General features: G+C 47.1%; 4 protein-coding genes and 1 long non-coding RNA gene across 6 annotated transcripts; 2 read left to right on the plus strand and 3 right to left on the minus strand.

Moving 5' to 3' along the window:
* Positions 1 to 8,790: 8,790 nt before the first annotated feature.
* ERAL1 (Era like 12S mitochondrial rRNA chaperone 1) lies at positions 8,791 to 15,435 on the minus strand. Of its 2 annotated transcripts, XM_027861510.1 has the most exons (12): positions 15,357 to 15,435; positions 14,919 to 15,056; positions 13,432 to 13,559; positions 13,273 to 13,350; positions 12,574 to 12,620; positions 12,157 to 12,218; positions 11,819 to 11,931; positions 11,494 to 11,733; positions 11,155 to 11,304; positions 10,999 to 11,079; positions 10,715 to 10,833; positions 8,791 to 8,874 (listed from the first exon to the last, which is right to left on the minus strand). In XM_027861510.1, exons 1-12 carry the CDS (start codon positions 15,433 to 15,435, stop codon positions 8,793 to 8,795), a joined length of 1,317 nt encoding a protein of 438 aa, XP_027717311.1. In that variant the 3' UTR covers positions 8,791 to 8,792. The 2 variants fall into 2 exon arrangements, with proteins under 2 accessions (XP_027717311.1, XP_027717312.1); XM_027861511.1 differs by lacking the exon at positions 8,791 to 8,874 and having other exon boundaries at positions 10,282 to 10,833.
* LOC114042794 lies at positions 9,322 to 10,280 on the plus strand. Its single transcript, XR_003569027.1, has 2 exons — positions 9,322 to 9,366; positions 9,901 to 10,280. It is a non-coding gene; the product is annotated as an uncharacterized LOC114042794 (long non-coding RNA).
* Positions 15,436 to 27,640: 12,205 nt separating the features above from the next.
* FAM222B (family with sequence similarity 222 member B) lies at positions 27,641 to 96,163 on the plus strand. Its single transcript, XM_027862312.1, has 3 exons — positions 27,641 to 27,711; positions 83,562 to 83,683; positions 93,485 to 96,163. The coding sequence occupies exons 2-3, from the start codon at positions 83,602 to 83,604 to the stop codon at positions 95,059 to 95,061; spliced, it is 1,659 nt and encodes a 552-aa protein (XP_027718113.1). The 5' UTR covers positions 27,641 to 27,711; positions 83,562 to 83,601; the 3' UTR covers positions 95,062 to 96,163.
* Positions 96,164 to 101,594: 5,431 nt separating this feature from the next.
* TRAF4 (TNF receptor associated factor 4) lies at positions 101,595 to 110,772 on the minus strand. The gene is made up of 7 exons (XM_027862493.1): positions 110,630 to 110,772; positions 105,114 to 105,165; positions 104,242 to 104,346; positions 103,995 to 104,156; positions 103,595 to 103,756; positions 103,062 to 103,217; positions 101,595 to 102,744 (listed from the first exon to the last, which is right to left on the minus strand). The coding sequence occupies exons 1-7, from the start codon at positions 110,770 to 110,772 to the stop codon at positions 102,112 to 102,114; spliced, it is 1,413 nt and encodes a 470-aa protein (XP_027718294.1). The 3' UTR covers positions 101,595 to 102,111.
* Positions 110,773 to 112,282: 1,510 nt separating this feature from the next.
* On the minus strand, positions 112,283 to 121,686 carry NEK8 (NIMA related kinase 8). The gene is made up of 15 exons (XM_027862304.1): positions 121,600 to 121,686; positions 120,386 to 120,591; positions 119,738 to 119,970; positions 119,183 to 119,314; positions 118,549 to 118,757; positions 117,982 to 118,061; positions 116,848 to 117,029; positions 116,595 to 116,745; positions 116,296 to 116,372; positions 115,841 to 115,958; positions 115,265 to 115,415; positions 114,729 to 114,892; positions 114,466 to 114,624; positions 113,817 to 113,975; positions 112,283 to 113,243 (listed from the first exon to the last, which is right to left on the minus strand). The coding sequence occupies exons 1-15, from the start codon at positions 121,644 to 121,646 to the stop codon at positions 113,215 to 113,217; spliced, it is 2,097 nt and encodes a 698-aa protein (XP_027718105.1). The 5' UTR covers positions 121,647 to 121,686; the 3' UTR covers positions 112,283 to 113,214.
* Positions 121,687 to 130,821: the final 9,135 nt, after the last annotated feature.

Raw genomic sequence — 130,821 nt, forward strand, 5'->3', positions numbered from 1 at the left:
TCCCTCCTCAGTCAACTCCGGTACCTCCCTATAGCTCCCGGGATAAAATACAACCTCCTCTGTTTAGCTTTTAAAGCCCTATATTGGGGCAGCTAGGTGGCGCAGTAGATAGAGTACTGGCCAGAGTCAAGAGGACCTGAGTTCAAATTCAGTCTCAGACATTTGAGACTTACTAGCCGTGTGACCCTGGGCAAGTCGCTTAACCCCATTGCCTAGCAAAAAATAAAAAAGCAAGCCCTATATACCACCTGGTCCCAACCTACTTTTCCAGCCTTACACTGCCCCTCATACACTGCCCACCCACAGCCAAACTGACCTCTCTCTATTCCTCTTATACAACATTCCAACACCTATATTCCTGCCTTTGCACTGGTCATACCTCCTGCCTGAAGTGCACTCCCTCCTCTTCTCTGTCTGAGAGAACCATCTCTTCCCTTTCAGATGCAGCTCTGACATCATCTTCTGCATGAAACCTTTCCTAACCGCCCCCCCACCCCGCAGTGGCTAGTGACCTCTTTCCCAGACTACTTGTATTTCCCTACTTCGTTTATATTTGTGTTTATTCACTTTATTTTTATGCTGGATGCATTTATGTATGCGCTTGTCTCCACCATTAGATTGTAAGCGCCTGGCTTCTGCCTTCTCTGGCTTGTTTCAAGACAACTCAAGTCGTGTCTTCTCCCAGAAGATTTTCCCTGTGCTCTCCTCCCTCACCCCCACAGAGGAAGCCTCACCTCCCAGATTACTTTCTATTTACACTCATCTAGACAGTTCTTTTCTCTTTGTCTTGCCTATTAGAATGTGAGCTCTCTAAGGGCTTGGACCGTGTCTTGCTACATTCTTGCCCGTCTTTGTATCCACTGAATAAATACTTACTGATTGATTTGTGAGTGGGGATAGTTTATTCTTTGTACCCATATTCCCATACCCTAGCACCTTGCCTGGCACATAGTAGGAACTTAATAAATGTTTGTTGATTGAAGGATTGATTAATATAAAAGAGAGAGAGAATGTAGGGGAGAGAGAGAAGGAGGGAGGGGAGAGAGAAAGAAAAAGGGAGAGAGAAAGGGAGAGGGAGAAAGAAAAAGAGAGGAGGGGAGAGAGGAGAGAAAAAAACAGGGAGAGAGACAGAAAGAGGGAGAGAGAAGGACAGACAGAGGAAAAAGAGGAAAGAAAGAAAAAGAGAGAAGAAGAAGAGAAAGAATGAGAGGAGAGACAGAGGAGAGAAAGGGGAAGAAAGAGCAAAGAGAAATAATTTGAGAAAAAAAGAGAAAGGAAAAGAGAGGGAGAGGAAGAAAAGGAGACTTAGGAGAGAAAAGGGGGAGAAAGAGGAGAGAGAGAAAGAAAGGGGAGGGGAGAGAGAGGAGAGAGAGAGCATGCATTAATAAAACACTTTTTAAAAATTCCCTATACCTCCATTTACCACGTGATGATCCCTGTGAGTATATGGTGTGCTATAGAAAATCATCTGTAAAAACCTTCTTGCTCATTTTCCATAATCATAGATCATTGGTGATAATAGTTAGCATTATTGAAACCTTTTAAAGTTTGCAAGACACTTTACAAACTCATTTCATCTGATCCTCACGACTGCCCGGGGAGGCCGGCGTTATCATTACCCTCATCTCACCGATGAGGAAGCAAAGTGTCTGATCCCAACCACAAAGATTCCATTAGGTTCCCCACTTACTAGAGGGCCACAAGCAAAGACTGGATGACCACTTGTAAAAGCTATTAGAGGGGATTCTTGTTAGGCACATGTTGAACTAGATTCTGAGTTTTTAACCTGTTTTGTGTCATGGATCCTTTTAGCCATCTGGTGAAACCTATGGGCCCCTTCTCAGATTAATGATTGCAAATGTATAAAATAAAACACAAATGATTACATGGGAAAAAAACAAAGACTCCATTAGACTTGACTGGGACTGTGTTTGCTTTTCTTTGTAGCCCAGGGCTTAGCAGAGTGCCTGGCACATTGTAGGTGCTTAATAAATGTTTAATATCTGGCTCCCACCCATTCCATCCATTGACTGAGAAGCATGAAGTCATATGTTTTCAGGGGGGGTCAAGTGTGAGCGCATCCTTCTTTTCTCTACCTACTCGTCCTCAGCTTGGACAGACTTCAGGAGATGGCAGAGGATAGAGGGGCCTGGACTGCTACGGTCCACAGGGTCATGGAGAGTCTGACACAACTAAATGACTGAGCAACAATCCATCTGTCACAAGGGAGGTTCTATTAAGGGTTTGGGGAAAGGTAAAAAAGAGTCATTGGGAAGGAACAGATATAAAAAACAGTATCAAAAAGAGACAAAAACTTAAAAGACTTAAAAAAAAGAGTTTGAAGCATAATGAGATGATTATTCATAAGGTATTTGGAGAGAAGGGAAGGGGGTTAGGGCCTGGACTAGGGGAGGCATTGGACAGTAAGATGTGCTCTTACGGGGCACACAGTGTCTGCTTTTGCGCTTTTGTCCCCAGCTGGTGTCTGGAACATAGTAAGCTTGTTGATTAATGGATTGAGAAAGAATGAAAAGAAAGAAGAGACGGTCACTGATACGTGTTCTGAAGTGCCCAGGAGAGGCCAAAGAAAGGCCAAAAGGAACCACAGATGAGCAGGTTAATGATAGAGATTCACAATGTCACCTGCAGCGTCAATGCTACCCTGTGTATGGAAGTGCCCATTTCAGGCGGTGCTGGCTAAGTTCAAAAATTTTTAAATGGGAGAAAAGATGAGGAATGTTGAGGCCCGAGGCCAGGCAGAGGGACAAGCAGAGTTTGGAAGGGACCCTCCAGGAAGAAATGGAATTGAGGAAAGACTAGCACTACCAGACCATTTGGTCTTTATTCTAGTTTAATTTTGGAATCAGGAGACAGCCTTGAAGGGTTCCTGTCCTGAGATCAAAATCCCCTGGACAGGGGCAGCAGTGGATAGAATACCCGCCCTGGAGTCAGGAGGACCTGAGTTCAAATCCGGCCTCAGATACTTGACACTTACTAGCTGTGTGACTCTGGGCGAGTCACTTAACCCCATTGTCTAGACAAAAAAAAAATGAAATCTCCTGGACAAGGAGAGGGAACTAAAAAGCAGCTGCCTTGGAGAAGAGAGAGGTGGCTTCTGCTGTGGCTTGACTCATTGGGACGTCGGTGGGGAGGCATCAGAAGAGCCCAGGGCCCAGGAGTTTTTGTGCTTCTTTCCCCTCTGTAGGTGCTTTCGAGTGGTTTATTAGCAGTATGTGTCTTCGGAGTAAGGGAACAAAGAAACAGTCTAGGTTCAGTCCTCACCACCCTGAGGAACGCCTAAGTAGAGTTGGTGAGGGCCCCTCAGGCCGATGGCTCGGGCCTGGGCCGCCATGGGAGGAATGGGGCTTGGGAACTGAAATCCTGCCCTATTTAGGATTGGACAGCCAGGGCAGAGCAGGGGTTAACTCTCCCGGGTACCTTCTTCTTTGGGCTGGGCTGGCAGGGGTGGGAGGGAACCCTGTTTAGCCAGATAACCGCAGTCCCCTATCTCCCACAAACAGCTGGAGGAGCGCTGGCCCACCCTGAAGGCACGTGAGGTTGGGGGAAGGGGCTTGTAGGTTCCTGGGCTTCTCCCCATGTTTTGTGATCAGGAGGCCTAGGAGTTTTCCAGGAGTTGGACACCAGGCTGTCTTTGGGCCAAGTGAGTCTGGTACTGACTGTGAACACAGGAGGCCCCAACCCCGTTTCCAAATAGCTTCAGGGCCTGGGACTGGGAAGCTGTTTGTCCCAGGAGAATGGGTCTTTGTAAGTCCTGAGGTCGGGGAGCTGCCCATCCATGGCAATGTCTAAATTCATTTTAACAGTATTTATCCCTACTTCCACACGTCTGTACCGCTGTATCTCTACATGTGCAAGAATTTGTGTGTGTGTATGTGTCTTTGTGTCTTTGTGTCTGACTATGCTCTGAACTAACCCTAAAAAAAAAAACCAAAAACCTTTCCTTTTACCCTTCTACTCCACTTAGCTATTAATAATAATAGCTAACGTTTATTATATAGAGCTTGCTACGCGCTGGACACTTTAAAGTATTTCATTGGTTCCTCACAACAATCCTGGGAGGAAGGTGTTGTTCTTATCCCCATTTTACAGTCAAGGACACTGAGGCAAACAGAGGTTAAATGAATTGCCCAAAGTCACACAGCTAGGAAGTATCTGAGGCCAGATTTGAACTTAAGTCTTCCAGAATCCAGGTCCTGGGAAGGATGTCAGAAGTGGGAATGTTCGGAAAGCATTGTTGTACTAGACACTCAGAATACAAAGAAAAACAAAGCAGTCCTTGCTGCCTGAAGGAACTTACATTTTGAAGGGGAATGGGGGGAGGGGAGTGCCCCAATCTCCCACACTTCGCTCTTGCTCAAGCTGTACCCTCCCCCTGGAATGCCTTCCTTTCTTCGTTCCATGCCCACCCATCCTTTAAAACCCAGCTCAAATGCCCCCTCCTCCAGGAAGCCTTCCTTGATAATGACCTTCCCCTTCCAATCTCACATAACCCTTTGCTTTGTGACTTTTATCGTATGTTATAGCTCTTTGTTACACATATCATGTGTGATATGGCCCATGATAGCCGTGGTATTGCTGGTGTCATCCCCTGTTAGTAAGCTCTTGGTCTCTCATCTAAACTCTGGGATCTCCTCCCTTGCCTAGCACAAGACTCTGCATACAGTAGTTGCTCAATAAATGCTAGTTGATGTCTGTGAGTATATGTGTGTATTGGAGCAGGATGGTAGCTGGACTTAGAAGTTGTTTTTGTTTTCCTGACCCCATTTGGGGTTTTCTTGGCAGAGATACTGGAGTGGTTTGCCATTTCCTTCTCCAGCTCAATTTTACAGATGAGGAAACTGAGGCAAACAGGGTTAAGTGACTTGCTCAGGGTCACACAGCCAGTAAACGTCTGAGGCCAGATTTGAACTCAGATCTTCCTGACTCCAAGACTGGCGCTCTACCTGCTGCACCACCCAGCTGCCCTTTGGAAATGGAAGACCTAAATTCAAGTGCTGGCTGGTTCTGTCACTTACTGGTGGCATGAATTGAGGCAAATCACCTCCCCTTCTGGACCTCAGTGCCCTCATCTATTAGTCAGTCAACCAGCCTTTGTTAAGCACTCACTATTACATGAATGGGTTGAATCAGAGAAGCTGAGCACTTCTTCACCTTCTTTTGTGTCCTGGACCCGTTTGGCAGCAGTCTGGGGAAACCTGTGGTCCCCACCTCAGGGTCATATTTGTAAGTAATTGGAGCAAATGCTCCGTTTCTGTTAGAGGTTAGTGAAAATTAAAAATGTAGTTTTTTTCCCATTCAAGTTCATGGACCCCAGGTTAAGAACCCCTGGACCAGATGATTTCCAAGGTCCTTTTTGTCTCTAACATTCTGTGGTTGGGGGAGGGGGGCATTTTCTGGAGTTGAGTGCTCTTGCACCTACACAATCTGACTTTACTCGCTTCCATTTACACAATACTTTACAGTTTTGTAAGCTTTTTCATGGACATCTTAATTTACCTTGATTTCTGAATGTATCCTTCCCTACCCCACACCCAGCAACCCACTCTTTGTAACAAAGATTTTTATTTATTTATTTTTTTGGCAACAAAGATTTTTTTTAAGAGAAAGAAAAAAAGTAGATTAACAAAACGAGTCAACACGTAAGTCACGTCTGAAAGTGTACGCAATATTCCACATCCACAATTCCCTACCTCCGCCATTGGGACGGAGTTGATATAATGTATAGAGTGAGTGGTATTTGTAGCAGCTCTTTTTAGAGGAGCCACAAACTGGAGAGTAATGGGGTGCTCACCTTTTGGGGCATGGCTAACCAGACTGTGGTGTGTGAATGTAATGGAATACGAGTGCTCCACAAGGAATGATGAACTAGACGGTCTCAGAGGAATGAAGGGAACATCGTATACTTGGAAAGACTTGAGCACTCTGATCAACCAAGGTTTCAGAGGATCAAATAGGAATCCTGCTATTTACAAAGCCACGAACCTGTTCCTTTGAGGAAAAGGTAGAATGAACCTTTGCTTCTTCAGTGAATGTCACAGTCCCAGGTGCCCCCAAGAAAAGTAGGATTCTGACCCTTAGGCTTTTTTTTTCAGAATATAAGACTCACCCACCTCTTCCCCCACTCCCCTTCCATTTCTGTTCAAGTGGGATGGAGAAGCACCTTTCTGCCTGGGGGAGGCAGGGGAGGTGTAGTGGATGACCTCTGCAGGAATCAGCCCTGGGTGGGGGACGCTGACCAGCCCAGGCCTGGATCTTGCAGGCTTCTGATAAGCAGAGGGTCCGTGACACCCTCCCTGATAGCAGACTGGTTGTTTATCAGGGTCCTGGCCTGGCCAGTCAGCCCCACCCCCAGGCTAGCCTCCAGCCTCCTGGACCTAGCAAGTCTCTCTGAGCTCTCTTGGGACTTGGGTGTGGGCGTCCACAGTCTCACCCTTCCCCAGACTCTTGTCCTGTCCAGTTACCAATATGGCTCTAGATTTTAGTTGGGTTCTAGGCTTGAGAAGACCCCAGGGAGCAGACAACGGCCTAGGCAGACAGGGGGTTGAGGTTTTGGTTTGGATGTCAACGAGAAGCTAGGGGCACCTGCACCCAGGCAGGGGGTTGAGGTAGGCAGCACTAAGAAAGAGAACCAAGCATGGAAGGAATGAATCGATCAATCAATAAACACCTACTAAGCTCCTACTATGTGCCAGGCACTGTGCTAATCACTTGTGAATGAGATGGAAGTTTGCCTGAGGGACTTGATGCCTAAACGTGCCCCTACACAGGTCAGGATAGCAGTGAGGAGAAGGGCATTTGACCAATCCTCCATGGGCAGAGGAAGTTACCTGGGCCCTGGAGATCTCAAAACCTCTGGGCCTCAGTTTCTCTAGAATGGAGGAGGGGTTGGCCTAGAGAACCTCGCAGGTGTCAGCCTTTCAGCTCTGAGTCTAAGATCCTGTGCTTTCTCTACCGCAAGGCAGGGTTCTAGAGAACCCTGGCCAATCCAGAGGATAATGTCCCCCAGCACCCACTATAGGAAGACAGGCCTTTCCAGCTCACAGAGATGTGATGCCCTCTGTCACATTACCTCCAGAGGTGCCTTCCACCAGGCAGCCGAGGGCATCGCTGCCTTTGGAAACTCTCAGGCACAACCCACAATAGACCAGCGGGATGGGGAGAAGGGGTGTGCTGCTCCGTGGTGCCCAGCATCACTCCAGGCTGGCTGCTGGGGGAGACAGGACAGTGATCAGGAGATTCCCAAGTGCTAAAGAACATGTAAGGGTCTAAGGGCCAGAGGGTTAATGCACTTACCACTGACACAGATATAGTACTTTAAAGTTTGCAAACCTCTTTACTTACATAGATCATCTCCCCTGAGCCTCAGAGCTGGCCAAGGTAGGTAGGTAGGGTCTGCAGGCATCATCCCTCCCCAGCTCCCCTATTTCTTCAAGGCCAGCAGCATCCTTCCCCACTGCCAGGCCAGCCCCCACATCCAAACGGCCGGCAGGTCTCATGGACTCTTCCTCTACTCTCTCACACCTCTCTTGATCACTAGCAGCCCAGTACAGACTTCACCTGAGCCCTAACCTATAACAATAGCCCCTAATTGATTTCTCTGACTACAGGATCTCCCCTCTCCAATACATGCTCAGCTCAGACACAAAATTGAAAGTCACACAGGTCTCACCATGTCACTCTGATCAAGAAGCTTCTACTTTTTTTGGGGGGGGGGAAGGCAATTGGGGTTAAGTGACTTGCCCCAAGTCACACAGCTAGTAGTCATCTGAGGTCCAGATTTGATTTTTTTTTTTAACTTTTAGGCAATTGGAGTTAAGTGACTTGCCCAGGGTGACACAGCTAGTAAGTGTCAGAAGTGTTTGGTCTGAGGCCGGATTTGAACTCAGGCCCTCCTGACTCCAGGGCTGGTGCTCTATCCACTGTGTCACCTAGCTGCCCCCAGCTTCCAGAGTTTTCCTTTACCTCTGGGATAAAACACAAATTCCTCAGCAATTTCCAAAGGCCTTCACCATTTGCCTATCTTTCTAGATTCACTTTACATTATTGCACTCTTGATCCAGCCAAACTGGATTATTTGCTGTTCTCTTTATAAGATATTTCTAGGTAGTACAGTGGATAGAGTAGTAGATCTGGAGTCAGGGAGATCTGAGTTCAAATCCAGCCTCAAGACTAGATATGTGACCCTGAGCAAGTCACTGCTTGCCTCACTTTCCTCTTGTATAAAATGGGGATAATTTTAGCACCTACCTCTTAGGGGTGTTGTGAGGATCAAATGAAATAACACTGGTAGTGTTTTGTAAACCTTAAAGCACTGTGCTAGTGCTTGCTATTATCATTTCACCTCTACACCTTTACTCAAGCTGTGCCCCATGCCTGGGATGCCCTCCCTGTTGGAAACCTTAACTCCCTTCAAGGCTCAGCACAAATGTCATCTCCACAAGACCCTCCCTTATCCTCCCAGGTTAGTCCCCATCCCCCACCAAAAATGCTTTGTACATACTTTTTATTTACTTCTTTGTGTACATGTTGTGCCCCTCTCACACACGCTGGCATGGAAGCTCCTGGACAACAGGGAATATCTGTTTTTGTCATTGTATCCCCAGGGCCTAGCACATGGGGTTGTTGTTCAGTCGGGTTCAACTCTTTGTGAGTCCATTTGGGGTTTTCTTGGTAGAGATACTGGAGTGGCTTGCCATTGCCTTCCCCAACTCATTTGACAAATGAGGAAACTGAGGCCAACAGGGTGAAGTGACTTGCTCGGGTTCACACAGCTAAGTGTCTGAGGCAGGATTTGAACTCAGGTCCTCCTGACTCCAGGCCCAGCATTCTATCCACAAAGTCATCCAGCAGCCCCTACAATGTTACATACGTGCAATATGTTAAGTTGGTTGAATTGAACCAAATCCCCTCTTTAAAGAGGAGAGAACTGAGGTTGCGGTGGCCACCTGTGGTCGGGCTAATGAATGTCAGTGGAAGGAGGGGAAGGCAAGTTCTCCTGGCTCCACATTGAGCCCTCTGCCATGCAGAGGAGAGGGCCTGGGACATGAACAGAGGCTGCAGACTCACACTCCACGGCTGTGCCAGGGACCCTCCCTGAGGGGTGACAATGGCAGGTGGAGGCCAGGGGGCAGCCTCCAGGCCAGACTGGGCATCTGCTCAACAAAGAATCCCTCCAGAAAGGGTTAAGGGGTGGAGCTCGACCAAGCCAGCCCTCCCCACCCTCCTCAGGCAGAGGACCCCACCCAAGAGGAGGAGCCAGTGGGGTTATAATGAGGTCGGCCCAGTGGCCAGGTGGAGACAGGGGGCACCGGCTCCCAGAAGGCCGCCCACAGCTCTTGATGCCAGGTAAGTGCCCAAGAGGCCCAGCCGTCTTCTCTCCTTTATCCTGCTCCGACCCTCTCTCTCTTTCCAAGTTTCCTAACCTCCTCGGTCTGTCCTGGCTTGCTTGGCAAGCTATCCGTCCTCCCCTCCTGTCCTAGTCACAGGGGCTGAGAACCTGCGGCCTCGAGGCTACATGTGGCCCTCTTGGTCCTCAAGTGTGGCCTTTTGAGGGGATCCAAACTTCACAGAATATTTGTTAAAATTCAGTCAAAAGATCGAACTTGAGGACCTAGAGGGCATGTGGCCTCGAGGCTCAGGTCCCCCACCCCTGTAGGACCTAGGACCCTAAGCCTGAGCTTTTCACCAAGGCTTCCTCTCCTCCACCGTGAATTATATCCTACTTCCCAATGGACTGGAGCTTGCTTAGAAACTGCTGCCTCTCTGGGGCGGAACCGAGGGTGGGGAGATAAGGGAGGTTTGTAGTAGGAAAGGGCCCCTTGCCTCTGTTCCTGCCCCGTGCTGCTCCTTACGAAGTTCCTTTCTGTCTCGCTTCTCTAGATGCTCCCTCAGGTGGAGGACGTTGCTGTGCCCATATGGGGCCCTGGCCAGGATATCATCGTATACTGTAAGTTTGCAATGAGACACTACAGTATAGATGATGTACTGGTATGGGCCGCCCTTCAGCTCTGGAACCCAGGAGTGCAGCAGGAGAGCCAGAGAGCTCTGAGAAGAATTGGGCCAGGCCCCAAGATGGCACACCAGGAGCGTGGGGAGGAAACCGTTACCATTACTGTGCTTAGTAATGGTAACGGTTCTCTTGCTGCACTCGGTGACCGTGCCCACAAGCAGAGAGGTGGAGGAGCCTGGCACTGGACAAGGCGGGGGGAGAGAATCTCATCTCTACTGACATTTTGTAGAAATAAAAGTGGGAACCAAAACTCTTTCTTCTGTCATTTTATTATCACCAATGAACCAGAGAAGGGGTTACAGAGGGAGGATGATATGTGGATGAGAAGCGGGTGGACATAACTCATCTCCAGGGCATCCAGGGCCTGGCTGGGGCTGTACACAGGGCACCTGCTTGGCGCTGGCTGTGGAGGGCTGGTTAACCAAGGTGCAGAGGCTTGGGACAAAGGAAGAACTGAACCCCTGGCTCTGGGAAAGGAACAGGAGCTGCCTGGAGCCCTCGGCGCCAGCAAGAGGACTCCCGAGAGGGTAGGTCTCGGAGCAGCTCCAGGCAGAGGCAGCTCTTGCTTCACTTGCCTGGCCGTCCAGTCCTCTCAGGGCTGGGCCTGGGGATCATTACACCCAATGATAAACCAGGTCCATGTGCCTGGCCAGCCTAGGGGTCTTGGGGTGGGGGCACGGTCACCTTCGGAGCTTGACCGAGAGGCGGAGCTGCACATCACAGAGGAATACGTTTCTGAGGTCCTGAGTGACTTCGTGTGCCAACTGGCTGATCAGCTGCCCGCTCTGTCCAATCAATATCCTCTGGGCAGGACAGAAAACAAGGGCTTGTTAGGGGTGGGAGGGACAAGGAGGGGAAAGGTAAATGGGAGAGGGGCTCGAGCTTTTAGGGTTACTACAAGGAAGAGGGGGAAATGCCATCCAGCCCTTGCCCAACTCCCCATCCCATTCCTCCCCGCCCCAACGTACCAAGTGGGACTCCTTAGACACGAGCAAGTCCTGCAGGATCACAAGCTCCCCACCGGGACCCTCTTCCCACAGCTTGGTCACCTGCCAAGAAAAGCCACTTCAAACCCCAAGCCCACAGGGCCTCCCCCTCCTCCTCCCCGCAGCCAAGCCCTGTACCTGCTGCACAGTGTAAGGCACCTCCTGAGGCAGGTGCTCCAACAGCTTCTCCCGAATTATGTTGGCACAAATCTCCTGAGGTGTCTGGCTGGTGAGCACTTCACTGTGGAACTCCCAGGGCCCGGGTCGGGCCTGTGCCAGAAGATATTGCTGTGGGTGCCACAAAACACATGGTTGGCCTCAGGGCCTCCCCTTCCATGTGCCCCTTGTTCCCAAGACAGCCCGAAACTTCCATTTCCTACTCAAAGGCCATGCCCAAGGCAGAAGACTTCAGGGGGCTGCATCTAGGTCTCTGAAAAGACAGCCCTACCTGGGGGTGGGGAGCAGGGACAGACTGACCTTCAGGGTCTCCACATCTTCCTGACTTAGGGCGGACAGCATGAAGATCTCCTGGAAGTGGGGCCAGCCTACCCTCTCCTTGAGGCCTTTTGAGGCCTCTGAGTCTGACTCTGCTGGGGCTTTCTGGGTCTTAGAAACTGGAAATGTCTGCTTCACTCGCAACTCTTTGCCACCAACTACACCTTCTGTGAGGGCTGCTGTCAAGTCCAAAAGGACAAACTTCTGTTTCAAGCAATCCACCTGGGGGGAAGGCAAGGAGTCAGTACACCCTCACGCCCCAAAGGAAGCAGCAGGGCTGGTGGTTCTTCCTTGGCATTCGGCTCACCTTATTCATCACCAGGATGCTGGGCACTTGGGGGAACTGAGACAAGCACTTGAGAACCTGCTGGTTAAGCTGGCCTCGGGTCCACTTGTCTGAGACGTCCACTAGAACCACAACTGAAAGGAAAACCAGCAAGTCTTACAGCCTCGATTCTGTAAACCTCTCCCATCCCTCCCCACCAAAGCGGACAGATCACTGAATAGGGACGGCCCCTGTCCCAATTCTCCCTGTGCTCAGCAGGTTATGATCCCTTGGGAATTTAGCAAATACAGAATTCCTCATGCCCTCCTGCTAACCCCCTCCCTCCCTCCCAGCCTTGCTCAGGATAGGAGGGGCCCTACCCAAGTCTGCGTCCTCCATGCTTCTCCAGGGATCCTTCAGCAGGGACTGCTCTAGATTATGCCTAGAGAACAGAAGCAAGACATTGAAAGAATTCAGCCCAGTATCCCAGGTGCTCCTGGGACAAAGTGGAGGGAAGCAGGAAGCTTCTGGTTTCCTCAGGCAGCAAAGCGGCACTGAGGATATAGTGACTGACTTGGAGTCAGGAAGACTGAGTCTCAGGCACTTACTAGCTATGTGACCTGTGGGAAGTTTCCCTATCTGTAAAACAGGTCACAGCACTTACCTCATAGGGTTGTTGGGACGCTCAAATGAGCTAACACATGTAAAGAGATCGGCAAACCTTAAAGTGCTCTAGACATGCTGCTACTTTATTATCATTCCCCATCAAAGCAGGCCGGTCTCTTCAGTATTATTACCTCTTTCGCTTCGCAGAGCTGATAAGGCCAGGCGTGTCCAGAAGAACCTGGAGGTGAGGAAGACAGAGTCTGAGAAGAAAGCAAGGACGGGTGAGTGTGGGGTGGGCCCTGGGGGAGGCCGAGGCAGCCTGGCTCTCGCAGCCTGGCTCTCGCAGCCTGGCTCTCACAGCCACTGAAGGGCCTGCATCACTGGTCTGGACACATGCTCTATCTTCCCAGATAAAGCTCCCTGAGGGCCGGGGCTGCTTTTCATGCTTATCTTTGCACCCTCATTGCCTAGCATGCTGCCTGGCATGTCGTACATATTTCCTACACCGTTGGGATGAACTGAGTTCTGAAGGATGCCCTCTTTATCCAGACAGCCCTCTCCCCACCCTCTTCCTCAGGGACTGAAGGAGAGGTCTCAAGCTGAGACCTCAGAGCTCGTGACTCCTATAAGGAGGGAGTGAGACAAAGAATTTCTCCCAGGTTGAAAGGAAGCTATTCGGCAGGTGCAGAGAGAGGCACAGACAGGGAGCCCTTGTAGAAGGGTGGCCTGATGATGGCTGGATTAAAGCTCTGGATTTGCTCAGGAAAGGATCAGATCACAGGGGGGCTAGTGGTCTTAGCTTCACCACTCCACAATAGGCATCACCAAGTTAAAGCTCCCAGCATTTTGCCTCGCCTCACCTCACCTCACCACACCTTACAGACACTTACCACCTGTGTCTCCTCCTCTGTGATGACCCCCAGGGCCTTGCATCGCGTGGTATGTACCTTCTTGGAGACAGGGAAAACCTGGCAGGATCAAAGTCAAGAGTAAGGGCTCAGAGCGATGAGACAGGGGTAACACAGCAGGGAACTGCCGGTGTATCATACTTTGCGGCCTAGCAGCTGGTTGGAGAGCGTTGACTTCCCGGCATTTGGGGCTCCCAGGATGACGACCCGCAGGATCCGGGAGTTCTCTGGCATGTCGGGGGGATGGGCCACAAGAAGAGCCTGTTTGTCTGGGAGGAGGCACAAAAGACAGTACGGTCACGTGACACAGTGACCCAGTCCCTTCTGCACTAACTCCCAGAATAAAGCTTCTCCAAAAAGAACACCCCCGCAGGCAGGAAACGAAACCAGAAAGCAGGTCTGGCAAAGAGAAGCCTGGGACCCTAGTGCAGCTCAGCCCACGACTCACCCAGCTTTGAGTGGGAATGAGGGGGCCACTCACCTCCCCTTCTCTGGGACTATTTCCCCACCTGTACAATGGGAATGGGGATTGTAAACTGTGCCCAGGTGCTCTATGAATGCAAGGGATTCTTACCATAACCACAACCTCAATAAACACCAAGAATCATTAGGAGACCTGGGTTCACATCCTAACTCTGAAGGTCAGTCTCCATACAACGCGTGGCAAGTCACTTTACCAAACCAAAGGACACCAAGCCCCCTCCAGCTGTTTTTCACAGCCCACCTTCCAGGTTTCTCTCTGCAGGCCGTCTCTCACTATCTTTCATACCTGGAATGTATTTGGGCCTCAACTCTGCCTTTCAAAATCCTTTTCGACCTTCAAAGCCGCTCAGGGGCCCACCATTCTGAGGAGCTTTCCCCTAATTCCTCCAGCTACACTGATGATCACTCCTTCCTCAAATCTTCTAGAGCGTTCTGGATTCTGCTTTGCCCCATCATTCTCTACCTTGCACAGCTCCTAGGCCCCATGCCAGAGATTCCTTACCTTTCTTATTTCAGGAAGAAATATTATATTCCCCAATGGCGGTCTGGGGAGGCTTATGGCCCCTTCTCAGAATAACGTTTTTAGAGACATATAATAAACAGAATTACAAAGGAAACCGATAACATAGGCAGCTGGTTGGTGCAGGGGATAGAATGCAGGACCTGCAATCAGGAAGACCTGAATTCAAATCCAGCCTCAGTCCCTCACTTACTAACTGGGTGAGTTACTGAAACTCTGTTTCAGTTTCTACCTCTCTAAAATGAAGATAATAATAGCACCTAACTGCAGGGGTTGTTGTGAAGATCAAATGAGGTATCTGTAAAGTGCTTTTTTTATATAGATGCTGGCTGTTCATAATAACAATAATTATTATTATGATTGAAATAAAGCTGAATTTTTTTCTCATCCAAGGTAACAGACCCCTTGGAATCTTAATTCCGGGACAAAATCCTTTATCCTCAGTGGTCTTTACACTCCCAAAGACAAGGGCTGTCTTTTAAATAAAATTTCTGCGACTCTGTCTAGGGACTTAGCAAATGTTTGCCTCAGTTTCCCTCCTGGGTAAAACGGGGATAAGCCCTCACCCTCCCCACCCGGCAAACTTAAGCCCCAGGGCGCTTGACCCTGTCCCAGGATCACTTACCCCGGTGCCGGGCCACAGCTGGGGCCCGATGGGCAGGGTCGTAGCCTGGCTGGGCGACCCCCAGGAAGTGGTCCAAGGCTGAGCCCCGTCCATGGCAGCAGCGAGCGGGAGTGGCCGCGCAGGAACCTCTAACCACAGCTGCCACACAGGCGAGAAGAAGCCTCAGCCCACGGGTGGGCAGGGGGCTTCAGGGGGAGGAGAAGGCACGGAGGGGGCGGGGCCAGACTGAAGGCGGGGCTTGGGCACCATGACTCAGCGGGCGGGGGCAGGGCCAGGGCCAAACACGGGGGCGGGGCCTGAGCGGCACGGAAGTACGGGGGCGGGGCACGGGAAAGCACGGGAGCTGAGATTCTGCCCCCGCGGCTGCCAGAAGCCCCGCGCTTTTCTCTACTCGTGACCTACTCAGAAGCCTCACCCTCACCCCCTACGGCTCCTCACCGGCGCTTCCTCGGCTCGCCCGCCAGATGCCAAGTGCCGCCCGCACCCACCTAGCGGCGGTCCGGCTGGGGGCCGCCATCTTTGCTCGCAGGGTGCGCCGGAAGTGGCCGAAAGCAGCCGGAGTGAGAGAGCGGCCCCCATAGGCCGGGCCGCAGAGGAGTCTGGGATACTGGAGGACTCCTAGCTTGGCCCTAGACGAAAACCACCCTCTGGGTCGAGTGAAGAGAGCCAGCCCCTCCCCCCGCCTCTCGATCTCCGCCGTCCCCACCCCAAAGACTTATTTTGGGCCTTTTTCCTAAAGGCTACAGCTGCCGCGAGGCGTGGCTGCGGACTCTCTCTATGAAGGACCGAGAGGAAGGACGGGCAGAGGCCCTTCCCCCATCATTATGAGGTCACTCTAGGTCCACCTGGGGGTCAAGTCCCAAGCTCTCTCTGCCGGTGGCCAGCTCTACCTAGACCACGTGGACCAAACCAATTGCTTCTCCCTCCATTGACTTGTACCCAAACACTCCGCGTCACGTGTTTCCCTTCTGGTTCAAGGACAGCCTCAAGTGACTATGCCTCCCTCCCTCCCCGCCCATCCTGTTTCTTTAGAGTATGGCACGTCCATCCAATGGGTCTTAGTGCACCGAGTCTCAGTGATACCTCCGAGGTCAAATTTGTCTCTCTTCATTAGGCCCTTTTCTTTTTCTTGTTGGCTAAAATTTGGTCGTTTGTGTATATGCATTTAAGAGTCTATGTATATAATGCATTAAATGCATGCATTTAAGGTGGGTGACCCTGGGTAAGTCACTTAACCTGGTTTGCCTCAGTTTCCTCATCTGTAAAAGGAGCTGGAGAAGGATATGGCAAACAGCTCCACTACCTCTGCCAAGAAAACCCCAAATGGGGTCACAAAGAGTTAGATAAAATTGAAACAACATGCATTAGTGTATATGCACAGGTTTTATCACTATTGGCTCCTTTCTTGGATTTTGTCTTTTTCCAAGTATCTCATCCATTTTTCCTTTATTTGTTTAGGCAATTGGGGTTAAGTGACTTGCCCAGGGTCACACAGCTAGTAAGTATCAAGTGTTTGGTCTGAAGTTGGATTTGAACCCAGGTCCTCCCGACTTCAGGGCCGGTGCTCTATCCACTGTGCCACCTAGCTGCCCCACCATTTTTCCTTTAGTACAGTGATTCTCAATGGTATCCAGCTTGGCCTATAGACAAGGCCAATTTTTTCCTTCTTTGTTCTTTTTAGTATAAAGCCCTTCTGATTAGACTTGCAAGAAACGAGGCAAATACTTTCTTACCAACCTTTGTTAGATGTATTCCCTTTATGTCATCACTGTAAATTAAGCTGTGGTCCAGAAGTCATTCTCACACACAAACTTCTTAACCAGCTGTTCATTTCCCAAACTGATTTTTCTCTTCTTCCTTTGTGAGGGAAACATCATCTGTGCCCCTATGATCTTCAGTTTCTTTTTCAGGATTTTATAATCATTTGCAAAACAATCAAAGTACATTCTGGCACTATCATTCACGCTCATTTGAATCACCAGAAGCAGAGAATTGTGATCTGTTTTGATGAATCATAGATTTGAAGCTTGAAGGGGGCATAGCTGCAGCCACGGGTCACAAAGCTAGTAAATACAGGAGGAAGAATATAAACCCATATCCTCCTGATTCTGGACCAATACTCCTGTTGCTACACTATACTGCTTCTTAAGAATTAGAGAGTTGTCTCAAGCACAAAGAACTTAAACTACTTGCGTAGGGTACCAGTCAGTATATGGGGGTTGGGGGTGAGGGATGACACTTGAATCCAGGTTTTCCTGGTTCCTAGAGAGGCTCTCTTTCCACTCTGCCACATAGCTTCTCATTAAGTCTTGGGAGGTTTTCTGTGATGTCCTGGAAACATACCCTGTGCAGACAACAGAGTTCCCTGTTGTGACCAGGTGGACGAGTATTTGTCACAGCTCCCCTAAGCATGGAATTACCAAATACTGCTACTTATCTACCTCCCATCTTTAGTTTCTGGGTTCCTATTATGGCAAGTCATGGCATCATCTTCCTGATGTCATGGTCCTCTTCTAGAATGAAGGATAGACAATAATCCTATCAGGCGCTAGGTGGTGCAGTGCCTAGAGTGCTGGGCCTGGAGCCTGGAAGACCTGAGTTCAAATGTGACCTCAGACACTTAGTAGCTGTGGGACCCTGGGCAAGTCACTTACCCTCTGCCTCAGTTTCCTCATCTGTAAACTGGGGATAATAAATAGCACCTACCTCCCAGGGTTGTTGTAAAGACCAGATGAGATAATATCTGGAAATGCTACCAATTATTATTACCAGGTCATCATTTGTCGGACAAGCAGCTTCTTTCACCTCAGAGAAGGTAGCTCTCTCCTTCTATAGGAAGAGGCTCAAATCTGTTTTTAAGCTCTAATTGTACAGCTGTCCTTTTCCTTCCCCTTCTCCTCTATGTAGCACTCCTCTAATCTTCAGCATAATGACAGGGTTCAGGTTTCTCCACCTCAGATACCTGTTTGATTCCAATGAAGCCTTGCATCTGTTTCCTAACAATCTGGAGTGTGGAGTCTCTTCATTTTCTCCTCTAGGTTGGAAGAGATCATCCTACGCTTCAGTTATGATAGTATTTACTAGGCTGGGTCAGAAATACAAGTCATTGCCCAATTTTCCTTCGTTATGGATCTCTCTCCCAGAGTTAGGCCGCAACCTTGTCCTTTTTTGTTCCAAAGGGAAACATTGCTTGTTTTTTTCCTCTACCACCATCAGCTTGAGGCCCCACTGTTCTCTTCACTTGCCATTAGGGAGCCAGGTACTAGACCCCCAGTTTCATTTAACATTGATTGACTTCTACAAAGAGATGTTTACTTCTAAGATATAGTAAGAACAGTTCCCCATACTTGGAGGACGTACTCTCTTCCACACCACCACCACTACAGTCTCTGGGATAGTAGGCTCAAACTTAGCATTGGTCTCACCAAGTTCATGTCCATAGGTGGCATGAGTGCCAGGTAAGTCCATCTATCTATTGGCTAGTATCCTCAAACTCACTCCTTGCTCTTTGATGCTACACTGGCTACCAAATAGCCTGCATTCAGATCTCCAGAATCCTGTGGCTTGTACTGTCAAGCAAGGTTCACCTAGAATGGAAAAAGAAGGAAAAAAAGCACATATTAGCTACCTGCTATGTGCCAGGTACTGTGCTAAGCACTTTACAGATATTAAGAATAAAAAGGCCAAGGATCAAGGCCTGTTTCTTAGGAGCCATATGACCTTGGCGGGGGGATGTCCTCCATAGGGAGGGGTTCTATCAGAGAGTTAGAACAATAAGGCATTTCTTAAGTACTAACTATTGCCAGGTAAAAAAGGAAATGGCAAACCAGTGTCTTTGCCAAGAAAACCCCACCAATGGCATTGGTGTGCTATGGCTCACTGGGTCATGAAGAGTAGAACTGGGTTGAACAAGATGTCCTGCATTTAAGCCATGAGGATGCAAGTGTAAAGGAAACTAAATAATAAAGTCCTTATCCTCAAGGAGCTTACATTCTAATAGACTGTGAGTTCTTTGGGAGCAGAGCCTCTGTCTTTTGCCTTTCTTTGTACGTCCAGAGATTAGCACATAGATGGCCCTTGTAAAATGTTTATTGTCTGAATGACTGACTCTTTCTACCTCATATTATCTCATTTGGCAATCTCCTCTGCTACCCTAGCTTCAATTATCGTCTTTATAAAGATGATTCCCAGATCTAGATATCTAACACAGAGTCTCTTTCCTGAGCTACAATCATATGTCACCAACTGCCTTTTGGACGTCTTGAACTCTATGTCCCACCGACATCTCAAAGTCTGCATGTCTATAACCAAAATTCATTGATTTGCTCTTCAAACCCCTGCCTCTTCTCAACTTACATATTACTGTTTAGGGCCTCATCATTTCCCCAGTAACCCAGGCTTGAAACTTTGGCATCAGCCTTTACCTCACCGAACATATCTCTAAGAGTAGGGCTGAGCCTAGATAATTACCCCACCCCAACTTACAGTAGGTACTAAGATAGTCAACCCTAATACCTAAACCAGATGAGAACCTATTTTGATGATTTACTGGGCATAAACTAGACCTGGAAACCCTAGTTCAATCAGTCACAGGCTTTAGCTTAAGTAATAAAAGTCCTTAATTAATTTAGAACATTTGAAAGCCACAGGGATGACATTCACAATAAGTCTCTATAGATTTATCTAGGATTTGGTCATATGTTGTGGGGCTTTCATAAAACCAAGGAGTTTGTTGGAATTAGCTAGATGGTGCAATGGATAAAACCATGGACTTGGAGTCAGGAAGACCCCAATTCAAATTTGACTTCAAACACGAGCCATATGACCTTGGGTAAGTCACTTAAACTGTTTGCCTTAGTTTCCTCAACTGTAAAATGGGGATAATAATAGTAATTACCTTGAAGAGTTGTTATGAGGATCAAGTGAGATACTATTTATAAAGCACTCAGCACAGCACTTAGCACAGAGTAGGCCCTATATAAATGTTAGCAATTATTATTGTTATCAGTCAGTAAGTTTCTAGAAACTTAATGGTAAAAGCTTAATGGTAAAAGCCACTAGCTCAACCCATAAGAAAGAGCCCTTTGGAAGTGGGGAGGAGAACCCTGGACTCAGTCTCTTCTCCCTCCACACCACCTTGGCCAGAGGAGGACTTCATGAGTTTCTGTAAAGGATGGGGACTATTGTCATCCTAGCACTATCCCTGGAATAGCTAACAGCCGTGTCCAAATCAGGAACTGAGGTTAGACTAGATGTGATGAGTAAAGAAAGATTCAGGGCTCTATAGGGATAGGGTTGTCACCATCTAATTATTGTGTAAGATAGCAAACAAATGTTTATCAAAACAAAGAAAAAAAGAAAACTGTAACATTGGATCATGTAACATAGAACTAAGTGGTCCTCACTTAACAGGACTTTATAGATAGAATTAGAGTTCCCCTTTTGTGGGGAGTAGGATGACTGGTTGAGAGATTGCTCCCTGGCTCTCCTATTTTCTTTTTTTTTTTTAAATTAATTTATTTTGATTTATCAACAATCACTTCCATAAGCTTTTGAGTTTTAAATTTCTTCCTACCTTCTTCCCCAAGATGGTGTGCAATCTGATATAGGCTCTACATATACATTCCTATTAAACATATTTTCACATTAGTGATGTTGTAAGGAAGAATTAGAACCAATAGGAGGAACCATAAGAAAGAGGAAACAAAACACAACAGAAGAAAAAAAAAGAGCAAATAGTATACTTAGATCTGCATTCAAAATCTATAGTTCTTTCTTCGGATGTGGATAGCCTTTTCCATCATGAGATGGCTCTCCTATTTTCAAGAGGGATATCAGACTTGGAATTAAGGCTAGTCATTCCACATCTACATATTTAAAGACTAGAATAACATTATTTTTAGGGATGCAAAATAGAAGGTACTTTACCTGGTGTTCTGGGGTAAGATTGTTCTATTCTATGCGTGGAGGGTGACAGTGAACTTAGTCTCAGCTGATTTGACTTCTTCTCCCACTATATACTTACTGTGTAAAATACAGTCACAGATAGCAAGCAAATATTTATCAAAACAAGCAGCAAAATAGTAATCAGGAAAGCTACACAGATTAGTTTATGTGATAGAATATATAAGAGTTAGAGGCCTCTTCTGCCTGGGAACAAGATGAAATCTCAGTTTATCCAGGGAGAGGACCATCTCACCCAATGAATCCACTCTTAGCAGTCTCTGGAGGCAGCTGCTGATGGCTTTTCCTCACATGTTTGAGGCTCCAGGAATCTCTTGTTCCCCATTTAAAGCCCTCTCTCCTTGACCCACTCCCCTCTCTTTGCTTCTTTTTCAGAAAACTCTTCATCCTGGAAGATGACTTCAGTGCTGCATCCACACCCGTGCCATATCCTCAGCCCCTTTGGCCCCTCTTTCTGACTGGATGGCTCTTCCCAGAACCTCCATTTCAGGGTGCCCAGGCCATCTTTTCTGTTCTCACAGAGCTGCAATCAAAATTCGTTTTATATGTTGTCTTCCACCATTAGAATATAAACTCCTTGAGGGCACAGACTGTCTTCTTGCTTGTTTTTGTATTCCCAATGCTTGATACATAGTAAATGCTTAATAAATGCTTGTTGGCTGATTGACTCATCTTCCAGAAGTCTCTCTGCCAATCAGGAGTCACATCTTCCTGCCAGACATAGTCAGAAGGGCTGTCCTTCAGAGGACCACCAAACCTTCCTGGGGAAGTTATTGAAGCATTTTTTTTTTAAATGCGCAAAAGGCTGCAGAAGAAATGACCAAAGGAAACAGACAAACAGGGCAGCTTGGAAAGTTTTGTGTTGAAGGTATTTGTTGTGTACTTAAAAAAATGAGGAGGGAAGAACATTTGGGTTTTGGGAAATAATCTGGGCAAACACATTCACTGAGCGGGGATTCCATGTTTGGGAGAGGAGCAGAAGTTGTCCGGTTTGGCTGGAGAGGACCGATACAAAGCTTGAAAGGTAAGATTGTGTGGGCTTTGGATATCCACCAGAGGAATTTCTCCTTTGGTCTCTAGACAACAGGGCCCCCTAAAAACAGGGCTGGAGATACCTATGTCTATAATTAAGAAACATGATTCTTGGGCAGTGGGATGAAAGGTGGGTAGTTTCAGCAGTTCTTTAAAGGTAATTCTTAGGATAAAAGCATACATTGAGGAACTGGTCTTTGACTTCAGGGTTTGGGAAAGAGTTGTTTCTTAGGGAATGAAGTTGGTGGGAGTGAGAGACTATTTTAGGACTTGGAATTCCCTTTGAAATGGACCTGTGAGAAGAAGGGAGTCAGGGTAGCTGAAATACTCTTACTGCCCTCATAGGGAAATAAGAGACTGTTATTGCTTCAGGAAATCCAAGAAGTATGGTACAGGCTGTAAGGCCAGATGGGCCCCAGGGTATAAGCTCTAACTTTCTAGACCAAGAAATTATGGGTTTAGTGGAGTCAGGAAGTCCCATTTCCCATGGGCTATGGGGTCAGCACTAGCTTGTTGTGTACCCATGAATGAGTGCGTGAATAAATGAATGAAAAAGCATTTATTAAGCACTTGCTATACACTAAACATTAGGGATAAAAATACAAAAGCAAAGGCAATTTCTGTCTTCAAAGATCTTAAATTCTTTTTCTTGTGAGTTGTTTTTATTACCTTAATAACTTTTTATTGATATTGTGTTTTTACACTGCCTAAATTTCCCTGATCGCTCCCCCTCTTCCTCTCCCTCCCAGAGAAACTTCTCTTATATTAAAAAAATTTTAAGAAGAAAAACCAATAGCTTTTTATTGACATATTTTATTTTTACATTGCCTAAATTTCCTCCTATATCTCTTTCTTTCCTCCTACCCCTCCCAAAGAAGTATGGACCTTATGTCAAAGAATTGTTTTCAAAGAAAAATTGAAAAAAAAGTAAAACCTATCAATATATTGAATAAATCTGACAATCTATACAATGTACCATACCATGGGTCCTCTCCATCAGCCTAGGAGTCAGGAGATGTGTCTTCTCATATCTCTTCTTTGGGGCCAAGCTTATTCTTTGTAATTTTGCAACATTTATCTTATACTGTTTTGTAGTGGTTCTTTCCATTTACATTATTTTCGTCATTTTGTATATTTTTCTCCAGCCTCTGTTCATATCCCTTGCATCATTTTGAGTAAGTCTTTCCATGATTCTCTGTGTTCATTGTATTCATTATTTTTAACTGATTTATTTTGATTTATCAACAATCACTTCCATATGCTTTTGAGTTTAAAATTTTTCTCCCCCTTCCTCCCCACCAACTTCCCCAAGACAGCGCACAATCTGATATCGGCTATACATGTACATTCCTATTAAACATATTTTCACATTAGTGATGTTGTAAGTAGAAATTACATCTTTTTTTTTTTTTACAACACAATAATGTCCCATTACATTCACGTACCACAGTTTATTTAGCGATTTCTCAATAGATGGGCATCAACTCTCCATCTTCCTCAATTCTCTGCTACTACCCAGTGCTGGTATAAATATTTGGGTGTATACAGATCCTTTCTTTTTATCAATTACTTCCTTGAGAGCAATATACCTGGTGTGATTCCAAATTATTTTCTAGTATGGTTAAATGACTTCCTAGCTCCCCTAACAATGTATTAGTTAGTGTGTCTGGATTTCTACAATTTCTATATTGAATATTCCCATCTTTTGCCATATTTGACAATTTGCAGGGCTTGAAGTAAAACCTCAAGGTTGGTTTAATTTTCTTCTTTATTTGTTAATAATTTGGAACATTCTATCGCATGGATTGGGGGCAGCTAGGTGGCACAGTGGAGAAAGCATCAGCTCTGGAGTCAGGAGGACCTGCATTCAAATCCATCCTCTGACACTTAGCTGCTGTGTGACCCTGGGCAAGTCACTGAACCCTGTTTGCCTCAGTTCCTCATCTATAAAATGAGCTAGAGAAGGAAATGGCTAAACCAGTCCAGGATCTTTGCCAAGAAAACCCCAAATGAGGTCACAGAGACTTGGACAGGACTGAAAGACTCAACAACATTGAATAGATGTTGATGATTTGCAGTTCTTTTGAGAACTGTCTGTTCATATATTCTGACCGTGCATTTATTGGGGAATAGCTTTGAATCTTATATATTTCTGTTAGTTGCATATATATCTTGGATATCAAACTCTTATCTGAGAAATTTGATACAAGATTTTTTTCCCAGTTGACTGCTTTCCTTCTTATCTTAGACACATTAATTTTGTTTGTGCAAAAGCTTTTCCATTTCAATCAAAATGATCTATTTTATCTTTTGTCTTTCTCTCTATTTCTATTTTTTCATGAACTTATCTCCTACCCATAGCTATGAAAGCCATGTATGTGATTTGTTTCTCTTGTGTCTTTTATGGTATAATTTTGAATATTCAGGTCACATATCCATTTTGAATTTTTTATGGAATATGGTATAAGATGCTGTTGGTCCAAGCCCATATTGAAGGAGCTGGGGCAGCGAGGTGGTGCAATGGATACAGCATCGGTTCTGGAGTCAGGAAGACCTGAGTTCAAATCTGACCTCAGACACTTGATATTTACTAGCTGTGTGACCCTGGGTAAGTCACTTAACCCCATTGCCTAACAAAAAACAAAACAAACAAACAAAAAAACCCAAACCATATTGGAGGAGCTAATGCAGAAAGGAAATGAACAGGGCAATGCACCTTGCTCTGGAAAGCTACAGGGGATGGTGAGTCACAGAGGAATAGATTGACACATCCATTTGATCAAAATTAATGGCTTCACAGCTGGAGGGGAGAGAGAAGGAAAAGGTATACCCAGAAGCAAGGGCTAGCTAGATTGTAGAGGAGATGATGGCCTGAGAGGAGGGAATGCTGGGAAGAATGGTGGCTGGGGCTTTCCTAAAGAAGTGGTCTGGTAGAGGTGGCCATTAATCAGGACAGGAGGGCGCCAGGGCAGAAGTTTGGGGGTGGGGAGGAGATGGCCAGAGAGTAGGCCGTTATATTAAATGGGAAGAAGTGCTAATGCTGCCCTTCCCCCTTTCTGGCTTCACAACCAGGAGTCATTGTGTGGAGTCTCAGGCATAAAGGATGTACCCATGCCAAAAGATCATTGCACTAGCAATGCCAACTCATCTATAGCCAGGTGGGTGCCAGAGGCTGGCTCTGCTCTAGGGTAGATAATGGGTTTTAACAACAGGGATGCCAGCTCAGGGCCTCTGCTTCCTGGCATCCTCTTCCCCTGCCCTGCCAGATACTGTCCAATCCTTCCCTTCATGTCTGACACCTGTCACACAGTGCTTCCCAGGGTGGGTGGATGGCAGTCATGAGCACTGAGCCTGCACCTCTGCACAGATATAATTTCCTTTTCAGGGGAGACAGGTTGATGCTGGGCCAGTGCCAATCTCTACCCAGAGTAGCAAATGAAGATGAAGAAGAAGATGGGCTGACCACATAGCTCCATTATGATTCTCTCCACATCAAGAGAAAATGAGGAAAGCCTCCAGCACATTGGGTGGATGTCCTTGTGGCAAATTTATGGGAGGCTATGGACAAGCATGGTATGGAATGGGTAGGTATAAATGGAATTGGTCTCATTGGCATACCCACATCTGAGAGTTCACAGGTCTGTCTAAGTATTTGGAAATGTGTTATTATGGCTTGTAGGAGTCATAAGAATGAAGGGGGAGGAGCCTACCTCTGTCTCCTGGCTGCTATCTAGGAAAGGGGAAGAAAGAAATAGGCCTTACTTGGCATCTGTGTGAGAATCTCCACCCCTAAACTTTTTATTATAACAACAACTCTGCGATTCTCCTCTCTCCATGTGCTGAGACAAGTGCAAAATATATCTGTAACAGATCCAGCTCCTGAATCCCTAACTTTTCATCCTTCCATTCAAACAGAGAAGTATTTTTAAAGATATTGAATAGTCTTAAATTTTGGGATGCAGGTATCCTAGATCCCAAGTATGGTCCCCAGCTTTATGTACATATGCTATTTATATTTTTATAACCATTTTCCCATTTTCCCCCACAAGACTGTGAGTTCCTTGTCAGCCCAACACTTAGCACCATGCCCTGCACATAGCAGATTTCTCAGTAAATGAAGAGGTCTTTCACCTCCATTAGAAGAGGGGTAAAATGCAAGCATAGTCACAGTCCTTTGTGGAAACTCTTCTTCTCATATTAATGATTTATCATCAAATACATTTCCCGGATTAACTTGAATTCTGACCAAATTTGGCTTTGGAAGATAGGGACAAGGGGGCATAGGGTGGTCACTGATTTCAGTGGCAGACGCTGGATGGGACTTTCTACGGTGCCTTCTTGGATGGGAAAGAAACATGTTTCTTGTTTGGTATATGTTTCTCTGTCAGGGGTTTTGAGCTCACTATCTTTCATGCTAGTGTGCATTCTTTCCCGTTGTCCTGAGTATACCCTGGAGGAGGTGGAGGCTTGGGTGTAGTTAAGTGAGTAGCTTTCTTCCTGAACATCAAGATGCTGGGGAAGTTCTTTATGCTTTGTCCCAATTATCTATTTATCTACCCTGCTTTACTTCCATCATGTGGGTGTGGGGATGGGGAAAGAGAGGGTAGTAATGTATCTAATAGTTAGCTGGGCTGAATTAAATAACTTAATAGTTTTCCTATTAGAGAGTAAGTTGGCAAGGGAGGAAGGGGAAGGGGCCCTTTTCCTCCCATAAGAATGCCAACAAGAGTAAAGCAAAAGACATTCTAGAATGTTTTCCTCCTGGTTCAGTTGTAGCAGAATTCACTTGAAGCCTTCCAAGGAAATACTCTTTCTACCTTATTTCAAGCCTTGGTCCCCACTTTTCTATCCTTGGAGCAGATTAGCTAGGAGAGGACTGCTTGGAAATTACCAAAGAGAAGGAAAACAAAAATTAAAAATAGGTAAGTTTTTCTTTCTAATTGGTTGCCCTTAGCCCACTGACTGCTCCCAAAATCTAAGCAGCTGAGACCCCCAGCACTGGACAGAATAAAGCCCCTGGTTATGCTTCATCAAGAACAGATCCTGAGCTAAGTAGCAGATCTAAGAGTGGCCAACCCTCTATAACAGGGCGTTCTGCTAGTAGCCCTGTGAAGGGCCAGGTGGGCCATGCAGCATCATCTTAGGGGGCAGCCTGGCACATTCTTGGGCTCCCACAGTGCTTTCTGGGGGATGGCTTTGAGCCCCCCCTCACTGTGGGGGGTACATCATCACCCCTTGACAAAGATTCAGTGTATTCTAGGGGTAGACTCCTTGAGAGGAGCCCCAAAGCTTCTGGGGGTAGTCATCCCCTTGACAAGGGCCCCAGGGCATCCTGGGAGTGGTCACCCCATTGACAGGGGCCCCAGGGCATTCTGGGAGTGGTCACTTCCTTGGCAGCAGCTCTGCTGAAGTGGGGGAAAGGTGGCATTGTGGGCACTAGAAAGCAACATGGTGCCTGACAGCGTGGATGAGCTCGTCTCCCTCGCGGGAAAGTCATAGCCCAGGCAGGCAGCTCGCGGACTCTGAGCCTTGCCCTGCCCCACCCGCACCTGGAAGAGGCGGGAGGAGGGATTGGGGCATCAGGCACTGAGGAAGGCGCTCGCCAGCCCCGACCGCGCAGGCGCGACCAGTAGCCGAGGCCCCCAGCTCTCGGGGCTGCGCAGGCGCACGAGCGGCGCCCGGCGAGTCCCGACGGCGGCGGCGGCGGCGGCGGCTGTGGAGGTGACGGCGGGGCCGGGGCGGGGAGCATTGGCGGCGGGGACAGAGCAGCCATGAGGGCCGGGCCCAGTCACCGACAGTGAGTAGTGGCTGCCGTGGTTGGGGGGACATCTGGGGACGGAAGCGGGGGAGAGAGGGCAGGCGCGGCCAGGCACGGGGCCGGGCTACAGCCAGGCGCGGAGGCTGGACGGCCCGGGCCGGAGTCGAGAGGAGGCAGCGGAGGGAGCAGGCTCTGGGTGGGGGGTGGCGACCCCCCATCTTGCAGTGCGTTGACCCCAGCGCCCCCCCCCGACGCTTCGGCTGGAGATGAGCGATGAGGGAGATGGGGCGCGGGTGGGGGAGTATTCCTGGGGGGAGGGGGAGGGCGCCAGGGGAAGAGGGTGCCATGGGTGTGCAGCTCGCGGGCCCAAGTTCACGTCCTGTCTCGGACCTTGGCCCCTGTGTGACCTTGGGCAAGTAGCTGCCCCTCTCTGGGCCTCAGTTTCCTCTGCTGGGAAATGAGGACAGTTGGGTTTGACGGCCTGGGGGGGAGGTCCCGACGATCTCTGGTCCTGATCCAGGATGGGAGTGGCTCGTCGCTGCCGCGCCACCCCCCCCCAACCCCAGCCGTCTGGGAACCTGTGGCCACCTGGAGGAGGGGGTGGGCGGGGCCCGGCTGCGGGACTGCCCCCATCCAAAGGTGAGGATGGGATGCGGGGAATGGAGGGAGGGGGCTGGGGGAGAGGCATCTCGCCGACGCTAATTGAGTGATTTTGATTCCTCTGTAAAGGCAAAGCGTAGTAGTTGCAGATTCCCCGAGAACTCGTGCATAGGCAGGGTGACTGCAGTGTGTTAAGTGATGAAGCAACTAATGCACCTGATACGTGGGTCTCTGGTGGGTTTTTTTGGGGGGTGGGGTGAGGAGGGGAGGTAGACGGGTGGATTTGGACAAAGGATGTGCTTTGGGTTATTAAGGAAAGAAAGGGAAACCTAAACCTAGCTTGCGGTGGTCCCGTGACCAGCTTCTCAACACCCTGTAGCACCCAGGTGTTCGTGTGACACAGTCCGAGTTTCAGTCAGATATGATGACTTAAGAAACGATAATCCAGAAGGGTCGCCCAGTGAGAGCTGTGCAAACATAATTTGGTATTTTAAAGTGGAAAATTGTCCCTCTGCAAAGGAATTCCTGATTACCTCAATTCAGGTTCAGCCCTCTGTTGGAGGCCACAGCAGCTGTGGATGGAAGCAGACTTTCAAACCCACTTTTTTGTTACCCTGTTGGTGGGAGGCTCCAGCATGGACTGGATCTCAAACAGAAGCAGCTGTGTAAGGGCCTAAGATGTTGCAGGCTCCTTGCTGAGAGGCAGGAAGAGCACAGAACATTGCTGGGGTGGGTGGATTTTTTTTTTTTTTTTGGTAGACAAAGCAGAGCTAAACCAGGTGCATCTTGAGTGAGAAAATGGCTTCCTGTCCTTTGAGAGAGGTCCAAATTTCCTTCTGAGCCCTACTGGTTCTGATTTTTTTTTTTTTAAGATTAAAATGGCTAAGGTTTTTGGAGTGTTCGGGAAATGAGTGTGTAAATTTACCTCTGCTGAGCCTTGGAGGAGTGGATGGAATGGATCCTTTAAAGATTTTCTGATAAGGAGAATGAATTCTTCTGTGTGGGGAGGGGTGAGGAGGAAGGTGGAGTGTGGAAAAGGTGAGTTGTCCTCTCCAAACTCAGGTTATCTTTAACTTCTCAATCTGGTAAAACATGTTTTACTTCTCTTCCCTGGAAAATTCACAGGGAGATATTTTGAACTTCTTCCTACAGTTCTTTAACCCATTATTTCATTCTTTGGCCACAGATAATCCCATTGTTAGGAGGTCAAATGGGAAAAGGAGACATTCCTTATCATTTATGTTACTTTTATCTTTCTGCACATCTCATCTCTCCTACTAGTCTAAACTAGGAGGATCGGACTGTCTTTCCTTCCAAGTTTAGCACAGTGCCCTGCATTTTGTAGGTGCTTAATAATGTTTGTTGGATAAATGTTATAGGTCACTTTATATAGTTGATTTAAAATGTGAGACTAGTTTATGATACTGTAGGGAATTTATGGTAGATGAAGCAAAAGGTCTTGCTTTAAAGGAAAAAGGTGGTTTAGGAAACACTTTGATAATTCCTTTTCTGTATTGGAAATTTCCATCAGGTCAGAGGAGTACATAAGTGTCAGATGAATTGTGTTGGAATGATATAAGTTTGTTCAGCTGTGGAGGGAATTTCCTGTCTCTTTTTCCTCTCTCCCCCTCCCCTCCAATAGATTGCTACTTTTGTGCAGATGATAAATACCAAATGGTAATCTTTTACTCAGAGGTAGACACTGTTTCCCTGTTACTTGTACAATCTCCTTGAAAATGTGAGGCTAGCTGGCTGTGGGATGTAGGGAAATGAGGACTTCCCATGAAGTCATGGCATACCAAAGATTAAATTAAATAATTTAAAGTTCATTAAGCCTTTCTTTATCCTGATAAAATGAATCATTTCCTTTAAAGAGCAAGTAATGCTTCATGGAAAACATTCTATTTAAAGGCTTCAGTTTGGTGTTTTCCTCTTTTACTAAAGACATTTGCATGAAAACAGAATCTTTGTTTCTTCAGAGTCCCTCTGATCTTCTGGCTTAATTCTCCTACTGAAGAGACCCCTTTGTGATATTTCTGCGGTGGCTAATTATTCTCTTTAATAATAATAGTACACACTGTATTTTTTGTTCACGATGCATTGCACTTGTATAAAGACAGCTCTAAGAACCTTAAAGGAAGGGATCCTGGAAGATTTTATTAAGAGTAAGGGAGAATAGGGCATGCATCTGATTTAACTAAGACCCCTTTGCAAATATATATATATTTTTTTAGAGCCCAGGTATGTTATTTGTCTGTGGAAGTTGGGGGAGGGTTGGTTTGGGAAAAGCTTGGATTTAAAGGCCAAGAATGGGAGGGAGGAAGGAGCTGCCGAAGTAAATAGAGCTCTGGATAGCCCCAGGCAGTTGGGGGAAATGAGCGAGTATGCTGGCCATGCACAGTTGTACAGAGCAGCAAAGAGAAAGACAAGGAACTTGGAACTTGGTCTGAGGAGAAAACCCAGAGATTTTGGTGTGATATCATGTGGGAGCTCTGAAAAGAGAATTCCAGCAGAAGTGGGGGTGGGGGAAGGACTAGAGTGAAATGTAAAGCAGCTTGATAAAGGGCTAGGATTGCTCGTTGTCTATACCAGAGATGAGCCCAGTCAGTCAGTAAACTTTTTGTTTTGTTCTGGCTAGGCAATGGAGTTAAGTGACTTGCCCAAGGTCACACAGCTAGTAAGTGTCAAGTGTCTGAGTCCAGATTTGACATTAGGTCCTTCTGACTCCAGGGCAGGTGCTCCATCCACTGTGCCACCTAGCTGTTCCCAGTAAACTTTTATTAAGGATCCACTGTGTGCCAGGTATTGGAAAAAGATAATCCCTGGCCTCAACAAGCTGCCAATCTAATGAGTATGAAATCACTGTAATGTTGGTTCCTTCTTTCTGCTCGAACTTAATAAATGCCTATTATGTGAGAAAAACCGTGCTAGGTACAAAGAATTCAAAGACAAAACCGAAACAGTCGTTGCCCTCAAGGAACTTAGTATTGAGGGAAAGGACATGCACGAAGACAAGTAAATACAAAATATCTAGAAAGTAGATACACAGTCATTATAGGGGAGGGCCCTAGCAGCTAACTAGGTGCTAATGGGGGGGATAGGCATTTTACAGGAGGAGGCTCTTAAGATGAGTTTTGAGTGAAGGATTTCTGTGGGTGAGGTGGGGGGGGGCATTAAAGCTTTCAGCCTGCAGATCGAATGTCCTGTATAGAGAACAACAAATAAGACCCATTTTGCTGGAACATAGAGTGCACGGAGAAGAGATATGGTGAGTAAGCCTGGAGACATAGGCTGGAGCCAGATTGTGAAAGGCCTTAGGAGACACACAAAGCAGTTTGTTTTATCCTAAAGGCAAGAGGCAGCCACTGAAGCTTCTCGTTTGGGGGCCTTGGCCAGACGTGGTCAGACCTGTGCTTTGGGATGCTTCGGCTGCTATATGAAGACTGGAATGGAGGAAGGAGAGAGCAGGGAGACCAGTTAGAATTGCAGTAGTAATCTAGTCAAGAGGTGATGAATTCTCCAACTAGAGTGGTCGAGTTGTGAGCAGAGAGGTTATGGAGGTAAAATAGAAAAGAGTCGGCCACTGATTTATCTGAAGGGTAAAGGGGAGGAAAGATTTGATGGTGCCAGGTTGTGAACCTGGGAAACTGGAAGGATGGCAGTTTCATTAATAGAAATAAGGAAGTGAAGAAGAGGGGAGGATTTGGGGGAAAATAATGAACTTTATTTTGGATATTTTGAATTTGAGTCACCTTTGGGACATCTAATGATGGTTCTGATAACAATAATAATAACACTAAGTCACGTTTATATAGTGCCTTTTGTGTGGCAGGTACCGTGCTCATAGCTTTACAGATATTCTCTTATTTGATCTTCACTACGTGGGAGGTAGGTGCAATTATCCCCATTTTATGCTGTGCAAACAGCATAAGTGACTTGCCCAAGGTCACATAGTTGGTAAGTGTCTGAGGGCTGGATTTGAACTCAGGTCTTCGCGACTCCAGGTCTAGTGCTTTATCTAGTTGGACGTATCCAATAAATAGGCTATTAATGAAGCAAGAGTGGAATTCAGGAGAGACTAGGGCTGAGTATATAGATAGATAGATAGGAGAGTCATCTGTATAGAGTGATATTTAGACCATGGAAGCTGATACAATTAAGAGTTGCTGAATTATTAAGAAAAATGTTGAATGCCTATTTTTGTATATTCACTTCCTCTCAAGGAATCTTTATTCCATTCTAGTTAGAGGTGTATCTTAGGTTAGAATTTAGGATAATGAGGTATAAAAATTGAACACTATGTTCTCTTTTGTTTAAAAATACATTTATTCTAAGTGGGGAAATATGGAACCAGAATAGCCTAGTAATAAACTGGCTTTCTGAAGTACATCCTTGGCCATTTTGCCTGGGCGGGGCGAATGTTCATCTTAAGATTAATTAAAATGACTTATTTGGTGGCTGGTTGTTTTCTGTGAGCTCACCCTGAAAATAAAAGCGTGAGAAGCATGAAATAATTTAAGTTTGAATCAGTAAACCTCCATTTTTGCTTCAAGCTGAAACTGAGTTTATAATATTTATTCTCAACTTCTCATTAAAACCAGTAGGAATCAGCATACTAGAAGACAAAAAGAGAGTAGCCTGAGTGCTCTGTTCTACACTGTGCCTCCTGCGCCCCCTTGGAGGAAGAGGACTCTGGGAATGCCTGTCCACACTCCAGGTTGTTGGGGAGAATTGAAGGGCCTCTAAAAGGAAACAGAAACAAGGCTTCAGGTGGAGAAAAGGGAACTGAGGTAAAGAAGGGGAGATGTGATCCTCGTCCAGTTGTTGGAGAGATGTTATGCAGAGAATCATGGAAGAGGAAGGAGCAGCTGTAAAATTAGAGCTTAAAACAGATTGGAGGCTCTTGGTGAAGATGAGAGAGAGCTGGATGTTTGCAGAAGAAGAATCTGCTTGTCCTCCAAAGAAGGATACAGGAGAGCTACAGAAACTATCAAGAGAAATATTCAGAAAGGGGCAGAAGGAGAAGAGAAAAGGGGTACTATTTGGTGATTCTCTGCTCAGGGCTACTAGCCAGCTATGTTTTGTGGTCTTCACTTGGCATATATTCAAGGTGAAAGAGAGCCATCCATCCAAACGTTAACAAAATGGGTGACCACTCTCTATTTCTAGGGATTTGCATGGGTGCAAATGTCACTTCCAGAAGGAACCTAAAAGCATGGCCAACTTTTATAAAGTTTTGTGCAATAAACTGAAGGCCGGAGGGGTACAGGTTGTATTTTCCTCCCTGTTGCCCATTGAAGGTAAGGGATGAAAAGAAGACAAGTTAACTTTGGAAGCGAGCAATTGCCTAAGAAGGTGGTGTTGGAGAATGGGCTTTGGACTTCTGGGTCGTGGCTTAAAATGCTGGAATGACAGAAGTCTGGTCAGACATGGAGGACAAGTAAAGGCTGAGAAGAATCTGTTTGCCAGGTGTCTTACAAATCTGATCAAAAGGATTGTAAACCAAAAGGATAACATGTAGATTCTATAGAGAATAACTGTGTGGAAGAATAGTAGTTGAGACACCCAGAAGTTCACAAGGGACAAAATTCAAGAAAGTTGTCAGTCGTAAAAACTCAGAACTTAACTTCCTCCATACCAATACTCAGAGTAAACATCAAGCAACGGCAATTGGAGGGCCTAATTCAGGGAGGTAGCACTTGGGAATCACCTATGCTAAAGAAATCACAAGGCCATTCTCTATCCCTAATCCTGCTCCTGTAAGGAAATCCAGGAACCAGGGGAGGAATGATGGAGTATTTGGGTGAAGGTCAAAGAAAGGAGCAACAGAAGAGATTTTGTCGTTGGAGTGTACCATACATTACTTAGCCAGAAAGAGGGGGTAGGTGGGGAGTTTGGGAAAGATCACAAGCCAAGCACAGAGGCATGAGAGTCCATAGTGAGGGGAGATGTCAGTAATCCAGATGTTTGCTCGAACTCTGCCAAAAGCAGAGCATTTACAGTAACTTGTTGATTTGCCTTTAGTGATAATTTTTTCCAAAGGGGGTTGCTGAGGTAAAAATATTGGTGATAGAGAAGTCCAGGAGTGGCCTGTGGATACAAAGGGAAACAATTCCAGTGAAAACAGAAGGGATTTGTCTGAAGAGACTGATATGAGTGTCCAAGGATCTTCCTGACCAGTGTAGATTATTGAGAGAATGAAGATGATAGTGGGGGCAATCTGCCAGAGAAGACAGGATGGAATGGGATCACTTGTGCATAGAGAGGGGTTTGTCTGGGCAAGGAGAAGGGCCAACCCCTTCGTGTGTGATAAGGGTGAAGGAGGAGATGTTGGGGAAGGCATCTGAGTAATGTGAGATGAGGAGAAGAGAGTGTTTTGGCCTTAATTTTTTTCTGTGAAACATGAGGCAGGGTTCTCAACTGAGAAAGTGGGGGGGAGGAGGAGCCATGGGAAGTTGGAGGAGGGATGCAAAGGTTTGGAAGAGCCGCTATGGAGAGTGTGCTGGGTGATGAGGAAGGTGTCAAAGGGTTGCTTTGCTACAGTAAAGGCCCAGATGAGCTTATGGAACACGTTGGTAGTGATGCTGGTCAGCAGGGCTTCTTGATTTTTTTTTCTGACTTTGTTCAGCAGCACACGAATAGGATCAAAAGCCATGTTTGGCGAGAGCTATCAAAGGCTGAGGCTTTTCAGGGCAGTATTGGCTATGCAGGAAGAGGGCAGGGGCTCCAGAAGAGGAGTTGAACTGGTTCATCAACAGATTAAAATGGGGAAAGGAGGAGAATGGCGCCAGGACAGAGGTGATGGCCTGGAAAGGAACTGAGGGGTGGAGGAGAGATTGGAGCTGGTGATGAGAACCACCACCTCAAAGAACCAGCTTTGAGATCCAAGGCAGAGGCGGAATGACAACAGATTGTGATCAGATTAGGACATTCAGACTTAGCAAACATAGAAGTTGAAACACTTGTGGGTAATGGGAATATCAAGCATATGACCCTCTTTGTCTAGCTGGGGTAGGGTGGAGGTCATAGGAAATAAGTAGCTTTACTGTCCGTGAGCTGATGGTGTTTGAGGGAGTTTCAGTGTGTATGTCCAAGTCCCCGAGTCTGAGGGCAGGAGTTGGGGAGTTTATCCAGGTTTTGGCCAAGTTTTGAATGTATTAAGGGATCAAATGGATTCAAAACTTGTGGGATGACCAGTGCAGAATGATCCTTAATGTTTCCCATGACCAGGTGGCCAGAAGGCTCTTGTGATATCCTCCAGGGATCTGTGCTTGGTCCTACATCATTGAACATAGTAATCAATGATTTAGATAAAGATGTAGGTGGTATTCTCATCAAACACAATTGACGGGAAGCTGGGTGAGATATCTTGACAGGGTCAAGAATCTTGACAGGCTAGAGCACTGGGCTAAATCTAATCTAAATAAGTTGTGATTCAGTAGGGCTGACTGGCAAAATCTTGCACTTGGAAACAAAAAAATCACCTTCACAGATAGGAAGCAGGGGAGGCAAGGATAGACAGGAGACAGTTCTGGTAAAGATGTGGAAATTTTAGTAGACTACAAGCTCAGTGACTCAGCACTGTGATAGGGTGGCCAGAGAAGGTAATGCAATCTTGGACTGCAGTCAGAGGCATGGATGGCTTCCAGGAACAGGGAGGTGATCCTCCTACTCAGTCCTCATCTGGCATATTGGGTTCAGATCCGAGTACCAAGAAGAATATTAATAAGCTGGAGAGCATCCAGAGTAAGGCAGCCAGGATATAGGATGCAGAGCCTCGAGGCCGTGTCACAGAGAGGAGAGCTTGAAGGAACTGGGCGTTTTTAAAAATGTATTTTATTTTTTCCCCCAATTACATGTTAAAACAAATTTTTAACATTTGTAGGTTTGTTTTTGTTTTTTAAGTTTTGAGTTCCAAATTCTATCCCTCCCCCCCTTCTCCTCCTCCCTGTGATGGTAAGCAATCAGATAGAGGTTATACATGTGCAATCATGTAAAACATTTCTATAGTAGTTATTTTATATAAGAAGACTTGAATAAAAAAAAAAGAATGACAGAAAAGAAGTCTGCATTCAATCCACAACTGTTCTTTCCTGGTGGCAGATAGTATGCTTCATTAGTGCTTTGGGGTTTTCTTGGATATTGTGTTGCTGAGAATAGCTAAGTCATTCACAGTTCTTCACTGAACAGTGTTGCTGTTACTGTGTGTAATGTTCTTCTGATTCTGTTCACTTTACTTTGCATCTGTTCCTGTAGATCTTTCCAGGTTTTTCTGGAATCATCCTGCTTTTCATTTCTTATAGTACAGCACAATACTATTCCATTACAGTCATATACCACAGTTTGTGTAGCCATTCCTCAATTGATGGGTAACCCTTCCATTTCTAATTCTTAGCCACCACAAAAAGAGCTGCTATAAATATTTTTGCACACATAGGTCCTCCCCCCCTCTTTTTTTATGTCTTTGAGATATAGACCTAGTAGTGGTGTTGCTGGATCAAAGGGTATGCACTGTTTTATAGTCCTTTGGGCATTTTGAATCTGGAGAAGATTTGGGTAGAGCGCTTGGTCTTATCCCAGAGGAAAGAACATGGAGCAAGGGGTGAATCTGGATAGAGGCAAATTTATATTGATGTCAGGAAAAACTTCCTTGTGGTTAGAGTTCTCTCACAGTGGAATGGACTCTATGTCTAGGTCTTTGAGCAGGGTGTATTCTAGTGGGAATTCTTTTATGTATGGCTTGGACTAGGTGATTATGGAGATCTCTTCTAAGTCAAGTTCTATCATGAATCTGATCCTGCAGCAAGTGGTACATACACCCAGGCTTCTTTCTTGACTTGACCTGGAAGTTTGCTGCCCTCAGAATTGTTTTGGTCTTCAGCAGGCTATCTCCAATCACCTACATTTGCTCCTACTCAAAACAATAATAGCTTATGGAGCTATATGATACTTTCCTTCCAACAGTCATATGAAACAGGGCTGGGTTTTGATCCCAACCCTTAGAACTGTACAAAAAACCCCACAAGTGTTCATACAACTCTTAAGTGAGGGAGAACTAACTCCTAAAGAGGCCCATTCCATTTCTAGGTAGTTATGATTGTCTTCATTTTACTTAAAGTGAAGCTGAGACGCCGAGACACCTGAATAAGCTTCTCCAGGGTCATACAGCAAGTGTAGGAACTTGGCAAGACTAGTGGTTGTTTTTTTTTTCCTTAAATACAGAAGCAAAAATGACTGTGACTTCAAAATTAATGAGAGAAATAGGGTTGCACATTTAAAGAGACAAAATTGAAGGATAAATGATTAAAGAGATAGATGTTATTGTCAAAATGAGTAAGGTAGGAGATTTGCCTATGGACCTATTTCAACAGTCCTATCCACTGCGGTTCATGGATCCGACTTGGAAAAGCACTGCCCTGAAAAAGTGTCATTCTTCAAACGAAACAGGCACTTATTGATGTAGTAAAGAACTGGGCATAAAGTACTGCCCGTTGAATTGTGGTGCGTGTTGCTGAGCTGTAGAAACTATGTGCATGAAAAATTCAGAAAAGTATGGAAAAGACCTCTATGAACGGAAACAGAATGAAACAAACAGAACCAGGGAAACATAGTACACTAAAATTAAAGAATAAAAGAAATCTGAAACTTCATGTTTCGTAACTGTGATGACCTGGCTTCGTCTCAAAGAAAGGAGAAAATGCACCTTCCTCCATTATTACAGAAGTGTGGGACTGTGATTGAGGAATGGTTGCACATGCTATCAGATTTTCCTAATGTGTTAGTTTGCCTGATTTGGTTTTTCCCTCCTTTCATTTTAAAACATTTTGTTCAAAGCGATTTCTACCCATAGAAGAGATGTATTCAGAAATGAAGGTGATATAAAAAGTCAAGACATCAACAAAAACTTTAAAAAGAATTCAGGAACCTGCCTTGCGCAATGGTCAAAGTGATCATTTGGAGGGGAAGAAATGGACCAAGAGTATTGCAAGATTGGACATGAGGAGTATTGGCGAAATGATGATAGCATAATGAATTTATTTTTTTAAGGAGCTTAGTTAATCTTTTAAATGTCCAAAATGTTCCAGAACTGCCACTGATTAGAACTTTTGAAATGCTAAAACAGAATGAGTCCTAATTTTCATTCTCTTCTGCCTTCCGAGTCTTATTGCCTGCAAATAATATTATGTTTATTGTTTTTTTTAAACAAATATAATACCAAGTTAAAAGGAGGAGATGATTGTTTGCTCTAGAAAGTGCAAGAGGCAGAATAAAAATTGAGTTTGATGTAGTAGCATTGGAGAGAAGAAACTGGAACAAAACTGGCTTGTGTTATCTGTTTCCCTACATGGAATCAGAGCATTTCAGATCTGCAAGGGACTTTAACCAAAATCTTCATTTTCTAGAGGAAGAACTGGGGACAGAGAAGGGAATGTGACTTTCCTAAGGCCATTTAGCTATTAGAGGCAAAGCCCAGGTCTCCTAGTGTTGCTTTTACTGTATCATAGACTCTGTGACCTCAACACCAAAAAACAAGTAAATAAATGAAAATAGAAGAAATCGGATGCAGAGGTTGGATGCATTTTCCAGTGAAAGTAACACTGGATTTGGAGTCAGTGGGCTGTACAGAATGTGGTTTTGTAGTATAAACATAGGCCTCTTGTGTTTTCTGAGATGTGTGCAGAGATCCTGACCTTCTGCACTATATTGTTTTTAATATTTACTTGAACAGGAAACCTGGTATTTTTCTAAAATCTCTCTCCCTCCTCCCCTTCCCCTTTAACCGTTTGGAGTGCTTTCTGCTTGGTATTCACATGAATTTAGAAAAGCCAGTTTGCCCTCTTTCTGGAGAAGTTATATTGGGACTTCTCCACTTCTGTAGACTCATTTTTCTCTTTCTTAGCAGTGCACAACTAAGAAGTCTGAGCCTGGGAAGCCTTTCATATCTTTAACCTTTATCCCTAGTCCCTTCCTAATCTTAAAACTGATGAGCATCTAAAGGCAGATTACTTCTGGGAGATTGGGTAAAAAAGTCTTTGTGGGTAGAATGTTGGTGGAGAAGAAGACTTTAAAGAAAAGCTCCAGAAAAATAATTAATTGTTTAAATTTATTTGGTAGCTTTGTTACCACTGCCTGCTTCCCCAAACGCAGAGATGGGGAAAATTCAGGTTCTTTTAAATGGCTCTACTTTGCTTAGAAATGTAGATGAATACCTTAGTGCTTCATTGAGTGCTTTGTCCTGGCTTTTGTCATGTTATTCCCTGGCCATTCTGAAGGCCTTAGCCCTTTTTGGTCCGTGGATTGGTCTTTAAATGGGTTGTTCACCTTACCTTCCTTCTCAATAAACTGCTGTCATTTATATGTAGCTGTCACCATGGATAAGACCTGTAAGCCTGGATCCAGGAAGACCAGAGTTCAAATCCAGCTGCTGACACTAGCTGTTACTTAAGTCACTTAAGTTCAGTTTGCCTCAGTTTCCTCAGCTGTAGAATGGGGATAATAACAGCACCTACCTGGAAGGGTTATTAGGATCAAATGAGATAATATTTCTAAAGCCAAGCTTAGCACAATACTTGTTTTTTTCTTTTTTGTGAGGCAATTAGGGTTAAGTGACTTGCTCAGGTTTACACAGCTAGTAGGTGTCATGTGTCTGAGGCTGGATTTGAACTCTGGTCCTCCTGACTCCAGAGCCGGTGCTCTATCCACTGCGCCACCTAGCTGCCCCTTAGCACAATACTTGACACATAGTAGGTGCTACAGAAATGTTTATTCCCTCCTTCCCTCCCAACTACCTCCCAAGCCCCTACATGGATCAGTTTCCAGTAGTAAGGGAAGTGTTTCATTTGTCCACTGATTTGGGGGGATGTCAGAATCCTGTGCCAAGTCTGGCTGAGCTTTCTGTTCTAGAGATTGCTGCTTAATGGGCTGGTTCTGGACAGTCTGAATTCTGGGATTAGAGAGTTCTTTAAAGTGTGCTGAAATTTGTGTACTTCTGCTTTCAGGTGAATCTGGACCTGAATTGGGACAAATTTATTTAGAAAAATGATTGTGATTATTAGGCAACTGAGCTTGGTCCTATTGATAAATAGTGTTTGCCTCTGCTTGGCACCTTCATATTGATACTGACTCTTTCCTGGGAGAGAATCTGAATCCCCTTGTCAGTGTTTCTGGGGCCTCTTATCTTCCTGTACCTCATCCTTCTACCTCTTTCTGATCCAAAGAGACATTCCATTTTTTTTTTTACCAGTTCCTAAGCCAAGACTTCACATTTTCTTCAAAAATTCTAAGGTAATATAGGGTAATTTATGTTCTCCTGGAATCTACTCTATAAAACTGAGAAACTGGAAAAAATCTAGTACTTGGGTTCTTAACTTTTTCTCTGCCATAGATGGGTTGGTAAAGCCTGTGGACCTCTTCTCAGAATAATCTTTTAAAATGCAGACAATAAAATAGGTAGGATTGCAAGGGAAATCAGCTGTATTGAAATCATTATCAAAATATGTTTTTAAATTCAACGACTCTAGGTTAAGAACCCCTGATCTAGTGGGTGTTGGGTTAGAAAGAAAGAAGTTCTCCCACTCTCCTCCAGAATAGTATTGAGCATCTGCTTACTTTGGGTAAATGACTTTTAGGTGCAGGTGGGCTCCTGAGTCTCTCTCGTCCTTTGGTCAGGACGCCATCAGAACAACACCGGTTAGTTTCTCTTACTGCGTCTACAGCCTCAGTTGGCTCTTTCCTGGTACTGAAGGTAACTTCTTCGTGGCCATTTTCATGTTTCCTGCAGCGGTCATGAGTTCAGCTACCCTTAGAAGAGTGAGAGGACTGAGGACGTTTTCTGTAAACGATGATATTATGACATTAAGGTAACAGGTCCAGTCGGAGTTGTTCCATCTCCATTTGTGACAGAAGTACGCAAGAACAGGAGAACACAGCCCTTCCTTTTAAAAGGCTGGCTTCATTGGCTTTTGGAGCCCTCCTGTGTAGCTCATGTAGTTCATTTGGGACTGACCCGGGGGAGCCCCAGACAGGACTCTGCAGTAGGTCAGTGAAATGACCTCAGGTTTGTCTTGCATTTGTGCTGTTCCCATTAGCCATCAACACCGAAAGCACCAAGGACGAGGGACTAGAGGCCTTGGGCCCTGCTCCTCGTAGCCCAAGTAGTCAGTCTCTCGTTCTTTCCTCCGGTCTGGCCTTTGCCCGTCTCGTCGGTTTTGTGAACGTGTTGTTGCTCTGCAGCTGGAATTTAGGGTGGTGGCTGAAATCCTTGCTTTCTTCTCTTCTAGGCCAGCACCTCTCCATCATCGCTCCCCCTCTCCACTCCCAGGTGATCTTCCCCTCCTTGAATCTGCTTGGATCTATCCTGGCACTCATCTTGTTTTCCAGTCATTTATTTGTGGGTTCTGATTTCCTATATTAGGTCACAGGCTCTTCGAGGGCAGGGGCTGCCTATCATTTCATCTTAGAGCTTTAAGAAATGTTTGACTTGAGCTAAAGCACTTCCTTGGTTAATGGTTCCATAACCTAAGAGAACAACCCCTGGGGCCTCAGAGACAAATGACTTTGCAAGTCTGCAAGTTCTCCCCCACCCTCCACCCACCCAAGGCAGCCTTTGCTGTTACCTACCACAGAAATGGTCACATAGAAATAGCACTGGGGGCCAGTTCTGATCTTCAAACTTATTAACTGTGGGACTTTGAGCAAGTCACTTAACCTCTCTGAGCTTCAGAGTCAGTCATGTAACACTTATGAACCACCTGTCATGTGTCAGACAGTGTGTGCTAAGTGCTAGGAATACAAAGAAAGGCATGAGACAGGCCCTGCCCTCAAGTTGCTTACAATCTAATGGGAGAAGATTGAAAGAGGAGGGTTGGGGGGGGGAGGTTACCAGGCTGCCAGGAGGAGATGATCTGAGGGGGTGAGAGTTTCATATTTGATTTCACCTTGTAAAATGGTGAGTTTCTGGCAATCCTGAAGTCCAGGAAAGCAGCCAGGTGGGCAGTGATGAGGTGAATTCCCAGAGGGTAGAATGGAGGATGGGAGAGCTCTGGGCCATCTAACCTCTGACACAGGGTTGCTGAAGAGGGTGGAGTTTGAGTTGATGCCATCTTGCAGAAAGCTAAGGTTCTGGAGTTCATGAAGTCCAGGAAAGCCTCACTTTCCTTAACTGTAAAATGAGAATGATAATCCCTGGATATTATTGCAATATGCTGAGCACAGTAAAGAGAAAATAACATTCCATTTAGAAAAGAAGGAACTAGAGTTTAATTGTGGCCATTGTTTGCTTGTCTCTTTGAGTCCTTCAAGCCCTAAGTATTCCATCCTCTCATATCTCACAATACTGTCATAAACAAAGTGCTTTGTAACCTAAAAGCGCTTTATATTGCTATTGTTATTACTCATGTTACTCTACGCACAGTTGTGTAGATAACTTATACTCTGGCTGTATTTCTCTTAAGCTTACTCCACTAATATATTCCCTACCTTACTACCAGCCAAGTTGTCACACATGATGTTATTTTAGCAAGACAGTTGTGTAGATAACTTATACTCTGGCTGTATTTCTCTTAAGCTTACTCCACTAATATATTCCCTACCTTACTACCAGCCAAATTGTCACATATGATGTTATTTTAGAAAGACAGAAGAATGAATGGGTTGGGGCCTACCACCCCTCTTTGGTTTTGCTCAGTGTCTGCTGATAGTTTGCCTAACAATGTCCTTTGGCCAGTGCCCGAGGGGCAGAGCCAAGATGGTGGAGTAAAAGCAGTGACTTGCTTGAGCTGTCCCCCAAACTCCTCCAAATACCTATAAAAATGGTTCTAAATAAATTCTAAAGCAGCAGAACCCACAAAAAGACAGAGAGAAACAAATTTCCAGCCAAAGACAGCTTGGATGGTTGATTAGAAAGGTATGTCACGCCGGGTGGGGAGAAGAGCCCAGTTCGGTGTGGGCGTGCAGGCCGCAGCGAACCTGGAGCAGGCCTCAAAGGACTGAATCACCAGCAGCTGTGGCGGTTTCCAGACTTTTCAACCCACGAATGCCAGAGACAACTTGTAAGGTCAGTGGGAAATGTCTGTGACTACGGTGAGAGAGAAGCTAGGTCTCAGCTGCAAGTGCTGAGCTCGGGCTGAGGCTGCCTCCTGAGCTTCAGGACCACAGACTGAGGGGGAATCGAGTGGCTGATCAGAGGGGGATTGCAGCAGGGATCCCTTTGCCTGTGCTGAGGCAGGAATCTCTTGCTTTGTTCGTGCTTGGATCTGGGTCACAGTTCTGGGTGGTGGTCCTGGGACGAGGAGGAGCGCTGGTGTGGTTGAGCTTGTAGTGGCTGTGGAGAGGAAACCCTCCTTACAGTTCCAAGACAGAAAAGAGTACCATAGAACAGAGCACAGGCCAGGAAAGGAGTAAACACCTCACCCTTGATCTTAGTACCTTGGAAGAACTGAAAATTTACAGGTCCCTAGAAGTATATCTGAAAACAGCTGCACAAAACCCCTGAAGCTTGGGACAGTACATTTTCCACACTGGAAACAGACTCCTACCTTAACAAAGAGTTTATAACTCAAGTAATTGGCTGAGATCATGAGCAAGCAGCGCAAAAAGAGTCAGACTATATTATCTTACTTTGGTGACAAAGAAGATCAAAACATACAACCAGAAGAAGACAACGAAGCCAAAGCTCCTACATCCAAAGCCTCCAAGAAAAATATGAATTGGTCCCAGGCCATGAAAGAGCTCAAAAAGGATTTTGAGAAGCAAGTAAGAGAAGTAGAGGAAAAACTGAGAGTGATGCTAAAGGAGACCCAAAAAAAATACTGAAGAAAATAAGACCTTAAAAAATAGCCTAACCCAAATGGCAAAAGAGGTCCAAAAAGCCAATGAGGAAAAGAATGCCCTAAAAAGCAAAATTGGCCAAATGGAAAAGGAAGTCCAAAAGCTTACTGAAGAAAATAATTCCTTAAAAATAAGAGTGGAGAAATTGGAATATAGGGACAATTTGAGAAATCAAGGCGCTGTAACACTAATCAAAAGGAATGAAAAAATAGAAGAGAATGTGAAATATCTCATTGGAAAAACAACTTGCCTGGAAAATAGATCCAGGAGAGAGAACTTAAAAATTATTGGACTATCTGAAAGCCATGATCAAAAAAAGAGCCTAGACATCATCTTTCAAGATATTGTCAAGGAAAACTGCCCTGATATTTTAGAACTGGCGGGCAAAATAGAAATGGAAAGAATCCACCGATCACCTGCTGAAAGAGATCCCCAAAGGAAAACTAGGAATATTGTAGCCAAATTCCAGAATCCCCAGGTCAAGGAGAAAATATTTCAAGCAGCCAGAAGGAAACAATTCAAGTATCGTGGAAGCACAATCAGGATAACACAAGATTTAGCAGCTTCTACGTTAAGGGCATGGAGTATGATATTCTGGAGGGCAAAGGAGATAGGCCTACAACCTAGAATCACCTACTCAGAAAAACTGAGTATAATCCTGCAGGGTAAAAAATGGTCATTCAATGAAATAGGGAACTTTCAAGCATTCCAGTGGAAAAGACCAGAGCTGAATAGAAAATTTAACCTTCAAATACAAGACTCAAGTGAAACATGGAAGAGGTAAACAGGAAAGAGAAATCATAAGAGACTTATTAAGGTTGAACTGTTTACATTCCTGCAGGGAAAGATGATATTTGTAACTCATGAGTCCTTTGTCAGTATTAGGGTAGTGGGAGGGAAAAAAATTATATGTATGTATATAGATAGGTAGAGGGCACAGGGTGAGTTGAAGATGAAGGGGTGATATCTGGAATATAAAATTAAGGGGTGAAAGAGGATTATACTGGGAGAAGGAGAAAGGGAGAAGTAGAAGGAGGTAAAATATCTCACATGAAACAGACAAGAAAAGATTTTTACAGTGGAGGGGAATTGGGGGAAGGTGAGAGGGAATGAGTGAATCTTATTCTCATAGGACTTGGCTTAAGGAGGGAATAACATACACAGTGGGGTATGGAACTCTATCTTACCCTACAGGAAAATAAGGGGGGAAGGGGACAAGACAGCAGGAGGTCAATAGATGGGAGGGCAGATTGGGGGAGGGGATAATCAAAAGCAAACACTTCTGAGGAGGGACAGGGTCAAAAGAGAGAATAGAATAAATGGGGGGTAGGATAGGATGAAGGAAAATATACTTAGTTTTTCACAACAGGACTACTATGGGAGTGTTTTGCATGACTACACATCTATAACCTGTATCGAGATGCTTGCCTTTTCAATGAGGGTGGGTGGGGAGGGAGGAAGGGAGAAAATTTGTAACCCAAAGTTTTAAAAATACATGTTAAAAATAAAAAAAAGAAAAAAAGATAAAGATTTACTGTTAAGAAAAAAAAAATAAAAGTCCAGTGCCTGACAAAAGTCAAGATGACTAATGATGGCCTGGGATGCAGTGGGGAAAAAAATGTCCTTTGGCTCTGAGCTTGATCTGGAACTATGTAGCTATGGTGATGACAGTAATACTTTGTATTCAAATCAGTAGTCTTTGTATACTTGTCTTTCCAGTGGTCCAGTGGCCATATGACATGATTGCAGCTTTTGAAGACTAACTTCTTTGAAATATGCTCATTATCATTGCTCTCTATTCACTGTTGCATTTCCTGTTGTATGTTGTAAGTTATAGATTAGGTAGTCATTTATTCTTGATATTTGCTTGGACTGTGATTCCAAATATATTCCAATTTTTTTTTTTTTTTTTGGCAATTGGGGTTAAGTGAGTTGCCTAGGGTCACACAGCTAGTTAGTGTCAAATGTTTGGTCTGAGGTCAGATTTGAATTTAGGTCCTCCTGACTTCAGGGCCAGTGCTCTATCTACTGCGCCACCTAACTGCCCTAATATTACAATTCTTTAAGAACTGCTTCGACTAGTTCCAGGACTGTGAATATTATGAACAGAACATCATGATTTATTACAGAGATGGCGTTACCTAAGGGTTAGAGCCCTAGACTAAGTAACTGGAAGAACAGAACTGAGTGGCTATATTACCTTGGGCAATTCACTTAACCTTGCTGCGTGTCTCTTTCCTCATCTGTCAGTTGAGGATGGTGCTTGCAGCTTCATACTTCAGTGAGTGATTGTAAAGCATCAGTGCCAGTGAAGATAATTGTGCAACACTTCTGCAAGTTAAAGTGTGATGTAAATGCTAAATAATATTTTCTTCCCTAGGATGCTGTGAAAATTAGCAACGTAATGTCTGTTAGAGGACTTTGAGCTCCTTTGGAGATGATATATATTTATGTAAATACTACTTGGATAAAGGTAGCTCAGGATTTGGAAAAAGGTGTTGCTACCCCAGTTTCAGGAATACAGTAACTGTAAAGGGGAAACAAAGCACTTTCTGATTAGACAAGCTGTTTCTGAAAGAGATTTATTATAATAGCACTTTGGTGGATTTATAATGCAGGGGCCTTAACTACTTTGAGTTTTTTAATTTAAGTAAAGTTACAGAATGTTGCCCTTTTAGGTGGCTACAGCTGCTGAACACTTAAAAGGCATAAAGGTGGTGTTTGATTTGTTGTCTATATTTAAAGCATCAACATTAATCAATAGAACTACTCTAGGAAAACATTGAAAAAGCCGTTTTATTTATTGTACGTGATACTGAGCGAACTTCAGTGCAGAGTTGGGAGACGGTTGTATTTAGGATTTTAGGAGGGACACATTGATGTTTTAGAAAAGCCAACGCTAGTGCCATGCTTGTGGAAATGCAGAGTTGGAGGCATCTCTGTTCATGATGTACTTAGAAACTGTTTGAAATTTGAATCTGTTGAACCACATTTTTGCAAGTTTCTCTAAAGAAGCATTAATAATGAGAAAAAGTAGGAATATGGTGGTTTTGAAGCCCAAAACTGATAAAGGGACTTGAAATCAGTAAATGATAGGTTGCTGACATCCTTGATTTGGCCCAATTAGGATCTTGAGGATTGTTTTCACTGGAGTCCCATGCATTTCTAATTTTAAAACCATGTGAGGGAGAGGCAGAGTAAGGGACATGAAGTCATTAGCTATAGATAGGTAGAATTGAGTCTTTTTTTCCCCAAGAATTTTAGTTCTGCCACAGCCTATTGTGTCAAGGACAAGTTTAAAAGCTTAGATTTCTTCTCTTCAACCTGAGGACCAGATGTAGTTCTGTTGCAGATACATACTATTTGTTTTTATTTATTTATTTATTCATCCATTCATCCATTTATTTGTTTATTTATTCATTCTTTCATTTATTTATTTATTTTTGAGGTAGGGAGATTGGTATCTGTGAAAAAAAGGGAGGGTGCCCAGGTTGACCAGCTTCTACAACACAGCTACTAGAATAAAATCATGTTCCGGCAGTTTTCAGATGAAGGAATTAAAGCTATCTATAGTCATATGAAAAAATGCTCTAAATCACTATTGATTAGAGAAATGCAAATCAGAACAACTATGAGGTACCACATTACACCTATCAGATTGGCCAACATGATAAAACAGGAAAATGATAAATGTTAAGAGAAGATGTGGGAAAATTGGAACACTAATGTATTGTTGGTGGAGTTGTGAACTGATCCAACCATTTTGGAGAACAATTTGGAACTGTGCCCAAAGGGGTATAAAAATGTGCATACCCTTTGACCCAGCAGTACCACTTCTAGGGCTGTATCCCAAAGAGATCATCCAAATGGGAAAAGGACCCACATGTACAAAAATATTTATAGCAGCTCTTTCTGTGGTGGCCAAGAATTAGAAATTGAGAGGATGCCCATAGAATGGCTGAACAAGTTGTGATATATGAATGTAATGGAATACTACTGTGCTATAAGAAATGATGAGCAGGCAGACTTCAGAAAAACCTGGAAAGACTTATATGGACTGATGCAGAATGAAGTGAGCAGAACCAGGAGAACATTGTACACAGTAACAGCCACGTTGTGCAATGACTTAAGTTGATAGACTTAGCCCTTCTCAGCAATGCAAGGATCTAAGACATCTCCAAAAGTCTCATGATGGAAAATGCTGTCCACATCCAGAGAAAGAACTATGGAGTCTGAATGCAAGTGGAAGCATACTCTTTGCTCTTTTTCCTTCTGTTTTGTTTCCTCTTTCTTGTGGTTCCTCCTATTGGTTCTAATTCTTCTTTACAACATTCTAATGTGAAAATATGTTTAATAGGAATATATATGTAAAGCCTATATCAGATTTCATGCTGTCTTGGGAAGGGGGAAAGGGAGGGAGGGAGGGAGGGGGAGAAAATTTAAAACTCAAAAGCTTATGGAAGTGAATGTTGAAAACTAAAAATAAATTAAGGAAGAAAAAAGAATAAAATCATGTTTCTTAAATATCCTTCATCTTTCTTTAGTTGAGAGTATCGTCTGTACTATGTCTATGAGTTTGTGCAGGTTCTTTTGTTTACCTCCAGGGAAAAGTTATTTCTAGGTGTTTTGTATCGGATCCTTGTTTTCTTTGCCCAGTACATATTTAGGGATTGAGTTCTCCCCACTTAAACATGTTCATTTTTAACATCTTGTCCCATGTTGTTTGGTCAGTTGCTTTGGATGTAAGTTTTCATGTATACCACTTCATTGTAGTCTGTCCCAGAGTAGAAATAAAGCATTTGTTAAGCATCTGTTGGGGGATGGGCATTGAACTCTGAATGAAACAGTCCCTGCCTCAAGGAACTTAGGGTGCAGAATTCAGGCATTCATGGCTTTGGGTTTTCATTCCATGAGACCTCTGGAAGTTGGCATTTGGCAGGCCTAGAGAGCCAAAATGCAGTTAAAACCTAATGGAGAGATAATGGGGAGCATGAGTTTCTAGTTCTGCTAATGTTTAATGGTCTTCTCTAGGTCTCAGTTTCTTCCTATGTAAAATGAGGGAGGGGGTTGATGATTATATAGAGTGTATAATGATTCCATAGAATTCTGAATAAGAAGTAAGAAATCATGATCTGGCATCAACTGATCCAAGCTGGTTTTTGATCCTTGGTTCTCAAAAAATTAGTGACTATGACCTTCTTCTCATTCCACACTCCCACCCCCGGTCCCCCTCCCTCCACCCCAACCCCTGGTCTTCAAAAAAGGCATTTAAAAAGGGGCTCCTTCTGAGAGCCTGCAGTAAAGCACCATCTGAAGATTCAGGGTTTGCTCAGTGTTGGTTATAATCGACTTTTTCTGGCTGGTGTCGCCTTCTTTTTCTTTTCTATGTTCTGACAGATTATAAGATTGTGGGAAAACAACGGCCAGGGCTTTTTCAGGAACGGTGCCATTTTATCTGCAGGAGAATCCATTGGCTTTGGCACCAAAAGGGAATTGGCTGTGTACTTAAAGATGCCAAATCACTCTTGAGTCACAAGTTTGCCATCTCATTTTGTGTGTGTGAAACTTTTCCAGGATTTTGGCTTTCACTTTTTCCACCATGTGCTACCCTCTCTAGTGTGAGAAATGGAGTTTTTCTTTCCTAAAGCCCTGTCTTTTCCTTCCAAGTGTGAACAGCCCAAGCCATGAGAGATGGTTATAGTTGTGGAAAAATAGGAAACAGACATGACAACAGTCTCTCTCTTTCTTGTGCTGTCTTCAGTATTCACTTGCAATTTATCCATGGCATTCTTTCCCATAGTGGTTTCATTTATTTAGGTGTCGAAATCCTTTGCTAACTAGGATGTTACTTTGTGGAAGTTTTCCAAAGAGATCAGCAAAGGCCTGTTGCCAGGGAACTCTCAGATGGGCATGTCTGGTTTTCGATTTTTTCCAAAGTCGGAACAGAACAAATTTCTTCCATTTGATTCTGTTGCTTCTTGCCTTTCTTTGCCTACTGCTTGTGTGTCATTTGTTCTAATTCCAATTCAGGTATTATTTTCATTACCATGTAAGTCATTTATACTTAACCAAAGGTATATTTGTTACCTTTGAGTTTTAAATTTAAGAACAGTTGATTTTGAAAGCTTCTCTGTTCAGGCAGTTAGCTCTTTCAGTAAATGTTCCTGCTTCCCAGGAGGTGTCTCTCCTATCTAGTTCTGTGTGAGGAGCAGGTCAGATGTCACCTTGGAGTGGGCCTGCCAGCCAGCAAAGCACCAGATTAGACAGGCTGCACTGTCCTTGTCCAGTGTAAACTGTCATTGTACACACAGGTGTCATCGCTTAGGGACGGGCAAAGGCTTTGCATGTTTCCAGGGACTGTATGGAAAGCAAAGTGCAGGCAGTGGAAAAAATTTTTAGTGTAGTCTAACTTGCTTCTTTTGACGATTATATATTTTTTTTTAACTACACAATACTTGTTATTCAATCCTGTTATACAGCTCAGGACTGGCCAATCAGAACAGGAATTCATTCCAAGGTTTTAAGTGTCAGGTGTTTATTGGCAAGATGGCGCCTAATAGGCTTTCCTAGGGAAAAAAATCGAGCCTTTCTGTATGCTGGGTTTTTTGCTCACATTAGATTTTTATGATGCCATCTAATATTCATTCTTTTCCACTGGATAATGTGTGTAATTTACTTGTGGCAAGTAGAGTAAAAGAAAAATGTCAAAAGCTGTGTTAATTCTTTTTTACTTGCTGTGTTAGCAGCCAGAAGGTTTGATGAAAATGGTATTGAAGCACCGAGATCAAGTCAAGTGGGTGTTATTATATAAAACAGATAAACTAAACTAGCTTTTTATCTAGGCTGCTAATACCAAAGTTGTAAATGAGATACTAATTCAGAAGGATGGTAAATAACGTATTAAAAGCTTAGAAGACTTGAGTCAGAAGACCTAGGTTGAAATCCCATCTCTGTTTATTCCCCCAGTAAACTTAGACAAATCACTTCATATCCTGGGGCCTCAGTTTCCTTATCTGTTACTTCCTGTGATCTTTCTCATTCAGTGGCCTGCTTATTTCCTGCAATAGCTCTTGGAAAAACAGGTTTTTGGTTTTTGTTTTTTTTTTTTTTCAAGTTTCTGCATTACTGTTAAGGCATAGAAAGGTGAAGTGACATTAAGAGGCATGCACTTTCTAGTCACTGGCAGATACAGAATTAGAACTTAGTAATTTCAACAACTATGGAGACAGACTGGAAAAGCTATTAATGTTTTCAGTACTGGTTGTGGTAGGGCAACTAGGTGGCCCAGTGGATAGATGGCCAGGCCTTGAGTCAGGAAGACCCGAGTTCACATCTCTTCATTAGACACTTACTAGCTTTGTGATCCTGGGCAAGTCACTTATCCCTGTTGGCCTCAGTTTCCTCATCTGTAAAATGAGCTGGAGAAGGAAATGGCAAACCACTCCAGTATCTTTGCCAAGAATCATATGTGACCGAACAACAATATTGGTTGTAGGCATGAGAACCAGAGGTAGTTGGATATAAGGTTTTTTCTATATCCCATAACTGTTTGGATCACCTTTTTCTGCCAAAGGTTAGTTGAGTATTGAGTGCCCCAAATATGCTTTATACTGTGCTCCAAAAACTGTGCCTATACTGTGGAGGGGATACAAAGATGTGCAATACTAAGCTTAAAATCTTGGGGGGAGGGGGTTTAAACATGAAAACAATAAGAGGTTGAATTAATGTAGTATTTGACTGTTAAGTTAAATATCACTTTGGAGAAGGGAGAGGGGCCTATGGGCAGAATTTTAAAAAATCTTCCTAGGGCAAGTGATATTCGAGGGAAGCTGGTAAGGATAGGGAACGTTTCTATTTTTGAGTGGGAAAGGAAGTATTATTTCAGAAGACAGTAACTCCATGAACCAAAGCATTGATCAAGGAATCAACATGATATGAGGTAGGAATGAGTGATATATGTGTGTGTGTGTGTGTGTGTGTGTGTGTATGTTCATGTATAATGAGTATCCCAACTAGAGTAGAAGGTACAGTAGGAAGGGAATACACATTTATTAAGTTCCTACTTTGTGCTAGGAGCAATGCTAAACAACTTACAAATATCATCTCATTTGATCTTCACAACAGCCCTGGAAGGTAAATGCTGTTATTATCCCCATTTCTCAAATGAGGAAACTGAGGCAGAGATTAAGTGACTTGGCCAGGGTCATACAGCTAATAAATGTCTGAGGTTGGGATTTGAACCCTGAACTTCCTGATTCCAGGACTAGTGCTCTATCAACTTTATCCCCTGCTGCCTCTTGCAACAAACTCAACAACTTAAGGTAGGGCCATACTCTGGAACATTTAAAAAGCCAGAAGTCGACAGATTAGACAGGAGGAAGGTACTGCAGGTTCTTGAGGAGAGTGGAATGATGAAAGCTGGGTTTGGGAAAGATGATCCTGGTGTTAGGTGATGTGGCTACCTGTATCAGAGGAGAAGAGAGTTGGAAACCAACTGGACCAGGTAGTGTGGTCATCCAGTTATGATGTGTTGGAGGCTTGGATAGGAGAAGGAATGAACTTGAAGGAATAATGATGATATTAGCTTACATTTATAAAGTGCTTTGAGATTTACAGTGCAAATTGTTACAGTGTAACAACATATTGTCTTCTTGGAGCCTAACAAAACCATGGGAAACAGGTCATGCAAATATTATTCTCCTCCTTTAAAAAAGATTGATAAACTGAGGCTAAAAGAGGTTAAGTCACATCTCCAGACACTAGTAAGTGTTGGAGCCAGGGGTCCAATGCTTTTCCCACTGACTTTCCCTTTCCTAGATGTCTTCACTTACATACCCAAGTTAAAAGGTCCAGTTTTAGAGGACCATTGAGGGTGAAGCAACCATGGCATTTTTTTCTCCTAGGGGGAAATTTTCTCCCTTAGGAATGGGATTTCTTATCAGACAATTATGTTTCCTGTTATTTCTCTTAACATAAGGATTTACTTATGAAATGACTATTTAACATTTTGGTTAACTCATTTGAATCTGCTGCCACCCACTCCTCAATCTCAGTCTGAATTGTTGACCTTCAGTTTAATTTACAAATGATGACCTAGCTCTTGGTCTCAAAACAAGCTTCTTTCCAGGCTGATTTTTCCTTTCGTTGCATTTTGTCATTTTGTGAAGTGATGCTGCTTATGATCTTCTGTCTTATTTTTAATTGAGCTTGTATTAAAAACCTGTGTGGCCTTTTGTCATATCTCTCTTGTCCAGAAGATCAAATGTTTGGGGGCTCTTTCTGCCTCCTGATTTCAGTGAATGTTTACCATTGTTCAGATTTCTAAGAAATGGTTGGCCCATATCTTTTTTTTTTCTTTTTACTTTTATCCATTTCCCATTCTTCAGGGCTGACAGCTTGATTAAGCAAGTTGGGTAGGAGATGCTTTATTGCAGGAAGTATCATTTTATCTTTATCCTTTTTTCTAATTTGGTATTGATTTTGAACTTTGAACCTAGTCAATGATCTGACTACACACAGATGACTTTGAAATGGCTGTTCTTTCTTACCAAGATAGTTAATTTCATTTTTTCTATTCATTGGTCAAAATGCCTAGGTCTCTTCATGAAGTATCATTATATATGTGAGAGGCTTTTGAGTCATCTACAGGCCTTTTCATTTCTTGATCCTTAATAACGTTTTCATATTCTCCCCTACATCCATGTTCACATTAAAAATGTGTATTGATTTTATTTGGAGGATCTTGTTTAATTCCTCAGAATTTCTCCACATTGGCATCCTCTTTGGTAAATGTAGGTGTGTAACCTGCATTATCATCATGGTGTTCAGTTTGATTGTGCTCATGAACACTTACTACCTGAGGAAAGATGAGCAAATGTCCTATGAATTGAAATTTCATGTTATTTTAAAGCACATGATGAAATCAGTTGTTTCATCTTCTTTATTAATCTCTTAGAGGAGAAGCTGGCAGCTTTTCTTTCATTTAGCTGCAATTTCTTTGTTTTCTAGTTTTCTGTAAGAGAGGGCATGTGAATATGTGGTCCACTTCCTCTTAGTACTGTGTTATCTTGGTTTGGAAAAAAATCACACACTTAGTACTAATGTACATAAAGTAATGCTTTTAGAGGTTGCTTGTTAGTATCCTCTTTGCCCTGTGTCCACAAATCTGTCACCATCATTGCAGAAGCCAGTGGAGGTGGGAGTGCCATAAAAGACTGCCATTTTGTGGTTTTGCCTTCTGGGTCATTATGGTCAAAAATAATCATTTGATGAGCATCTTTCTGGTGGTGGGCTCCCTTCCCTCCCACCCCCTTGGGCTAGTCCTTGGACAGCAAGCAGTCATTTGATAGCCAGATCAGTACCAGCCTTTGAGGATGATGGACCCTACCAGCTGCTATACTTCATTGGCATAGTCTTTGAGAACCCAAAGTCATCTTCTGTGCCACAGTGGCATCCCTTTTGTGGAGATTTTTGTTGTTCCTTGTTTACATCAGCTCAAATGCTGCCTTTTTCAGCTAATCTTTCTGGGTCCTCCCAGCTGCTATTTTGTTTTGTTTTACTCTGAAGGGCCTAGGACCAGTGTCTGGGCAGGTAGTAGATTTTAATAAAAATGCTTAGTTGATTGTTGTTTTGGGAGAGGTTACTGAATATCTACCCAGAGCCTTTTTTTTTTTTTTTTAACTTTTTGCACATGGTAGGAAAGTCATATGCTGTCTAAAATGTAAACTGCTGTTGGCTTCACAAGAAGTTAACATGCTCAGCTGTGATCCTGGAAGTATTGGATTCTTAGGTACTTCTCTCTTAACTAAATGAGTTTACTCTTCAAAATCTTTTTTTTTTTTTAAAGGACTGCCATAACACCAGGGCCAGAGCGAAGTCAGCATGTCACTTTTGAAGCCTCAGCCTAAGGAAGTTTTTATCCACTTCTGCATCAGCTATGGTTTCCAGCTGTTTTGTACAGTAGCTTATTTTTTTCTTTTTATTATTATGAAGTTGGACAAATATCAACAAACACAAACATTTCCGTATACAAGGAATAACAGAAAATGAGGATTGAACATTAAGCCCTGAATCCTCAGTACAACGTGGTGGTTTTTGTGTAATTCACATTTGACTTGTTAGTTCCAACTCTGCCCTGCTTTTCAGTATCCCCTTCTGACCTTGCTTCTGTTCTTTTTTTAACTGGAGTTTCTTAAAGTATAATTTAGTTATTTGAGATTAGGAAATGCCAGAAAGATGCTTAAATAGACTTTGGCAGAATTGTTTTTGTGTATTTTGAATGATTCTTTTTTTTTTTTTTTTTTTAAATGATTCTTAAGGAGGGAAGTTGGCAGCCAGTGAAGGAGGACTGGAGATGAAAAGGACTTTTTCCCTAGTTTTTGAGCAGCTTTGTTGGCAGAACCAAAATTGATAGAAATTTTCTATTTTGTCCTTTTTTTAATCCGGTATTTTGGTGTTTGTCCTATCTATGAAAGACCAGTGAAGTTCACATATAACTAACCTATTGTCTTTTAGGAAAGATGGGGAAAATGATGTATGCAAGTATCTCCCAAGCTTTAAAATAGGAATAAAGTCACCCTAACTATTTTCCTCCTTACAGGAAAATTGAAAATATGAGATCATATGGTATCAAATACTTAGAGATCCTCTAAAGGGGCTATTTAAATTCAAATTGGTTATGCTATTTTTAATTCCAGTAGTGCTAAGGAAGCTAAGTATTGTGTTTGCTGTAGACATTAAAAAATTTCCTAGAGGCACCAGGGCTTTGTAGATAAAAGTGACAGCCGCGATGTCATACTGTCAGGATAGATCTAAGAAGACAGCGCACCGTGACCTTCAGTTTTTCTTTTTCAGCCACTTTCATCCAAGCAGCATTATGCCCTGAAATACTAGCATTGGTGATTGAAGTGTTGATCCAACCTGCCAGTTCTGCTGTCTGCCTGTCCCGGAGAGCTGTTTTCTAAAATCAGTTGTATCTTTGCCACGAGCTCCTGGGGTCGGCTCTCCCTAAATGGGCTGAAAGCACCCAAAGGCCGCTGGCTTTGCTCTCCGGGCTCGCCCAAAGCCGGGTGGCGGCAGCTCCACTGGACTCCCTTCCCAGCCCTCCCCAGCCCGGCCCGGCTCCTGCGTCACGGAAAGCCCGAGTTTCCGCCGGGAGGGCTGCTGCGAGCGGCCGCCGGAATCCGAGAGCCCCAGGGCCTGTGCCCAGGGGGGCGGGCAGTGCTGCCCACGCCCGGGGAGGTCTCGGAGGATCTCGGGCATGCCGGCGAGCCGAGCCAGCCCAGTCTTGGCCCCTGCGGGGGGCGGCCGTCGGACGCGTCTGCCCTGGGGCCGGTCGTGGCTGGGGGAGGGCTCGCCCGAGAAGCCGGGCCGCGCTAACAAAGAGGAGCCTCGGCGGGCCGGATCCGGGCTGGCCCGCCTCCCCCGGCGGCCGGCCTCCTCCCTCCCTGGCCGGGCCTCCCCCGTTGGCTGCGGCGCTCGTCTCTCCGCGGGCTCCCGGGCTTCCCATTGGCTGAGCCGGAGCTCGTCCCGCCGGGAGGGGGCCGGCAGGGGGCGGGGCCGGCTTCCGGCGGCGGAGAAGAGCCTGGAGGGGGCCGCCGGCTGGGAGGGGGCGGCGGCGGCGGCGGCGCACGGACGAGCGGAGCGTGGCGGCGCCGAGCGAGCCGAGCAGCCCGAGCGGGCGAGCTAGCGGCCGCCTTCCCCCGCCGTGGCTACGCGGGCCCCCTCTCCCCCCATCCTCCCGGGGCGGGGGGCGAGGAGGGCCGCGGCGCGGTGAGCCGGCTGGGGCGGAGCCCGGAGCGGAGCCGAGCGGGGCGCCGCAGAAGAGACCGCATCTTCCCGGCAGCACGGGCGTAAGGTGTGTTCCTACGGCGGCCGGGCTCTGTCCGCTGGGGCTCCTTGCTTTCGGGCTTCACCTCTGGCCCCCTCCCCCCAGGAGCAGGGCCAGGAGAATCGCGGGGGGAGACGCTTGGATTTTTTACTATGTCGCTGTCTGTCGCCTCGCGAAAACGCATTGGGAGAAGAGAGCTCTCCGGGATGTGGCGTCTGATGCAGCAATCCGCAAAAAAAAAAAAAAAAATTAAAAAAAAAAGCGGGGGGGCCAGCTGGGAGTGGGTTTTCTGTACCGGACTACATCCGTTTGCATGGAGACTCTCCGTTTTCCGTGTCTGGGACTGCTCAGGGCTCAGACTTTGCAACAGTCTGAAAGGAAGTGGGGGTGCCTGGGGAAGGAGGGAGAAGCCCCTGTTTTATTAAACGGAGGGTGAGGGGAACTGTTAGCTGTTATTGATTCTTCCCATAGCTGCTACTTCCATTGAACTTGTTCGCCAGTACAGGCTTTCTATTGCTCCTGCATTTTGGAGACGGACCCCTTTCAGAGGGCACACTGCTTTTCCTTTGCAAAAACTTACAACCCCATCAGTTTATTTATGGGCATGTTTCAGCCTTTTCAGAGGAAGCAGCCAGGCCTGCGAACCGAAATCGTTGTTGAAAGAGAAAAAGAGTCCCAACGGCTTTTTGTTGAACTCATTTTTCTTTCATTTGTTTTCTGGGTTAGTTGAATTTGGGGGACAGGTGTTCCTATTATTTAATCTAGATTTAACAAGCTCTCTGGTGAGATTCTATAATTTGGGGTGCGTTTATTAGGAGGAGACTGTGTTAATTTCCAGGAGAAATTGATACCTCTCTTCCAGATGTAAAATTGAAAACAAAATCCTTCCAGGAATTGATCTCTAATTGGAGATGAGCACTGAAATCCTTTGAAACGGACGATGTAAATAAGTGTGTGCATTTTATATATATGTGTGTGTATATATATATATATAGTAATTAGGTGGCTATGTTGATTGCAAACTTGCTCCAACTCGGCATTTCCTACTAAATGCATGGAACAAGTTTCTTATGTTGATTAGCCCAGAGCAAGTATGACTAACGTCTAGAGCAAAATGCCCAAAGAGTTCAATGCCAGATTTTTTAAGCACTTTGGTAAATATTAATTAAAGTGATTCAGAGTTCATTCTAAGCTAAGCACAGCTTGCTGACATGGTTTAGAGACCAGTTATGAAGGCAGAACCTGTAGGATAGTAATGTCTCTTACAGTCAGGGTTAGCTGGGCCAGGTTTTTTGTCTTAGAGATGATTCATAGAAGCTCTAATGGGCTGCAGTTTGTCACAAAAACCGTGCTCTTGGACAGCAATAGATTGGAAATAGGTAGCTAGGCTGTGTAGGGTGTTTTTCAACTAGAAGGTGGAACCCAATTTAGTGTCAAAGAATCATAGCATTGAGTCAACATCTGGTTCTTGTATCTAGCTAGTGGGAGTTGTGTCTTATGGAAATTACAGAGGGCAGGATTAATTAGTTACAAATTTTGAAGAAGAGATTCATTACTACGCCCCAGAACTAAACTCAAGCCCTCCCACACACAACGGGAGCCCTAAGGTGGGGTTCCTGAATAAATGAAAGTGTTCAGACTTCTCTGAGGTTATTTTAATTGTGATCTCCGGGGATCTGGAAGGGACAGGCATCTCTAGTATAGTGCTCTGCAAATGGGTAATCAGTGGATACTTATAAATTTAAAAAAAATTTTTTGTAGTGGTGTTTTCTCTGGTCCCTTGGGTAGATTAACTCTTACTAAAATCTAAGAGGTGGTGGTAGTGGAGGCAGAAAAGAACATTGTGAAATGTATTACTGAGAATGAGCTCTGAATACAGAAGATCACTTCCATTTAAGCTCTTGAGGTAGTGAAGCTTGCTGTTGAGTCAAAGGAAGACCTTTTTTGATATATTCTAAGATATAGTAAAGTGGGTGAGGTGACTTGCCTTCATAAAGCCAAGTTGCCTTCCCACCAGTTCTGTCATGGTTGGTTTTTGTTTTTGTTTTTTGGCCTGTGAGGGCAGTTGGTACAGCTTTATAACATACTATACCCTGTTCATTTTTTCATGTTTTTATTTTCTTTCCTTAGTGGAATCAGTATTTTTCAGGTAGCAGTGATTTCCCCAAAGAGCTTTCTGCAAACAGGAGAAAAAAACCCTATGTTTAGAAATAATCATAGATATGTCTGTACTAATCTCCAAGTATGATTTAAAGTGGATGCATAATGGGAAACCCTCAAATGCTGTGTCTTGCAGAGAAACAATTATATGAAATCATGACTTCTCATAATCTCTTTGGCTAAGAGACATTGTCCTGCTGAGGTTGAAGTAGCTGGTTTAATTTTCTTCAGCAATCTGTTTACATCTATCCTCGTATTTTTGATCAGCAGAGCTTAAGGTGTGTAAAGGAAAAAGAGTTTTGTGCTTCTCCCTAAAAGGAGAAGGAAATCCGGGCCCCAAATCACACCAGAAATACAAAATTACTCCCTTGAGAAAGTGGAGGAAAAGGTAGAACCCTTAGTGTTGCATGATTGCTGCATTAATCAGCTTGGATGTTTTAAGGTTTAGAACTAGGCAAAGCTCTGTTCAAGGAGAAAAAATATTTAGAGACAAAAGGGACCTGGGAAAGCTGTTCTCCTAGGTGAGAGACTGTTTAGAGACAGTGAATGCATTCAGATGGTGATTTGCCTGATGGTAATTTTTAGCTGTTCCGCTTTGTCAAGCTGTTGTTGGAAACTGCATTTTGTATTTGTTTAAGGACTAGGGCCTCCCTCCCACTGGGCTGGACTATTGGAGGTTGAACCTTTTGAGGGAGCTGTTTACTGTGAATCTGAAGCTGGAGGGTAGAGGACTAAGTGGAGACTGTTATCTGTTTACGGCTCAGATAAGAAGCCGGAATAGATTGCTGGCGGGTTTCTGAACTCTGCCTAATGAATGGTTGCTAGGCAAATTGCATCTCAATCAGTTTAATCCTCGAGATGTCATTTACAGGTCTGGTCTTTGTGAGGACCGGAACTCTGCCTTCTGAGGAGACTGCAAAGGCAACTTAAAATTGCTTATTGGGGGTTTGTGTGTGTGTGTGTGAGTGTGAGTGTGAGGGGGGTGCTCAGTGGTTATCCCTATGTAAGAGGTTGGATATAGTATGAGTACCTTAATTCACCTTAGGAAAGTGTAACTAGCTCTCCAATGATAACCGATCCACCAATGTCAGGAACTCTTTCTGATGTAGGGCAGGATGTTTCTGAGAGACCGTAACAGTTGACTCTTTTTTCTGGTGTTTTTGGTTATTAGAAAGGCCCAGAGCTGAAAAGATATGCATTGGAAATAGATCATTACCTTTAATCTTGGATGGAAGGAATGATAGGGCTACTTAAATAACTGAGAACTGAAATGAGGACAAAGTTTCAGATTGAGACTTGGGGAAAAAGTGAGGATGGATCTTTTGGGAAAGGGATAAAAGTCCCCTGGCTTGATTACACCTGCTTTTTGGATAGTCTGTTTAAAAACAAAACAAAAAAAAAAACAAAAAAAACAAAAACCAAAGCCAGTGATTCCTTATTGATTTTCTTAGAGTCTAATGTTCCTTCTCTCCAACTTTGTTTCCTTTCATATTAGCATTCTCTGAGTACTGGACAACTCTTTTGTTTGACAGCATCTTAGAATTTTGCTTAATTAGAGGCCTTCATTTTCTGTGAACATATGTTGTGGTGGAATAGGGTCTGTGGCATGAGTTAAAGGAATTCTTGGGTCTACCCTCCTAAACCCTCTTCCTACCTTTAAATTTTGGGCCGCAGAGACACTAACTCCCCTTCTCTAAAGGGGATACTATTGCTTATTGCTAGACTTGAGAGTAAGACAAATTGAGGAAAAGATATTGGCTGTAGTGGATTGCCTTATCTTGGTAAGACATCCAAGGCTAGGCTTGGATGCTGGGCTGCAGCTGTCTTCCTTATATTTAGATGATTTTAGGAATTTAGTATAGAGTTCTAGAAAGGAGGAGGGAGGGCAAGATCACTTTTTTATTTTATTTTATTTTTTTATTTTTTTCATTTATTTTGATTTATCAGTAGTCACTTCCATATGCTTTTGAGTTTAAAATTTTTCTCCCCCTTTCTCCCCACCACCCTCCCCAGGACGGCACATAATCTGATATAGGCTATACATTTACATTCATATTAAACATATTTTCACGTTAGTGATGTTGTAAGTAGAAATTAAAACCAATAGGAGGAACCATCAGAAAGAGGAAAGAAAACTCAACAGAAGAAAAAAATTAGCAATTCGGCTTCCATAGTTCTTTCTTTGGGTGTGGATAGCATTTTCCATCATGAGGCCTCTGGAGATGTCTTAGATCCTTGTATTGCTAGGAAGGGTTAAGTTTATCAATATTAGTCATCATGCAACGTGGCTTTTATTGTGTACAACGTTCTCTTGGTTCTGCTCACTTCAGTCAGCATCAGACCATACAAGTCTTTCCAGGTTTTTCTGAAGTCAAAGTTTACTTTTTTAAAAGAATGTTGTGCTCCAACAACTTTACAATGATTAGACTTTCTCATAGCACCCTACCACCCCAGTTTCTCTTGGAAATCATATGGGGTGAACCACGACCTTCTGTCTGTCTCACTGGCAAATGCATGCACATTTGCACATCTGTAATATTTACTCATTGAATTATGTAAAAGAACTGTGGCCTGCCTAGGTGGAAGAGAGACAAGTTAAGGCTTGGGAATTGTACTCTACCAAGGAAATACATTTAAAAAAAATATTGAGTTGCATATGAAGATTATTACAACTTTTAGGTGAACCTGAAATACTCTTTTTAAAAAAATAATAATTTATTTTGATTTATCAGTAATCACTTCCATAAGCCTTTTTATTTTTCTTTTCTTTTTGGTGAGGTAATTGGGATTAAGTGACTTGCCCAGGGTCACACAGCTAGTGTCAAGTGTCTGAGCCCAGATTTGAACTCAGGTCCTCCTGATTTCAAGGTCAGAGCTTTATCCACTGCACCACGTAGCTGCTTCCCTCCATAAGCTTTTTTTTTTTTTTTTAGGCTCCTTTTTTTCCCCCCCCTTTGCCTAGGCAGTGGGGTTAAGTGACTTGCCCAGGGTCATGTTATGTGCCTGAGGCCGGATTTGAACTCAGGTCCTTCTGACTCCAAGGCCGGTGCTCTATCCACTGTGCCGTCTAGCTGCTCCCTGAAATACTCTTAAGTAAAGACTGTGAACAGTCCTTAAAAATCCCATGGTGATTTCCTAGATTTATAAAATAATGGACCTGAAAGAGACCTTGAGGAGCATGTAGTCTAGTCATTTTACAGCTAAGGAAACTGAGGCCTCTAGAGGTGAAGTCACTTGCTCAAAGTCCTGAAGCTGGGGAAGGTCTTGAACTAGAAGTGGTATCCTTACTCACAGGGCAGTGTTCTCTTTGTTACAGATTTGGTTTTTAACTTGTCACGATGGTCCCCTTGCAGGTTGTACTTGCTAAAGGGTATTTAGTGGAAGAACAGTATGGATTTCTCTTGTCAGCTGAATTGAATGCTGCAGCGTCCATAAAGAGGATAGTTTTTGGTGTCTCCATACCCAGCTGCTAGTTCTTTGCTTTCATCAAAGTAGGTTTGGGGATCAGCTGCTAATCTGAGTGAAGAGCAGATTTTATGCCATTTGGAGAGGAAGGACTACTTACAGGAACTGAAGTTGCAAAAGAGAATCATTGTGTCTCTCCCCTTCTAAAGTTGAAGTCACCAATACCAGATGCTACTCTCGTGCTTATCTTTACAGCATCCCTGTGAGGGGGATGGGAAGGATGTCGGTGTAAAAGGAAACTTGATGTCTCTGGACATCTGTCTGACTGGAGTTCTCTCACTCTGCTTTGAAGGTAACGGAGGAATTCATTACTTGTTTTGCTGATAATTTTCATCTTTCAGAAGACAGACGAGAGTGCTATTTTTGTATTTGATTCTTACTAATAAGGAGGAATTGGTTAGTGAACTTGAAATGATGAAAGCCTCAGTATCTTAGAGTTAGTGGTAGACTAAGGAGGAGGAAGTCAGGAATAGTTTTATGTGTAGCCTAATCCCAAAGAGTAGCTTTCAAAAAGGATAGAGAATAGGTAAGATCCTGTGAACTGTGATCCTATGAGTCCAAGAGGCCAGCTCTCTCCCAAAGGCTAGAAGGCAGGCAAAAGGAAATTCTGGGTATGCAGTAGCCGTCAATTCGAACAAGAAGACAAGTTTAAGGGCCTTCTAAAGTGGCTATGTAACGGAACTCCCTTGTCACCAAACTGAGATTTAAAGAGGACAGGTAAGAGAATGCCAGTGAAGCCTCAGGAGGCCACGTTTGGAGATGGACTGAATCTGGTGGAGATGGTGAAGATGAGAGTGAACTGGTTTTTTGTTTTGTTTTGTTTTTACAAGCTGTATTAGGGGCAATAAGAAGATTAAGGATAGGTTAACCCTTGTTTGGGGTCCAGGGAGTTTTGGGGAGAGGTGTAGACAATAATGGCAGAACTCTTACAGCTCCAGCCACTGTGGGTCCTGAACTAGATTAAAATATTGGGGGGGGGGCGAGGCTCAGCCAGGTGGTGAAGTGGATAGAGCTCTGGCCTTGGAGTCAGGAGGACCTGAGTTCAAATCCTGCCCCAGACACATGACACTAGCTGTATGATCCTGGGCAGGTTACTTAACCTCGATTGCTTCACCAAAAAGCGCCAAAAAAAAAAAAAGGTAATTAGGAAATGTTTAATAAAATCAATAAAAAGACAGTACAAATTGGATAACATTCATTTAATTTGTGGTTTACTGAGTTGCAGGATCAGTTTCTCTTTGAATTTGACACCACTGGTGAAGTGAATCTGTAGTCAAGCCCTGGGTTCCAGTCAAAGCTCTGCTGCTCTGTCTGTGTGGTTTTAGGCACGTCCTCTAACTTCTTTGGGTCTTAGTGTCCTTAGCTCTATAATGGGTTGAGGAGGGTAGACTAGATGATCATTCCAGTTCTAAATCAAATCTATGACTGTATTTTGATTCTCTTCTTTCCACCAAGGACAAGACCCTCCAGATTATGTAGGGTACAATGGGTGGTTATTAGAAAATTGAGACCCCCAATAAATGAAAGGGTAGTAAGAATGTACCTAGCTACACTAGGTGAGCTCAGTGGCCTAGCCCCTCACATCCTTAGGTCCTGAAAGAACAATATCCAGTTATTGATCTTTGGAGAAATGGTGTCACCATAGAGGAGCTAGCTGTAGGACCAGAGAAAGACAGAAGTTCTGTTTGGGTTTTTTAATTTTTTTTTTAATGGAAATTAGGTAGATAATTCACATTATGTATGCTGGTCAGTGTGACATCAGTTCCTGGTAAAGTTGCACAAATAAATCATTTAAAGCGAGGTTTGCAAGCACTTAGGGAAGAGGTAATCACTAAAAGCCATCATGTTTTTGCCAAAAACAAGTCATGCCATTAGATTGGGAGTAAAACCAGTATTTGAATGCCAGCTCTGCTCCCTGCCACCTTTGGGACCTTAAGTCACCTGATCTTCGTTGGGGTTCAGTTTCCTCATCTATAGAATGAGGGAGACACAGGTCTCTTATATATTTTTGGTCCCCCTTTTACGCTGTTGTTATTGAAATTGGCACCTGAGGTGACAAATTCTAATACCCACTCAGAGTAAAAAAAAAAATTGTGCTGCACTAACATCATTTCTTTTTTTGACAGTGTTATTGGACTAGTCAGTCAAGGGAATGGTGTGGCTGTAGTTTATCTCAATTTCAACAAGGCGTTTTGCAAAGTCTTTCAGTATTTTTGTAGACAAAATGGTAGTAGGGTCATTCATTGATAAGTTTTAAGGGTCCCTAGTGGTCATCTGATCCAATTTGTTATGGTTAAGTGGTTTTGAAACTAGCTGACCAATCAAGCCAAAGAATGACAACTAACGGGTTGATGCAGACCTGGAGGAAGGTCTTTGCTGTAAGTCTCTTCACTTTTTTTTTGTCAGTAACTTGGATGATGATGGAGATAGCACACGTGTCAGATTTTCCGTTGCTATGAAGCTAAGAGGGCTGGCCAATGCTTTAGATGATGTACTTAGAGTCTACACTTTAGACAGGTTGCAGTGGTGAGCTGAAGTTAACAACATGAAACAGGAGGTGGTTAAATGGAAAGGCTTAGGCTTGGATTTTAGAAATCTCAGTTGTCCACGTATAAGGTAGCAGTATAATGGCTCGAAAACAGTTTATGTGAAAACCTTTGGAATGTTAGTGACTTGCTCTCTCAGTATATTACAGTTGAGTGATGTGGTAACCAGGAAAACTCAGGTAATCTTCAACAGCCTTAACAAAAGTGTCGTAGCCAGAGCCCTTTAGAAACCTTTAGCCCAGGTCAGAACACATGTGGAATATCGTGCCCAGTTATGGGCACTACATTCCCACAGGGATATTGAGAAGTGGAAACTTGCCCCCGAGAAAGGCGGCCATCCTAGTGGGGGACATGAAGCTGTGCCATGTGAGGGTTAGTTAATGGGACTGCAGATCTTGAAGTTGAGACTAAGCCTTGGGGTCAGGATTGGCTCAGTCACCTTCTTCAGTATTTGAAGAATCATCATTGGAGAATTAGAGTTCTGCCTGGTCTTTGAGGGTGGGACTAGGGCCAGTGAATGGGAGCTCAACAAGGAGACCTAAGGAAAAACTGAAGCTGTTCAGAAATGAAATGGACTGCCTGGGGGGAGGGGGTGAAATGAGGCTGACTGTGCTCCTTGTCTTTGGAGGTTTCTGAAGGACACGAGATCACTTATTGGGAATGTTGTCGAGATGGAAGTGAGCTTTCTGGTAGGATTAGATTAGAGTTACTGGGTGGCCTCTTCCAGTTCAGAGATTGTGTGATAAGTAGAGCGTTCAAACCAGGTTGGCCCCAGGTCCTGGCAGCACATTACCAGATGGAAAAAAGACCAAGGCTTTTTAGCAAACTGAAAACTCAGATGAGTCAGCGGTGAGCCAGGGCAGTGAGAAGAGATGGTTTGGTCTTAAGCCATAGGAATAAAGTATAGCGACCAGAGCAAAAGTTTTGTTCTCCTGTATTCTACGCCTGTCAGACTGCCAGTGTTCTTGCCACTGTGCTGCTATTTAATGGAAAATATTCCTATGGAAACCAACCCACAAGGTCATAGGATCATAGGTTTAGAGCTGAAAGGGAGCTTAGGGATAGATCTGTGCCATCTCCCACATTAAGGGCTGTGCTGTAAAGATACGCTCTCAAGTCATTTCAGGCTGATGGATGGAAGAGAACATCTTGAATGTCAGTGAAAGGGAAATAGGACAGTTAGTAGTATCCAGTCAGTGATTTTATAGCTGACAAGATTCTAGTTATGATCTTTAAAGTTAGAACTTCTCTCTCACAATATAAACTGACCAGAGGGGACAAGTTAGCAGATAATCCAAAGCTGCACTTGGCCAGGCATTATTATAAATTCACATAAAATGCTTTTCCCAATCCTGTGAAGTATGGTGCACCCCGAGCATGATGCTGTGTTAGAACGTTTTCACAGAGTTGTCAAAAGGAACTTTTCCCTTGGAGAAGAAGGCCTTCCTGGCCTATTTCTACAGTCTGCATCAAAATTAGGTCAGAACAGTGAGCACTTAGGATAGACTTTTTAAAGACCTTTTCTTAAGTAGCCGAACAGGTGTCCAAACTGAGAGACATCATCATCTTCATTTTCGGAATGTTTGTTGGGAGACTGCTCTTTTGTCTGTGTAGAGGTGAGAGCTTGCTGCCACCTTAGAGGGATGTATGCCAGTATTGGATCTCTGGAACTAATGCCCCCCAAAGCCATTCCAGCTTGGGTCGTGGAAGAAGCCCTCGGCCCCACCGACTTGCCACTTTTGTTTGCACTTGAGAAAAACTGGTCCTGTCTGAGTGAGTCAGAACTGCGTTTGATAGCAGCCATGGTTCTGTTTTCATGTATGCTCAGGCATGCATTACTGTACTGCAGTGTTACTTTAAGAGGGTATATGTCTTTCTGCATTAAAGAGGCATAGTTCAGCTCTTGAAAACAAGTTGATAAATTGCTTTTCATTAAAGGTGTGAGTGCCAAGAGTTGAGCTTGCCTTCCAAGGGGGGAAGACATTAATTATAGCTTCACTGTGGTTTTTATCAATCACCTAGTTACAAGTCGTTCCAGTGTGTTGAGCTGAAACTGGTGAACAACTTGTCGTCTTCATTTCCTCCAGAAGGGCTCTTTGACAGGATGTCTCGGGTGTAGGTTTTGTAGGCAAGGGGGATCTGTGTGATGTATGTGACCATCTAGATGGAGGCAGACCTGATCTAGCCCTGAAGACCCTGATTGCCTACTAGAAAAGGCTAGAGAAATAAGCTTTATGAAGAAAAGCCAAAGAAACCTGATTAAAGAGAGCAGTGAAGGGACAACTTAATAAGATAGCCTGCAAATGAGTACAGGGATCATCATACAAAGAATCATCTTCAACATTGGGTCAAATAGGAAGGATGTGGGCTGACGGTACAGAAGGAGGGGTGGATTCTGGCTACCATTTTTGTGAGGACAGAGTTCAAACTGGCCTGGAAGAGAAGCAAATAAGCAAAATTGACTCCTTTTAGGTGACGTTATATTTCAGCTTCTGCCACTTCAGCAGAATTCCAAAAGCCATTCTACTAAGTCTGAATGTCCTTCCTGATTGAAGCGCATTGACTGTTGAAGCAGAGATAGAGAGCAAGAGTCCTCTTCTCCCTTCTGTAAAGCAGGAGGAGCACCAACTTTGGAGATTTTGAAATGTTTGTGGCCATCTTAGGACCCTCTAATATTACAGGAATTCTTAACCTGCAGTCCTTGAGCTCCTGAGGAGGCTGGATTTCAGAGGGTCATTGCACTTGGATGGGAGACACTTTGATAGCTGTATTTCAATAGAATTGGTTTCCTTTGTAATCCTATGTGTTTTGCTTTATATATTTAAAAACATCCTGAGAAAGGTTCCATGACACAGAGGTTAAGATCACCTGCTTATGCAGGGGCCACAGTTGGAAAGCAGAAGTCTAATATTAAATTCTGGAGGAAAGGGCACAGTTTTTATATGTAATTGACAGTAAAGGAGTCAGCCAGCAGGAATTTTTTCTCTGACAAAGCCCACAGAGAAGGGGTTGCCATTGAAACAGAAAAGATCCAGAGATGCAGGTCTCCTGGCCCCAATAGAAATTACCCATGATTCTCATAGAAAAAGATCATTTATCAATACAAAGAGCTTTCTGGCCCAGAATGATGGGGCTTCTTATAAAAACTGCTTTTTTTATCATGGGGGAGGGGGGCTGAGGAGAGGAGGGAGTTGTAAATCTACTATAATTCAGAGCTTGGGGGTTGGGTCAGGGCTGCCCAATGAGGGTACCCAGCAAAAACTTCACAGTTCTGGGGAAGCCTGAGCTCTTAATGGGCTTGGTTATTGTTCAAACGCCTCTTTAGCTAAGGGAGCACTCCTTTAATGACTTTCTCTTGGCCCAACATGCTGGGCATTAGCTGGAATCGTTGAGTGATTTGCAGTAGGGGAGACCACGAGAGCAATTTCGTGTTTGTCCACAAATTATCGTTAGCAGTTTCATTTGCTTGGTACAAGAGCAGGGAGAGCCGGCTCACTGCCAGTCGCAGCTTTCCTTTGATTAGGGCGTTAGTTCAATTATGTCCAATTAACTTTTATTGCAGATAGCAGTGATAATTACTTGCAAGTCAGTTTTTTTGTCAGTAGTTATAGCAAGGCTGAAGTATGAACTTGATGGATTTTAATAACCAGACTGACGCATTTCACCCTCTCCCTCCACTGCAGTTATTTTTTTTTTCCAGTCTTCATTTAGACAAGAGGTCAGAAGCAATGTAAAAATCTGTTGAACAATTAAAGATGCACTAGGAGGCAGCTAGGTTATTTTACTATAATTGTAAAATTATAGTCATTGTCAAGGTGCACAATGTCTAACTTGTCTTCAAGTTAGGTTTTAAAATTTCATGAAAAGAGAAAAGAGAACCCTTGATTTGATTGATGGTAGAATATTTTAAGTATATATTGTTAACCCCATTAGAACCATAGCATCACTATTAAGAGGAGGTTCCAAAATGATATTTTTGGAGCCAATAATTCTGTTAGATTGAGGACCTGCAGTAGAAAGGAAGCAAGCTTCTAACAGTACTTGTGAGTTTTCCCTGAGATGGTGGTTTGTCTATGTCCTTTTCAGTCTGATTAATTTTGTTATCTGAGTAGAATCGTGAATGATAACCACCCAAAAGATTTGTAAGCACTGTTTTGGCTTGTTAAATTGCACAAACCTGAGATGGCGATTGAGGCAGCAGAGGGAGAATGCAGGCAGGGGATGGGAAACTGACTAGATTCCCCCTCCCCCCTTGTGCCCTGCCTGCCATTTAGTCTCTTAGGTTGAAAAAAAGAAAGAAAGAAAGAAAAGAAAAGAGAGAAACCCAACAAAACAAAAACCTTGATAATCTTTCTTGGAGTGGCTACAGGGAAATTCTAATGAGAGTGAGTTTCGAGAGTGGTGTTTCATTGCTTTGCAGCCCTCATCTTACCTGACAGAGAAGTGTTGGATGCGAGATGCAGAATAAGACATACATTTTTGGATGCAGCCAGTGTGGGAGTTTGTATTGCTTGACTGTGCATATTTGTTATAAGGGATATGTTTTTCTTTTTTCTCATTTTGGAAGTAGTGGGAGGAAGAGGGGAATAGGGTAACAAAAGGGGAAGGGGAGAGAAGAAATGGTTGTCGAAACATCTTTATTGAAAATGTGCAGAAGCAAGGCCGGAAAGAGGCACAGACAAGTTGCAAGTTAAATGTATTTCTAAGGAAGAGCAAACTCTACAGAAGAGAGTGCTAAAGTTTCATGTACAATCCCCTTTTATTCTGCTCTGTGTGTGGAAATGCCCATTTTATTTGGTGTTGGTTAAAATGAAGTGAGTGGGAGAGAGGAACCATGAATTACTGAGGTAAGAACTCATCTCCATTCTCTCATAAAACTACAATGAGCCCCCTTCCCAGTCCAGGAAGAATGGGAATCACAGGTACCATCCCTTCTAAGCACTAACAGGAATCTTGAGAAGGAGCATGAAAAGCTGTTCTTATACAATTGACTGCCTTGCATAGATCAGAGGAGCAAGGACAGAGCTGAGAGGGACCTTAGGTGCCGTACAGTTCACTTGGACAGGTTGTAAGTAGGAGGGTTGGGATTTGAACCCACGTCCTCTGATCCAACTGATCGATCTCATTCCTTTAAAAAAGTGGTAGGATGTCATCTCCCCAAAAACCATCCTGCTTTTGCACAGTAGTGATGCTGTTCACTCACTGGTTACTGTTGGAGTTGGTGTATGAACACGAAAGAAGCTGCTGGAGGTAGGAGGTGCTGTCTATTCAGGCAGTCTGGAAAATATTCAAGTGATCTCATTCTAGAGTTTTGTGTCTAGGGAGGAAATGGTGTTAAAAATTGCAATAAACTCCAGAAGATGTCCTAACACTAAGTTTCCTCTTAAACCCCAGGCAAGTCTGAGTGGTAATTGATAAAGTTCTGGATGTGGTGTGTTTTGGGTGACAGACCTTGGTCAACTTTGCCCAAATAGCCCCCCAAGTTGGGTTCAGATTGGTGTAAGTAATATATCCATTTGGGATGAGTAGCTAGTGTCACCTTCAGGACTGAGCTGTTCTGGGCTGTTTCCCAAAGGGAAAGTCCAAATGATCACATCCTTCATTCCTGGAGAGGAGTTTGTGTGAGCTTTTCAGTGGAGACGTGTGAGGGAGGGCAGAGTTGGGGGGAGAAATGAAGAATTATTGACAAAGAAGGGGGGAAAAAATGACAGAAGGATGACAAAGAAGGGGAAAAAATGACAAGGAAAAAAATCTTTTTTCTTAGGTGAGCTTTTAAAAGGAATGGAGAGTTGATTGGGCAGAAAGACATAGAAAGGCTATTCCATATGGGCAGGAATCTCAGTGAGGCTTCTCAAAGAGGGGGTATTATCTGCATTAAGATAACATCTCAGACCCCCTCTCTTCCCCAAATCTTACACTTCTCAGGCTGAACGACTTCTTTCTTAAAATGTCTAATGGAAATAAAATTCTTTTCATGGAGGAACTGGCTGTGAAATTTTTATGTTGTTACTTAATTGGTAGGAGGAACAGTGAGAGCAGAGATTAGAGAGTAGAGATTAGTAGAGTGGGCACTGGGAAGAAATCAGGGCAACTCCAGTAGAATCCAATCTAGCAAACCTGTTCTTTCACAAGGCGCTGCGCCCAAGTTGGGTTTATATTCTACCAGAAGGATACAGCATGTACACGTGAAAAATGACGGCCATGTGAAAGAGATTTTCATGGGGGACGCACAGGCTTGGTAAGTGTTTAATAAATGCATGTTGACCTGCCAACTGAGTGTATCAGCAAAGTCTTATGGGAGGTAGGGCCTGAGCTGAGCCTTGAAGACATTTAAGGTTTTCAGGAGGGTGAGCATACCAAGCTCATGTTGCAAAGGCATACAGATGGGAGCTGCTTTGCCTTGGTTGGGAGATAGCAAAGGAGATCCATTTGGCTGGACCATAAAGTGTATGAGGGGGTATGTTGTGAAATCTGTCTGGAAAGAAGGTCTGGATCCAGATGGGAACATGCGCTACAGGTGTGGAATGGTATTAAACCTCCTTGTGCTCTTGTGCTTGGCTGTATGGGAGAGCTGGGCATCGAGATCCAGTCCTTTGAGGTGGGTTTCAGGCAAAAGCAGTATTACTTTGAGGCATTTTTTAAGGGGGTTAGGTCCTTTTCTCTGCCTCAGAAGTTGCCTTGGATTAAGTCGCTTTCTCTAGCAGGAGTTGTATATTTTGTGGACTCACACTTTTTATGGTGAGTAACAATACTGAATGGTTTGGGGATTTCTCAGAGAATGTAATGTATAGCAAATCAATGAGTCGAAGACTTGGAATTGTCGTGAGGTTTGAAGGACTCCAGGGGTGTGTAGCTTCTTTTAAAATACTTTGACTTAGTTGGGGTGTGTGGGGGGCGGGGTTAGGGACTCCAGTTTGGGGAGAGCTTTGTGTGATGCATATTATGCTGATCTGTTCTCCAGTGTGTATACTGTCCTGTATCCAAAGTGTGAAGAGAGTTCCGTGGCTGGACTTTCTGGCATCTCCCCTCTTCTCGAAGCTGCTCGTGTTTCCTGCATCTCATTACTGGCTTCAGTGCTTTGTGGCTAGTACTTCCCCTTAACTGGCTCACAGGGTAGCATATAGGCCTACTCAAGAATTAGCAGTCTTGGGGCAGCTAGGTGGCGCAGTTGATAGAGCTCTGGCCTTGGAGTCAGAAGGACCTGAGTTCAAATGTGGCCTCAGACACTCGATACTTACTAGCTGTGTGACCCTGGGCAAGTCACTTAGCTCTGATTGCCTTAAAAAAAAAAAAAAGTTAGCAGTCTCTCTGGCCTTTCCAAAAGCCTTTCGCTTTAGACACCTGGCATAAACAATGAGTATTTGGAGTTTCTCTCATAAGACCTAGTGTCTTGGTGCAGCACTGTGGTGAATTTCCCAAAGGCCAGCTGAAGTCTTATCTACTGCTGAAACCGGGGAGGGAGCCCTGTTGTGTTCCTGTAGGCCCTGCTTAGATGTTCCAGTGGCCAGGGGGCTTCATATAGTTATGCACGGTGGTGTTCATAGAGACCTTCTAAATCTAAAAAAGTTACATTCTAACTGTGTACACTGAGTCAGAAGCATCAGGACTGGTGTCTCACCTCTCTTCCCCAAACAAACAAATAAACCTAGATTCTTCTCCCCACCTAAAGTGGTTTAACTCAGTCCTGCTAGGATTAGGGGGGTGGCTCAGATGGTTTGCCAGGACACTTGCCTTCTCTTCTTCCTTAGATCTCAATGAAGCAACACATGGCCTTGCTTTATTCTTTTCCCTTTCCCTCTCCCTCTCCAGTAAAATCAATACAACATACGCTTACTGTATAATTTAACAACATACACTACCTGTGTAATTTGAAAATTAATTTCTGTGTACAAAATGTCCATCATAGCTTGTTTAGCCTCTGTAATGCCCTTTTCTGTGTGTTTTTTAAAATCCTAATTGTGTACAGATTTCCTCCTTTTATTAGTCATTGTGGGTATTGTTTTGATTGTTTACTTTACATTATATACTTGGATTTTAGGGTTTGGAGCTGAAAGGGGTCTTTGAGATAATTGAGTCCAGACTCATTTTACAGAAGAGGGGACTGAAGCCTAGGGAGGTAAAGTGATTTACCCAGAATCCCTGGGCCTTAAGCAGAGTTGTGATTTGAACCCAAGTCTTCTGGCTCCGAATCTAGTGTTCTTTTCCAGATAATTTTCTGGCCCTCATATTTGCCATCTTCAGTTCTTGTACATTGCTCTACTGTTCTTTCATTCAGCCTTTCACCAACTGTTCACCATTTAGCCCTTTCCCAGTTCTTTATGATTCTCCTCTACTGGAAGGTTGACTATACGAGCCTCCCTGGAGAAAGCTGCCTTAGGAGCTATGTATTCTCCGGTTTGAAAGGTGGGTTTTAATTCAGAGTTAGTCAGGGGTCACTGCTTTCCTTGGCCATCAAGGACGGGTAGGAGAGCTTTCTGGCTGAGGATGAGAGAGTAACTGTTCCCTAATTACTTGCTTTATTTTCTGACATAGTTTCCTCTCAACAAGTAATGCTGCTTTCCCATGATGCAACAATCCGACCATGCACTGGCATCTGAAGCTTACTCTTTCTGTAAACTTGAATCCTGCAGTCATGTTTCTAATGGCATGTTAATGTGGTTAGAGCTGTCAGTCTGCCCGCTGTACTGCTGGCCCTGGTAAGAGGTGTTCCAAAGTGGCAGGTGAAGCTGTGGGGGAGTGGAGTAAGCAGGGAGTTGGGCTGTGGGTCGGGGGCAGGCGAGTGCCCCAAATCCATATGGCTGCCACTGGCACCATCTGCAGTTTTGTTTATGGAGGGTTTATTGGAACTGGGTGTTTTTATTACTATGTCTGGAGTGGCAGTATGAAAGTCAGTGTGCTGTGGTGGAAAGAGAAGGGGACCAGTCTAGGGATCCAGGTTCTAGAATTAGTCATGCCATTTATTAGCAACTTTGGCCTTAGATTCCTCATCTCTAAAATAAGGTGCCCTAGTTATCTCACTGGCTTGTTTGGACAGTCAGTCAATAAGCATTTATTTCTTGTTGAATAATGGAGCCTGGTTACGGTATTGATCTTAAGATAGTGAGTTTTGACAGTGAAACAAAGGGCACCTAATCTATGCCTATAGTAAGGAAATAGTGCTTGTGTTAATCTGGATCCCTTAGTTATACTACAGTGAGCTGGTTCTAAGTCATCCAAATGTAGAGTATTCCCTTTTTGGAATTATAAATAGCAAATGGTAAATCCCAGGATGATTTTCTGTGGCCATCCTGTACGTTATTTAAAATTTTTGAATTGTTTTTAATAAGTAACTTTTAAAAGTTTACCCTAAATAAAAATACAGGTAAAACTGAAAGTTAAAGCTAATTCAACTTGAAAAAAAAAAAAGTAGAACTGTTTGTGAATTTGTCAGTTTTTTCCTCCCTTTGTGTATCTCTGTTCCCTCCAGCATTTGTATATATATAGTCATCATAGATTCAGAGCTATAAGGGGGTTAACCTTCCCTAATGGTTCTCTGGTCCAACACCTCGGTATAAATGAGGAGGTTAAAGGCAGAAGGGTTGTGCTTTTCCCCAGGTGGGTAGCTGGACAGTCTCAGCACCAGCCTTCCTTTGCTAGAAGGCACCCATATTTGTGTGCATCCCTTCCACTGGGGGCATGCGAGCTCAGGAGAGCATTGGCCAGCATGGAAGAGCATCTGGAAGGCACCTTGGGGATCTTCTTTTGTCCCTCACTTGATCCTTGGAAGAGGTCAAGTAACTAGGGAATAAATGGACTCCAGAAACTGCTTCACGGCCAAATTTCAGTGGCTTTTGAATCCTTCCATTTCCCCTTTCCTGGTACCGTTTCTACTTCACCTCATTACCATGAGGGCTTGCTTGACTAGATCGGACTTAATTTAGCACACCTGTTGGGAATATTTACAGCTAATAAGCCATCTTTCAGTGAGGCAGTGGAGCCTGGCTTGTTTTGGGTCCAACCTCCCATCGCTGACAGGCTTCCTCTCCCTCCAAAGTCTCCCACTTTGAAATCCTTCCCAGAAGTGACCTTTTGTTTCAGTTTCCTCTTCTACTTTTGAGGTTACTGTTTTCAGGTGCCTTAGTCCTTTTGCTGGGAATTCCTAAATGTTGGAGTGTTGGGCTCAGGCTTTGAACATCAGAGGCTTGGATAATTTGCCCCTTATTTAATGTGTTCCATTTCACCTGAATAAGCAATTTGAAATACTCTGAATCAGCACAAGTGTTCAAAGAAATTGCCAAAGGTAGTAAAAATTCAATATTTGTGCCTAATCTGGAGGAAGTTAAATTCTTTCTACACTCTTTTTGTTGTTATTTTCTTCCTTTGTGCCTTGCTGGGCACAATGCCATAGTATCCTGTGAGCAGAGTTCTCCTGGAATCCAACAGCTTGACTTGAATTCATGAATAAGTCTTTTTCATTCTGTGGTCAGTTGGTCTTCCTACAGCCATTCATCAGTAAGCCAGCCTCCAGCCCTGATGCCCTTCCTGAAACAGCTTTGGGAAGGCAAGCTCATTACAGAGGATAATGAAAAATTAGAGCTTCTGGTTTAGATGCCTGAAACCCACAAAGCATGCATTTTCACATTTTCAGAAACATAAATGATTTCCATTTAGCACAGGTTAAGAAGAGAAGCCAAATGAAGCTGACAATATAGTGCAAAAATGTTTCCCTTTACTCCTGGCTTGTGCCTGCCTTAGGGGTTTGTATCCTTCAGGGATGGGAACAGTGGAAGATGTGGGCCACTGATAATTGTCAATCCCCTACTGGATATGTGCCTTATTCTAAGCGCCGGCTTTGGGAGTAAGAGGTCAGTGCAAGACTTGGATGAGGCTAGGCCATGTCCTTAAGAAGCTTACAATATAGGTCAGAAAATCAGGGGATTTAGAGCTAGAAGAGGCTTTAGAGGTCTAGTCTAACCACCTCGTTTTTAGGTGACAAAACTGAGGTGTCGAGAACCATAATGAATTTCCTTTTCACAACTCGTAGTAAGACATTGAATGACATAACACATTTTTATAAGCCCCAAGTGCATACCAGTTGGGAAGGTGAAGAATGAGATAGATTGTAGGTGGATCCTTAGAAGAACATCTCAAACAATATGTCTTGGATGGGGGTGGGGTGACGGGATGTCTCAGGATAGATATAGTTCTTCCTTTGCCTCCCTTTGAACTTGGAGAGTGACACCACTGAATTAGAGATGGAGCAAAGGACTCCTGAGGAATAACTAAAAGAATTTGGATTGAGAATGGTGATGACCTTCACCTTACTTAGTAATGTAGTCTACCTCCTGAGTTGGTATGGGATTCATACTTGTTTGAGTCCTGCTCTGTCAGTTCATGTGATTTCCTGTTGGAGACCTTACTATAAAAGTGGAAGCATCTGACAGCTTGATGTAAAGTCTTCAGTCATGCTACACGCTTTTTCTTTCCTTTGTCCCATCATTATGAGCCAGCAATTTCTTTTTAAATTTATGGCTTTTGTTTTTACATGAATTTATTTCTAAGTAAATTCCTCCCCTATCTCCGAAGACTTTTCTTGTGACAGAGGTTTAAAAACCACTTCATCTGATAGCATATGCAACAATCCACTCCCATAAATTTCTTCCCTTTCCTCCACCTACCTCTCCAAAGAAAGGAGGGAAGTATATTTTCATCTATGTTGTTGCACTCACTGTGTCTATTGTTTTCCTGAGGTGGTCTTACCTAGTGTTTCTTGAATTCCTCGTGCTTCATTTCTTGGGGCACAGTGATATTCCATGTGCCAGTTTGTTTAGCCATTCCCCGGTCAGTGGGCATCCATTTGTTTCTAGTCCTTTACTACCACAAAAAGTGCTGTTGTGAATATTTTGGAGTATAGAGAACCTTGTTTTCTGTCTTTGACTTCATTAGATTACATGGCCAGTAGGAGGGTCTCTGTATCAAACAGTATGGATGTTTTAGTTCCTTTGTCACTTTCTTGGACTCCTAATTGGGCCCCTCCTGAGCCTTGGGTGGTAGCTTTACAGGCAAAAGGGAAAAAAATATAAACTCTTTTGGAGAGACGGAGGGGCATCTTCAAAAGGAGCCTTTGGGTAGCTCATAGAAGGGGGAACTTTACCCAGGATAATGGTAAAATGAGTCTTTTAATTAATGCAATCTCACAATTACTTTTAATCACATTCTCTTGCGATGCATATGCCCTCAGGATTTTCACTGTTGAGTGCTTTTATAAATTGGAGTCATAAATAACAGAGGGTACATAACATTTTACCTCTTTACCTGGGGTCTCAGATGCCACCGCCCCCAATTTCATTTTTAATTAAAATCCATAAACAGCAATTCATCCTTGGGACCACAGTTTTAATTCAGAAGTGAATGCTGATCACGCTTTTGTACGTGTGGAAGAGCTGAATTTGGGAGAGGGGAAGAGAAAATGGAATAATCCTCAGAATTTCACTTTTCCATCAGTGCAAGAAATAATGGTGACAAAGACCTCATGAGGCAGAGAAAAAAGCAGTGAATTTGAAACAGAAGGCACTGGACTCAAATCCTGGCTGTGTCACTACTTGAATGACGTTGGGCAAATCAATAAACCTCTGTGGGCCTCAGTTTCTTCATCTGTAAAATGAGGGGGCTGGGCTTGATGGTCCCTTTCAGCTCTGAACCTGTGCTACTTTGAGCTGATGTTGCAGAGGGAAGCAGAAAGTCTCCACTAGAAAGTCTAGCTAGGACTGGAAAGGTAGGCAGCCAAAGAGCCCCAGCAGTGGGCTTGCCAAGTTTGTCTTTGTTTTTTTTCTTACTGTTTTCTGTTGCCCTCACTTCCTGAACACAGGGTTAAGTATGTGGTTCCCCTTAGAAGCCAGGAGCTAGATTTCAAGTCCCTTTCAGGTAGTAGAAGTGTTGATTTCTAGGTCTAATTGTGCATCTGGAAATATCAGCTGCAAAATCATATTGGCATTTAAGTTCAAGAAAAAGCCAGATGGTAATCAAAATGTGTGGGTGATTTGGGATTTTTCATGAAAGGTCTGTTCTCATCTTCCAGGCCTCCAGAGGAATGCTTTATAGTGCTCAAAAGTCCATACATCCCTCCTCTTTGGGGTAGAAATGGGTAGGAGCTGTTTGATTTTCATCCTGCTTGTTCACAGGTATCAGGATCACAGCCCTAGCCATCCTCACCTTCCCCTCCTTCAGAAAATACTGTTCCACACTTAGATCAGAGCTAAATAAAGCCAGCCTGACCTTGCCACAGGGAGATCTCCACCCCTGTTTCAGCTGTTCAGCTATTTCTAACTGTGACCTACAATGAAACCAGCCATTTCTTAGCCAAAATACCAAAGAGTTTAGGATGGCAGTTGGATGCCTACCCTGGACACTGGCAAAAAGGACTCAGGTCAACAGCTGGCAGTGATGATAAAGGAGTTACAGATGATGCTGGAGGACAATATTCGGAAAAGATCATGGAGGATCTTGGAGATCAGGAGTCCACCATGACACCTGCATTTAAAAATGCTTCTCTGGAATTTTTAGGGAGTCTTTCTCTTATTTTTAGAACTCATTTGCAAGAAGTTTATCCATTTTCTCTCAGTTAAAGTATATGATATTTTATCCTCCATCCTTTCCCTCTCAAAATTCAAAACTTCTCCACTGAGATCTCCCATACTTCCTCCACAGCTCCACTATCTCATGGGGGAACTTGCCTCAAACTTCACTGAAGAAAATAGCCAGTAGAGGTCATTCTAGGGGAGTCCCCTTGTCTCTCACACTTTCCACCCTTAGTCTTTTCTCCCATAATGAGAGAGGCCAGCCCCTCCACTTGTGTCCTTTATCCAGCCCTCTCTTGTCTTCTCCAGCACATTGTCTCCTCAGTGAGCCTCTCTCTCTAATCTTCATTCTCTCCCTACCTAATGGTTCCTTCCCTGCTGCCTTCAAACATGTTCACGTCTCACATCCCTAAAACTTAACTAGATCCTGCTGTCCTATCAAGCTGTTGTCCTCTAGCTCTCCTTTTTCTCAGCCAAACAACTGGGAAAACGCTGTCTACGCTGGTTTTCTCCTGTTTTCCTCTTCTTTATTCCACAACCCTTTGCAGTCTGGCTTCTACCTTTAACGCTGACCTGAAACTGCTTCTACCAGAGTCAGCAATGATCTCTTACTGCCAAACATAATGGCCTTTTCCTCAGTCTTCTTTATCTTTCTTGACCTCCTTGCAACATTTGATGATATTGACCACTCTTTTCTCCCTCAGACTCTGTCTTGGTCCCCTGATTTTCCTTGTATTTGTTTTTATTGTTTCTCAGTCACTACTGGTTCAGCAGTTGTATACAGGGGTATGATAGCTACATCCTACCTGTGTGTGTCCCCTAAGACTTGTCCTGGTCCTTTTTATCTCTACATTCTGTCATTTGGTGACCTCATTTGAGCTTCTATGGCTTTAATTCTCCCTAGATAGACAATGCCAACATCGGTGTACTCAGGCCCAGGCTCTTTCCCAAGTGTCAGTACTTCATCACCAATTACCTGTTATTCATTTCAAACTGATCTCATAGAAACCTAACTCAGCAAGTCCTAATAGAAATTTTCTTCCCTCATCCCCACTTCTCTTTTGAACTTAGCTTTCTGTAGAGGTCTCCACCAGCCTTCTAGTTGCCCAAGTTTGCAACCTCAGTGATATCTTCACCTCCTCACCCCACATGTCTAATTAGTTGCCAAATCTTGCTGATTCTGTCTCTGCCACATTTCTCATATTTGACACCTTATTACTCACCCAGCTGCTACCTTAGTTCAGGTTTGCATCACTTCTTGCCTCAACTATCACAGTAGTTTCCTCATTGGTCCCTGGGCTACAAGCCACACAACAATTTTCCTTAAGCATAGGTCACTTCCACGTCACATCCCTACTAGATAAATTTCAGTGGCTTTCTATTGCTTCTAGGATCAAATATAGACCTCCAGTCTCATATTTCCAAGTGCCTGTTAATTGGATTGGTCGAACTGTATGTCCTGTAGACATATCAAACTCAACTTACCCATCTTTTCCCCAGAACCCTCCCTCTGCTTAACTTCCCTATTATAGTCAAGGGTGCTACCATCCTGCCAGTTACCCAGGCCTGCAACCTAGGTTTCATCTTCAACCCTTCACTCTCTCTCTCACTCAGACTCCAATTAGTTGTCAAGTGCTCTTGTTTCTGCTTTAAATAACATCTCTAGAATATATCCCCTTCTCTCCTCTGTCGCTGCCATCCCCCTAGTGCAGGCTGTCAGTATCTCACACCTGGACTCATGCTATATATAGCATGCTGTTGGTCTTGTGGCATTGTCTCCATTCCAAACCATCTTCCACTCAGTTGTCAGATTGATCTTCCTATAAAGTGCAGGTTCTGACCATATCACTCACGTACACACATTCAGTAAACTCTCCAAGATCAAATACAAAATCCTCTGTTTGGCTTTTAGAGTCCCTCGTAACCTGACCTTTTTATACACTCCACGTTCTCTGTAATCCAGTGATACTGGCCTCTTTCATCTTAAAAGGACACTTCAAGTCTCACCTTCTTCAAGAGGCCTTTCCTAGTCCTCCTTAATCTTAGTACCTCCCCTCTGAGACTCCACCCCCCCTTAGCCTGTATATATTTTATTTGTGCATAGTTGTTTGTGTGTTGTTTTCCCCATTAGACTGTGAGTTATTTGAGAACAGGGACTGGTTTTTTTTTCCTTTTTTGTTATCGCCATCACATAGAACATAGACACTTTTTAAATTCTGGTTGATTTGTTTGGCTTTTAAAGCCCTGAACAGCCAGGTCCCAGGCTACGTTTCCAGCCTTATTGTATATTTATTTCCCTTCAAGAACTCTGCACCCCATCCAGACTGGTCTTCTTGCTGTTCCTTACAAACAGTATCAGGTTTCCTGTCTATGTTGCCTTTTCATGGGTCGTCCCTCATGGCTAGAATGCATTCCCTCCTCTGTACTTCAGAGAATCCTTCCCTTCAGGACCCATGAATTTGCACAACCCTATTTCATTGCATTCTTAGCTGCAGGAGCTTTAATGATCTGATAGGAGTCAAATTTGGTCAAAGGAGGTGGTACCCAAATGAAAAGACTTTAACGGACTCTGGTTATGGTAAAATTGTAGCTGTCCAAACTGATGTTTTTCAAAGATGAAAATGGCTGAGGAAGAGACAGACTTACATTCACTTGGTTTCCTTTCTGAGGTTGTTTCTACAGATCTTTGAGGTTGGGGAACACCCCAGCGTGGAGCTGCAAGTCTGTACCAAATAGTCTTAGAGAGTTGGGCAAAGAACTTGCAGCTTGCCAGTATGATAAAGCCACCACTAGTATGACTTTATCAGAGGGAGCACTGGAACCCGGGGCTTCCTGATTCCAAAGCTCTGTCCACTCAGTCATCTGTTCTCCAGGTGGGGAGGGGGAGGACCAAAACCATTTTCATAATAATATTAAGATGTTTTCATTTCTAATACAGTAAGTATCTGTAGATAAAACTCACATAAACAGGAATTCTTTCAAGTCCTCAGTAATTAAGGGTGTAATGGGTCCTGAGCCACCTTACCAAGTCATGTTATCTTTCTCATAGAACCTACGCCCATTGTCAAACTCTAAGGATTATAGGTTGTGGTGTGTAGCTGTTACTTTTCCACAGCATTCATCTTCTAGGTTTTCTGATCCTACAACATTCTCTTCCTTGTTTTCTTTGGGATCAAAACACCCTCTTCGTAAGGCCTGGGACTAGAGTATCTCTGAGTTCCATTGCTCCGTCTCCTCTCTCCTGAGTTATTAACCATTTCTCCTGAAAGTTCTAGAATGGATTGAATGTTCTCAGTTCCTGATTGGCATTTGCTCTTGAGATTCAGATAGAGACAGGAGGAAAAGGTGGTTGGTTTGCCGGTCATGCTCCCACTTATTTTCCCCATCCACAGAGATTTTGAGCATCTCTACTCCATTGAGCTGCCAGGGGAACACTCGGACTTTGTGTCTTTCCAGTCACCTCCACATGTAAAAAGCCAAGTTTCTCTTTCCAGACTGTGCAGTCGCATTCCCTGTGAGGCATGTGATTTGTAGTTCATTTTGACAGCTCCTGTCTTAAAACTCGGCTTGAGCAGTCTTTTACAAAGCGACTTTGGCTGCTAATTGTCCCAAAAGTCAAGGAGAGCCTTCTGATAAAGTTGATTTTCCTTCTCAGGAAATGTTGGGGGGGGGGGAGTGGCTTCAAATCTCTGTAATTTTAACCTTTGGCCTTTGCCAGCATTTCCCTGATTTTCTGCCTTTGTTGCTGTGCTTCCATCTTAGGAAGCAGATTGCCTTATAGGGTGGAAGGAGCCTCTGTCTTTGCCAAGAACGCCTCTGCAGGAGGAATTTTGAGCTAAGGACAGTCAGGCTGGGATTCGTCCTTGCACTCTATAGATGTGTTACCTTGTCAGTTTGTCCAGGTGGCTAAAGGCAGACTTTCAGGTGAAGTGCTACATAGAGGCCTTTTGCCGACTAAGCTCCTGTGTTTCTTTCCTTAGCACTTTTTTGTTGCACAGACTTTCAGCTTTGTCCATCTTCTTTGGAAGCTGAACAGGGACACAGATGAGATAAGTGTGTTGCCTTATTCTGAGTACCAGGAGGTCTCTTTGCCCTGAAAGGCCATTTTCAAATATGGGCCAAACAAGTGGGATGAGGGAATCCCCAGATTCAGTTTACTTATTTGTGAACAAAACTGGGCCTTCTACTTATCTAAAAGTTGTTTGGCTTTTAAAGGTCATAAGTGGTCAGGAGGTGGCCTTGGGGAAACACTCCTCTTCCTCACTCCAAGAAGCTTTGATATTCTCCCTAGCTGCAGATAATTTGAGACAGGATACTGAAGCTGGGGTTCCCCGCTCCAGGACCTTGTTCTGCCTTTTTTTGGGGGAAAAGTCTCCTTAGCCAATTGAGATTGGCCAGAACAAGATGGTGCTGTTTATGACTCTGGCCTGTGACTTAGATGCCAGAAGTTTTTCATCCTTCTCTGGCAGCATGAGGAGCCCCTATCCAAAATAACCAAGGGGTCCCAGAATTGGAAGCTCATTCTTTAGTTGGGGCAAATGAGAGGAAGCACAAATGCCAAATGGTCCCATTGGTGGATGAGGTCTGGGGATAATTTGCCTTCAGAAGGAATGATAGTTGTCACTTAACCATGTGGACAGGTAGTAATTTTCCACTCTTGAGCACACAGCTGGACTATTTGAAATGTCTCTTTTGCCATAGTAACATTTGAGGGCCAATTTGCAACTGCAGTTAGATAAATGGTAGGTAAATTTTTAATCAGCATATACTGCTAATTAAATTGCGTATTTGGAAAATCCTGGGGCCTGGGCATGCAACCTAGCAGTGCATATGGCCCCGCCTGTCCCAGGTACTTGCTAATATTTGTTGCCTTTTGTATCCTGACCGTGTTTTCTTTTCTTATAGTGTGAGTGACTGCCCCATGTTATGTTGATGCTGGTCTGCCATGCTAGCCTGTCTGCCTGGGCCAAGTGACCTGTCCTTTCAGCTTCTCTCTCACACGCAGATGAACACTGGACTTCAGAAATGTAAGTTGTGTGGGCAGAACTAGACAGGGCTCCTTGTACAGGATTGAGGCAGAACTGAAAGCCAAATCTCACCCAAATATTTAACCTGGGTTGTCAGTAACGTTGAGGAAACAGCTGCCTAATCATATGCCAGCAGCATGAGAGACACGCTGTAGGTTTCAGTGAGATCCACTGTGATGGAAAAATTTCCAGACCTTATTTATTTCCTTTGCCACCTTCCATGGTGGCTGCTTTTATGGAGCATCTGGGTGATGAAACAAATAGCGTGCCAGGCCTAAGTCAGGAAGATTCAATTTCCTGAGTTCATATCTGGCCTCAGACACTTACTCGATGAGTGACCTTGGGCAAGTCACTTAACCCTGCTTGCCTCAGTTTCCTCATCTGTAGAATGAGCTGGCAAACCACTCCAGGATCTTTGCCATGAAAACCCCAAATGGGGTCATGAAGAATCAATCAAGTTAGGTGGAAGTAGAGAGTGCAAACGAGGGTGCCTGGAGACACCACTTGTGCTGTTGGCTTATGCCCATGCTGATCCAGGAGCTCCTTTCCCTTGGCCTTGCTCCTTATGAGTTGGGGGTTAAAGCCGTATGGACATGGAAAGCAGAGTGTCCAGCATACTCGTTTGGACGCTTAGAGCCATTTCCAAGGCTGGTGGGCCACTGATTTGGGGCCTGGTGACTCCAAGGGGCACTGCCTGAGTTGTGTATACTTGAGGACAGAGCTGAGGTGCTCCAAGGCAGAGGGCTTGGAGCAGGAAAGAATCATAGACCTTAGAGTTGAGAGGAGCCAAGTGGCCAGCCCTAAGGTTTACTCGTGTAGCCTTTGAGTAAAGACCTCTAGTGGGGTTTTTTTGCTCCCCCACACAGCCTGTTTCAGTTGTAGACATCTCTGATCATTACTTTGTCCTTGCATCCAAAAGGATCAGCTTCATCTGTGCCAGTCTGTGGGAAACCTCTCCAGTCCCTGTGAGTTTTGTCAGAGGTACCTTTCCTCTTCCAGAAACAAATTAAGTTGGTCCCAGGCCAGCCAGCTAGCTACTGGTTAACCACAATGCAAAGCCTCCGTGTGGTTAATGAAATTAGCTCTTGTTCCACGGTGGGACTGAAGTTACAGATCTTCATTTTGTAGTTTTGTGACATAGTGAAGCAAGATTTAGGACACCAGCTTTCCCCCCCAACCTATCTCTTTACACAGTGATAGTTAAATGGGAGAAGGTTCTTTCCTCATATAGCATCACAGAATTTTGTAATTGGAAAGGGTCTTGATTGCTATCATCCCTGCCTGAAAGGATCACTTACCCCCAAGTGAAGACCTCCAAGGAGGTCTTCACCCCACCACCTTGTGGTAGACAGTCTGGTTTCTCTTTTGGACACTCAGATGGTTAGAAAGTTTCTCCAGACATTAAACCAAAATGTATTTCCTTTAGTTGTTTCTAGCTTGGTCCTTTAGGGTCAAATAGGACAAGTTGAATCTCTCTTCCATATATAATTGCCCTTCAGAAACACTCCCCCAGAGACTTCTCCAGCCTAACCATGTCAAGTTCCTTCAACTAATTTTCATGGGACCTGGGACTCAAGGTCCCTCACTGTCCTGATTGCCTCCAGCCTCTCACTTCCTTTATACTGTGATTCTCAAACCTCTCTGGACCTCACCCAGCAAAAGGGAACATCCCTTCACTTTTCCTGGAACTTGTGCCGTTCTTAATGCATCTCAAGATTTCATTTCCTTCTTTGGCTGCCTCATTCTACTGCCGACTCATTGAGTTTTAACTCCCCTAAAAATCTCCTGCTCTCTAGCGGACTAGCTACTCTCTGACTATGTTTCCCTAACCTTGTGACTATGGAGTCTTTCCTCAGTATCCTTCCCTTTTCCCCTCCCAGAGAGCCATCCAATAGAAAGACAAAAAGAAAAAGAAAAAATCACAATACCCTGAAAAAATCTGAAAATATGTGCAGTATACAACACTCGTGGACCTCTCTCCTCTGAAGAGGAGTGGTGGGGGTGTCTCCTCATATTTCTTCTTTCAGGCTATGCTTGTTCTTAATACTTTGCAATGTTCACTTTTTCTTTTTATTTGCTTATGGCTCTTTTTGTTTACTTTGTTGTAGTCATCTTTTTTTTTCTGCTTTTTTCTGCTTCTTATTCTTCTCTCTGCATCAATTCATGTAACTCTGCCTATGCTTCTCTGTATTTGTCACATTTGTCCTTTCTTACGGCCCAGTAATATTCTGTTACACTCATGTACCACCATTTGTTTAGTCTTCCTCAGTTGATGGACATCTACCTTGTTTCTACTTCTTTGCTTTCACAAAAAGTGTTGCTAGAAATATGCTGGTGTATATAAGTTTTCTTGTTATCAGTGGGACATAAGCTTAGTAATGGAGTCTGTGGGTCAGTGGGTGTGGCCATCTTAGCTTCTTTGCCTTAGAGTTGCTTTTTAACCTGGATCAGATGTTAGCATTTACCCTCATTGAATGCTGTCAGACCATGGTGCTACTGTGTTACAGGTTTTGGCTCCTGACTCTCCCATTAGCCAGCTTTGTGTCATCATCTCATTTGATGAGTCTTCCATCTATACCTTGATTATCCACGTCACTGATGTACAATGTTCCAGCACATAGGGCCTTCAGCAAATTGACATTAAATTCTTAGACAACTGTAATTCTCTTTGACCTGTTCCAAATCCACTTAATTGTGTAATTGTACAGTCCTCCTTTCTCCATCTTTTGCTCAAAAATAAGATATGTGATCAAATGCTGTGCTGAAATCTTGGTTTTATAGGTCAGATTCTCCTGATCCACTAGTTCACTGGCCCTTTCAAACATAAATCAGGTTCCATTTGGCCAGAGTAGCCTTTTGTAATATTAGGGGAAGGGAATAAGTGTTTTATAGCACCTGCTGCATCCTAAGTTCTGTGCTAAGTGCTTTACAGGTACTATCTTATTTGGTCTCCACTACCCTGTAAGTTAGGGGCTGCTCATATCCCCATTTTGCAATTGAGGAAACTTAAGACAGATTGAGATGACATGACTTGCCCAGGGTTCCACAACTAGTGAATATCTGGAGATGTCTAGATGTTTAGTAATCATCTAGAACTAATGATCCTTTCTAGAATTTTACCAAGAATTGAAGTAGAGTTCACTGATGTATAGTTTACAGACTCTGTTCTTTTTCCTTTTTGGAAAATCAAGACATTTGCCCTTCTGCAGGCCTGCACTCTCAGGTTTCCTGGGATCCGTTCAGGTATCATGAAAACTCAACAGTCACATCTGCGATTCTTTTTCAGGACCTGTGGGTCCTTTCTGGGTTGATTTCCCTTGTAGAATTTTAGTCCATGCGTGGGATCTACTCACATTTCTATGAACCCTTTAAAATCTTACCCCCAAATTTTAGAGTATATTTCAGAGCATTCCCACTTCCTTCTCTTATCACAAAATCAAGGCGTGAATAGTCACTTGACCCCAATGTATTCATCATTTTCTGCACCAGATATTTGTTCCTCCCTGTTCATGAAAATCAGATCTAGTATAGATTCTGCACTTGTTGGTTTCTCTGCCTTTTGAAGGACAAAAGTCTTATTAGATCAAGTCTGTCTGATTTTTGTCTAGATGTCTGGTCATTTCAAGTCTTCTATCATTACTATATTCTACCAGTCTTGTGATCTGTTTTCTTAACTTGCTTATTTCTACTTTCTGCTCAGTGGTCTGGAATATCCTTTTGACAGAAATGTTTTCTTTTTAACCCTTCACCAATCTGCACCTGAATGCTCGGTCATGCCCTCCCCCTCCCACCCCCTTTTCTGGATTTTCCAGTGTTGAGTAGACTGTTACACTGCCAAAACTCTCCCACCCTGTTTACCTGTTCTCTTTCTTAACAACATCCTTTCAGAGCTATATGCCAGTAATGGCTTTTATCCCACCAAGTCTCAGTGATACTTAGGAGGTCAAACTTTCCTCCTTTTATTAGTACCTTTAAGTCCTCTTGCCTATTTAAACTTGGACATTTACAATAATAGACATTTGAAGTCATGGGCTTTACTACTTATGACTTCTTTGGATTTTGTCTCACGTGACCTTTCTTTTATTATGGCAACTCTCTATAGTATCTAGTTTTGGGGATGTACATACGCAGTCTTCTTCTTTCCTTCCACCTTAAAGCTGCTCCCTTTCTCTCCCTCTCCCCCCCATTAGATTTACAAAATGCCAGACAACCACATTCTTATCATCCTTTGTGAGGGTAAGGAATATGTCATCTTTAAGCCAAGGTCCAGAAGTCCAAATCATGTTCTCAAAATCTACCTTCTTAGCCAGCTGTTCACTTCTCAGATTAATTTTTCTCTTCTTTATCCCTTGACTTCAGTGGCCATCAGTGAGGAAAAATGTAAACTATGCTTCTTTTTTTCTCCCCTACTTAATAGTATTTTATTTTTTCCAATTACATGCAAAGACAGTTTTCAGCATTCCCTTTTACCAAGATTTTGAGTTCCAATTCTTTTTCTCCCTCCCTCCTGTCTCCCCTCCCCAAATGGCATGTAATCTGGGATAGGCTGTACATGGACAACCATATGAAACATTTCTACATTAGTCATGTTATGAAAGAAGAATCAGAACAAAAGGGAAGAACCATGAGAAAGAAAAAAAAACAAAAGAAGAGAGAGAGCAAATAGCATGCTTTGATCTGCATTCAGACTCAGTAGTTCTTTCTCTGTCTGTGAATAGCATTTTCTGTCATGAGTTTTTTGGAGTTGTCTTCGATCCTTGTGTTAGGGAGAAGAGCTCAGTCTGTCAAAGTTAGTCTTTGCACAGGTTTCGTGTTACTGTGTACAATGTTCTGCTCACTTCACTCAGCATCAACTCATGTAAATCTTTCCGGGTTTTTTTGAAACCTGCTTGCTCATCATTTCTCGTGGAACAATAGTATTTATTCCATTACATTCCTATACCACAACTTGTTCAGCTGTTCCCCAGTTTCCAATTCTTTGCCACCACAAAAAGAGCTGCTATAAATATTTTTGTACATGTGGCTTCTTTTCCATTTTATTTTATTTTATTTATTTATTTATTCATTCTTAGGCAATTGGGGTTAAGTGACTTGCCCAGGGTCACACAGCTAGTAAGTGTCTAGTGTTTGGTCTGAGGCTAGATTTGAACTCAGGTCCTCCTGACTTCAGTGCTCTATCCACTTTGCCACCTAGCTGCCCCCCTTTTCCCATTTCTATGATCTCTTTGGGATGAAGACGTAGAAGTGGTATTGCTGGGTCAAAGGGTATGCACAGTTTTATTGCCCTTTGGGCATATTTTCAAATTGCTCTCCAGAATGGTTGGATCAGTTCACAACTCCACCACCAATACATTAGTGTTCCAATTTTCCCACATCTTCTCCAACATTTATCACTTTCCTTTTCTGTCATGTTAGCCAACCTGATAGGTGTGAAGTGGTACCTTAGAGTTGTTTTAATTTGCAATTTCTCTTATCAGTAGTGTTTTTACTTTCTTGTGACTTCATAACCATTGGCAACATTTTTAGGTTCCTTTGGGCAGTACATTTGTGTCTATGAACCACCAGGACATAGATGTCAACCATTCTGAGAAGCGTAAGAGTTTTCTCTTTTCTGTCTTGGATAAATGTCTTGGGAACACCCTTAATGACCAGGTAGACTAGTAGTTAGCTCAGGAGAGAGGTTGATGAGGGGAATGGGCAGGGCAAGGAGCCCCACCTTCTTTTCTCTTCTTCCCCTTTCTGAGTGGTCTCTCACATGACAGCTTCTCTGAGGGCTATAAAATTTCCTAGAAGACAAGCAGCTTTCCTTTTTCTTCCCTTCCTCCTCCATAGAATATTCTTCCACTCTCCAGTCCCCTGACAAAGATCAAGTTTGCCCTTTTCCAGCTGGGATCTCTTTTTTCCCCATTGATTTCCCCGCTTCTCTTTCCTTTTAGGATTGCCCATTGTTCTTAAGAACCTTCAGTGTGAAGGCCATTCCTGGAGTCCCTTCACCATTGGGAAGGAGGCCAGGTTACAGTTGGAAGGAAGAGAGTCTCTTGGCTGCATCTTGAATAGAAACGTTGTACGATTTTATAGTCAGATTTTAAGATGTGAACTCTGAGGTTATCTCCTCCAAGCCCTGTGTCGTGCTTTACGTTTCTGTTTAGTGTGGGAAATGAGATTGAGGGGTTGGATGACTTTGCAGAGGTCACAGAGAGCCAGGATTTGAACCAGCTGCTCTGGCTCAAGATTCAGCACCATTTTTCTGTGCCCCTGCTCCTTCTCCATGCTGATGGAGATTTCTGGCCTTGTTTTATTGGTTCTACTTGCCAGTGTTTCTCCCTCCCCTCAGAGCAGCTTTTTAATAACTTGTCATCCCCTTCTCACTTCCTTTCCTGGCTTCCAGCAGCTCCACAACTTCCTCCCTCGCCCGATTAAATGGATCAGCTGTCTATCTGACCAGCTTTCCCCACCCATCAAGCCACTCTACCCCTTTGTGCACTTAACCTGATGCTTGGTTCTGCTTCCTTTGGTTTTCTGCCTGGTCAGCAATTTTTTCCTTTTCCTTCTTGAGCCTCTCTCACTGGTCCTCCCTTTTTAATCTTGAATCTTTTTCCTCTGTCCTTTCTCACAGAAATGGGAAGTAGTCCTTCATGTTCCAGTGGTGACCTAATCAGAGAGTCCCCAAACTGACTGTTTTAGACACTGATTCAGGCTTCTAGATGAAACCTCATCACTCTTTGTACTGTTGAACTGTCTTCTGTCATGCCTCATTGCTAACCCTAATTGCACTGTTCAGTTTACACTGGTAGCTGCTGTATTGGCTTTTTTCTTCTTTTTAAACACATTTTAATTCATTTTGAACTTAAATACAAAAAGACTGAAAGGATTCAGTACAAAACCACGCGTTTCCATTTCAAAATGTTTACTTTTTTTTTTTAATGTATTTTCTAAGGCTAGCACCTTATCTTACCACCTGGCTGCCTTCTTGGGGAGACCCCAGAAGCAATGACAAGGTCAGACATACCAGAGGCAGAGGCAGAGAAGCACCTCTGAAGTCACACAGTGGTGCTGACTTCAGCGCCCCAGTAAATGGGCACAGCTCTTTTTCAGACTCTATTCCACTTTCTTCTCTGAAATCAAACACAAGCAAGAACCAGTGATTTCTTAACTCCGGAAAAAGAAGCAATTAATATACTGGAAGTCAGAAGACCCAATTCTGAAGCTCTTAGTGACCTCATTCCCCCCTTCTCCTCTATTGTCTGTCTGTCCCTCTCTCTCTCCCTCTCCCTCACTCACTCCCTCCTTCCATTCCCAAGGGTCCCCTCTTCCCTGCAGACAGAAAGAGTAAACCAAATGCATCTCTTTCTTGCCAATACCACACGCCTTTCCCCAAAGGTAAGAGATCCCAGCTAAACTAATTTTTTTTTTTTTTTTTTGGTTAGGCAGTGGGGTTAAGTGACTTGCCCAGGGTCACACAGCTAGTAAGTGTTATGTATCTGAGGCCAGATTTGAACTCTAGTCCTCCTGACTCCAGGGCTGGCGCTCTATCCACTGTGCCATCTAGCTGCCCCCTAAACTAAATTTGATTGACAGGGTATCCTGTTGACTTTTAATTGAATGTATTGAAAATTGGTCTGCTGTGAAAAGCTCTTCCCAGAGTTGGCCTGCCTGTCTGGCATCTAGCAAGCTTGTTCTGCAGTGGCCTTTGAAGAAACCACAGTCTAAGTTCCTTACAAAGCAGGGCTTTTCTCATGTGTTGTGCACCGAGGCAGGTCACATTAGGAAGAATTAGCTTCTAATACCTGGCCTAAGGTAGATTCCTCAAGACAACAGCTGCAGCTTCTCGTTGGTGTGATAAACTCAGCCTGCACTTGTGGCCATTCTTGACGTCATGGCCTGTGGTCTTCCTACCCTGGTCTTTAACTCTCAGACCCCTCTTCTGCTACAGCCCCACGCCCACCCCAACTCTTTTTGTTTTCCTGTTAGCTTTCCCCAACCTCCCATTGCTGATGAAATCAGTGGAGGAGCCATGGGTGGAAAAAAGGATCCCTGTGTGTGATGATGGCCCTCCCAGGACCAGATTTCTCTGAACCAGGCCGTCAGAGGAAATGAATGAGTGTTCATGCTGACTTAGAGCCAGCCAGCTCTTGCACCTGCAGGCTGTAGGGCCCCTCAGGAGGGGACACCAGCAGTTCAGCACTGCTTTTTCCACTGAGCCTGTGCCGTGGCGCTCAGTTGGAATTTTAAACCCCATGGGTGTACAGAGCCCAGGTGGTGGAGCTGATAACTTCCCATTTTCTGCAGCAGGCTACACTTCTTGATGTGTAAGTTGGGTTCCTTTACCTCTTGAGAGCTACATACCCCTGTACGTTTTTTTTTTTTTTTCAGTCTTGCCACATACATACCCTTTTCCAAATTTGGTGAAACCAAGAAATACTTAATTGAACTCTTGCTTTTGGCTTGTGGGCTTATTTCTAAAGCTCTGTGGCCTCCTCCGTCTATCTTTCATGCCTGCCATTGGGAATTATGCTTTAAACCCAGTGTCCTTGCCCATCCATGTACCTAACTCCCTGTTTGGAAAGCATGCAGTTTTTGAGCTGATTCTACCAGTTAGCAGTCATTAGAAAGGAAGAAGGGAGTTTCTGAAAGGTTGTGAGTCACCCTTTTCCTTTTTCCCCAGCTCTGGAGCCCAGTGCCTTTCAGGTTAACTTGTAACCTAGCAGTGGGGTTGTGTTGATTGGGGCCAGGCCACCTGGATTGAGGTCTGCTCTGAAGCCATTCTGCAGTCTAATCATTCATTGAACATTAATTAAGCACCTCTTTTTTCCATTGGGCTATCCCACAACTACGTGCTATTGCGGGCTCAGGCGGAGGGAGCCCTATTTCAAAGAGCGATGGTAGAAAGAAGAGAGGGCATTCGGGCTGAGCAGCCTGGCAGCTTGCAGGCTGATGTCTCCAGAGGCCCCTACTCTGACATGTTCTTCCCAGAGCTTTGCTTCCTCTCTGCCCCTTCCCGGTGACCACTTCTCCTCCCTGTGGGAGGCAGTGGGAGATGAGAAAGAACAGAGAATATTAAAGTGGAAAAAGCCCTTTGAGCAGGTGATGCTGTCTTTCCACAGGAAGACAGGTTGTGTTTTTTTCTCTTTTGGAAAAATAGCTGCTCATGAGGGCTCAGTTGGACCAAGACTATTAGAGGATTTTCCTTGTGAGATATCGCCCCCTCCACCCGTCCCCCCGTCCATCCCGCTGGCATAGAGTGACTTTTGTCCAGCCTCGGCTCTGAGAGTGAAGGGGAGGTCACGCCGTGCATCACACAGAACCAGAGGGGAGAGAAGAAGCTTTCCCACTTGTCGAGGTGTCCCAGATCTCCCTCCCAAGACTCCTGATTCCTTCCTTTTGTAGAAAAGGGAAGCCTTTCCCTGGGCTGTGGCCATCTGCCTTCAGCCTGGCGTCCTCCGTCAGGAGCCCCAGTGTGGATGTGGATAAGCCGCCTCACCCCAACTTTGCAGCTGACTCCTGAGTCAGGCTCTAGAAGATGGGAACGCTTCCTTTGCGTTTGTTCCTGCAAGAGGTGGTTAGGGTGTCATTCTGTGGAGAGCCCTGGGACAACGTCACGGTCTAGGGAAATCCTGTCTCCTCCTTTCCCCTTGCCTTGAGCGACACGCTCTTCAGGGCTCGTGCAGGGCTTCGAGGTGGGCAGACGCCAGAGGGGCTGGTTCAGTTGCCTTGGCACTGATGAGCTCCTTTCTTCCTCCGTCCTTTCCCTGTCCTCCTGTCCCCCCCACTTCCCCTTTTTCTCTCTCACTCTGTCTACAGGGGACACTACACAGAAAATGAGAACTGCTCACTACCCCACCCCAGCCGAATTGGATGCGTATGCTAAGAAGGTCGCCAACAACCCACTGACTATAAAAATCTTCCCCAACAGCGTAAAGGTTCCCCAGCGGAAACACATCCGTCGTACTGTGAACGGACTTGACACGTCGACCCAGCGCTACAGCCCGTACCCGGCCCAGGCCACCGCCAAGGCCGGTCTGCTAGCCATCGTCAAAGTGCCGGCCAAAAGCATCGTCAAAGACTTTGACGGCTCCCGTGCCCGGCCGCTCCCGGAGGCCGTCATGAACCCCCCGTCGGCCCCGTATGCCGCACCTAGCACTTTAACCCATCCCCAGGCCCTGGCCCGCCAGCAGGCCCTACAGCATGCACAGACGCTGGCTCACGCCCCGCCCCAGACGCTGCCACACCCTCAGGGTATCCCACAGTCCCAGGCACTGTCCCATTCCCAGAGCCTCCAGCAGGGCCTGGGCCACCCTCAGCCTCTGGCCCACCCCCCGACCATGGCTCACCAGGGCCTGCAACACCCCCCCAACCCCTTGCTGCAGCCAGGTTTGCATGGAGGCCGGAAGATGCCTGACGCAGACGCCCCACCGAATGTGACCGTGTCTACCTCAACCATTCCCCTATCCATGGCAGCCACTCTGCAGCAGACCCAGCCCCCGGACCTGAGCAGCATCGTGCATCAGATCAACCAGTTTTGCCAGACGAGGGCAGGCATCAGCACTACCTCAGTGTGCGAGGGGCAGATCGCCAACCCCAGCCCCATCAGCCGTAGCCTGCTTATCAATGCGAGCACTCGAGTGTCGACCCACAGTGTCCCTCCTCCGATGCCTTCCTGTGTGGTCAACCCCGTGGAGCACACTGTCGCCACAGCGATGCCCACCACTGGTGCTGTCAACCTGCCCATGGTGGGGATCAACCGAGCAGCGGTCGGCTACCCCAGCGACCTCAAGCCAGTGGCCTGGAACCAGCACCAGCTGGCCCACTTGCAGCAAATGTGCAGTGAGGCTGGCGGCAGCTCTGCCAGTGGCCTGGCAAACAAGCTTCCTTCGGGGCGAGAAATGGCAGGGCCAGGTTTTACGGGCAAGGCGCCCACTTATCCACAGGAACTTTGCATGGGCCAGCCCTTCCACCTGAAACCACCCTTGGAGAAACCAACCCCGTCCCCACCTGTCAATGGCCCAGCGGCCCCGCTGGCCTACCCCAATGGGCATTATTTTCAACCCCTGTGGAACAACATTCTGCCCACACCCAACAGCGACAGCTCTGGTTCACAGGACCTCGCCATGCCCTTCCATGGTGGGCAGCCTACAGGCGCGCCCCTCGACTGTGCCGCGGCTGGGGCCCACTATCGTGCCGGTACCGCGGCCAGCACGGTGCCTGGCCAGAACAACTTGATGCAAACAGTGGATTACCTGAGTGGGGACTTCCAGCAGGCCTGCTTCCGTGAGCAGAGCCTGGCTATGCTGAGCAAGGCCCACCGGCCCCCCGGCAGCCGGGCCCCTGAACCTACAGATAGTCGCAATCTTCATATTCAGCACCCTGGCTATAGATAGGTGCCATTGCTGAGACACAAAATACACACAAAACACACACACACACACACACACACAGAGACACATAGGTTTAGTCTTAATTTTGAATGAATTGTTTTTAACTTTCATAACTCCTTTGTGATCTTTCTAATTCACTACCCTAGGGAGGGCTGCTGTTGGCTCACAGGGTGGTCACCTTTGTCCTTCATCTTCCTGCCCAATGCCCAGTGTCAACTTCTTAGTTTTAGAACATCTCAGAACAGGATTTTTCCTTGGTCTCGCTGCCCACCTGCCATCGGTTTCTTCCCTTAGCATGTCCTCTCTTCCTCCAGTTCGCCCAGTAAGCTCGGCTCTCTTTGTTTTAGCCTCTTTCCACCACCTATCCTATCTCTTCTCTTTCCATTCTTCGCCTCCCTCCCCACCAACACTCTCCCTGTCTTAAGATAGTGGTGCCCACTGAGGGAACTGCCACAGGGCTACAGTGGCCCCCTAGACCCACAATTTCTGAGCTTGGCCTCTTCTCTGCCTCCCTTCCACCTTTGAAATGGACTAGATTTCTCAGACCCTCCGAAAACTGTAACATCCCCACCCAACTCATGATTCTGGTTTAACTTCAAGGTCTCTCCTGGGCCTGTGGTGGGCTCATCACCACTCACAGGAAGTGTCCACACACTGCCCAGTAAGGACCTTCCAAAATCTGGTCTTACTGATGTTTTTGTGCCTGGTGCCCTGTTCTGTTCCTCCTCAAGAGCAGTGGATGCAGAACCCTCCTGGAAGAAGGATCCGGTTTGTCCCTGCCCGGCCTGCTAATATGATTTCTCACACACCCTTTCTCACTGGGATCAAGGAAGATCACACCAGAGTTTGGAGTTAAAAACAACCTCCCCCACCCCAATTTAAAAAAAGTAAAATACGTTGGGTTCTTTCTCTGTCCACTGGCTAAGACTACTGCTCTACACTGTAAGTTTTAATGTAACATTTTGTATGAATGTAGTGTGGGTTTGAGTAGCGTTGTGTGTGAGTGGCCCCGAGGGCACGTCCACCCACTAACCACCTTGTGTCACAGCCCCTCCGCTTAAAGAAGGAAAAGAAAAAAAAAAAACACAAAGCCTTAAGCTCTGAACTCTTTCTTTACCAAACAAACAGGAGCATGGTTTTAGTATCTGGAGACCTACTGATTTCGGAAATGACCTTCCCCTGCCTGTCACCTTGTGCAGCACACACACAAACGTGCACACACACACTCACACACACATATACACTCACCTTTTGCGATCAAGTAGCTTCTAGTTGTTTAAAGACTTTTAAAATGTTTTCAATCACTGAGAACGTAGATGACATTTCTTTGTAACCATTTACTTGTTTCTCCCGACCCCTCACCCCTTTGAGTTGTAGTCACTAGTTGGCCTGTAATTGTTTTTCTTTTCCCTCCCGTTTCTTTTCGAGTTTCTGAGTTTAGCCATGTACCGCACAGACCCTCTTCTCTGTCCTGCCTCTCCCCCGCTTCCCCACTCCTGCATCTCGGGGTCCATGTGAGCTGATGATGTCCTTATTTAAGAGTTGAGGGTTTGGGTCTGCTACCCACTGTTGTTTAGCGAGAAACTCTTTAGTGAGCTGAAGCAATGTGACTGAAGACTGGTTTTTTAAATTATGTGTTGGCGAGTTGCCTTATATTTAAGAAAAGAAAAAAAAGAAAAAAAATGCCTGATTGTGTTATGCCAAATGATGATCCAACATGAAGTCCTAATTTATTGTTTCTGATTGTTCTCCTGCAGTCTGTGTGAAAACTGGTCAAGGCCCCCTCGGGGCCCACAGAAGCACTGGAGGCTTGTCTTTCACCATCTCTGCCAAGATGTCTCCCTCTTCCCCCGTCCCTTCCTCTGCCCTCCCTCTCTCTCCTGCTGCCCTCTACCCCAAACTATTCTCTGTCAAAGCCAGGTTTCAATGTCCCCTCCCTCTCCCACAGGCTCCCTTAGGCAAGCAAGATCTTTCTAGAAGTTAAGCGAGACACTTTGTCAACTCTCCCCTCTTCCCCTTCCGGCCAAAACAACAGTGGCTCTCTCCAGGCTCACACCCATTGAAAGAAGTCAGACTGGAACTGATTTGTCGGGCATTAAAGCCAAACCGTCAAAACTCAAGTCCTTCTCCTGGTGCAGGGATGCAGGGGGCTGAACCACTTGGCTCCTCCAATGTCTATGGATCATGTACTGTGAACTCCCAGCCCCTCCTCCAGCCCCTTTTTGGGGGATTGTGGAGAGAGCAGGCCAGTCTCTTCCCCCACCCCCACCCCCACCCCACCAGCAATAAGGGTCCAACATGAGGCTGCCTCACACCCACCTGCTCTGGCCCAGGGAGAAATGGGCTCCCCACCCATGTTCATAAGCTGTAGCATTACCTGCCTCCCTCACCCAGCTGCCCCCTTCACCTGGGCTGATACGTGGGTTTAGTGGGGGGTGACTACTTATGACTAGTAAAAATCTAGCCTTCTGACCTTGTCCTATTTATTTAATGCTGTGAATGTTTGAGGTGGATTTTATTTTCTCGTTAGAACAGTTTCCAATGTCAGATTTGTAGCCAATTCAGGAAAAGAGGTTCCTCTGGAGACAGCCCAGGCCACCTCTTTCTTTTGGGGAGAGGCCCTCAGATTTTCATCCCATTATTTTGCCTCTTCCACACCAGAGACCCCATTTTGCCCCACAACTACTGACAGCTCCAGCACAGCCAGGAGCCACAGCCAGGGCAGAGAGAACAGTCCCCTGATGTATGCGGCCCCCCCATCTCCTACCCTGCTAGGGCTGTTAGGGTTCTGTCACGGGGCTTCATTTAGGGGAGCGATGTACGACTGGCTGATCTAACGAACCCCGGTCAGCTTTGGGGTTCTTCAGGACAGGAGACTTTGTCACTGCCGGGCAGGCCTCCCAGAGGCCCTGTGGGAGGGCCAGGCCTCTTGAGGTGGACCCTGTGACAGCTGCTGTAATCTCATGAAAACAAACCCCTTCTGGTATTATGAAGCTGCTTCTCATGTGCTACGGGTATAAACTAGAAAACCTTTTTTTTTTTTAATTTGTCTGCAGGAAAATTAAAAAAAAAAATAAAAAAAGCGCAAAGCCAAAAACGTGTGTCACCTGCCCCTTTGTGCTCTGTCTGTAGTGTCTGATGGGCCCGGGCGGGGCATGAAGGAGGGGGGGTGTTGGGAGGGCCCATTGCTGACTGGGACCTTGCTATGCTTGAAGAGGGACTGGATCCTCGGCGGTAATAATTGCACCGAGAGGCACAAAACCCCTTCAGATCTCATCTCTGGTTCCTCATGAAAGTCCCTTGAGGGGTGAATATGTGAAGTGTAAATACGTTTCCAGACCCTTGAACTTAGTTGTGATCCTTGAGATCCATGATGGACCTTTCTTGGTAGGAACTTTTTTGTTCTTCCCATTTAACTGCTGGGGAAACTGAGGCCTATTGATGCCCATTAAATAGATTTCCTGATTCAGGGCCACATTGAGGACTTGGGCCTCCTTCTGGGTCTCCCTATTGAACCCTGCTGGGAAAGGCTCGCAGAGGGAGGAGATAAGTGCGATATAGGCTCAAGTCCTGTCACTCGCTAGCGACGTTCGTTGACTTTGACCCTGTTTCTTATTCTATAAGATAAAATTTTATGAAAGGTATTTTATATTTCAGAGTTGTAAAGACTAAATGAGAGACTGGATATGAGAACTTGAAAGGTCACCTTGCGCAGGAAGGCATTAGAATCGTAGATCTAGAGCTGAAAGAACCTCTTAGTTCAATTCATTTTTCATCCTCCCGGGAATGCCTCAGGTCTGAGGTTATGTGGCAGAACCGAAGGCGAGAGCTAAATCCTCTGGGTTCCGGTCCATCCCATCCCAACTCTACGCCGGTTCTCAGAACCAGAGGTGGCATTGCCAGCCGCCTTCAGCCAAGGACTAGGTTAGCTTGAAGGCGCAGAGATCCAGTGTGATGCTCCTGGGCTACTGGATTTGTAGGAAGGTGCTCACAGCTGGTTCTCCAAATTGCCTCCTTTCCCTGCATTGAGTGTCAGCTCCCCTGTAACGAAATACAACAGGTATGGCAGGTCTAGAGCCATCTTGTCCCCGTCAACTCCAGAGAAGTACTGGGGGAGCTGGTGCTTGGTGCTTCCCCTGCCCCCAAATACAAGAATGCCCTCCTTCAGAAGAAAAAATGGGGGGGCAGCTAGGTGACGCAGTGGATAGAGAGCTCTGGCCTTGAAGTCAGGAGGACCCGAGTTCAAATCCAGCCTCAGACACCCGATGCTTACTAGCTGTGTGACCCTGGGCAAGTCACTTAACCTCGATTGGCTCATCAAAAAGCAAAGAAAGAAAAAAATGCCCTCCTTCCTGGTACCTCAGGGCCTGATGCCCTCTTCCTCACTATATAGACAGAGATGAATACACTCGGGTCTGAGGACTCATGAGCCCTGATGGGTGACACTGGCTTTTAGATGTCAGAGATATTGGGGAGCTGGGTTTCATTTGGAGGATTAGCCTTACCTCTGTGCCCCTTGGCATTGCTCTAGAAAAGGGCTGCCCTCCTGTTTCCTAAGGAATGTTTTAGGGGACATGGATTCTGGAAGTAGGGAGGGGAGGGGACGGAGTGATCCATGAATCAAGACCTCAGCTTCTGCCTTTCCCAAATTAAGTTGGATTAAGTGACTGACTCCCAGCTCTAACCTGCAGGTATGACAGACAGATACTGGCCACCCCCCTAGTCTCCAAATGGCAAGGAAAGTCATGTGAATGTTTGGCTATGCAACCTTGACTAAGTCACTTCCCTGGTCCACAGCTTTCTAAATGAGAGGGTTAGATTAGGTGGTCTCCAAGGTACCTTCCAGCAGTAAGCCCTCCTGCAATCTAAGGACACCATCCATAAACCTTTCTGGGCAGCTGGACAGGTTCTCCAACCCCCTTCAGATTTTCCCCCTACCCCTTACCCAGTGCAGGCAGAGTGGAAAGAACACTGCTTGGCACAGCACCTGGCCCACAGCAGGTGCTTAATAAGTGTTGATCGATTGCTCTGGCAGCTTCCCTATGACTCGACTAGTTGACCCTTCTGAATCTTCAAGTTTCCTCCTATAAAATCTAGGTATTAATCTTGCCTTATTTGACAAGGCATTTGGGAGAAAGACTGCAAACCTCAAAAAGTGCTAGAAAATTTGAGGAATTTTGAGGTTGAGGGATTCCTACATCCTCCAATGGCCCAAATCAGTGGGTCAGGGCCCTGCCTGCCCGCTGGAGCTATTGCTGCCCAGTCAGATGGGGGTGGTGCCAGGATAAAAGTTCCAAGTCTGCCCTTGACTTCTGGGGTCAGCTTCCTTCTAGATCCCAATCGGTCCTACCAACCTTCAGGCTCTTACTTGAACTGTTTTGTTTTCTGTTGGAGTCTAAAGCGCATCCAAAAAGCCCAGGACTTGGCAGCTACCGGCCCCAAGACCCCAGGAATCAGTGGCGTTTGAATCCTATTAGCTGGCTGTTTTCCAGAGCCCTTTATCTGGCCACCTTATGTGGTCAGGTCCTAGAGCAGGGGCACCCTGGACAGTTTCATAGGCAAAAAGCTTCTGAACTCCTTTTCAGAATGATGTTTCTAAATGCGTAAAGCACATAGGACTGCAAAGGAAACCGACTATATAGAAATAGAGATGTGAATTCTTTCCCACGCAAGTTCATGGGCAGCCCTGGACTCCCGTTAAGAATCGCTGGCCTGGAGCTTGTTTTGGTCCCTATTATGGAGGTGCTACCTACTAGAACTTTAAGCCCAAATACCCCCAAATAAGCCCTGACTCCCAGTCCCCTCCATGGGATGGCTCGCTGCCCTTTATTGGACCATAAGCTTCTTGAGGACAGACTGGCTTCATGGGTGTATTTGCATCCCCAGCACACATTAGGAAGCACTGTTTTCTCCCACTCCCTAGCTACCATCCCACTTTGGCTCTTGGCACTTCAAGAATGCTGGGAAATTTTATTAGAGGTCAGATGATGCACGGGTAAGATAAAATCTTCCCTAATGTGAGAATTCGTCCTCCTCCCAGCCTTCTTGTTCTCTAAGCTGTGTCATCCAAGGTCACACTCAAGGACCAAGAAAAAAGTGCGGCTTGGGGGCGAGGGTGGAGCGTCCTTCCTCCGTCAGACCACCAGAGGGAGCTCGGCTCAAGTGCTGAGGACAGCGGCCAGTGGCCATCTGTGGCCGCCAGAGGGGGCTGCTGTCCCAGTGCAGTGAAGGACCCTGGACCTGAGAGCCTAGAATCCTAGGTTGGAATTCTGTCTCCACCCCTTTCCACATGGGGGACGTTAGGCAAGCCTGGCCTGTCCTCGTCAGCAAAGTGAGAAGGAGCCAGAGGCTGTCAATATTCAGCCTCCCTGGGCATCTGAAGTCCTCCCCGTCAGTGTGGTCCTTACCCTTGTCTCTAGGGCCTCCCCCTCCACCCCCTTCTCAGGCAGCTGTGCAAAACCTTCCTGGGCCCTGAGCCAGCCAGGCCCTCCTCCCACCCCCCACCCCCGGAGCAAAGCAGGGCTGGACAAAGTTAATAAATACACAATCCAGAATTTATTACAAACCAGGACTCCCCCGCTGTGCCCCACTGGGCACCCGAGCAATAAATAACCGGAGAGGGCACAGCTTCAGGGGATGGGGGAGGGGTGGAGTTAAAAACAAAATGACCGCTAGCCGGGCTAACTCCAGCCCCACCTCGCTTCCCTATGGCTCTTGGGATGGGGGCCAAGCAGCTTGCCTTGCTCCCCAGTACAGTACAATGGGCAGTGGGGCCAAGGCAGCCGAGGACCCCCCAGGAAAGGAGACGGCTAGGATCATTTATTTCAAGCCCTTAAAGACCCCAGTGACTGTTTCCCCCTCCCCATCCCCCAGAGGGGTGAGGGGAACTGGGGGAAAAAGCACCAAAAAGAGGCACCTGAGGGAGGGGGTACATGGCAGGGGGACACAGTGGGAGCCCAGTGGGCGGCGCAGAAGGGCAACCTGGCCTAGTGTGGTGAAGGGGGAGGGGTGAGAGGGGGGACCTGCCCCCCTCCCCAGGCCCCAGCCCAGTCCTCAGCTCAGGATCTTCTTGGGCAGCTCGACAGAAGCGCGGATGAACACAGCATCATCACGCACATAGTTGCGCTTGCGGATGTCCTGGTGGGAGATGAACTTGGGATAGCCAAAACCCAGGGCGCTCTCGTCCACGGAGCCCCTCCACGTGCCCGGCTTCTGGAAGTTCTTCCAGTGGGGGTCCGGATGGAAGGTCTCCGTGACGTGCTGGGGTTTGGTGACCGTCGGGTCGCTCTGGTCCAGCAGGGAGAAGGTGACCCGTCGGGCGAAGGGCCACTCCAACAGGTTGTCAAAGGCGCCGGGCAGCACTCGGATGTACAGCGACAGATGGGTCCCCTCCCCGCTGCCGTTGCCGTTGAGGAAGGCCGACACCTGGAGCTTGTAGCCGTACTTGTGGGTGTAGAAGGCCGGGCTGAAGCATTCGTGGTTGGAGCGAGCCTTGGCTTCCTGAAGGCGGCGCCCATAGCCACCGATCTTCCAGATCAGGACACCGTCGCAGCCCACGGACAGCTCCTCCACGTCCCTCCGCAGCTCCTGCAACTCCTGCCGCTGCCGACTCACCAGGGCACACATCATGGCCAGGTGGGGCTTCACGCTCTCCTCCATGTGGCGGCCCATCGCCATCTTGGGGCACTGTGGACATCAAGAAGGAGGGCAGAGAGCCAGGTAGGGTGAGGGAGCAGGGCAGGGTAGGAGAAGCCAGCCTGGGCAGCCCAGCTAGACACAGGACACACTTGGAGCAGAGCAAAAGGACCTAGGCGAAGGTAGGAGCACGGGCAGGGGTGGCTGGGTGTGTCCACCATTCCATGATTTGTCTAGTCCAGTCCCCTCCCCCCATCCCCCGTTCTGCCGAGGGAGGAGGAGAGTGGGGCCCGGCTCACACAGCTCCTAAGAAGCCCCATGTCTGCCATGTTGGGGAAAGCTTCGGTCCCAAGGCTAAGGACACTTACCCGGTGTTTGCAGCCAGCATCTTTGAACGGGCACAGAACGGGGGCTGAGCTGCAGTTTTCTTTCAGGTGGCTGGACAAGTCCTCTCGAGGAATGCTCCCCATTCCACACTGGTTGGGGCACGGTACGGGGTAGCGGGGGCACTGGTGCTGGTGGTTCTGCGGTGGGGAGGGACAGAGCAGTGAGTGACTTCTGGAATCCTGGGATTGGGGAGGGTTGGATTTGGAATCAGACCCCACCTCTGCCAGCTTGACCATGGGCAAGTGACTTCCCCTACCTGGGCTCCCAGACTCACATCAAATAAAAGGGTTGAACCTTTTACCCTCTGAAGTCCCAACCAAATCTGGATGTGGAAGTGACCTTGGAGGGCTCCTCCAGACCCACCCCCTCAGTCTTGCAGACAGGATGGAAGAACTGAGCCACGGCCCGGGAACCAAGTTGGCACGTGAATCTCGGCTCTTTCCATCTCTACTCCCTTGGCTCCCTAGCCACTCCTACCCCCTCCCCAGCGGGGCTCAGGAAGGGGCCGGTTCACCTGGATGGTATCAAAGACAAACTCCTTGGTGCAGTAGGCACAAGGCTGGGTCCGCTTGGGACACTCCGTTACCATGTGCTGCCCCAGCAGCCGCCGCATCATTCGGGCCCCACACTTGTTCTCACAGTACACGCTCTCCTGTGGGCAGACCCCCTCGTGGCTCTAGAGGCCAGGGTGGAAAAGAGAAAGAGCCCCCAGAACCTTTATCCTTGGCGACTCCAGAGTCCAAATCCCCACTCCTGGAATACTGGTCCATCACAAGGGCCCCCACGTCCCCCTGGCCGCACCCCAATGACCTGTCTCCCAGACCCCAGACTCTCTGCCCCTGCTGGTCGCAGTCCACCCAGCACCCACAGACTCCAGTCCAGTCAGTCTCCTTTTCCCCCTTTCCCCCACATACCTCATAGGCCTCCCCCGTGAAGTCGATGCCACAGAAGTCACACTTGAGCCTCCGCTTGGGGCATTCGTGCTGAAGGTGGGTAGGCAAGTCCCTACGGCTCAGCTTGGCACTGCAGCGGTTGGGGCAAGAGATCACGTTATAACCGCAGGAGCTCAGATGGACCTGTGGAGGATGGGACAGTGGCTCTTCGGGCTGAGCCTGGGCATCTCCCCCCAGTGCCTCCCGAGGGCCTGGAGGCTCCCCTTACCTGCAGGTGGCGTAAGGCTCCAGTCCAGCGGCAGCCCTCCTCACTGTGGATGCAGCGGATGGCCAGGCTCAACACCTGAACTTCCAGTTCTGGGTCTGGGTAGATCTGGGAGGGGAGGCATAGGTTAAGGACCCTCCTTTGACTGGGGAGGCCTAAATCCTTGTCCTGGCTTTGGCACCATCTCACTGTATGACCCGGGACAAGTCATTTCACTTCTCTGGGCCTCGGCTACCCCTTCTGATACGTGTGGCCAAGGCTCCTCGCCCATGCTACCATTTTGACTCCTGTTTTGTTATGTTATGAATTTTAAGATTCTGTGTTCTCTCCTCCTCATCCCACCACTCCAGGGCCCGTGGACAGGCAGAGATAGCCAGGCCTACCCAGCTGGGCTCCAGGACCCACCCCCTTGGCTTTCCTCCTGACTCCTCCCCGCTCCCAAGACCTGAGCCTGGAGTGGGGGAGGGGTCCCTGCTCTGGGCCCAAGACTGGCTCTAAGCCCAGCCCCTAGGACAGAGGGCGGGAAGGCAGCTTCCTGTGGGCACAGAGTGGTCTCTGTGCGCCTTGGAGCACTGCCCCCCCCAGGGCGTTGTGCCCAACACCAACCCCCCCACCCCACCCCCCCCAACCGCACACACAGGGCAAACACCAGTGACTCCAGTTTAAAAACTGGTGGGGGAAGGGGGGAAACAAGCCTCCTTTGTGGGGGCACACAGAGCCCCTTGCTCCAGAGTTGACATTGGCACTGTGCTACTGCCCTGACTGCCAACACCCCCTCTTCCCCACAGCCAGTGGCCAAAATGAGGCTGGTGTTAGGAGGGAGGATGGGATAGCCATTGAGACGCCCACTTGGCACCCTGCTCTCCAGGCCTCACCTTAGCATAGTCCAAAGGTAGCTGATCCTCAGGACACTTAAAAACTCCTTCACTGTAAGAGGAAAAACAATCCAGGAGCAAGGGTGAGATAAGTCGGACCCTGACCCCACCCCCCCCAGAGCAAATGCCCTGGGCTACAAGCCAGCCAGGAGCTGCCCACCTCGCCTCCAGCTAGCTGCACCCCCTCTTAGGGCACTTTAGACCTCCCTTTGCCCCAGTCTCTCCTATCTGTGGGCAAAGAGGAGGAGATTATGGCCACGCCCCCCACCCCCCACCCCCAGCCTGGCCTGACTGGGCCAGCCCCCCCAAGCAGGGCTGGCCAGACCGGTTCCCAAACCTGCCTTCGGCAAGAAACAGACACACAAAGGGTGGGGAGCCAGGCAGCCTTCAGGAGCAGTAGCCTGCTCCTCCAATGTTCCACCCTCCCCCCAAGCTGGAGACCCCCTCCCCAACTCCTGTCCCCATGGAGGAGAGTGGAGATGCAAGAACCACAGAGGCTATGGAGAGGGCAAAGACAGCTGCTTCAGGCAGCATTTGGCCAAAATATGGCAGCTGCTGCTAACTCATCTGCACCCCCATGGCAGCTGGGCTGGGGGATATGAAGGGGCCTCCTCCTATTACCACCCCCCCAATCCTAATCCATCACTTACTTGGTTCTACAATTTCTCAGGGGGCAGACTGAGAGTACAAGGGCTGCCTCACCAGGGCTACCTCCTCACTGAGGCTCCCTAGCCCCACCACTCTCCCCCACCCACAGCCACTGTGATGTCAGGGCAAAGGTCATTCCTGGAAGCCCCACCCTTAGTGTCACATCTCCCCCAAAACATGGGGGGTGGGGAGGCTTGGGAAGTGAGAGGGGACTGCCTGAGCCATGAGGCTGCTATCTGGGGAAGGGCTCTGGTCCTCCCTCCCTGAATACACTCAGGTCTATGCCAGGAAAATACATGCCCTTCGCCCTAGAGCTGAAACATAGGACCAACACGGCGAGGTTCCCCCAAGCCTGAATCTGCTCTCCACCTTCATTCATCATCCCCTCCAAACCCCACCGTGCTGCGCCAGCCTCTCTATCATACCCACTCCCACTAATTGGTAACTCCCACCCAGTAACAAAGTGTTGTGGCAGACCCTCAGCTAGGGCACAGACCCCCGTGTGCCTGACACAGTCTGGAAGCCTTGGCCACCCCTTCCCAGAGGTGCCCCAGGGGCATGGCATTCCTGACAGGCAGGTCTGAGTCAGGTGGAAGGAGTGGGCATGAGGCAGGCAGGGACAGGAGGAGTTCAAGGGGCCACGTGGCAGCTGGCAGCTTCCAAAGCACTGGCACCTTCATGGGCATGGTCAACCCCACGCCTAGCTGCCCAGACATTCTGCTGTTTCCTGATCAAGCCCCTAGGTCCCCAAGCATCCGGACTACTCCATAACCACTAATAAGTATGCTTTGAGGGACTTTGACCATGCTTTCAAATGCTTTATCGAGTTTACAAAGAGTTTTCCTGGCAGTGCCTCTACAAGCCAGCTGCCAAGGGGCTTCAGCAGTCCAGTGTTATTCAATTATCCCCAATGCCAAGGGACAGTGCCAAGCCATCTGCCTACCTGTGTAGAGAGTGCCTAAGAACTGGCTGGTGTAATGAATGGACTGTCTGGGAGAAATAGCCCTGGAGGGAAGTGGGGCTCCGCTTGACTTCTTTCAAGAATGTGCTGAGTTAGGAATTTTAGAAAAAAGGGGGAAGGGATTGGGTCAGCTCCCCTCCCCCCCCATCATGAGCAAAGACTCCACCTTGAGTGGCACTAAAGCCAGGGCCTGGGATGGGGAAGGAAGACAGTGTTAGACTCAACTCTCTCCCCCCAAAACATTCTCAGGGGAAGCCTGAAGTGGGGACCCCTCCCCAGTGGAATCTATTCCCTTTCTCCCTCTCTAGAAGGACCTAGGGAGGCTGGGCTGGGGGGTGGGGGCAGGGGAGAAGCAGCTGCAGCAGAATGGACTCCTTCATCAGCCCAGACCCTGAAGCCAGCCAGGGAAAGAGACTGGGGGGGGGGGGGGGGTCTGTCCCTATACGGAACTAGAGTCCAGAAAGAGGCTTGTGCTGGGGAAAGAGCCCTGCCCCCACCCACCCAGGGCCTGGGGGGAAAAGGCAGGATGAGTGGAAGCGATGGGAAGGAGGGTTGGGGGCCTAGAGAGAGGAAGAGGGGATTTCCGGGTGGGGGGAGGTGGGGAGAGAGGCCTGGAGGCAGGAGCGGGGGAGGGGGAAGGCAGTTGGACTTGGCAGCCCTGTCCCCCTTCCCAGCTTCTCCCAAGACAATATCTGTGGTGGGGGGAGGGGCGGGGGGAGGCCCAGGGACTCACTAACTTTCCAGTCCCCCTGGGGGGCCAGCTGTCAAGGAAGGAGGAGGGGATGGAACATCTGGAAACCAAGGAGGCAATAACCCAGATGTGTAGGCAGCAGGAGTGAGGAGAGGAGCCCGGGGTATTGGAGAAAGAAGCCTGAAGGGTCTGGCAAGAGGAATGGAAGACAAAGCATAGGCCTGAGACTTCCTTTCAGGCTCTGTTCCGAGGGGCTGAAGGGCAGAAAGAGGAAGGGGCAAGGAGCCCCCTCACCTACCACCCCTCAGTGCTACAGGCTCCCCCACCCCCATCCCTGGCAAACTGTGTGAACAAGAAGTGGCCCTTGCTGAACTCTTCTCTCCCAGCTTGGACTTCGAGACCAAACTCCTGGAATTCCTCCAAAAAGAGAAAGAGCAGGAAAGGGGAGGGCAGAGACAGACAGGGAGATTCCTTCCTCTTCTCCCTCCCCACCCCCTTCTCTGGCCTCAGCTTTTCAGTGACACTTTTCTGATGGAATTTAGGAACAGTTTAGCTTGGAGAGGCAGGGTGGTGTAATGGATGAAAAGCTGGCTTCTAAGTAAAAGAAAACAAAAAAAAAAACCCGGCCTGGGTTCAAATCCAGCTTCTGCTCTACTGGCTGGGTGACCTCTCAGTACCCCCAAGGAAATTGAGGCTCTATGTGTAGCAAAGCAGATGCCAACCTGCTTAGGTGGAAGGGGTTTCCTCATTCTGGAGTCCCCTACAAGCTGCCCCAGTGAGATACAGCAGAAGGTGGGAAGGGCTGTCTAGGAGAAAAGCATTTCCATTTTGACACATGCATATCTCCTCTCCCCGGGTAGAAAAGAGTCCTCGGAAGAATGGGAAGGGGGCTGGAGGTTTGGGAGTGAGGCGAGTCTGAGTGATGGAAATATCAGAGGAGGGGAAGCCAGAGAGTAAGAATATGGGGTGCTTGGGAAAGCCTTCCATGCCAAGGAGATCTCTGCTGGTCATAAGGGGGAATCAAGAATACCACCTATTCCCAACTCCTGGGAAGAATGAAGAATGGGGCTGGGGCAGGGGGATCCTTGAATCCAGGAAAGGGAGACAGGGCAAAGCTCACCTCATTCCCTGTCCAAGATACAAATCTCTAGAATCAGCCCAACAGAAAGGTCCAAGAGAAGAAGTGGGAGAAGGAAGAGAGGGCAAGGGAAGAGGGAGAAGGAGGAAAAGGGATAGAAAGAAAAGGAAAAGGAGGAAGAGAAATCTCACACTGGAAATACCCTGGAGAGCCCCAAGACCAAAGACCCTGGATGTCTGTTGGGATCACTGAGGCAGGCTGTCTGCCTCTGCCACCTCACCCCTAAAACTCAATGCCCCTTCTGTAGCCTGCTTTCCCTTTGTGCCCTGGGGGTTGGCACTAGCTTGGGGGAGGATTGTATTAGAGTGGAACAGATGGTCAGGCAGGCAGGCAGACACATACACAGTCCAAGATAGAAGCTCACTGTGTGTCCTAGCAAGGCAAGGCAACTTCCTGGCCTTTACCTTTCTCTGCCCTTACCTTTGTGTGGGAGGCAGTGGAGGAAGCTGGTTTAGTTCAGGAGTGGGAAGAAAATAACAGGGACAAAAGGGGGTGGAGAAAACGCTGGGGATCGTGCATGAGTGTGTGTATATGTGTATGGAGGGCGGGGAGTTGGTTTCCTTGAATCACCCTCGGAGGAGTACACCACAACTATGGATCGCCCCCTGTTTAGGAGAGGCTTCCAAACCAGGGAGACCAGGGTTCCTGTCTCACATCTGACCTATGCACCTCTTCAGGGCCTCACGCAGCTTTCTAAGATGGTAAATTGCTTGAGAATGTCCACACTGGCATCGGGAGATCGAGTTCCCTACAGCAATGAAATCACAGGTTCGGGCTCTATCCCTATCCTATGTGTGAAGAGTACTGTGGAAGGGACAAAGATGATTCCTTTTGGGTGGGGGATCCCTAGGGAGAAGCCTGTGACCTCCGATTCTTCTATCCCTCATAAAGGGACCCCAATGCCCAGCATCAGACCAACACACCAGTCTGACGTTAATTCGGATTCCTTCCACAGCTATCGATCCATCCCGAGTTTCCAAATCAAGTGATCCAGGGGCCAGGTACGGGCTAAGAGACTCCTTCAGCCCTGCCTCTTACTCACACCTCTCCCTATAATCCAAGTACTCCTTTCTGGCGACACTTATCTAGCCCCTTTACACCCCGGATATGGTGTAGACCCTATTACGTGGTGAGGGCTGGGAGCCCTGAGACCTCACTACCTGTACCAGAGGAGCCCAGGAGCAAGTTTGCACGGACTGTTAGGGGAGCTTTCAAGAGTTCTTTGGGGGTCCCACCTAGAAAGGGGCAAGGGGTTTTTCCCCTAGAGCCGCTGGGACCTAGGTTGGCAGTCGGTGGTGGGGGCGGGCGGGTGAAGAATCTTTCTTTTTCTGTTGGGTGTCTGGGGAGAGTCCAGGCGGAAGAGAAAGTAAGGTAGGGAAGGAAGAGGTAAAGGACACCGAAAAAAGAAAAGGGGGGTCCCCCTATTGTGCTGACGTCACAACCCCTCGACGTCACGGCGCATTGTTGTTGGGGGGCTCCAACGAGGTCACGGGAGGAGGGAGGGGGTGACCTCTGGCCCGAGCGGGTTCGGGAGTGGGCTCAGTAATAAGACAAAGGGTAACAGAGCTCCCTTCCCAGCCCGGGCCGCCCCACCCTCAGCCCCACCTGCCCCGTCACCGTAGCGGCCGCCGATCGCTAGCTCTTCCTTTGTTACTCGGGTCCCTCCTAACCAGGGGCTCAGAACGCTCCCTCTCTCCCGACCCCTTTGTTCGAATCCGGGCCCCGGGGGTGCGGGAAAAAAAGGGAGAGGGGAAGCCTCCCCATTCCTCTCGCCCGGCCCAGTAGGGTTACACCCCCCCCACCCCAGCCCGCCCAGTCCGAAGAAGCTTGCTTCCTCCCATGGGACCCCGGCGTCCCATCTGCAGCGCGCTCCCTCGCCCCTCCTGGGGATGCGGGTCAGAGACCTGCCCCCCCGCCCCCGCCCCCTTCCCTCTCCCGCGGGTCCTCCCCCCACGAGGGTCCTCCCCCCACGAGGGTCCTCCAGGTCTCACTCGGGCGTCGCCCCTACCTGGGGACCCCCGGCGCCCCCGTGATCTCGGGCTCCGGGGCCCCTGCGACACCCGGGGGTCCCCACGCACCTGAGAAACTCCTGCAGGCAGGTGTCGCAAAAGCGGTGGCCGCAGGTCGAGACCTGCACCGGCTCCCGCATGGCCTTCCCGCACAGCGGGCACAGTAGCCGCCGCTTGGGCTTCTCCAGGAACTTGTAGTCGAAGCCGGGCATGGTGGGCGGCCGGGCGGCCGGGGTGAGGGCCGGCCCCGGCGCCCGCGGCCCCCGCAGCCAGCCAGCTCCCCAGCGAAGCACGGCGCGGCCGGCCCACTAGTGACTGCAGCCCAGGCGGCTGCTGCTCCAGGTCCATGATCCGGCCCCTCCCGTGGCGGGCGGAGCGGGGGCGGGGACGGGGGCGGAGCCCAAGCCGGCCGCTCGGTCCTAGCGCCGGCCATGCCCGCTGCCCCCCCCCCCCGCCGCCGCCCGGCGCCCCTAGCCCGTCCAGCGGGGGCGGGGGGGGGGGAAAGAGCTGCCCTCCAGCTCCCCCTCTCTCTCCTCCACCCTGTCCGCCCAGGCTTATCCTGGTACCCGGACCTTCACCTCCCTTGTGCCCAGCTTGCTCATTCATTCATCTCTTTCTCTCTAGTACGGTGTCTCTGTCTATGTCAGCCTCTCTCTGGTCACTTCAACCCGGACAGTGCCTTGGGTCTGCCCTTTGGAAACCCCATCCCCACCTTCCCATCCCCTCCAGGCTGACTCCCTCCCTCTGGATCTTCCCCCACCCTCCGCCTTAAATCCAAAGCAGGTTAGGTAGGGGCCGGGCAGGAGGCAGAGGATTGACGGAGAATGAATCACACTCCCTTCACCTTCGGTTTGCTTCGCTCGCTCACTCAGCTACCTCCGGAAGTGGGGGAGGGCCGGTCTTTCCCCCCCATCACCTCCTTACCCCAGCGGGGGAAGGGCAACTACTCCCCACCCTGGGGAGTGGTTGAGGAGAGGGAGGGCTGCTTGGACCCTAAAGATTCTGGGACCAGGGCCAAGTGGGAAAATAAAAACACCCACAGACCCAGGTGCGAATCCCCCAGCTGGGCCAAGGAGACTGCCCAAGCCACAGGACCTTGGGGCTGAACCCGAACTTGCATTTTTCCGAGAGGCTAGGGGCTCAGGAGGGAGGGGGTTGCTGGCTCCAGGGACAGAGAAAAGGGGCGCGGGGGGGGGGGGTTGGTTAGAGTACTGTCAGCATTGGTGGGCCCTACGCAAATCAGCCGGCTATTTTGGAAGCCCTAGTCTCCCGGGTGGGTATGAAATGAGCGAGAGGCCAGGGTTTGCCCCAGCTCCCCGCTGACCCACGTGGCAGGCCCCAGGGGTCCAAGTGTGCCAAGCAGCGCAGCAACCCGAGGCCACAGGGAAGTGCCCAGCCGGGGGGGGGGGGGGGGGGGGCGGGAAGCAGGGCCCAGGCCAGCGAAAGGAGGGCACCCAGAGGGGGAGAGAAGAGACTGGGCCTGGGCCTGGTGCCAGAGGAAACCTCAGCCCTGGGGCACCTGGCTGCACCCACATTCCTCCCCTGGCTGCCCAGCAACCAAGGTCCCGGGCTTATCCGTGCCCTTGGGTGCCTGTCCGCTACACCCCCACCCTCACTACACACACTCCTTTGTAATTAACTCAGAGGCAAACAACCTGGTCTTTGGCTTCCTTTTATTAGCCTCACTCGCCATCCCTGTGGGGCTCCCCTCCACCCCCAACACACACCCCCCCCTCCCTGAAGGGAACCATGAGATGACATTTTAGGGCACCCCTCTGGCATCCAGGGCTTCAACAGGAAGCCTCTCTATCTGAGGAAATGCCCCTTCCGACAAGCCCTGGGAGAGAGCTGTCCAGGAAGGCCTTTCCAGGGCTCGAGTCCAGGCCCGGAAAGGGAGCAGAGAGAAGGAGGTCGATTGCTAGAAGCTTGAATCGAGGTCCAATCAGGTGGGTAAATGGCCGCTTCCTCCCTCCCCACTTTTTTAACCTCTGCCCTTACCCAGGTGCCCCACACACTGCCTCTTCCCCCCAAGATCTGTGGCTGTGCAAACTCTGATACCTGCTGGCCCTGCCAGTGTGGGGGTGGCAGCTTCCCTTCCAGACATTCCCCCTCCTCTAGGCCATAGGGACAAGGCCAAACTTGTCTGTACTGTCTTGGACCCATGAAGCCCCAGTATGGAGTCTCCACATTGGCATGTTGGAGAAATGAACTCACTCACCTATCCTGGATTTGGGGAAGTGGTCTTGGGGAAAGAAAATCTCACACACACACCCATGACAAGGTGTGCTGCAGACCTGGCATGGGGGGCAAGAGGGGCAGACCACACCTGGCATGGAAGTGGGCACTTAACATTTGCTGAAGAAGGAGCTGGGGGAATGTGAATGGCATTTCCAATCCTGTGGAAGGCCTGTGCCCTAGGCATTCCAGGGGAGCTGGAACACAGGGTGCCAGGCTCCCCTACACTTAGAGATGTCTTTGATGTATCACTCAAGTCATACCAGCATCTTAGAGGCAATGTCCTAAATGACCAGGGGGCACGGCCCACACTGAAGTCAGAAAGCCAGGTAGTACCCACCCAATACATCTGGGGGTGGCAGAGGGGAGGTGGGTGAGGTATCTGTTCTCTGTTGGGGCAGAAATCCAGCTTGAGATGCTCAGGGTGGTATGGATTCCTCTGTGGCAGCTGGAAGACAGAGTGAAGACACCAATTCAGCCCCTGGGGTGGGCAGGCTTCAAGCAGTCCAAAAATAGTTTTCATGGGGGAAAGAGAGAGGAGTATGGGGGACAGGAGGGCGGCGTGGGAGTTAAGAGGAGGGCATGTAAGCTCAGGAGTCTCCCATGAGGGCTCGCCATCCCCCACCACAGCTTCCTGTGACCTGTCTTCATCTCTCTCTGGTTGGGACAGGTGCTTTGGGGGGGGTTTTCAACAAGATGGATGGGGGGAGGGGACTGACTGCCAGTCCCCTTGCCAGAGGGTCCATTCTCTAGCCCAGAAAGTGGCAGAGACCACTTGGTAGTGCCCACAGGATGCCCCATGCCCCCGTGACTTCAGGCGTCAATGAGACCCTCCGAAGAGGGTCTCTGGGAATTCTGAACCTAAGCATGATAAGATACAAATGCCTGCATTCAGAAGCTGAGAGCATTTCCAGTGCCCACTCTGGCTCTAGGCATAAGGATACAGGCAAGGAAGGCAGGGAGCATCCCAGGCCAAAGGGCTGATGGGCCCCACCAGGGTATCTATAGGGGACGGACTCACGACGGATGGCTAGCAGGGTGTTCCCATGGCAACAGGACACAGAGGTCACCGTGTAGGGCTGAGTTTCATCCAGCTGCACAGGCCGAGGGAACCCGGCATCCTCATCCTTGCGCCCCAGTCGGCCACGGGCACCTTTGCCCCAGGTGTACACATCTCCTTCTGCCAGTGAGAACCCAAGGGGAGTGGCCAGAAGAGGATAGCTCCCTCCCCACTGGGGCACCCATGGGGCCCAACCTTCATCTCCATGGTACTCCTTCCTCTCCACATTCACACCCAGGCCAATGCGGACTCCAGGGTGTTCTCCAGATCTAGTCAAGCTGAGGTCCTCACATCGTTATATTCCTGGGTACTAACTGGTGCCCCTGACTTGGTCTAACATGCCAGGGTTTGTGAGATCACAAACCAGCTGGAAAGCTGGCTATGAGGCCACCTGAGTCCAGCTCCCTCATTTTGCAGATGAGAAAACTAAGGCCTGGGGGAGGGGAAGTAGTGCCCTGAGGCCACCCAGGGAGTGCATGGCAGAGGCGGGATCCAAAGCCCATGATCTCTCCATTGTCATAGGCTGACTCTCTGGGTACCCACAGGCATCACTGATGTCCACTAAGTTTCTAGACACCTGGCACTGCCCAGAAAACCACCTGCTCCTTACCTGCACCAATGGCCACGGTAAAGGCATCTCCACAAGCCACCATCACCACCTTGATCCCCTGGAGCCCTGCCACTAGGCAGGGGGCTCGGCTGCCCCGGCGGGCACTGGTGCCCAGCTGCCCATGCTGGTTGCTGCCAAACGTATAGCATTCACCAGAAGCTGGGGGAGAAATTGGGTGTGAGCCAAGGGGTCTCCAAGGAAAGAGCAAACCCTGCCTCCCTCCTCTTAACTCCAAATTCAGGTGGAGAGAATCTGCCCCTCACCTGTTACAGCAGCTGAGTGGGCAGTGCCCACATCGATGCTCACTAAAGGCTCGGAGTCGAGGGGCACAGAACCCAGAGGCATAAAGCTCAGGGCTTCTTCCACCTGGTCGTGGGGGCCAGGCTCCTCCCCAGGGGACACTCGGTCCAAGCCCAGCTTGTTAAACCTGCAGGCAAGCCAGGGGGCAACACTACATGGGAGAAGGCCACCAGGACCAATGGAGGTCATCGAGGACGGGAGATGGTCCTCTCCTAACCTGTCACATCAGGAACAGGCCATAGGAGGGCACAAGCAGGACGTGGAGAAAGGCAGTGAGACATGGGGACCTCCAGACAGGCCAGAAGGGCATCACTAAGGGGAGAGGGCAGGCTGGGTGAGCTCGCTACAAGACCATGGCAAGAACAAAATCCCCCTCATGCCTGGGGCTGTCTGGGTCCTGGGATGCTGCTGTGGCAGGAGAGGCGGGCACCTGACAAATGGTGACGGAATCGAGGGGCTCAAGGGCCTTGGGTGGCCAGTGTTAGCCCTGTCCTCTCACCTGTTACTGCCACAGGCCAGGGCCCGGCCAGGCACCGTGAGGATCATTGAGGAGTCGATGCCACACACTACCCACTGGGCTTCCTGTTCAGGGGGCACAGGCACCTGCTGTGGGGAGCTGTGAGATTCCCTGGTGCCCAACCCCAGTCGGCCTGCCAGGCAAGCAGAGAAAAGGATGAGTCCTGGGGATGAAGGGAAAAGGAGCAGGCTGGCGCAGGGAGGCAGGGCCCTTGGGAGAGGCAAGCTGGGGGCAAGGGGAAGTGAGATGAATTAGAGCTGACAGGAAGCACAGCTGGAGTCACAGACCACTGACAGGGCTGAAGAGTACTGAGAAATGGATCCAACCCTTCTATTTCACAGATGGTGAAACTGAGGCCTGCAATGAAAGGTTCTGCAGACCTTGACAGAGCTGGGGGCTCCTGTATCCTCACCCCGTTTTCAAATATCCTTCTCACTAGACCAAGATTGGGGCCTCCAACCGTCCATGGTACATGGGATGGAAGCGCTAGAGGTCCTGGGGTGTCGGCACCAGAAGGCCGGTGTTAGGAGCCTGTTAGTACAGGGGGCCGGCCCTCACCACCATCCCCACGGCCCCAGGCAAACAGCTCCCGCTCTGTGGATAGGGCCAAGACGTGGGATGCCCCACAGGCCACCTGCACCATCTCATAGCCCAGCAGGGCCTCCACAATCGTAGGCTGGAAGGGGAAAAGAGGGGGAAATGGGACCTTGAGGATTTCAGGGCTAATGCTGGGCAGCCTGTTTCTCCTTGCCCCTCTCCCCCCCTGGAGCCCAGCCCTAGCCTGGAGACTGGGAAAGGCCCAGCCCCTCCGAATGCTCACCCCAGGCTAGAAAACCCTCTTAGGGTAGTCTGTATCTTTAAATCCCCTCTCCTTCCCACCCTGCCAGCATCAGACCAGGTGCAGGCAGGGGCAGGTGTGGCCTCCATGGGGGAGCAGAGGGTTTCTGGGGATTCCCCTCCAACCCCCCAGGAGGCAGGCTCTTTGATGTTTCTCCCCGCACATCCACACACACCTGGCTGAGGTCAGCGAAGCTGCCGTGGCCCAGGCAGCCGTTACTGCCGCTGCCAAAGGTCATGATGATGCCTCGGTCTGCGGGGGCACGGAAGAGGAAAGGGCTGGATCCATGGGGTCCAGACAGGGCTGCTCCAACGGGACGTGATAGGGGCTGGAGGGTGTGGGGCTCATCTACTGCCCTGGGGCCCACCACGACTGGGGTCCTTCAGCAAGTTTCCACCTCAGTCAGGGGCCCAGCTGCCCACATGCACCCTGGAGCCCCCCAGGCCCAAATCTCATGCTGCCCTCTGCCCATACCGGTGAGACAGGCAGTAAAGAGGTCCCCACAAGCCACATGCTTGACAGTCACCCCTGACTGGCCCTCCAGAAAGCGGGAGATCAACTGAGGCTGGTGTTGTTCCAAGGCTCCCGGCAGCAGGATGCCCCCACCAACGCCCATGGGCGGCGCCTGCATTGGACGGAGGGGTGCTGAGCTGGGGGGCCGAGGCACCCGCCTCTCTTCCTGCCCCCGCCTGGCCCCGACACCCCCAGAGCCGGCTCCCCCGCTCACCTCCCACACGATGAGGCGCCCGGACCGAGTGACGCCAGCCTTCTGGGTGCGCCCAGCCGAGACCTGAACCACCTCAGTGTTGAGCATGGGCAGCCTGGTGGGGACGCTGAGCCCGCCACCCCAGGTGTAGACGGAGGACAGGGGAGGTGGAATGGCTGGCCGGGGCAGCCCCTGGAGCACCCCTGCAGGGAGGGGGGGAGGGTTTCAACATGCCATCCCCTAGACTGACCAGAGGAGGTATCCTGAGAACAGCTGGACCCTGGGACTCCCCCAAGCTGTCTTAGTAGCTAGTGAGGGGGGCAGGAGTAAGAAGTGGTATCTCCTTCTGTCTAGTGACTGTGGCTGTTTTAACTGACATCTCTACAATCCCTACCTCATACAGGAAATCACTGCTCTGCTCAAAAAGCCGCTGTGGCTCCCTACTGCCTAGTAAATAAAGTATGTGTTCTTGGTCCTGGCAGTCCAGGCTCTCCACAACCTGCAGGTGGGGAGCACTCTCCCACCTTCCCAGCCTTCTTTCCCTCTACTCTGCCTCATGTTTCAGCCAGACTGGCCCACTGTCCACTGCCTGCATCCAGTTCTGGTCTTGGGTCTCTCCTGTTAATGCCCTTTCCTTCACACTGTTTACAAAGCCTAACCTGCCCTGCGAGGGCGTGAACCTCAGGTGCTCCCCCCACCTCAGATGCCGGCTCCCCGGAGTCCTTCCCCTGACATGTGCGCCTCAGCTCCAGGCCTGGGCCTCCCCCTCCTCACTGCCTCCTCTCTCCTTGGCTTTCTTCCAGCCTCTCCAGGGGAGGCCTTTCCCCAGCTCTCCCCACCTCCCAGCAGCCAACACCCTCCTATCCATGCACTCTGCATCCACCTGGGAGCTGCTGGAGGGCAGACACGTGCTGCCTCTCTCGGCATCCCAGGAATCGAGGCTTGTTGACTGACATCTCTGTCTCTCCCCTGGGGCTGGCAGAGTCGGTCTTCCTCGGCCCCTTGCCACTAGGCAGGAAGCTCTCTGAGGTCAGGGCTGATGGCCTACCTCCCCCTGGGGCCCCAGCAGCAGTTGGTAAGTGCGTCATTGAACTAAACTGAGGCCAGGATGGAGATGGGGAGGGGGTGGCCAGCAGGACCCCAAAACGGACTCACCACGGGATCGGGGGCCACCTGTCCTACCGCCTGCTCGGCCACACGGCATCGCGGGTACACTGCCCAGGGGCTTCTCTACCCTGCAGGATAGACAGACGGACATTGGCTCAGCGGTCACCTGGCCCCTAGTGCCTCTAGCCCACCTACCCCCGAGGGGTGATACACGCACCCAGAGGCAGGGTGGGAGCACGGCCAAGCATGACAGCTGAGCCGGGACCAACACTGCCCCCACCGCGTCGCTGCGTGACCTCTAGCCAGTCACTACCTTCTCTGAGCTAAACTGTAAAATGAGGGGGTTCGACATAGAGGTAGGCTGGTGAAGCAGGATCAGAGGGCCTGGGTTCAAATCCTCTCTGCCATTTATCAGCTGTGTGACCTGGAAGGCCTCAGTTTCCTCATTTGTAAAATGAAGGGCTTGAACTGGATGCCTCCTGCAATCCCTCCCCCATGACGCGCCTCTCCCCAGCTGTGTCTCACTCGCTCTGGGCCCACTGCTGTCCTGGATCCCTGGCCCTCTCTAAGGTGTCCTTCCCTTCCCGTCCTCTCCCTCGTGCCTGCCCCACTGGCCTCTTCATCCTGACGCTGCCCACATCAGTGTAGAGATTTAGCAGCGCCCGGACACAGAGGGGCTGGGCCATGATGTGGCTCAGCGGGGGCCGCTGGGAAGGCTCCAGGCTCAGCAGGCTCAGCACCAACTGGCGGAGTTCGATGCTGTATCGATCCGAGATGGGCGCGAAGGTGCCACTCATGATCTTCAGCACCAGGGCTGGGAGATTCTGTGCAAGCAAAGCCAAGGCCGCTCAGAAACCTCGTGCGCAGCACGCCAGCCTGGGCCGGGCCAGAGAGAAAGGAGCCAGTCCCTGCCCAGACACGGGCCTGCCCCTGGGAAGTTACAGGCTGATGAGGGAGAGAAGACACAGACTCGGAGCCCAGCGAAGAACAGGAGACGGGAAGGAAAGCGGCAGCCATGTCTCCAAGAAGCCAGGGCAAGAACCAGGTGGGTTAATCAAGGGAGGCTGCCTGGAAGAGGTGAGGGCCTTGAACACGACTGGAAAGGAGAGGCACGAGGCTCGGCAGAGAGGCGTTAAAGTTGGGGTCAGAGAGGAGGAACTCTGGACAACAGAGAAGCTGAGTCGGGGGTTGCCAAGGGAATGAGGGAGTGAGCTGGAAAGCCTCCTCTCTTGCCGGCCCCCAGTCTTACCGCAGCCTCAAAGGCCCTCTTGAGGCTGGCCAGCTCGTAAAGGACACAACCCAGGGCCCAGATGTCACTTTTCTGGTTATAGGGCTTGCCCTCACACAGCTCCGGGGAGATATAACAGGGGGTACCCACCACCTGCAGAGAAGATGGTGAGGATTAACAAGGACTCAGCTGAAAGAGGTTGGGGTGTAGACTGCCGGCCAGCCTGACCCCGGCTCAGGCCCTCGTCCTGCAACCTGGGCAAAGTCACTTCCCTGTCTCGGCCTCGGTAAGACGCAGGACTGAACTAGACCTCGAAGGTCCCTTCTGGCTTTCGAGCCGTAACCCTGTGCTCCCATGCTCCTCCTGCCATCGTGGACAGGGAGTCTCTCACAAGGAAGAGAGAGATCCAGCCTCCCGTTTCTCCACCTTCCTCCGTCCGGCTGCGGTGTGCACCTAGAGAGGCCAGGGAGGGCCGGAGGGCCGGAGGACCTCCACCAGCCCCCTCGAGTCGCACACGGGGGGAGGGGAGGCCCTGAACCTGTCCCGGAGCCCGCCCGCTGTCCCACGCCCACTTGCAGTATAGGCCTTGCTCTTGCTGCTCAGAATCTTGGAGATGCCAAAGTCGCCGATCTTGACGATCATCCGCTGCTTGTCCAGGAGGATGTTCTGGGTCTTGAGGTCCCGGTGGAGGATGAGGTGGGTGTGCACGTGGTGCAGGGCCAGCAGGATCTGGACGAAGAAGTGCAGGATGGTCTCCTCGTCCAGGAGGGAGTTGCAGCGTTTCTGGATGTAGTCGGCCAACGTGCCCCCTGTGGGCAGAGAAGGGCATGAGGTGTCCTGTGCGCCCCGGGTCCCGCAGGCCCCAGATGGCACGGAGACTCACCCTCTCCCCGGGCCAGGGAACAGTCAGAATGTCACTGCTAAAGGGACCCTCCCCTGACAAAAGAGGAAACCGAGGCCTCGCGGGGAAAGGACTTTGCCAGCATTGCCACGGCAGGCACGGAAGCAAAACTCAGGCTCGGTCTGAGGCTCTTCCCAAGCCCCGGGCAGAGCCGGGAAGGAAGATGGCAGCAAAGAGGGGGCACTAGGGAGCACACGACGGCTCAGGCATTCCTAGTTCTCATCCCACCCGGGCCAGGGACAAGCTGTGCGGGAAGCAGGCCAGGGAGGTGGATGCTGAGGACACTCCTCCCAGACAGGCAGGGCTGGGTGGGGTGCCCCAACCTGGGGCGTACTCCATGGCGATCATGAGGGCCTTGTCCTCCAGGAAGTTCTCATAGTACTCGATCACGTTGGGGTGGTTCAGCAGCTTGAGCACCTGGCACTCGTTCTGGGCGGCCAGCCGCTCGTCCTTGGTCATCTGCTCCACCGGGATCTGCTTGATGATCACCAGCTTCTGGTCGGCCTTCCGAAGGCACAGGTGCACGATCCTGAGGGTCACAGGGCTTGGCATGCAGCAGGTGCTTAATCAACGCTGACTGACAGGAAGACTTGGATAGGGAGGGGCGGGCTGCCAGGAGAGCAGCAGGCATGGGGACAGGGGGACAGTCTGGAGCAGGGGTGGGGAAGCTGCAGCCTCGAGGCCACCTGTGGCCTTCTAAGTCCTCGGGTGCGGCCTTTTGACTGAGTCCAAGTTTTACAAAGCAAATCCTTTTATTATGGGGATTAATTATTATATTATTATTGTATTATACGTTATATCATGATACTATCACGTCATTGATATAACGATATTACATATAATACTATTAATTATTAATGCAGCCTCGAGGCCGCAGGTTCCCCGCCCCTGTTCTACAGGATCATGGGACCACCAAGAATTGAGAGTAGGATCATCGCTGGAACCACCAACCCCATTTTACAGATATGGAAACTGAGGCCCCCCCCCAAAAAGTTAAGTGACATAAGAACTGAGAGCAGGGTCATCTAGAACCACCCACTCCATTTTACAGATGTAGAAACTGAGGGTCCTGGCGAGTGAGTGACTTGTAGGGGTCACATAGCTATAGTGCCACAGGTGGGATTGGAATCCAGGCCCTTTGAGTCCAAACCAGGCGCTTTAGCACAGACATGGAGAGCAGAGGGGCAGCGGTCGGTTGGAGCTGGGAAAGGAGGGGCCACCGGGGGATGTGGGGCAGCTAAATGGACAGGCCACCCTGGAAGGGAGTTGGAGCCATGAGAAAGGCGTGGTCAGAATAAGGGCGTGGCCAAAACGGGGCAGGGCGGGACTTCAGGGCCCGCCTAGTTGTGGGCGGGAACCAGGGGCCGGAAGTGGGGGGCGGGACTTCCGAGAGCTGGACTGGAGCCCATGGGGGCCAGGCTGGCGCTCCCAGGCCCGGTGGATCCGAGCTGGGCGTGTTTGTCCTTTCCTCCTCGATTGTGCCCTACCTCCCTCGCTGTCTTCCCCTCACCCACCCGCAGCCCGTGCCGTGCCTCACCCGAAGGCGCCTCTCCCCACCACCCGGATCCGCTCGTACTTCTCCATGGCGTCCTTTCGGGCCCGCGCTTCCGGGACCCGTTACGGCGGCCGCGGGGGCCAAAAAAAACCGCGCCAACGGACGCATGCGCAGACTCCTCTGCCTGTCTGTGTGTTCCCCTCCTGGCTGGGGAGGGGCGGTGCTCGGCCCTGTTTGTTGGTCGCTCCCCACCCCCACCCACTATCTCCACTAGAGACAGTTGTAGATGGTATTTCTAAAGCGCCTTAAAGATTATAAAGTGCTTTACATACATTAGCTTGAGCCTCCCCTCTTCAGCCCAAGCGAAGCCCATTGTACAGATGGAGAAACTGAGACCCAGAGAGGTTGAGTGACTTGCTGCAGGACACACAGCAAGTGTCAGAGCAGAGATTCAAACGCAAAGCAACCCCTCTGCGTTTTCCCATCACACTGCATTGTCTCAGGACCTCCCCAGTGTCCCTTACTGACCCCTACAAGAATCTCTGGCTCACCCAGATCCATAGTCTCCCCCCACTGCTTCCCCTTCCCCATTTTCTCCCACTCCCTTCAGTTCTCCCCCCACCCTCGAAGGCTCCTTGCACTGCTCTGCTGTCCATCTCTGCTACAGCTCCATCCATACCTGGCATCTCATACCCCATCACCTCCAGTGGTCCCCTATGAAGTCCAGGATCAAACATGAAATCCTCTTGGGCTGTCTTGACCCCTTCCCATGCTTCCAGTCTTCTCCCTTACTCTTCCAGGAGTGGCAGCGGCTTCACTGCCTTCCTTAGCACAGGGCACTCCATCCCCCATTTGGAGCATTCACTGGCACTGACTGTCCCCCATGTCTGGGGGTCTCTCCCTCCTCATCTCCACCTCCTTGGCTTTCCTCGATCCTTTCAAGTGTCAGCTAAAGTCCAATCTCCAGTAAAAAGTCTTTCCTAGTCCACTTTTAAGGCTCTAGCCTTCCCTCTGAGTCAATCTCCTGTTCATACAGTATGTAGCTTTAGATACTGTTGTTTGCTTACTCTCTCCTCCGTTAGAATATACGCTTCTTGAGGTCAACGACTTATTTTTTTACCTTTGTTTTATCCTCAATCCTTAGCACAGTGCCTGGCACACAGGAGACGATTAATAAATGCTTATCAAATATCTATCATTTCATTTCCCCCATCTTCAATTCCCACCCAGAATGCCTCATTTCCAACTTCCTCAATCCCTCCATCTCCCCTGCCCAGCTCAGAGAACCCCTCAGCTTTCTTCTGCTTCCACGGCCTTCTCTACCTTCTCTTCATCCTGGTATAATGAAGTCTGGATTTCAGTTCTGCCCTGAACACTTCATAGCTGAGTTACCATGTATAATCTATCTGATCATCAACTTCTTTCTCTGTTACATGTGAATAATAAAGACCGGTAGCATTTAGTTTAATATGCGTATGTGTATATACATAAATATATATATATATATGTACATATACATATGTATATACATCTATACATGTGGGTGTATGTATGTATATGTGTATATATACATATATACACATCTATATATGTGGATGTATGTGTGTATATATGTATATGTATATACACACATACATTTTATTAAGTTGTTTTCATTCAAGTCTGACTCTTCATGACTCCATTTGGGGTTTTCTTGGCAAAGATATTAGAGTGGTTTGCCATTTCCTTCTTCAGCTATTTTTACAGATGAGGAAACTGAGGCAAACAGGGTAAAGTGACCTGCCCAGAGTCACTCAGCTAGTGTCTTGAGGCCAGATTTAAACTCAGGAAGCTGAGTCTTCCTGACTCCAGGCCTGGTGCTCTATCCACTGCCCCACCTAGTTTCCCTTTATATATACACACACGTCAATTATTCTTCTCTCCCAGGCACAGTTGTTGTAGAAACAGAACTGCAGTTTCCTGATTATTCCCTCTAGGGTCTTAAAGGAAGCTGGAGAAGCAGGGAGGTGGAGATGAGGAGGAGGAAGAGCATTCCAGGCATAAAGGACAGCCAGAAAAAATGCCCATTGGGTCACTGTAGAGAAGAGTAGATAGAGGGAGTAAGGTGTAAGGAGACTGGATTGGGGAGGGGATAGGGTAGGTTACGAAGGGCTTTGAATGCCAAACATAGCATTTTGTATTTGATCCTGGAGGCAATTGGGAGACACCAAAGTAGGGGTCAGGGACATGGTCAGAGCTGTGCTTTAGACAAACCACTTTAGTGGCTGAATGAGGAATGGTTGGAATGAGGAGAGACTTGAGGCCTGCACACCCACCAATGGGATATTGCCATAATCCAGGTGTCTGCACTGCAGTGGTAGCAGTTTCAGAGGAGAAGCTGAGGAGTAGTTGGTGCAAAGGTGAAATCAATAGGTCTTGGCACCATATTGGATAGGGGACGAGGGTGAGAGATGAGGAAGAGTCCAGGATGACTCCTAGGTTGGGAGCCTGAGGGACTTGGGAGGATGGTGTTGCCCTCTACTGGTAACGGGGAAGGGCTAGGAGGGGAGGGTTTAAGGGAAAAGATTAATGACTTTTGTTTTGGATGCATTGAGCGTAAAATGTCTACTGGACATCCAACTGGAGATGTATAGAGAACGGAGGTCAGCAGGAAACTTGGGACAGGATAGGTAGATTTGAGAATGATTAGCATAGAGATGCTAATTGAATCAACGGGAGCTGAGGAGATCACCAAGTGAAGTAGTATGAAGGGAGAAGAGAAGACTGAGTACTGTGGGTTACCTCCAGTTAGAGAGTCTGACCTGGATGAGGATCCAGTGAAGGAGACTGAGAACCCAGAGAGAAGAGGGTAGCAAGGAGGAGGGGGTGATGAGCGGGGTCAAAGGCTGCAGAGAGGTCAAGGAGAAGGAGGATTGAGACAAGGCGGATGTGGCAGCTAGGAGATCACTGGGATCTTTAGTAAAATGGCAACTCTGGAGAGAGCAGTTTCAGTGGAATGAAAAGGTCAAAAGCTGGATGATGAGTGGCTATGAAGAGGGCGAGAGGAGAGAAAGTGGAGACACCTACTGTAGATGGCCTTTTGTTGTTATGGAGGTAGAAGGGTCAAGTGAGGGTTTTCTGAGGATGGGGGAGATACGGCCATGTTCCTAGACAGTAGAGAAAGAACCAGGAGACAGGGAGAGAATGAAAATGTGTTAGAGTGGGGATGACCAAGGCAGTGGTCTGCTGGAGGAGACTGGACGGAATGGGATCCTGACTGTGCAGGTTGAGGGGTTAGTGGGACAACCTAGGAGTCATCCCAGGCTCCTCGCTCTGGCTTACCCTTCATGTCCAAGCCGTTGCCAAGACCTGCACAGTTCACTTTTGTAACATCTCTCAAATTCGCCCCTACCCCCACCTTGGTACTGGCCCTTATCGCCACACACCTGGACTACTGTAATATCCTGCTAATGGGTCTGCCTGCCCCCAAGTCTCTCCCCACTTCAGTCAATCTTCCACTCAGCCACCAAAATGATTTTCCTAAAGCTCAGGTCAGAACATGTCACCACCCCCCCACTCAAGAAACTCCAGTGGCTCCCTATTACCTCTGGGAGCAAATACAAAATGCTCTGTTTGGCATTCAAAGCCCTTCTCACCCTGGCCCCCTACTTCCTTTCCAGTTTTCTTACACTTCAGTGTAAGACTACACAGTGACATTTTGATGAACAAGACCCTTCATCTCTCAGCTCTGGGCATTTTCTCTGGCTGTCCCCCATGCCTGGAATGTTCTCCCTCCTTGGTTCCATCTACTGATCTCCCTGGCTTCCTCTAATTCCCAACTAAAATCCCTTCTTTTATTGGAAGCTCTCTGTTTCCCTGTACTAATACTGTTACTAACTTCCTATTTCTCCTGTATATAGCTTGTTTCGTATATTGTCTTGTTTGTATGTTGTCTGCTCCATTAGATTGTAAGCTCCAGGAGGGCAGGAACTGTCTTTTGCCTTTTTTAATCCCCAGCCCTCAGTACTGTGCCTGGCACATAGAAGGTGCTTAATAAATGTTTATTGATTAATTGAGACAGGGGTGAAGGAGGAGATAATGGCAGAAGGCATCCGAGTGAAATGAGGAAGAGAACAGACAGAAAGGTCACGGTGCATGCCCAACATTGTGTCTATAATATGTAGGGCAAGGTTCTCAACTGATAGGAGAGATGAAGGGGAAGCCATGGGAGGATTGAGGAAGGATGAAAAGGATGGGAAAAGTCAAGTGGAGAGTGGGAGAGTGAGTTGACAAAGGAGATGTAGAAGCAATGAGAACCTAGGTAAGGTTGTGTAGTGGACCTAGCCAGAACGTTTACATGATTTCCTCTAATGACATTTGGCAGCAGGAATGGAAGGCAGGGGCTGGGGACCAGTACTTCAAACATGTCATACTCACCTCTCTATAACTAGCCAGGCCCCACCTTGGCCATTGGGGTAGGACTCAGGGATCTGCTCGATGCCATTCTCAGAATCTCTATCCTCTTTCCACCACTTGATAATCAAATCAATATTACATGGTGAAGATGGTACCAACCTACAGCCCTACGGCTCCACTCAGAATCCCTGGTATCTGAGTTTTAGGCTGCCTTATTCAAAGTTTCCTTCCCTGGGCACCATCTCCAGCTCTCTCATACCTCAACATATCAGGCCAATTCCTCCCTGCCCCTCTCGGGTGCCCTCTGGAACCCAGTTCTATTATATTTTATTGCTATTATTGATGTATTTTGTTTTAAATCACTTTGATTTCCAAATCTATCCCTCTCTCCTAAGGCCCATCTCTTGTAAGAAAGAAGAGAAAAAAGTTTTTCAACAAAATTAACACGTTAACAGTTCCTCAGTGTATGAGATGGTCCACACCCATCATCTCTCACCTCTTCAGAGAGATGCATTTTCTCCTCTCTTCTTCCTTGTTCTGTTGACAAACTGCCCTTCTTAAGAGTCTTGTGTCCTCACCCCAAATACTTTGTAAATATTGTATATTTAATTTCCTATGTACATATTGTGTCCCCTCCCCCTCCTTTATGTGCCCATTTCCTTGTAAGGGGCTGGGATGTGACCATGTTTAGTTGATCAGTTATGTCCATCTCTCTGTGACCCCATTTGAGGTCTTCTTGGCAAAGATACTGGAGTGGTTTGCCATTTCCTTCTCCAGCTCATTTTACAGGTGAGGAAACTGAGGCAAACAGGGTTAAGTGACTTGTCCATGCCCCCACAATTAGTAAGTGTCTGAGACTGAATTTGAACTCAGGTCCTCCTGACCCCAGGTCTGGCACCGCCTTGTAAGGGGTGGGGGGGAGATGGTTTACTGTCTTTTCATTCCCAGTATTTTACACAGTATCTTAGCATACAGCGGCTACTTAATTGTGAATTGAGTCATATTGGATGCAAAGACAAGTTGTTCATTACCTAGAAGTTTTTTTTGTTTTGTTTTGTTTTGAAATATCTGCATAGGGCTCACCAGACTAGGTGTTTTATATATGGGAGTGACCCATGTTCCTGCTGAGACTAAGACAGTCTCACTTGAAAATATATCATTCACAAGGACAACTGAAGTGTAAACACTAAACCAAAATATAAATAAACCACTGGCAGTATTGGCATTATATTCAGGCAAAGGGCAAGGAGTAGGTGGGGCATTAGCCGGGACAGGGAGGAGTGTTGGAGTTTCATATTTGCCCAAGGAGGGAACAGGGGAAGTCCCACGGTCATGGAATGATTCAGCTGGGGAAGAGGAGGCAAAGTCTTCTGAACTTCCTTCAATCCCAAGGGTTTTGTAACTCCTTTTTTTTCAAGGGAGTTTTTTGCATCTCTGACGGAAAGGGCAGAAGACTAAAACTGCCTCCAGAATTTATTCATTCATCCCATAAACACGGGTCGAGCATCAGCTCTATCCAGGGCACAATGTACAAGGCAACGGGCTAGGCGTGGGGAGCATGGAGATGGATATAAATAGATCCTGCTCTTAGGAAGTTTATCATCCAATGGGGATCAGGGAGGATGTATAAACACCTTCCTTCCATACAAGGGAAAGTGAGACAAGTGTAATGAAAAAATGATTTCAGTCGGTCAATAGGCATTTGTGAATGTGCCAGGCACTTTGTCCCACACTGGGAACACAGACAAGAACAATCCCTACCCTCAAGGAGCTTCCATTCTATCGAGGGAGATAAGAAGTACACATACTGGATTGTAAGGAATACATAGAGGGGAAGGGAGCAAACATTTATTAAGCACCTACTATGTTCCAGACACTGTGCTAAGCGCTTTGGGGGCAGTCTCCAGTCAGCCTGATCTGTATCTTACCATTGGACCGCCCAGATGGCTCCGGAGGAGAGAGTGAAGCTGGTGACTTTGCACAGCCCCCCTTCACTTAAATCCCATTGAATTGCATGTCATGGCACCACCTTCCTGATGTCAAGGTCCTTTTCCAGAATGAAGGACAAATGACAATAGTTAAGTGCTTTACAAATGTTCGGTTGTTTTTCAGTCACGTCTGACTCTTTGTGACCCCATTTGAGGTTTTCTCGGCAGAGATACTGGAGTGGTTGGCCATTTCCTTCTCTGGCTCATTTTAAAATGAGGAAACTGAGGAAAACAGGGTGAAGTGACTTGTCCAGGGTCCCACAGCTAGTAAGTGTCTGAGGCTGGATTTGAACTCAGAAAGATGAGTTTTCCTGATTCCCAGCCCAGTGCTCTATCCTATCAGCCATGTTAACTGCTTTACAAATATCCCATACTGTATGCAATGCGCCACCTAGCTGCTTTACAAATTATCTCATACAAAAAGATGTACAAAAGAATAAATAGGTGGCACAGCAGATAGAACACCAAGCTTGGAGTCAGGAAGACTTGAGTTCAAATCCAGCCTCAGACTCTTCTAGCTGCATGACCCTGGCAAGTCACTTAATTTGTTTGTCTCAGTTTCCTCATTTGTAAAATAGAGACAAAAGTACCTACCTCTCAGGGTTGTTGTGAGGATCAAATTCTCTGTTTCCTTCACTGGCTTCTCCTCCAGATCATGCCCTCTAACCTTAGGTGTCCTACAGGGGTCTGCCCTGACCTCTCTTCTCTTCCCCCTCTATACTACTTCACTTGGTGATCTTATCAGCTCCCATGGATTTAATTACCATCCCTATGCAGATGACTCTCAAATCCACCTTTCCCGTCCCAAATTCTGACCTCCAGTCTCACATCTCAACTGCGTTTCACATACCCAGTAGACATTTTAAACTCTACATGTCCAAAACAGAACTCATTCTCTTTCCCCAACCCCTCTCCCCCACTCCTGCTTCCCTATTACGATAGAGAACAGAATCCTCCCAGTCCCTCAGGCTCAAGACCTTGGAGTCATCTTGGACTCACTACTTCTCACCCACCTCCAGCCCCGCACACGTCCAGTCCACGCTGTTGCCAAAGGTCATTGATTTCACCCTTGTAACATCTCTCAAATATGCCTCCTTCTCCCTCCTGACACTGTAACCTACCTGACCCTCCTTTAAGCCACTACTAGAAGCCTTCCCCAACCCCTTTTAATTCCAATGCCTTCCCACTTTTCATTATTTCCTCTTTATCCTCTCAATATAGCCTGTTTTGTCTATATTCCTTTGCATGTTGTCTCCCCATTAGATTATAAGCTACTTGAGGGTAGGAACTGGTTTTTGCCTCTTTTTGTATCTTTGGTGCTTAGCATAGTTCCAGGCACATAGCAGGTGCTTAATAAATGTTTTTTGATTGTTGGATTTATCACTGTAAAGTGCTCAGCACAGTGCCTGGCATATAGTAGGTGCTTAGTAAGAGTTAGCTGTCATTATTAGTAGGCAATTGGGAAGGGAGGGCACTATCAGCTGAAGAGATCAGGAAAGAAAAAAAAAGTGGTTTTTGAACTAGGTCTTGACAGAGTACGGGATCCGAAGGGACAGATGTGATTCGAAGGCATTCTAGGTATGGCTTGGGAAAACCAGAGCAAAGGTAAAAAACTTCCAAACATGGAGCGCTCTTGAATAGCAAGAGACTGGTCTGGCTGGCCTGTGGAGCTCATTAATGTATAACGTGGCCAGAAAGGTAGACTGGGGTCAAATTTCCAAGGGCTTTAAATGCCAAACAGAGGAGTCTGTATTTAATCCCAGAGGCCACAGGGAACCACTAGGGTGTATTTAGTCAAGGAATAACAAGCTCAGATCTGTGCTTAGGAAAATCACTTTAACTGTTTCATTGATTATCTCCAAATTAACCCCTATATATCTTGCTTGGGGCAGCTAGGTAGTGCAGTGGGTGAAACACCAGTGTGGAGTTGGGAAAACATCTGCCTGAGTTCAAATCTGGCCTCAGACCCTTATTAGCCGTGTCACCCTGGGCAAGTCACTGAACCCTGATTGCCCCAGTTCTCTCATCCGTCAAATGAGCTGGAAAAGTAAGTGGCAAACCACAAAGATACCACAGTATCTTTGATAAGAAAACCCCAAATGGGCTCACAAAGAGTTGGACACAACTGAAAAATGACTGAACATCTCGCTTGTACGTGGTTGTGTGTACACGGTCTCTTTCCTATCAGACAAGAGAAGCAGGGATGGTCTTTTGCCTGTCTTTGCATCCACAGCACTTAGCATAGTACCTGGCACATAGTAGGCCTTAAAGCGCTTGCTGAAGGATGGATTGAAGTAGGCCCTGGAGCCAGGGAGACCAACCAGACTCCTGGAGCAGTCTGAGTGAGAGGCTCCAGAGGACTGACTGACCTCAATGGAGTTGGAGAGAAGGGTCACATCCTAGGGGTGGGGACAACCAGTTTATATAACTGATTAGATCTGCAGGGTGAAAGGGGGTGGGGAGGAATCATGGATAACAGGGAAGATAATGAGATAAGTGGTTCAGAAACAAAAAAATGGCTTTTTCGATGGAAATGACATTAAAGAAGTTGTGTTACCTCTGTCTTATCACTGACCCCTAAGAACCCAGGGCCCTTCCTTTGGCCCTGCAACTATACCCTCCTCTATCTGATGAAGGGAGCTCCCTGAGGCCAGGGACTGTCTCCTTTTTCCAATTGTTATTCCCAACACTTATCATTGTGCTTGGCTTATGGAGGCACTTAAATAATTTTTTATCAATCCATTGATACTGCCTCATTATAATCCTGGGAGACTAGAAGGTAGTAGCCTAGAAAGAAACAAGGCAGTTCAGAGGAGAGATAACAATGCTATTTTGGACAAGTAGAGTTTGACACGTGTGTGTGTGTGTGTGTGTGTGTGTG

The sequence above is a fragment of the Vombatus ursinus genome, unplaced genomic scaffold (genome assembly GCF_900497805.2).
Source record: "Vombatus ursinus unplaced genomic scaffold, bare-nosed wombat genome assembly UNPS02014768.1, whole genome shotgun sequence".
In the NCBI taxonomy this organism is placed as follows: Eukaryota; Metazoa; Chordata; class Mammalia; order Diprotodontia; family Vombatidae; genus Vombatus; species Vombatus ursinus.

What these genes read in the sequence shown, in the direction of transcription:
- TRAF4 (XM_027862493.1), bottom strand. Translation starts at nt 110,772, where the DNA reads ATGCCCGGCTTCGACTACAAGTTCCTGGAGAAGCCCAAGCGGCGGCTA. An exon ending in TACCTTTGGACTATGCTAAG is followed by an intron (nt 104,347 to 105,113) that starts GTGAGGCCTGGA and finishes CTCCCCTCCCAG; the next exon opens with ATCTACCCAGACCCAGAACT. An exon ending in TCACGGGGGAGGCCTATGAG is followed by an intron (nt 103,757 to 103,994) that starts GTATGTGGGGGA and finishes CCTGGCCTCTAG; the next exon opens with AGCCACGAGGGGGTCTGCCC.
- NEK8 (XM_027862304.1), bottom strand. Translation starts at nt 121,646, where the DNA reads ATGGAGAAGTACGAGCGGATCCGGGTGGTGGGGAGAGGCGCCTTCGG. An exon ending in GCTTCGCTGACCTCAGCCAG is followed by an intron (nt 115,959 to 116,295) that starts GTGTGTGTGGAT and finishes TTCCCCTTCCAG; the next exon opens with CCTACGATTGTGGAGGCCCT. An exon ending in TACCGTGGCCATTGGTGCAG is followed by an intron (nt 113,976 to 114,465) that starts GTAAGGAGCAGG and finishes TCTCACTGGCAG; the next exon opens with AAGGAGATGTGTACACCTGG.
- FAM222B (XM_027862312.1), top strand. Translation starts at nt 83,602, where the DNA reads ATGCTAGCCTGTCTGCCTGGGCCAAGTGACCTGTCCTTTCAGCTTCTC. An exon ending in GAACACTGGACTTCAGAAAT is followed by an intron (nt 83,684 to 93,484) that starts GTAAGTTGTGTG and finishes CTCTGTCTACAG; the next exon opens with GGGACACTACACAGAAAATG.
- ERAL1 (XM_027861510.1), bottom strand. Translation starts at nt 15,435, where the DNA reads ATGGCGGCCCCCAGCCGGACCGCCGCTAGGTGGGTGCGGGCGGCACTT. An exon ending in CAGAGGAGGAGACACAGGTG is followed by an intron (nt 12,621 to 13,272) that starts GTAAGTGTCTGT and finishes CCTCACCTCCAG; the next exon opens with GTTCTTCTGGACACGCCTGG. An exon ending in TGCCTTACACTGTGCAGCAG is followed by an intron (nt 11,080 to 11,154) that starts GTACAGGGCTTG and finishes TTTTCTTGGCAG; the next exon opens with GTGACCAAGCTGTGGGAAGA.